The sequence below is a fragment of the Myiozetetes cayanensis genome, unplaced genomic scaffold, assembly GCF_022539395.1.
Source record: "Myiozetetes cayanensis isolate MyiCay16 unplaced genomic scaffold, myiCay2020 scf6-25, whole genome shotgun sequence".
In the NCBI taxonomy this organism is placed as follows: Eukaryota; Metazoa; Chordata; class Aves; order Passeriformes; family Tyrannidae; genus Myiozetetes; species Myiozetetes cayanensis.
The window spans coordinates 5,830,923-5,975,101 of NW_026087853.1; the positions used below are offsets into that span (position 1 = coordinate 5,830,923).

The 144,179-nt window shown below is 42.1% G+C and overlaps 1 protein-coding gene and 1 long non-coding RNA gene across 2 annotated transcripts; one reads left to right on the forward strand and one right to left on the reverse strand.

The window, feature by feature from the left end:
• Positions 1–55,062: 55,062 nt before the first annotated feature.
• Positions 55,063–57,112, reverse strand: LOC126650575 (uncharacterized). Its single transcript, XR_007631452.1, has 3 exons — positions 57,034–57,112; positions 56,605–56,769; positions 55,063–56,469 (listed from the first exon to the last, which is right to left on the reverse strand). It is a non-coding gene; the product is annotated as an uncharacterized LOC126650575 (long non-coding RNA).
• NUDT14 (nudix hydrolase 14) lies at positions 56,880–117,484 on the forward strand. The gene is made up of 5 exons (XM_050335533.1): positions 56,880–57,039; positions 84,462–84,505; positions 98,556–98,620; positions 103,515–103,752; positions 115,922–117,484. The coding sequence occupies exons 1-5, from the start codon at positions 56,959–56,961 to the stop codon at positions 116,160–116,162; spliced, it is 669 nt and encodes a 222-aa protein (XP_050191490.1). The 5' UTR covers positions 56,880–56,958; the 3' UTR covers positions 116,163–117,484.
• Positions 117,485–144,179: the final 26,695 nt, after the last annotated feature.

Consider the following 144,179-nt stretch of genomic DNA (forward strand, 5'->3'; position numbering starts at 1 on the left):
CACTGATCTTGTTGTCCTGGGCTTGTCCCACCTCTCTTTCATTAGTTTGAGTTTTTTATTATTGCAGAGGAAAATAACATACAAGAGGAAAAAAATTCAGGAAGATCTATGCCAGACACATAAAGCTGAGGTGTTCATGTTTTGCAAATTGTTTTCTCTGTCTGCTCGTTGATAATGGAGTTTTTGACACTGAGCCACAGAAAAAATGAAAAAAAAATGTTGCCTGCCTTGGCCAACCTAGTGAAAGAAATCATCTCCTCTTTCCAATTTGTTTCCATTCCCCTCATTAATCCTTCTTTCCTGCCCAGCTTAACTCTCCCATCCTGTTATCTTCACTTCATGATGTTTCAACCAAGACAAGGCTGATGCCTACCATAACAAATTCCTCTGAGAGACCTGGCAAAAAGAGAACATGACAAGAATCTGCAGGCAGACAGAAACCTGAATGGCTTGCCTTAAGCTATATTGATATTTCTGCAGTGATATATAAAGGGACTGCAGTAAAAAGGTAGACCTTTGGCTCACTAGGGCCAGTTATTTGTTTTTAGATGTGGCTACTAATTAGTCTTTCAAAGGAAGATGAAAAGTCCCTGTATTACACCAAGCTCCGGTGCAATGCTACACAGAGGAAATTTTTCCTTGACTTAACAAATCAGCAAGATATATCATGCTTATTTTGATATTGTCTTAATCCAAATACCTTCAAATATTATCAATCCACATCAAATAACTGAGTCCTACTCAAAATCCAGGTCAACCCATATCTGTATGAGTCTGTGTAATTGGGTCATTGGTCACGGTATGTTGTCCTTTAAAAATTTTGGTTTCCCTTCATTTTGGAAAGGTTGAAATAAATAATTCGATTGTATTTGACCCAGCAAAGGGAAATGAAATAAGAACAGCTGGGCAGGTCAAGAAGGAGATGAGTCATGTTACAGTCAACTCATCAGGAAGGGCCAGAGATCTGGACTACAGAAATTAGGACAGCTGAGTGGGAGTAAAGCAATTGCAAGTGTATTACACTCTTATCCAAATCCCTTAAAATGGCCTTTGTTTCTCGCAAAGTCAGCAGAAAACTGGCAATATATTGTTGGAAATACTTGACGAAAGTAGAAAAGAAATTGCTTTTAACAGAATGTTCAGTGGAAAATGTCAATCCTTTATTTGAAAATATGGACTGCTCTCTCAAAACCTGGAAGGTTTTAGCAGATAAATTGTTGCAGCAAAATACAAATTAATTTAGGTGAAATCAACAGTCTATCAGAAATGCCAAAAGATTTCTTACCCTGACTTGATGTAGACTTTTTGGATTTCTTCTTCCTGAAGTGTATTGTACAGTCCTAAATCAACACGCTTAAATACTGGCAAGCATTACCAACACTACATATGCTTTCATTTTACTATTAATGGCATTAATGCTAGAAAGAGCAAACTGTGCTCTTTTACATGTATCTGATTACTTCCACTTACAAATATGGATTTACTTTAATAGTTTTCTTCTAGAACAGGACACACCCTTGAATGCTTCACACTTTCCCCCACATAAATCATGGCTGAACTCTTTTCTCGGGCCAAAACCATCTCTGTGCAATGCTGTTCCTGATCACTTCCACTATTTCTGCTTCTTATCCACCATTTATTTGATACTACAGTGTCTGCAGGTTGTGAATGTCCTAGTGGTGTCTCAAACCAAAACAAAGCAATTATGGATGAGTGGAAAAAGCCCTGAGTCCACAGGGCCACAGATAATACTCTAAATAGAACTGTGCAGCAAGCCAGTGGAATAGTTGAAAATTCTTTTTAGGTCAGTGAAAACCAGGTAAAATTGGAGGCAAGCAAAGGCAGGCAAACAGTCTTTGGATTAAGCACATGGGTTTTTTCTCTATGATTTTGCCTCAGGTTCATTTTGAAGTTTACAAGATTTTTTTAATTATAGCTCCAGTGTTTGAGGTTTCATTGGGATTTGGGGGGTTTCTTTTTCTTTCTTTTTTTTTTTTTTTTTCTTTCTGGGTAAAAAGAATATTGGAATAGGATAAATGCTCAGGCAAACTGGCAGGAAATATTTCCTGAAACCAAGAGAAACAAAGATGAAGATAAAAGTACCAACCACTCAGGTTGTCCTCACTAGTCACTCCAGTGCTGAGGGTAACTGTTTCTTCATGAAGAACAAGAAGCAGTGCAACATCTCTGAGGGACCAAGGACTAGCAACTGTACTGCCCAGTACATGAACCCCCATTAGCCCACTGCTAAATAGATGCATGGTGGGATGTATTTGAGTATCACACAACATCAAGAGAGCAATGAGAGCCTCAGAGATTGACTGTTGTGGAGTCTCCATCCTTGGAGAAACTCCAGACTCAGCTAGATGTGACCCTGAGCGACCTGATCTGACTTTGAAGTTGCATCTGACTTTGAAGCTGGCTGTGCTGTGAGTGGGAGTTGGACCAGATGACATTGAGAGGTCCCATCCACTCCAAGATATTCTCTGATTCTCTCTAAAGCTTTTCAGATTAGTTACCTGTGCAGCTAGAGTGACATAAAGAAGGACAGACAGAATGCTTTAGCACTGAAGTTAAAGGCATCAAAAATGGGTAATGTCTCTCTTTACAAAGGTGAAGATGAGATATGAGAGTTGCTAAAGTAATGATGATCCAATGATATAAACAAGACAGTTGTTTGGAAGGTAAGATAGTATCTTTTTATTAAGCCAACTGATAAGAGTGGAAAAACAATGATAAGGTTTGGGGCATGTAAGCCTTTTTTCAGGTCTGCTTTTTTCATATCAGGTCATCTTCAGTTGATCTTGTAAATAATCATAATTACTGCAGTGCTAAACTATGGAGAGATAGTGACTCTATGCATATAATTACTGAAGAAAATGAAGAATGTGAGATTAAGTTTTAAAATGTATGTTAAGAAGATATACAGACTGTGGCAAAAGGAATATTGCGTTTGTTTTGAAATAAAATATAGTGTAAAGGGAAATTCTACAAGTTGGATGTCAAAAGTAATTTTAATTTACAGGAGTTTGTTTCGTTTCCTTGGGATACTCCAGACTGCAAAAATACTGTTCAGTTCACTGGAAATGGTGGTGTCTAATGGAGAGAAGCTCTTGCCTGGGACAGCAGAGGACATTTCAAATCAGAACTAAAAAAAGTCCTTTGCTAGCAGTGGTGGCCCTCAAAGAGCTTCCAAGAGCTGTTCTTACCTCCTGTCAGCCCCATGAGTCACTCTTTTACACACGCAATAAATGTATCCAGATTATATACACTTAATGCAAGAAGACAGGCTTTATACCTTGTTTTCTTAGAAATGTCTTATTTCCCTACCTGTTCAACATGAAGACATCACAAGTCTGTGTGGCATCTGTGTATATCCTGCATTCAGAGAGCTGCCTGACCCAGTCAGGGCAGGTCTGTAGTTTAGGCAGATCCAAACCTCCTATATTTTTGCCCTTAGATTACCCTCTAGATTAACTTTTAAAAAGTCCCTGCTGTTCCATCAGCAGAATAAATTATTTGTTTAGAGGCTGAGGAGAACCCCAAAGCCTCCTTTTCCCTGGTTCATGACTGTCTCCAGCTCCCTGCAGCTCAGTGACCCTCTTCTGCTCCCTCTGACTCTGTGTGGATTAGTGAAGGATGATATTATCTTGGCAGGGGGCTGGGGACTGTCTTGGGACTTGTTTCCAAGTGTTGGTATTTTTAAGGAATCCAAGGTTATATGAGGGGTGGGCTACACATGTCCAAAATAAGGTAGCAATTCTGAGAAAAGTCGAGATGTGCTGGTTGGAAAAGGCACAAAGGACCCACATCCAAAGACCACTGGATCAATGGAAGGATGTGCAACAACCTAATCTGATGAAGCACAGGGCCATGAGACTCTCAGAACCTGAATCCTTTGATATGTGAGCCCTGTAGCAAAGATTCCCTGGATGCCATGAAGGTGAATTGAGGTTAGCAGGGAGCAGATAAATACAGGAGGGTGCAGACTTCCATCCACCTGATGAGGGAGCACAGTTTGCTTTCATCTGAGCGGGGCCCTGTGTTTTCTAAACATTTCAGATGCTGCCTTCTTGTTTTGGTTTGGTTTTCATTATTAAAAACGCAGCAAATGAAGCCCCCAGAAAAGAAGCGGGAGGGAGAGCTGCTCCCACATTCTCACCTCTGGGTGGATTGCTTGACCCTGCCCACAGTCCCACCTCGAGTGACTAACAACAACATAAATCCCTGTGGGACACAGGGAGGTTCTGGTTTTACGTACCAGCAGAGCGTGCCTCGGGAAAAGGTGTGAAATCATTGCCAAGGAATTTCAGCGTTTATATGCAGCTCCAAAGTAATCATCTTCTCTTTATTGCCTGGGTAAAACCCTTTATTTCTTGGGTGCAGCATATTTGAGTTCCTACCTATCACAGACAAAACACAGACATTTTGTTCTTCTTGCAGCTGCATCCTGTATACTCAGAGGTGCCCCATGCTCTCTCAGATTTTCCCTCATTTTCTTTTTATTGGCATATTTTTCCTCATTGAAGAACTATAGTTACATTTTTTATGCAGAGGAAACAATGACAGATACCAGGGCTACCATGAACATCCTGTTATCTGAAAGAAATGCTCCCTATGCTTATTTTTGACAAAGACTATTTCAAAGTTTTCAGATCAAAATGGCTTGAAAACTCATTAGTTTACACGAGGCTGTCCAGTGTTATCAGGCCTGATATTTCTCTGAGTCTAAGCCTCTGAAATCCATCCTCAGTGAATTATGTCTGCAAGGCATCAAGGGCCCTTTAGGGAGGGATGAAAGCTCCCCACAACTCGCAACTCATGGTTTAGGCAGGGACACCTGTACCAGGTGCCCTGTCTGGAGAGCAGAGAGCAGAGTCAGGCAGCATAAACCACTCCATCCCCTGTGTACATTTATCACAACTTTCACTGATGCACCAGGTTCAGGACGTTTTCTGCAAAACAACAGCTGATGGAGAACATCTTTTTGACACCTACACAGGCTCCAAATCTTTACAAACATGGTATTTTCAGTATGAGATGATAAGCAGCATCTCAACTGACATGACTTGTGCCTAACATGTGACTATCAGTCCTTGGGTGCCAAGGCAAGAAACACTCAGTCGAGGAAGATTATCCATGTCCAAGCCTAAAAACACCCTCAGTCATGTCAGTGGCAAATTAACTGAGTTGAGAACATTACAGACAGAGAATCTCTTCCTGGGAGCCACAGCAGACCTGAGCAGAGGTCAGGACTAGACACAATTGACTGCAGAGGTTTACTTGACCAACAAAGCCTGGTATTTTTTTATCACAAGCAAGTTTTGCCCCAGATAGTGCTTTAAAAAACTCAGATCCATCTATGTGGCTGGTGCCTCCTGAACAGCCATGGGGTAGTCCATCCACGCATGGGTTTGTGCACACCACTGTCACGACCCAGTCTGTCCTAAAAGTTTGTTGATTAATTTCTGCATGTCAGCCACTGGCTGGGTGAAGGTGGAGAGTGCAATTTGCACAGACCACAGCACTCAGAATGATTTGGGTCACCCTTTCAGGAGTGTGCTATGATGGGAGTACTGTCAGACACTTTGGCAAACACAGGTGTGCACTGTGTGAACGTTACAACCACCAAGTGGATCCTTGTGACTAACCAGAGCTCTAAGATTTAAATAGGTATTGAATGTAGTATGTCCCAGGGGTTTGTGGGAAAGGCCTCCTTGGTATAATTCCTTAGACCTTAGGGGGAACTAAGACCTGTGTAAGTATTAATCCCAGGTAACTATTCTATAGGATTTTTCTAGAAGAAGGTACAGAGGTTTCATAGTGGGGCACTCTAAGACTAAGGAGAGCTGACTTTAATGACCAGTCTTCCATGGACCCTGACTCATGGGTCCTATACATGGTCTGGGGACTGCTGAATGACACCATCTCTTCCCTGGTTATACCCCAGGAGACTGGCAGGAATGACATGTCTGCCTGACCCCTGATTCTTCTGCTCCATCCTCCACCTTCCCAGTCCAGTGCTCGTGCTCACTGCCTGCAGCTGGAAATCCCAGGAGCTATGGAAAAGCCTGCATGCTTCATGGCTGTATTCCTGGACATACTCCTGGTTTTAGGGGGCACAGCTGCAAAACACTGCTCTACCAGATTCATGTGGCTTGCAGTCTCACCCTCTTGTCTCTGCCATTTCCAAGGCACAAAGATAGGTTTGTTAACACTGCTCTAGCTACTATGATTTTAAAAAATCACACCTTTTGCCTTGTGCTGGAAAATCTGTGGGTGTTGGAGTGATATATAAATATATATATATACACACACACATATGTTTGTATGTATGTATGTATGTTGTAGACATATAGGCATATCTATTATATATGTATTTGTATGGACTTACATATATGTGTACATGAATAGGTTAAGCCTTATCTGTAGAACAGGCTAATATGCCCCCTTTTTTTGAAAAACAAACATTTATTGCTGACTTGTCAGGCATATTCCTTTTTGTTGTTTTTTTAACTTGGCCAGTTCTTAGAGTACAATAGTACATTGGCCATCTGTGCAGAGGAGAAGAGGGGTTTAATGAATAGACAAAGCAGGGAATGATTGACTGCTTGGGACTGTTTCCCAGTCTCATTCATACCAGCCATACAATGGAATCACTCCCCATTTACACCGCCAGAAGTGAAAGGAGAATCATGTCTGTTTTGAGTTCATTCCTCAGAAGCTCAGATCATCCTCCTGGGCAAAAGACATTAAAGCACGTGCTGCTGAAGCCAGGCTATCTAGTTTATTCAGAACATGCCCGAGCCTTTTATATGTGCTAGTAAAATTAGCTTCTCCTCGGCCCCTCTGATGGTGTCACGCAGCAGACGTGGCCTTTGTATAGGGCTAGGACAGTTTGTGTCCGGACAAACTTGTTTATGCAACCCAGAATGCCCCTTCCTTTTTTTGTCCCCATGTATAATGACAAAGTTCTAGGCATGTGGGCAGATCACTTACTTTTCCCTTTTGTCAGAGTACAAATTTACAACAGCCTGTTTGCATACCGTGAGCTGGATTTTAATCAAGTTCACTGTAAGGAGAGATAATAAAAATGAGAACCATGATTACTTCACAGTTGATTTCATTTGAATAAAGAGCTGCTCAATGACAGATGGTTTCTAGAGCTGCTCTATATGTGAGCTGCCATGATGTTGAATAGTAAGGAGAACAAGAAAGTATGCTGCTGTGGTCTTTGGGTCCTTACTTTGTCTTATCTATATTCATGTTTTATTCAGAGAGGAAATTAGACTCCACATCATTTTTTATTCAGAAGAGAAGGTTGGAAAGGGATAATACACAGTATATGCAAACCTGCCAGCTTCTCTCGGATCAGGTCCACATCCCTCTACTCTGCCAATACAGCTTTAACAGTATTCTCCACCAGCAAAATGCCTTGTTGTGAGTGTGGCTTATACCAGGGAAACTGCGCTTTTGGCAGTGTGACTTGTTTCACCTCCACCCTCAGCCCAGAGGCAAATGTGTTATCCCAGAAGAGCAGAGCAGGGGGGTTGCTTGTAAGACCTGTGTGAGGAAGGGATGTCTCTGTGCACTGCCTGATGTGGCTACATCAGCAAGTCTGCACTGCAGACATGAGCTGTGAGTCTGTTTCCACTGGCTTTGCATTTGGTCACTTCTGTAGGTTAGTTTTACCATATCTAGTACAGTATTATACAAAACTGTTGAGGACTTTCTTCTCAGAGTTTTAATCTGTGGCAGAAATGCCCCTCTGGCATATACTGAGGGAGTATATAACCTGTACAAAACAAAGATGGTTGGTGACATACCCTTGTGTGAATAAGTGGTCTTTCATCAGCAACTCATAGTAATTTTAATGTCTTTAAGCAGAATATTGCTTGTCCTCCCCCACCTTTTCAGATCTCTCTCTGATTGCTTACCTGATCCCAACTGCATTATCCTGATTGACTCTTCTGAGCTGCAATGGAAAATCATTGACTTGATGAATTAAAATGCCAGGCTTGCTTTGCATTTGGAACAAGTTTTCCAGAAAAGGCAAAAGTCTACAATTTCTGATCATCCAATAAATAATTAGGAATGTCAAAATTTCTCAGGAGAAGCAATAGCTTTTATTAGGCCCCCTGTTGTTCTTGCAAGGGTTAGACAAGTTTTTAAGCACACCACCAAACTTCAGTTCAGAAAGTACCAATCTTCAAAAATAGGTACAGTTTGAAAACGGTTGCTTTGAAATCAGTTAATACATCAGGAAGAGATATGGCTCAGGATGAAAGGTAGTGGTGCCTGTGGCTTGTTGGTGTCAGAAGGGACTGCTGCTAAAAGCGAAGTCCTGAAGGGCATTAGCCCATGTGGTTCAGAGGGAGATGGATAGTTTATCACCTCAGGAACACAGAGGTATTTGCTGAGAATAGTTATAGAGGGATTAGAACATGCCATAAAACCACTGTCTTTATTGCATCCATGAATTTCGCATCCAATAGTGATTAAAGCCAAGAGGTAAATATTTCAGCTCCTCGGGCCTCATTAATGGGAGTCTTTCCAGTGGCTTTAAAATGCTTTGAATTGTGCTCAAATAGAGCACATTCATCTTGTAAGCTTTTGGACTAAACTTTTTTGGCTGTTGAATCATGGGTTCAGCTAGTGACCACCTGTGACTCTTGAGATCACTGATTATTAGCTTAGGCAAATGCACTTGCCTTCCATTCCTCCTTCCTGTCTCCATTTATCCGACCAGGGTATTCACCTGTTGTGTACTGTCTAAATCCTTGATTAGGAGGTCTCCGGGTCAGGGCTTGTCTTTGTGTCCTTTGTTAGATCTCTTCAGTATTAATCCCTTTCACATTGGCAGTATATGAAAGGTGGATTCCTCACAAATTCTTATTAAGTACCCAATTAATAAGAGCAAGAGAGTGTTAAGAGCATAGAACAGAGACAATGTTCCATTCAGATGCTGCATGAAATCTTGATGCTGATACTGTCATTAAAGTGAAGTCTGTCTAGGGCTGGGGAAGAATCCCATGATAGCACCAGGAAAGGTTTATTAACAGAACTGGGCATTATTTATTTATTTATTTGGAATTCAGTGTGTATATAATGAAATAAAAATTACAACTGGTTTTCTTGCTTTTCCCTATGCACCATTTATACAGATTTTATTTTAGAAATTCAGACACAATTTGATCCTGGGGAAAAAAAAAAACCAAAAAAACAAAAAAACCGGGCCTAAACATTAGCCCCTGAACCTGAGCATAATCTGAGGATTCACTCTGCTTTACACCTTCTCTCAAAGTACACCACAACACAGAGACTTTTACGGTCACTCAGAGGAACAGGCATCCTCTCCTGGGATACGTCTGTGTTTCTAAGGGACTCATCAGTTCCCATGTGCCAAAGGATTAGTGAAGTCCAGGCATCAGACCCAAAACCTGAGTAGGGCAGAATACCCAAGAGCATCTAGGTATGCTAATACCTAAGTGATCTAGTTAATTGCATCAGCCTAGTAAATGGCATCCCTGCCCATGGCAGGGGGGGTGGAACTAGATGATCTTTAGGGTGCCTTCCAACTCAAACCATTCCACAATTCTATGATCAGGAGAAACCCTGTGGCAGACAGGTACTGAATGAATAAAAGTGGGTTGTATTAGTCTGAGAAATGATCTGGGAGCAAGATGACTCTTTGGGGTCATTGACAAGTTGAATTGGCAAGGCCCAGCTGACCATGAGGGCAAGCAAGATGAAGGAAAAGGTTTTGGCACTACTGGTTGAGAGAAGCCCCTGGATTTTACCTGAAATGCCAAATTAAATAAGATGCCAAGCTACAATATTTTCTTTCAGAATAGATGACTACGAATTTCTAAAAGGAGGGTCACATCTGAGGTGGGTCCACAACAAGAGGTGCCAAGCTGTGAAACCTGGCTCTGCTTCCAGGCTCCTTCCCCTTGCAGGGCTCTAGGCTTCCTTCTTCCCTCCCCCACGTCTCCACACACGCAGACATCAGAAAGCACAGGCACACAGGCAGTGCCTCGAGTTTCTGACTCTACCATAGCACTGCCTTCAAAAAATATTCCCACGGTGCACCTCCGGCTGTGGATGTGAGGTGATGAAGGCAGGCCTCTGTGTGCTCCCAAAAGCGCTCCCAAAGATACTGGGTGCTCGTTTTGCCATTCATTGCCCTATAGAGCAGCCTTTAGGCTGCTCTGAATGGTAACAGGTGCTTTCTGGCCCCATTGTGCTGTCCCAGCTGTCAGGGATTTCTGGGGACCAGTGAGTGAGATTGTGTAGGAGTTGCTTTAGTGGCTCTTTGCCATTCAGGAATTCTTTTGCGCCAAGGGAATCCTCCAACAGCTGTTTGGGCTGGCTTGGTGACAGCTTTGTGCTGCCGGAGCTGGGCAAAGCAGCCCCAGCTGGGCCAAGTATCTGGCTCCTTGCATGTAACTTGCTTATTTAGGCCTGTCGCCCTGTTTTGTAGGTAATCTCTGCTACTGTTGGTGAACGCAGCAAGCTGCTGAAGTCGGTGGCCTTTGCCAAAGAGCAAAATACCAACTGATGTAATTGGAATGTGAGATCTGCAACGCTTGAAAATTCTGCCAGAAGCTGGCTAAACGGAGATGGCATCTCATTAAAGGAAAGAATGGGGTCTCTGTGCATTTCTTCTGTCCTCAGACAGGGCAGTGGATCTCCAGCAAGTTTCCTCTGCAAAAGATAAGCATTTGAAAGAAAAGGATGGGGAAGAGCTGGATCTGTAGGTGCAGTGCATAGATTCAGACCTACTATATCCAAGGATGTGACATCCAGGTGCAGCAAATGAAGATCCTGGCTGAAGGACCCTCATCCCTTATAAACAAAGATATGCTTTGGCCATGCCACACTTTTGGTTGTGCATGTGACCTGAATGTCTGTCCTCATCCCTTTGTGCTATTGCCTATTCAGTGGCCACGAGGAGCAAATCATAAGGCCAGCTAGAGACAGTGTCTCCATATCTACTGAGTCACGATTGGCAGTGCACGCCTCGAGCATCAGCTGTTTGATTATCCAGAGAGCATGTGGCTTTACTCAGCTGCTCCAAGCAAAAAAAGCCAAGAAGGACAACTGACTGATTGTCAAGAAGTGTGGACAATGAGGCAGGAGCGGGAATCCATGTGACTGGTTTCTGAGTACGGTCCTTCAGTACCCAGTCAAAACAGAATGGGCCTGAGCTAGCTGATGACCTGCATATGTAAAAATATTTGTCCCTATTCAAAAGAGAGTGGGACAACATACACTGTGAATGGAACAATGCATGCAAGCATTTGGAAATCCAAGATGTGCCTTGTAGCTAAATCATATGAAATGACATTATCTCCCCCAGTGCATTGTTGATGGGTAATCAGGTCCCAACAAAGCTGTGAGGAAAATGAAAATGGCACAAAACAAACTCCTTGCTAATGAGCAAGCCCATTATTTGTCTGCTGCTAAATATGTAAATACTGAAACAGATTAAGCACAAAGCTTAAAAATAGGTATTTTTCTGTTCATTTATCTGTATTTTGTAGCCTAATAGATTAAAGTGCAAAGCTGACAGGCTGCTTTAAAGAGATGTTCCTTGTGGAACATTAAAAAGTCTTCATGCATGGCACTAGACAAAACAACCACATCACTGTCTTTGCTCTGAGTTAAAAATCAGGGGTTTTGTCTGCTTTTTATATTCAGCTCTATTAAAAGATATGCTTTATTTTGGTAAGTAGACAAAGGAAGGATATGCAATAGAGTTAGACATCACCTAGAAATTACAGTGTTTGCCATTATTTGAAATACATCTCCTTCTGGATCGTTCACTTCCCTCACCTCTGTTACAAACACAGTTATGGAATTATTCAGCCCAGACTCATCCACAAGAATAATGCCCTGAAGGGACCTTCCCAAGGGAGGAGCAGTGACCCCAGGCTGCCCAACTATTTACTTCTGGACCTTAGTGAAGACACTGCCTGCAGATGGTACACCTGCCAGGCTGGATGGGCCAGGGCAGGGCCACCAAGCAGGTTTGTCCCAGGGCAGCCTTCCAAAGCTTATCAAGAAAAGACTGGAGCCCCGCCACATCTCCAAGCTGGGGAGCAGGGGGAGGCATGTGATGTCCAGCCCTTGTGGATGGGCCTGAATTTCCACAGGTCCCCTAGGATCTGTAATATCCCTGGAAAGCTCTTGTTTGCATCTTCTTTCTCCAGTCCCAGCTGAGAGATTTCACCGCATCAGTTCCTTGATGGATGGGGGCCTGGGCTTGGATGATGGGCACGCTCCAGATGCTCCCTCGCCCGAGGCCTTTGGCACCCCCTTTTCCCGCTGCAGGGAAGACAGTGCCTGCATCTGGGGAGCCAAGCTGGGGGGCAGTTTCCCACAGGAGAGAAGAGAGGCTGGTTTTGGAGCCAGGGCTTGCAGCCCAGAGCCAGCATGTGGAGGGCTTGGAGGGAGGGATGGACCCTCCCTGAGGTGATATCCTCCCTGCAAGGGACTCTCCAGGGTTTTTAAGCGTAGGCTGCAGAAATCGTTTTGATTCGTAGATACACGTTGCTCTTCTCTGAAAGAAAACAACTGTCTTTTATTCTTCCCTTCCCTCCCTGGGCTACTTTAAAATCTTCTTCTCCCATGAAGATTTCATCCAAAGATAAAGGATTCCTCATTTTATTAAAAAGAGCTCTTCTGGATATGAGCCAATGCACCAAATTCAAAACAAACCTGGAAAATATTGACAAAACAAATAATAATAATAAAAAAGAACTTGTATAGTGTGAGAAAACAATTTGTGAGCTAATTAAAATAGATCCATCCCACTGCCCCCACACTAGGAAATATAACAGCCCTATGTGTGAAGCTTGGTGTGGATTTACCCTGCTCCAAAGTTAGAGCACAGCACAGATTAGAAAGAACAGCTCCACACTCCTCTGAGAGTCTGTGTCATCACAACCTGCTACCACAGGAAGAGGGCCAGCTATTTATTATCTTTCTGTGCAGTGCTTTTTGTCAGCTGGAGTCTGAGTAATGTCAGCTCACTGATATTTTTCATGCTTTAATAAAAATGCAACCAACACTTCAGGAACAGCATGCATCTACATTTTTTTCCCTCAGCCTCAAGCACCTTAAAAATCAGCAGTACCAAATGCTAGGCAGTTACCACGACTGACTTACAGTCACTGGTGATGATGGACCAGATAGGAGAGAGAGAGAATACTGTTTTCTCAACACCACTTTTATCTCATACTTTAAACCCCCATCAAAGAATTTCATACATATTTCTCTACATATTGCAACTTGTTGTAGGGGCTGGACTTGGATTGTCTTTTTAGTTAATTGCTACTTTATATTTTATTTAAAATACAGCAGTTCTAAGAAGTTCTACCAGGAGGTCATTGTTTGAGGTACTGCATAAATATCAGCTATGTTTGCATTTACTCCTTTATTTCCTTTTTTTTTCTGTTAGGATTTTCCTCCAGGCCTTGAGGTTCAGAGTTCTTGAACCTCTGTTTCAGCTTCTTTACTTTCCAGCTCAGCATCCTGCTATCATTAATGATGTAGCTCCAAAATGCACACATTCTTTGCAGCTGAGATAAGAATCGTTGGGGGGTTTCTATGAGTAGTTACTCCACCTTTATCCTCATATGAAAATGTTGCCCTTTATAGGAAAGAAATTTGCACCACTTTGATTCACAAATTCATCTCCCCTGTCCTTGTGGATTTAATTCTGTAACTGAATCCAGACACAGAAGCTACATGTACCCTGGTAAATTAAACATGGCCAGCAGTGTTCCTGGGCACTGCAGCCAGTTGGCAAGGAAAAGGCAATGCCTGTGCTAGGAAACTGCCTAGTTAAAACTGCTCACATGGTAACCACTTACTGGAAATAGTCCCTGGACTGGCCTAAGTTCTGTGCCTGAGAAAAGAGTTAGAATGGGCAAATGCCCAGAGAAGCTGTGGATGCCCCATCCCTGGAAGTGTTCAAGGCCAGGCTGGAGGGGGCTTTGAGCAACCTGCTCTAATGAAAGGTGTCCCTCCCACAGCAAAGGGCCGGAAACTAGATGATCTTTATGGGCCCTTCCAACCCAAACCATTCTATGATTCCATGGAATTCATGTCAGGGGTGCTCTAACAGTCTGCCAGTACAGGCACAGCCCAGCACGTGGGGATGCTACTGCCACATCTGAATTTCCTGGCATGGCCATCACTGCCTGAGCCTCTTGCTACAGAGCCAGAGCTGTGGGGAGCAGGACACAGGGGCCAGCTCACTACTTTATCTGGGTGAGTTGTGGTACTACGGTTCAAAAGACATCTGCTGTGCATGACAGCACACCACTGGTGGCTCAACTGGATGTGCAAGTAGATTTGTCTTTTATTACTGTAAGAAGTATGTATTACATGAAGCTTAAGCAAAATGACACATATTTTCTGGATGCATAGGTGGGTGAGGTAGGTAGGTAAATAGATAGATAGATAGATAGATAGATAGATAGATAGATAGATAGATAGATAGATAGATAGATAGATAGATAGATAGATCGATCAGGATTCTTCATCCTTTGGCTCTTCTCCAATGTCTAATTAGAGGAAATGAGCCGGAAGGGACCTCAATGGGATGTCAGTCCTCACTGCAGAGCATCGAAATAAAAATCCTTACACGAGGCCACCCACGAGTCCAGGTGCCCCAGGATCCTCTCTCTGGCAGTGACCTGCAGCAGGTTTGTAGAGAGACCAAAGCAGGGCACGATGCAATAATCCTCCTGTGGGCATAGCCTCCTCACAGCTTTTGGCAATCAACAACTTCCTCAACTTAGTAGACTCTAAAGGAATTTTTCATCATGAATGTTTCTGCTCCTTTCCTGAAACCAGTTATATTCTTGGCCTCCATAACACCTTGGCAAGGAGTTCCACCAATCCATTAGATGTGGTATGAAGCAGTATTTCTTCTTGTTTGACTTTGCTGCTTGATCATTTCTTTGCATGTGTCTCAGTTCTTCTACTGTAAGAACAGCTGTCTTTATTTACCTTTTCCGTGCCATTTGGGATGTAAAACATTTTTTTTCTCAGATGTTGCCTTTCATCATCACTTTTTTGCCCATAAGGTAGATTCCATTCTACTTGTTCAGTCTTTGCATAGAAGTTATTTCTCCATAAATATCACACCATATTCTGTCACAGTTACAGATCTACTCTAGTTCTGCTATGTGCTTTTCAGATGGGGTGACCAGAACATTTGAATGTACTTGGATTGAAGTAATGGCTTCATGATGTTATCATTTTTTTTTTCTCTGTATTGTCTTTTCAATAATTACTAACATCCCATTTGCCTTTTTGATCGCTATTGAGCACTCACTGATGGTGTGATAGTTTCATAGTACTGTTCCCAGTGACCCCAGTTTCCCTTTCCTGATTGGTAATTGGTATATTAGAAGCCCTTATTACCTGTGTAATAATATTCAGACCATTTTTCTCTGAAGTGCATTATTTGGCATTTTTCAACACCGAATTTCATTTTCTGCTTTATCATCCGATCACTCAGTAATGCCAACCTCTTCTGCAACTCTTTGCTGCCAGCTGTAGTTTTGACAGGCAGGATATACCAGATTCAGTGGAAACATCCAAAGCTGACTCCTTGTGGCACCTTTGATTCTTCTATTTAAAAAAAAAAAAAATATCAATCCTCAGAGGAGCCCACCCATCTCTTTGCAGTTTTTCTTCAACCTAAACGCTATTGCTGTTGTCCAAACACCAAAGTCTTGTCATGGACCTGCCATTCTTCTCCAGTTGAGGTTGAACTAATGAGTTAAATCTCTTATGCAAGTTGCTGGGAATAGGCCTGGGCTTCTCCTACTCTATAAGCAACACGCTGTGCTCCATTGGCCCCCTGCAGCAGTTTTCATCTCCACACATCAAAGTACTTGCAAAGATGGGGGAGTATCAATGTCTCCAGGTGACAGCCAGGGAAACTGATACCCCTTTTAGCAGTAACAGTATGCACTGTTCTAGAGTGGCCTGAATGCTATTTGTTGAATAAATTAGTTAATGAGTAACAGCAATAGTTGCTAATTAACATACCCAATGAATATTTATGCTGGCCTCTCGCCAGTTGTACATCTTATACAATGTGTCTTTCACTCTCACTTTCCCCTTATTTATTTCATACCATGGACTCCCATCGGAAATGACCTATGCTGGCTCTGCCTCCCCAGCATCTGTCACAAGGAAAGCTGACTTCTTCTTCCCACCCTGCAATGGCCAATCATGGTCAAACGCAAACCTCAAAAACCATTCCCAGCCTCACTGCTTTCCAGTGTAGCAGTTGACCAATAGCTTCTCCACAGCACTCTTAAGATTTACAGAGTCAAACTGCATGGGAGAAATAAGACCCCAGCTTATGGGATGAGATAGAACTGAGAAGTAGAAGTAGTAGTGGGATTCAAGGTCACACCTGCCCATTTTTTGCCACTGTCAAAAACCAGCTTCAGAAGAGTTGTACCTTCAAAATGTAACTCTCCTGGGACATTTAGAGCTTCATAAAGAAAATCAGTAGCTTAATTTCAACCTGGAATCCAATCTGCAGCCTGCCTAGCTCCAGGCTCATTGCTGTACCCCACAGCCTGAATTAACTGCAGTGCCTGGAATAGCCCCAAAGCGTGTGCATTACACTCAGCTCACTAATCAGGCATCTCAACTCTGTAGTATGATGAGGCAAGAACTGGTGTTTGTAATTCAAGAAATGAGGGAGTCTGTTGGTGTCATCTCTCCTTTTGAGATGTCCAACACCTCTTTATTCCAGTGAAGAGCATTGTACAGGCACAAAACCTAAAGCCTGATGGCTTGTATCTATCCTCCTTAGGGATAAGACTCCAAGCATTAGCCCTGTTTTAATCTTGCCCAGTTACTGAAAAGTTAAGGATGACTTAAAACACTAGAACAACAAGTGCTGGTTGTGAAGAGTCACAGAAAATCCCACTCCACTAGTGACTGCAATCTCACATTAGCAAAAGATGAAATAGAAAATAAAAGTTTCATGATAACAAATGCAAACTCATGCTTACAGGGAAAAATACTCACCCTAACAATATCTACACAGTAATGGACATTACATTAGTTATTTCCACTTAGGAAAGACATCCTGCAATCAGTGTGGATAGTGCTTGTAGGTACATAACTCAGGGTCCAGCAGCACTCAGAAAGAAAAATGAACATCAGGATTAGGAAAGAAACAGAGAAAACAAACACCTGTTCTCATCCCTGTGTTGCTGTGTACATTGATAGTGTGTGATCCTAAAGGCAGGACTGCTCACTGTGCCTCAGAAAAACAGAGCAGGACCAGAGAGGTTCACAGAAGATCAAGAGGGATGATCAAAGCTACAGAAAGCCTCCAAAGTAAAGAAGCATCATATGGACTGGGACTGCTCAGCTGGAAAAGAGACCACTGGGACAGCAGATGAGAGAGGTATGTGAAATCAGGAATGGCCTGGAGAATGTGATAAAAATGTGTCTCTCAAAATGTGAGGAATGGGGAGACTTTACGTGATTAAGTGTCGGGTTTAAAGCAAACACACCCAATGCATAAGCACATTGTGACACCCATTGCTGCAGGATGTCGTGGAGGCCAAAAGTATAAATGAGTTCAGAAAGCAATTAGAAAATTCTTGAAAGGAAAGTCCATCAAAGGCTCCTAGACTGCAGAGATGAAGATACTGTCCTGGCTCAGGAAGTCCCTAAACTCCAGATTGCCAGAAGCTGGAAGGATGAAGTGGAGGAAATATTGCTGTACTTGCCCTGCTCCTGTGCTCCTTTGCTGAGCATCCGCTATGGGCTGGTCAGAGACAGGATATGGTCTAGGTGACCTCTCGGCCTGACTCAGCACTGCTGTTCCTGCAGCCTGGCTCCTCTCCAGCCAGGCTAATTCACATGATGGCTGCTCAGAGGCTCTATTTCTTCATGCCCTGCTGGCCTGTGTTATTTGGGTTATCCAGAAGATAGAACAGTCTCTGCCAGCGTGGACAGACCCTCACTGGGATCAAGGCAACAGGGCATAAGTTTTTGGACACAATGATCAGAGATGAGAAACTTGGTACCATGAGGTCAAGGGTCCTGGTGGAGCTGAAAAAGAAAAACAATGACAAGGACAAGACCCAAAACAGGCCCTGGGCCTGCCATGACCAGACCCAGCACTGGCTACATCACTCTGGCAGGACCTCATTGAGGTGTAGGAAACTCATTTCTTTTGAGACAGGCCCAGTCTCAGATCAGTGCCATACAGAGTGGGAATATGGACATGTAAGGGATTTTGGATCCACGCCATGCCCATCACTTAAACAGCTTCTGCCAACTTCACGTTCTAGCAGGGCAGAGCAGCCCCGGCTTTGCACTGGAGTTCCTCACTAAACAAAGAGGGGGCGAGTGATGCTCAAGGCTCCTACCAGGCTCTTCTCCGAGACTTCCCAGCCTTCCTATGGAAGATACACAGAGCTGCAGGAGGTTCAGATAAGGCCTCATTCCAAAATGAAATAAAAAAAAAAAAAAAAAAAAAAGAAAAAAAAGAAAAAAAGAAAAACCAGAAAACCAAACCACTTGAGCACCCAGGTAATGAGCAGCACCTGTGCACCTCAAGGCACACGGCGCTTCCCAGCCAAGCCCACAGAGCTGCTCCACGTGCTGGAGGTGATGACTGCGCTTCAGCATTTTGCAGTATCAGGGTGTAAAATAGTGCAGAAAAGCTCTCCTTTGCCCAGCTTTGCAAAGCTGCAGCATTTGTGAACACTGTGCTGCAGATAAGCAGTTTAAGTGCACTGTAGCAGTGCGGCTTTTTTTGAATTACTAAAAATCTCGGCACACAAGCTTTGTCTGTGATAAGCCTAATCTTCCCTTCTCATCATTATCATGCTAGAAATCATGCCGGAGGCCTCTATAATCTGACTTCATTTTGCATTAACCATAATTGTGAGAACTTGCTTTCTGCATGCGTGTTTGGGCAGAGCTTGTTTGCCAATGACTTTATACAGTTATTTTACTCCCAGAAGTATGCCAGAATTAATTTCTTTTCCTTGATTTGAAAAGTAAAAAATGAATTATCGGAGAGAAGAAAGGAGAAGAAAAGAGAGTCCCTGTTGTAGAGCATGACTCTGAAGTGTACAGTAATGGCCTTGGTGGCACGAGTTATGAAGTCAGAGATACTGAATAACCAGGCTTCACCAGTCAGCTTGGTCTGCGCTGCTTCAGTGCACATTGCCGTGACAGTCCCAACACACCAGCTCTCAGTGGGGGACAAATGCAACAACTTGCATAGCAGATGTACGGTCAACTTTGTTACTCTCTAATTAATACAGATACAGTGTTGCGTTTGGGCATTATTTTCTTTTCTTCCACTTCCACCAAAATCCACGCTGCCTGCTCACTCATAACTTTTTCCTTTACAGTCTGTCAGGAGTTTTCCTTACCTCTAGGGACTAATCCTTTTAAACCAGTGTGAGGCTTTACAGGAGGGGTGGGCCAGGGGCAGAGGTTGGGGTGGGAGCTGCAGAGGAAGCTCCGCAGTGCACGGGGTGTGGAGCCTGAGCGCAGCATAACAGCTCTCCAGAGTCAGTCAGGAGCTACAGGGCTCAAAGAGCAGAGCCAATATTTGCAGCTGCAAAGCAGACCTGATGCTGATCCCAACCCATTTAGATCCCAGTCTGATACGAGAAAAGAAATTTTCATAGTCTTTCCATTAAACACCTTATCAGTGATGTTAAGGCATCTGGAGTGACTGAGTGCTAAGGAGGAGACACTCATCATGAGACGTTTATAAAGAGGAACACCTAAGAACATGAAACAAAGATATTATTATGGCTAATGAAACAAAGGCATTTGATTAATTACTGATATCACAGAAGTACATTTTTAAAAGTGATTACTATAACTAGAGATGTCGAATGTGATAAGACGCACTAAACAACACACAATAGGGCAGGAGAAGATTTATGGGATTCCCCTGCACCTTGACTGCAACAAAGTTCATCAAATCCCAGGAGTTCACAGGAAGAGACCTGAAGAGCTGTCAGTCTTCAAGCCCCGGGAGAGCCAGGTTAACTAACCAGGACCGTCAGTGGTACAGATAACATGCTGGGAGCCACCTAGGAGGGGGAGAAAGCAGCAAGGCTGCTGGGCTGATAGCCTGTTCCTGGTACAGGGTTACAGGGGATTGGCCCTGACCAGAATGTCCAGGGAATTGTCTAGCAGGTGCCACGGGGGCAGTCGTGGTGCTCAGACTCTGATGTGCAACTTTTTTTCCAGCAGCCCTCATGGAGCGGTTTGGAGGTGGCAGGACATTCTGCCATGGAGGTGTAAAACTGAGTTTTCCTGAAGGGCTTCACCATGGGAAGAATTCCAGCAGACATGAACCAAGCTGTCTGCTGGTGCTTTCCACCTTCCTGGCCATGATAGTCCTATGTCCTCCCACTCCTTTTGCTTTGCATTCCAGTAGTTGGCCCTGGACAGTTTCCTTGGGGACTGCAATTATGCAGGAGCCTCGTTTGCTGTAGGGAAGGGAATGCAGGGAAGGGAATGCATTCCACCTCCATCTGCTGCTGCAGCCACAAGGAGATGGGGACAAACTGGCCCAAGGAGGGGAAGCCCTCTGAAGATGAGCTCTTGTAGCCTCCTGCTTCTAGATCAGGATGTCTCCAGAAGCTGAGGGCTGTTACGTGTAATACAGAAATAAGTGTTGGGAAGTGGGTAATTTTTCATCACCACCTTATACATTACAACTCCTGGGTCAGATTAGTCACTGGTGGCTGGCAGAGCAGGCTGGAGACTATCAGCTATCTGCTGCCCTGCTATTATCCTCTTCCACAGACACCAGTCTCTGGCTGCTGTCAGAGAGCAGCAACACGTAGCCAAAACTCGGGTTGCACATTGCATGTTAATTTGTAAGCTAATTTTGCTCTCTTGGCTCTGTTCGTGCTCTGGCTCTGAGTTCCTGCTCACAGTTAGAACTAGCCATGCATATTTAGACAGTGACGGTAAGGAGGGAGAGCTCAGGACAGGGAGGCAGCCGAGTCTTTAACATTTCTACCTGCATTCAAGTTGAGGACATTACCTAGAAACACTGCTCCTCTCTGTATGCTGCATGGAAATATGGCTGTACTGATTACAGGGGTGCAAATAAAGCATTTCTGAAATGGCAAACAAAATGGTGATCGCAGAAAGAAAAACAAGTTACATAAAAATAAGGAATCAGATATAAGAAGGCAAGTTGCAACAGTGAACACTGGGGATTTGTCCAAGGGCCAAGAACTAACCCAGTGTTCGTAGGTGCTCTTGGACAACTGTAATGTAAAGGTTTGGAGCCAGATTCTCTGTCAGGATAAGCGAGCAATGAAGTAAATTGCATTAATCTGATTTACAGCAGCAGAGACTCTCTGCCATTAAAAGCATAGGTCCCTCCAGAAGAGCAAGGGGCGTCTTTGATGAGCTGCTGCACGACAGCAACTCCTTACGCACTGGAGAAATATCTCAATGATTTCACTGGCAGACACATGCCCGTAGGGTTGTTTCAAAAGGTGAAAAAAAATAACAATATCCTTAAGCTACCTATAACAATTGCTAATTTCCAGCTACTTTCTTTTTGAATCATCGAGACTGGCGTATGTTGACACTCCCCTATCATTGCTATTAATCAGATTTGGCTATCTCTATTTAACTACCACCTTCATATGCCCCGTGGCATTTTTTTGCATTTGTATGACAGCTCCATAACCTTAACCGTGTTGCCCTGCACTGACACCGAGTGTAATGCAACACCTTCAGACAAAGGTGCTAATAAAACCTGCTTGCAGATGCCCCGAACGCAGCGGTGTGGGAGGGAGATCACGGGTCCTGCCCTTGCCAGCAGAGGTCACTGCAGAATGGATGTGTGAACACTCACCCGGAAACCATTTTAAGTCAAATATCCAAAAAGGGTTTCCCTCCTCTCAGATAACTCACAAACAGTAAGTATTAAAAATAAAATAAAATAAAATAAAATAAAATAAAATAATAAAATAAAATTTAGGCTTGAGGAGACCTGAATACAAACAGAACCAAAGCTTCCAGGCAGCACAGCAGATCTCCTCAGAGTTCAAGTAACCAGACATGGCATTCTTCCTAACATTCACCTCTCCCACCAGGCCAGATCACACTGGTTTTAGATGAGGACACCCACTATAACCAAAATGAAACATTTTCTGAAAATAGCAATGCATTTTAACATAATTGTTAGCAGATTGGCTACTGTTGATAGCAGTTCTATTGTGTAAAAGAAAAAGGAGGCTATTTCTTTTACTTGTTCTTTGTCTCAGTTTCAGGAGCATTGATGTTGAATGCTGTAATCTCAGTGAGATTTAATTCTGATTACCCAGCATGGAAACATTTCTCCCATTCACCTCTCTGGGGTATATAAACACACTGTGAATATGGACTGTATGGATTTCCCAGTGCACCAGGGTCACACAGGGGCTGTCAGAGTAAGGACTAGGGGGGCTTGGCATGGAAGATCAGCTCTGCTGCACATTCAGTTTTGCCATGGGAGCTTTCACGATGGTCATCTGACATGCTGTATAACCTTGACATAAAATAGTCTCCCATGAGCTCTTCTCCACCTTCAGATGTTGCAGAGGATATTTCAGGAAGTCATTCACCCTTGATTTGAACGAGAAACTGAGAATCCAACTTTACTCTAGTAAGTAGTGGTTAATTACCTTCATTTTTTTTTACTTGTCTTCTCTTCTAGATGTATCTAGCATCAACAACCAACCACTAGATTTTATTATGGGTTTATTTTCTGCTTGGAACATCTGTTGTATTTTCCCCATGCTCATACTTGTAGACCACAAACAAGTCACCCCTCAGCCTTCCTTCAAACAGACAAATTCCACCGACTTCTCAGTCTCCTACCATAAAGTTTTCCAGATCTCAGGCTTCTCATGTACCTTTCCCTGATGCCTTTCCAACCTGTCAACATCTCTTTTTTTTTTTTTTTTTAAGTGTGGACTTGAAAACAGGACAGAGCGTTCCTGCGGTTGCCCTGTGCTGTTGTGCACAGAAATAAATCCAGGTCATGGCTCCTTCTGTGCGCGTTCAGGACGTTCTGCACGGCAGCATCACACGAGGAGATGACATTTGTCTGGTCACTGCCCTTCAGCCCTACATCCTTACAGCTCCCCTACAGCACATGGAGTGGAGTCCTCTTATTTTCCAAGGGATTTTTGACCCCCCAGCTCCATACACTGACAGTAAGGGGGAAGAAAATGGCTCCCCTGATCCTTGGACCATTTGGCTAAGGACCAACCCCAGGTTTAAGTTAGAGCCTCAAGGGAGACTCCCCAGCTGCAGCAGCACAAAAAGGATGGAGCTGGGAGCAAGGGTGGAGCCTGCATTCCTCAAACTAAAAGGAGACTTTTAGTCTATTCCTCACCAGTTCTTTGAAATGTTTCTCAAGAGATGGTTAGAGAACAAAGCGAGGAATGAATAAAACACACATTATCAGTACTTTGCATGAGTCCTGCAGGGAAAGGTGGCAAGCTCCCTCCTTTTCTCCTCCCTTTCTTGTTCCTCCCTTGCCACAGTGACTCTCCCAGCCCCGGCTGGCTTGGCATCCTCCTTGCAATTCTTTGCAGATCTCCCCTTGGAGTCACCAGAGATCCTGACTCCCTTCTCAGAGGGCCCCACTACTTTGCTGTGGTTTATTGGCATCCCAGATAAAAATGGCTCAACTGGAATGACACAAATGGCAGGAGGGGAGGAAAACACACAAGAATGGAGACAAAATGCTGTACAATGATAAACGAAAAGCCATAAAGGTTGGGGGTGGTGCACACCACTGACTCACTGGGGAGCAAAACAGAGCCCTATCCTTCACTGACACCAGGAAAACCTGGAAGTACTAAAGTTACATCCTAGAACAATGATATTTTAAAAAAGAATATATTCTTTCTTTTCTGTCTCTAGAAGCATACTTTTGAAAAGTACATTGTCCAGTGCTGGATCATAATCCTTTTCCCCCCCTCCTGGGATTTTAATGGAAATTGCATCCTTCCCAACCCATAGTGATTTACACACAGTTTCTCCAAGTGTTGCACCATTACTGCCATGCAATGGAAAACCAGGCCCTACAGCTTGTACACATTGGTCAGAGTTATTTATACAGGCCAGAAAATCTTTTGAATGCAATCTTTTATTAGCTGTTAGGGGGTTTGTGCCTTTTCCAAGCAAGTTATGCAGAAGATGAGCATCTGCTAGCCTGGAATATGTCAGCACAGCTCCATGAATGATGTAAAGCCAAATTTGAATAATGCCATTGGTGTTAATTTGCATCATTGCTTAATATTATCCCAGAAAATCTGGACATGGATGGATTATCAATTGTCTTTTGCTGTACATGAACTGGGTTCAAAACAAGAAGTGGTAGTTTTGCATGCAATAGATAGCAGATCTATGGAATTGTTTGCCAAAGGATGTTGTGGGTGATAAAAGTTTTTAAGGGTTCAACCAGTGACTGGACAAGTTTACAGTACAGAAATGCACTGAGGTTACCAAACAGACAAACCACACCTTGCTCACTGAGCCCCTGACCTGAGAACAGGTGGATGCTGGAAGGGGAATGTATCTTAGAGGTTTGCTTGTTCCTTACTTTTCCCAAAGACATCTGCCCATGATTAGAGTCCAAAACTAGATGCCAGGCTAGATGGACCTTGATGTGACCTGGTATGGCTGCTGTTCTGGTTTTATGTTTGTGGTACAGACAGTTGGGATAAGGATTCCATGATTCTATGGAATTATAGAATGGTTTGGGTTGGCAAAGACCTTCCAGCTCCCCTGCCATGGGCAGGAACACTTTCCACTGGACTAGGTTGCTCAAACCCATTTCCTGAAGTGTTTAGTTAAGAGAAAAATGACCTAGAGATTTGTATTTATTTCTGCCATTACAGTATGGTTTGGGTTATGCATGGCTTTCAAGAAGCAGTGTTGCTTAATGCAATATTACTTATATCTCCTGTGGATAAGTTTTGTCTTCTTTATTCACATTCTTACAAGAAAATCAGGACAGTAGGAAAAAAAAAAGGAAAATGAAAAACAAAGAAATCAAGTACACATGTTATTTTGACCCAAAACAAGTCCATGACAGCTTAGTACACACAGACATTTCAACAGGCGTGTTGGCTTTATAATCCCTTTTCTGGCATCAACATAAGTGATGAAAGGTAGCCATGTGTCCAGATAACTCCAAATGAGTGATTAGAAAACCTGGTCATTTTTCCCATGGCACAGGCCCCTACCTGCCTTTTTAAAGACAGCCTTCATCCCAGATGCCTGATGAATGCCAGCTAGTTGCAGTATTATCAGTAATGCCATACACCTGTGAACGGGCAGCCCAGCCCTGCAAGAAGCAAGTGCCAGGGAAGAGGATGAAAAGCAGACCCTAAAAGCCTAAATACTCCAGATGGGCAGGCTGTCCTCAGGGAATAGTTCTCCTCTTGTGTCTATCAGCAAGCAGAGGGAAATATTTAAAAGAAACAGGCCTTGTTTGCATTAATATTTAGAGTGTTTTGCCCCAAATGTAGCTAAATAATGAATCTGAAGGTACTAAACACTGTTGTGTGAAGCTGGAGCTCAGACCAAACAGAGGAAGAGAGGTGGCAGGAAGGCATCTTAGGGAAGCAGAGAGTCTGCTTGGCCCTGTGTGCCATCAAGGTCTTTCTGGAAGACTCCACAGAGATCAGATTGTGAGATCATGATGAAACTGACGGCGATCTCCGGAGGAAACGTTGGTGCCACATTAATGTCCACTGGAGAACATCAGTGAAGCAGCTAAGGACTGCAGCTTAGCTGAGAAAATCCAGTGAGGGCTTGTCTATCCAGCAGTCCAGAATCACCTTGGCTGAATTAACTGGTGGAAGCAGGAAAGACATCGCTTCCCTGAAGGGATGGAGTTCATTTGGACTTCCCTAATGACAGTCAACAGGGCAGTGAGGGAGGAACAGGCACTAAATGAACACTTCTGCATGGGATGTTCAAACTACAGGTGGAGAACTGAGCTCAAAAACTACTGCCAAGATGCTGCTGGGGGTGGGAAACAGCGAATCTCACTTAGCAGCCATAGATTAGATCTAGATGCAGACACAGATATTGTTGGTTTATTAATGCCCCTGTTCTCGAGCTGGGTGGCAAGTCCCCCGGGGGGCTGGAGTGCACAGGGTTGAATAGTTTATTTCTGCGAGGGAGAAAGCAAGTCTGAAGAAAATCCCCCGCACCGCTTCCCTCTGTGTTCCTGCTTGGATCAACCAGAGTTGCTCCTCCAGGACGCCAAGACCCACAGGCCACATCCGACATCCACGTGGATCCCCCGCCTCTGCATCTCCTGTCCTTCCCCGGCCAGGGACGTGCCCAGCTGCTCTCACCATGGCCTTGGCATTGGCCTGGCTGCGCTCCCAGCCCTGCACCAAACAATCCGCAGCTATTCCTCCTGCTCTCTCAAATTAGGATATTTTCCCTCGGGACTGCTGTCTGACTGTCAGTTTTTCCAAGCTGGGTCTATGCCAGCTTTGTATTTCCTTTTTCTTTCCTGATACGCTGACTCCAGCTTTGTCCGTGGGAAGCTTTCTCTCAGAAAAGCACCCAGTGAAGATCCTAGTTTTCCCAGGCTGCCAGGCTAGGGCTTGGGCTGGTGGTAGCCATCGCATCTGATGGAATCACTGGGCTTTTAAACCCACCTCTGCTGCTGCCAGTAGCAGCTGACAAAGAGGCTGCCATATCAGGGTGTATGATATCAATTTATGACAAAAGAATAATGTATAAAAACTGACCAAAGATTGAGATTCCACGTCTGATGCACTGCTAAGAAAGGTGGTCCACACTGATCAGCAATTCTGACCTTCTCCATTCACTGCCACCTGTTTTATTTCTGTTCACACAAGTATTTGAGTTCATTCCTCTGGTGCAAGAGGTCAGTCCTGGTTCTTGCTCAGGAGGGCAGTGCTGCCACAGTGCTCTGTGCCCAGGGTAGAGGCAGAGAGCTTGTCCTCCACCCGGGCACCTCAGCCCTGAATGAAGAGCACAGACACCCACCTGCCTGTGCTGCTTTAGTCATTGGTGTTCAAATTCTCCATCAGTTCCTGGGTCATCTGTCAGTGCAGAAGAGGTCTGAGGCTGGGTCAGAAGAAAGTTTTTTGGTTGTGAGTGACTGGGTGTCGGCTGAGGTCCTGTCAGAGCCCAGGGGTCTTCTATCACAGCCAAATGGCTGGGCAGGAGGTGCCACTGCGACTGTCTGATGGGAAACTGTGGCCAGAGGTGGGTTTAGTGACCAGTGAACAAATCAGTTTGCCAGGGGCACATTACTGGAAGAGTGTATGTCATATAACAAGAAAGATCACCCAATGATGAGTGAAAGGGAGGAAGATATTCTGCCTCAGCCTCTCCTGAGGATCACCATAGGTTTGACTCACAAGTGTAGGTTGGAAGAAGGCTCTTAATTTAGTGATGAGAAATACAGAGATTGGATTTAATGCTGGAGAACTCACTGCTGGAGAGCTGGTGACTTTCCATAAACAACCCCTGTCGGCAGAGCCTGACACGGCTTCACAAAGAGCTGAATTTCATTCTAAACAGATATATTTGTTTTGGAAAGGTGTCTATAAAGCTGAATGTGGTGCAAGTATGCTGCTGGCGGTGAATTTTCTGGCAGAGTCCCTCTTGGCATGCAGCAAAGTTACCAGTCCAGCCCTGTCATTCACACTGGGCCTGAATCACCAGCGTGTTGCTGCAGCTTTGTGCTGGTACCGTTCCAGAAAAACGGATGAGAGGCTCCAGAGAGTTCCTGAGCCATGCCATGTCCTGCCTGTGTGGCAAGGTCAGTGGCAAAGCTGCCCACCAGTGGCTGGCTCTGTGCAGGAATGTCACTCCAGGCGTGTCAGGATCCTCTTGGCGTCAGTTGCCATCTACCTGCCTGGGCCTTGTTTTATCTCCTGGCCCTACACCAGGCTGGATGGGCAGGTAACAGCCAGTGGAAGGGATAAGTGGCTGCTGTATCTCCTGCAAACAGTGAGATCTGTGTCCCAGTTCTGCTGCAGAGTGGTGACGACAGGGACACTAGAGTGGAAGTTGAGGAGAGGCACAGAACCCTGATGAAGTCTGCACGGGACCTGTGCTCAAGGTGAGTAGAGCCCTGCCTTACTGGAGGAAAGAATCAAGTGCCTTTGAGATGTGCCTTACATCTCAAAGCCTTATATACACATTAAAAATCATTTTGAAGCTAAGACCCTCAACAAAGGCTTGAAATAATGTGATTTAGTTCTCACCACTGTCACAATCTCATGTGTCACCAAACAAAGTTACTTCTCCATGTTTCAGTTCCTTCCCTCTGGAATGGGGAAATCTTCCTTCTCCTGCCCTTTGCTGTTCCTGCCTACTAAAACTGCGAGTTGTTTAGGCCAAGTGTAGTTTCCTACAAGATGTACATACAGCACATATTCCATATATGCAGGAATAAAAATGAAAACTTATGACCCCTGTAAAACTGACAGGTCCCGATAAGGGACGTGCTCACCCTGCAGGCTGTGTCTACCGAGTGGCTGCATATGTGGTCAGCACTTTGAGAGGCTTTAATCTCAAGTTTCCTCGTGCCCTCAGTCTCTTTGACTCCGTGTGCTGCCAGACATCCATGGCTGCAGCAAGTCTCCCTAATCACTGGCTGCTGGCAAATACACAATCAGTCACCAACCACTTTTGAAGCGTGCCAGACACACAGTGGAATATGTGCTCCTCTCAACCCATCTGCACAACAGGCTACAGATGCCAGCTGCTTTTCTTGGAGTGACATGGGCGAGAGAGAAAGAAGGGAAAGAGAGAAAACAGAGTAACTGAAAACCACATTCCCCATGATGCTTCTTTTAACCCTTTCCCCCTTGATTACATGCTGCCATCTTGCTGTCACCCCAGCTTTTCTGTCCTTTTCATTTTTCCACTGACTAATTAGGCTATCATAGGGTTAATGAGGTTTTAATCTCAAGACAATAAAATATGAGACGTTCCTAAAGTGTCTCCATACTGGTCTTTCAAAATATAGGACTTTGATTCAACATGTCCTCTACTTGATGGTTTAGATCATTTGAATAGACTGACAAGAGCAGCCAGTTCTGACAACCCCTCAGTGCAACTCAGCCATCCTTCTCACAGAAAACTGACACTGCAGGGGTTTTGGGAATATTCCCAATTTAAACAAGGTTAAGATAGGAAAGATCACTGGGGATAAGGAACTTAACCTTGTTCTTCCTTATGCTTTCCTGACACTGCTCTGACTTCACTTACCATGGTGAGAGTACTCCTGTTTGACGCTGGCCAGCAGCAATTCAGATGGAATTTGGGTAGGCTGGGATGAAATTTAGCTGGTCTCCAGCTGCTCCCTGTGAAAATGCAAATCTGGTAGTCCTGAGCCATGTTGGCATGGGAAACTGTTGGGAACAAGGCCACTAGGTAAGTAGCTGATCATCACGATGCAACACTATTAACAGGGTGATCATTTCTCCAGGATTCTTGTGCAGGATCATACATATTTTGTGCCGGTATTTTAGGAGGAAAATACACTTAAACCTTTTATCCTGCTAGTGCAAATCTACATGCAAATCATCTTTTAAAAATGTACTTGGGTATGATTTTGCACATGAAAGTACATGAGCCTGGATGAATCACCTAAATGAATTCCAGTTCAATGGGATTAAACTACTAATACAAAACAAAGTGCATTGGAACACTTGGATACAGGGGAAAAAAAGGAAAGAGATTCTCACTGTGTGCAACTTTTCCTTCTGAAAACAAAACAAATGAAAGCAAGCATTCCATGTGCCTTAAGATGAAATGTGCTTGCAGGACACAAGTCATTCTGGGAGTTTGTGTTTTTTTAGAGCATAACTTTCTGTGAAATTCTCAGTTCCATCAGCATCTTCCACATCAAGCTCCCCAGCTTATCTGAGAGCCCTGCAGACCCTTTCCGCATGTGTAATGAGTAAATAAAGATTGTGAGCAGCAGAAGCCACATTTCTTCTGAGTAAAGTCTGTCTGCACAGACACACCATATGAATGAAACCATTTTCAATTCACAACTCTTATTAATTTGGTGACAGAGGGGGAGAACTCAAGACTGGTGGGTACAATGAGCTAACTGGATAAAAGGCATGTGAAAACACCATACCTATAATGTACCTTGTTAGCATATGCAAATTAGATAATTACAGAGGCTGATAGCAGTTAGGCACAGTAATACATAGTCCATGTGAACTGTCCACAAATACTTTTGAGATCAAGAAATGAAAGTAAATTCTTTAAACATCCTAATTGGTTGCCAAAAGGAAATTCATTCCTGCTAGAACTTAATTCAGTGTAAAGTAACGTAACTCATTTGATCTCAACGAAGATCAAAAAAACACAACCATATCCAGACAATCTTGGATTAGAATGCATTGTTTGTATATATTTGCTACATTAAGTTATTATGCAAAAAAAATCTTAATTAGATGAAAGCTCTGTGAAATCATTCATTACTATTTCTCATGTGTTATTAGTGAGTTGAACACTGTCCTGTTTGTGCAAGGAGACAACAGGTCTTCCTAAAATCTGGGTTTGCATGCTGGATTTCTACAAGCCAAATGGATAGTCAGATGTTTCTCATTTCCTCAATTGCACTCAGCAATTTTGCACTTCAAATCTAGGCCAGCCTCTCACCTTTCAAACTATTAAGGTACCTCAGAGACATTTTCTAGAGAATTATTCAGGTAGACAACATTTTTTCTACTTGATTTGCTATGAAATGACAAGCACTGTTAAACCAAAGGTTAATCATTGATTAAGTTTAATGACACTAAAAGAAACAGGTCATGTGAGAAAGCAATTGCACTTTCATTTTTGCTGTCACAGGTCATTTATAGCTTTTGATTCAAATTCCACCCCACGCAAAGAGTTGCTAACAACATCCTACTTCAAATTCTAATGTACTACAACTGCAGAGCAAGCATGTGAGCTGGCAGTAATCAGGTCATTTGTAAAGCATACACAGATTCTTTCATTCATCCTGGCCATTAAACTGTTTGAAAAGATTATTTTATTGTTCTGCATTAAGAGGCAGTGCTTTTGACAACTTGTTTTACAGAGAAGTGCCCCATTTTATTTGTTTTCAACACTGTTCTGCCATTTCCATGCACCTTATACTAATTATCACCTGCAGTTTTTCCTAGTTTGGTATGGACTCAAAACAAAAAGCAACAACAAAAAAGGAAACAAGCTTGAAAACAGATAATTTATTTTCCCTGTGACCAATAGCTCTTGTGCCCAAAAGTATATGAGGAGCTGAAAAGTCAACTGTAATTGACAATTCAGTTGACTTTATTCTACAAGTCTTTCAAGGGTGGCTACATCAGCATGGGCCTGCTCAGAGCAGTAACAAGAGATTGCTTCTGATCTCATCCTCCTTTGTAACCTCGCATATCCATTTGGCTCCAGGACATGACTCTTCCTTTACACCAGCACCAAGCAGATCAGAATCAAATCTTCCACCTGCTGAGGGAGAGTTAATGGGCATTGTTAATCCCATATGCATCTATGCTTTTGCCTACTAGCCAAAATAATTAGCCCTCTCACAAAGAAAGGACCCTTTAAAAACTTAGACATGGGTAGGAAATAAGCAATAGAAGTAGACCATGAGGCTTATAAGGCTATATAAAGCCTTCTTTTCTTCCTTTTCATCCATGTATAATATAAAAAAGAAGGGCCCACTGCTCTAAGCTTTTGGGCACCCACATATTTTATGCAAAAATGTCAAAGAATTTTCAAAACTGACCTTGTTTGAAAGAAAAAACAATATAAAGACAGTGGTACTAGCTTGACCTAAAAAGTCAGGGTTTCTGCTATCAAGAGCACTTACAGGCAAAGGGGACCTGTGCTTTCAAAAAAACTAATGGTGGGGAAAAAGAGATGAAATTGCCTTTATTTGTAGATTTGTTCATGAATCCAGGGGTGAGTCTGGCTCTTGGGAATCAGACTGTTGCCAGATGCAAAGCTGCAGAGAACAGTTTGTCTCTGAGGCGTAGCACTGAAGAATCTTCATGCAACGGGCAAACCACTCCAGGTGTGATTTGATGAAAACGGGCTGTTGTTATAGACCAACTCCAGAGTATCACCAGAGCTCACATCAAAAATTGGCTTTAAAATGGTAGTAGAACTGATGCAACAAAAGGAATGCCTTGAAGCATTAAAATACTTCTCTTTTCAAAGAAAGCAGCGAGCACTGTTCAAATCTATAAAACATGAGGAGAGTGCTCGTTCTGCAATATCTACATGATTTTCTTTCACTTTAAATCTAATTCAGGAATGGTCATAAGAAGTCAGCATTAGAAATTCTCATCTTCAGCAGAGTGTTGGACCATTGCCATCACAGGCTTTTTTGAAGAGTCACTCGACGTCCACATCTATTTTCACCCTTTCAACCCAATTCTACATTGTTACTGCTGAGTGGTGGAGCTGCCTTTGAAAACATACAAAGCAGGTGATTTTCAATTGTGTAAAGCCATGTTTGACTTTAGGCATTTGAGTTCATGGGAACAGCCTTTCAAAGTGCCTGGTCCAAAGCATAGTGAAGTCAACGGAAAATCTCCAGGTGACTTCACTGGGCCTTGGACCTGGTCCAAACTGCGGAGCCTCGAAGTCTGGAAGTATCAACTGGGCTTGAAGTTAGATTGTTCAAAAACAGAATAAGAATTTTGCAAGGTCAACCTCCACACATGCTGTGCCCTATTTTGCAGTGACGTGAGAGTCTCCTCCTGGGCTGCAGGTATTCAGTGCCTTGCAAAATGACCTGCCATCTTAGGATAAACCTTCTCACAAAAGGCACCAGAGTAGATATCCAGTGGATTCATTACATTGTCTCAGTTTGCCTCTGTCAAAATTCATCCAGCTGTGCAACCTAGTCATTGTTAGCCACAAGTTGTAGTTGCAGCTCACCTGCTGAACTTAGAAAGCCACAAGGAAATTCACTTCTAGAAGACTATTCCTTCCAGGTATTGGCTAGTAAAGAAAAATAAATACACCACCACCACCCCAAAAAAAAAAGAAAATTTAAATTAGAAGGGTGATCTGATCTCCAAAACAATTCTTTATCCATAAAGTTCCCACCCAAGGAACCAGTTACATGCATGTTTCAAGGGACTATATTGTTTAAAGAAACTGTAAATGTCACACAGTTAAAAGACAGAGATGCAGCTAGATTTAGTTAAACAATTGACCAATAACTCAGTCAACATTATTCTTGCCCTAGGTAGTAGTTATCAGCTTAGACAGCTGTTACAGTCTTTCACTGCAATACTTAAAAGGCGAACCAGCAAATTCAATACCATATTGTTTGTGTAGTAGTGTTTGTTTAAAGGTAAATCACTCATAAAAGTGTAATTTCCTGCTGATACATAATGGCGGATAGCGGCAGGAAGCCGGGCTGAGCAGACAGACCCTGAGATATGCAGCGCTAAACCACCAGCAGTAGCTACCCCAGCTCTAAAATGATTGTGTTTTTACACCCAGTGACACCTAAATTAGCACCAGCATATTAGGCCTTCTTGCAGACGCCTCTTGTCTCTTTGTGCAAGAGCACAAGATAAGAAAAAGTGCTACAATCGACACAATGAAGTCATGTTTCTCCAAATAAAGATTCCTTTCCTGCCGGGGAGACCCTGTTGGGCAAAATTCCCTCCCCAGTCTGTTTCTCTTACTGATTTGTTACAGAATCATGCTTATATTTTGGGATTCCTTCTGCTTGCTTTCGGCTGACACACCACCTCATAGGATTTCATCATTTTTGGAACAGCTAATTGGAGCTCCCAAATTCACAGCGTTTTGTTCTCTGGTTTCTGAGTGTCAGTGGCACAGAGAGCAACTGCTGTTGGCTTTGGGAGAGCTGCTCTAGATTCATGTCAGTATAACCAAAACCCCAGTTAACTTTCCAGCATGTACTAACCCTTCACCCAATGGCCCCTCAACCTGTATTGGGCCTGGCAGCACGAAAGCAATGGGGATGCTTCCAGGGATTAAGCCTGAGACACTGACAGGGATAAAACCTGCCCCAAGAGGAATCACCTATTGTTTCCATCTTGGTCCTTGGAGATGAATGCTTTTTGCCCAGCTTCACCTGCCTAAATGTCAGGTTGCTGAGTCCAAGCCAGATCACTACACAATTAAATTATAATCAATGAGAAGAGAGGCAGAAGGCAATTCATGCTGTGCACTCTGTGTACCTTTCCTGGGCAGAATGAATCAGCATCCATCTCTCAGATAGTCCCTGGTGCCCAGGGTGGGTGGATATGTATTTTACTCTCCTGCATTTCTCTAAAGAGATTTCCTGGGATGCCATCACTACGCCTTTGATGGCCTGATGCCAGAGCACTCCCCATGTGCCATAATAATGCACTGGATAAAATCTTACAGCCTGTAGCTCAAGCCCACGCAGAGTGGGGAGGAAAGGACTCTCACTGCATCTCTCACCCTTTCTCTGCCAAAGCCTAATTGCTCAGCCAGATTAGGAGAGGAAGAACAACTTGTGTCCTCTGCTCTCTCTTACCCGTCTGTACCTGAAAAGCTGGACCCAGACAGACCTGGATCTAAGCCACAGCATTCAGAGGAAGTTTTGACAGAGTGAGGATGTTGAGCCTCATTTGATAGGAAGGGCAGTTGCTGTGGAATTTGAACTGGGACTCTGTCATTCCTTTGGACAGAGGAGACTTTTGATATGTGTATACACAGATATTTTTACAGAATTCCATTTAGCAGTCCATAGAAAGGAAACAGGAGTCCTCCACAGATTACAGAAAAGTGAATTACTATGCTAAATTTAAATTCATAAAACATTAATAGAAGGCTAAATTGGAAATCAGTTCCATCTTCCTCCATCTGCCAAGCTCTACTTTCTCAGCAGCAAAGCATGTAGCTTAGGGAAATTCTCCCATCTCCCTCCATTAGGGTTTGATGTTATCAGCTTTTTCCTGTCACATACAAAAATTTACCTTTAATTAGCTCAGTTTACCTCTACACTACGCAGACTTAGAAACTTGTTTTGGGATATGAGGAACCAGTTGTCTTCTCAAGTGTCCTGTGAATCATCATGAGCAATAAATACATCAAAGTCCTGTAGTTCAGGAGTGTTGTCTGGCATAACTGAGGCCAATGCTTATCCCTGGAGATGAAGCTCCATTTCACATGCCATTTCTTGTGCACAGTCCCTCATCCAGTCCAGTTCAGCCATCCCTGCCCCTGGGGTATCTTAGCACTGAGAGGAACAAGAGCAAAAAGCTACCTTGCCTTCTTACGTCAGCAAGTGTATCCCAAATTACAACCTAGATAGTAGAATTGCTTGCCTAAAAATGCCCCTTTTTTGGCCTAGTTTTGGTTTGTTTGTTTGTTTTTGTTTTGAGTGGGGTTTTTTGTTTGTTTTTTTTCCTTAAACACAAATTCATTTAAGAACAAAAGTTTCCAGTGCAGTGTGAACTGCTTACATTCCCTGAAGTTCAAGTTGTTAGAAATGAAGGGGGATTCATTTCCTGATAAATTGAATAAAATCCCTTTGCAGGTTGCACAGTTCACAACTAAATATAGTACTTGTCAATGCTTTCCTCACCCAGAGGAAGAGAAGACTGTCTATTGGTTTCCTCTTCATTAAACAGTTGCTAAAATAAAATGTCTTTGTTTAATTGAATGCCTCTGCAGACCTAGTCAGGTGCAACTCCTATTTCTTCAAACAAAAAGATAACAAAGGAAACATGGAACTGCCATATAACCTTGTCATTTGCTTTGAGGGGAGGAAGAGTTACATGCCAGTCATACACTTCCCTCAGTGCTTCAAGGACAGAAGGAGCAGCTGTCAGTCTGGGGGCAGCAGGATGAAGGAGGATCACACATTCTATAAAAGCAGAATAGGATTTGGAGAGAAACTGTAATCAGCAGGGGAATGTTTTGGAAAAGGCTGTGAGGGGCACAGTTTTGTCATGGCAATTCTCTCTGCTGGACCACCAGTTTTCTGCTGTGGTAGGTGGTTCCTCATTCAAAAAAATATCTTGAAGCCTGGAGAGATTTTACAGTGACCCGGGTGTTTGTGAAGACGCCATAATTTGGCATCGCTTTTGCAAAAAGCACCCTTTTGGTATAAGGATTGAGCTACTGACCTGAATCGAGGATTGGGTAAATATCTGTCCTTTCAAAAATAAATATCATTCCTTATTATTGCTTGCACTGCAACCATGAGCGAGAACAAGACCTCTTCATGCTGACAGAAGCAGATGCTGTCCCTCCAAACTTGCATTTGAAATCAGTGAGAGCTATGTGGTATAACAAAGATAACAGAAATGGAAAGGAAAGGATTAGATTGTCAGAAATCACGCAAGAGGTTAGTGGATGTGCCTGAATGCTGATTTTCAGATGCTAATGATAAAAGGTAGGAATATGGGGAAATAATAGGAAGGAAATCTCCCAGATGTTCATCCCATAGTTGATGATGAAATTTAGGGTTTCTGAAGAACACTCTGTGTTATTCACAATAACAGAATTCAGAATAACACTCTGTCAATAACAGCTATGGTTTTGCAGTCAGTACTCCAAAAAAGCATAGGAATATAAGACTTTCATTTTCTTAATTGACCATGAATTTGTTCTCCTTTCTGTTACAGCAGGGTCAGCTTTGTGGGAAACCACTAAGTTATTCCAGAATGGAATTTGTCAGAAAGTAGACAAAGAGCAAGTCACCTGCTATGCAGTTGCAGCAAGACTGCCTTCATTGCTGCTGTGAGACACGTTTGCCAGCCTGTAAACTACTTCCACATGAGCCTGAATGTGTCCCCTCATCCATTTCTCCCCACCTTAAATGGTACAGCACAGGCAAAGCCCCACATGGATCTCAGGCTGTGGCAGCCCACGCACTCACAGCTCCCCAGGCCTGAATGCTTTCTCCAGCAACAGAAGCATCAATCTGGACAATGACTGCAATTCATGGATTTGTCATCACACAGATTTTAAGGCCAGAGAGGCTGTCATGATCTCATGATCTGGCAGTCTGACCTTTGGATTAACCCAAGGTGGAGAAATTCATGCAGAAGCTCCTGCTCAACCCTGTGGTCTCAATTTGAGGTTGCTGGTGGTTTAAAAACCATGCCTTGCTCCAGTCTCCTGATGATGGAGAATCACCACATCGCTGGTCAGGTATTGCTGCGGTTTGCTACACTCAGTGAGTCACTTCAACACAAATCCTCTTAAGCCTCACAGGCCTCCTATACACATGCAGACCTGGAAACCAAGACACTTTGCAGATTCTGTTCCAGTTCATTGCAAATAAAAATCTCCTCTTGGGTCTATTACTCAGCCTAAAGCATCCACCAGACATCAGAATATATGGATATTCCTATAAAGTGCCACCTACTCTCTACCTCCATCACAAATTTACAAGTTGGTGTATTAGCCAACCCAGTCATTGAAGACACTTTGATCTTAGAGAGAAGGTCTAACTTTGCCAAGAGGCTCCTAAGGACATGGAAACTGAATTTCTTTTCCTATTTGAAAACATCTCTCACTGAAACACAACTTGAGGGAAATCACAAATGCAGGAAACAGCAGCTACAGTGCTGCATGTTTGTCTATACAGAAGGAATGTGATGATATCATTTTGGAATGCGCTTTCTTTCTCAGGTTTTTGTTTTGATGGTAGGAATGTCACTTTCTTAAAAAGTAAATCACATTCTTGGCCGCTGTCTCCCTCCCCCTCCCTCCAATTTTTGCCTACAAATCAATATTCCCATCTTCTGCCATGTGTTTTTCCCAACCTGTCAGATACCGTTCTCATGTTACTAGTACAACCATCTGATGTCAGGCATCCCAACAGGCAATTATAAATAGTCATTTACTATTAGCTTAGAAGGTTTATTTCTATAGATATAAGCTTCAAGATGTTCTTTGCTGCTTTCACTTGAAAGCGTTGTTTATTTGCATTTGGCATAGAGGATTAGACCATTTAAAATATGTCCATTTCCACCACGCTGTAGTAAAACCACAAGACAAAACCCAGTCCTCTGAAATGAACTGCAAACACCTAATTCCATCAATTTTCAGAGGAACTCAAGGGCATATGATGTCCGGTTCTCCACAAATCTGACTGAGTACCTCTTTTTTACAGCTCTGCCTGAGAGTGCTCGTTTCTCAGTAGACATACCCTTAGAGCCAGAGTCAGTGCAGATGAAGCTGGCCAAACATGGAGATCTTCTTTGCTACACTTTTCTGTGGAACTGTCACTTTTTCCCCTGTTTATACCTAATTCATGTGCTATGCACTGCTGCTGCATCCCCTATTACCTCCTGCTTTTACACTTCTACTTCCAATTGTTGTTAAGAATAACTTTAGCATAAGTGAGATCCTAAACCAGTTCCTCATTGCCCCCAAGGGAGTGAGATGCTGGAGAAACACACCTGCACTTCCCAGAGGACAACTCTGCCTCATCATGCCAGGCTGTTGTCTCTGGGATCACCTTCCATGTCACGGAGCAATGAAAATTCAAAATTATCCAGGAAACACACCTTCAGACGGAAGAATCTGAGAGCTTAACACTATTTTTCTCTTCTGAATTTGTCTCTCCCTGGGGATCTCAGAGTGCTTTGCAGATGATCAGGAAAAGAATTCTCCTTCCTGCAAAGAACATGGGGGAAACTCTCCATGGTTGGAAGGTTCCCTTCTCCACATGGGCATGATGAGCATAGCTTTCCTAAAAGACAACACTGGTGCCTCAGGAGTTTGTCCTGCTGCAGTTTGGGACCTCTTCAAATGGCAAGTGGATCCTTGCTGCTTGGAAGGACAAAATGAGCTTTGTGTCCACTCCAGCAAGTGACACTGAATTTAAATTTTGATATTGAGAGGGGCAATGCAGATAGAAACAGTGAGTTGCAAGAATCCTACTGATCCTTAGAAACAGCATGTTTTCAGCAATGAACATCTGGTAAAGAAGACAGTAGAAGAACAGCAGGGCATGGCCAACATGGGAGGTAATTCAAATGCTAAAATGCTAAATCCTGTGTAAAGGAAGCTGACTCCTGAAAGATGTCTTGGAATCTCTTTATGTCCCAGAGATGACATGGTGTGTTTTCTGGGTCTCTATTCTCAGAGAACAGCAACGTTAACATCAGTCAAACTGCAATTTCTGACCAGGATCATAACATCGATAGTAATGAAGCAGCACTAGTGAAACCCAATTCACTGATCTAATGTTCTGTCTGATCTCCAGGGTCATTTGCAATGAATTCTAGTGTGGCTTTTTATCATAGAAGTCCTCTTACTGAAGAATGCTTGACAAAATGCTAAGCGTCTGTAATTGGCCAGAGAATCAAAATTATCTATACAATCAAGGCCACTGCAAGATCAAATATTGACTTTGCATTAGCAAAGCCGTCACTCCAGGAGAATTAAGAAGCCTGGTTGGGCAGATGTAATCATGCAAGCATCAGCCAATACATTTTTTTAAGTCTCTACACTGGCTACAAAACGTTTATGCAAAACCAGAGGCTTCCTACTGACTTAAATCAGGATTGTGTGTGGGTGTAAGGGTGTGCCTTCGCTGGAGCAGTTTACATGTCAGGGGCCAGAAACCCAACTCAACAAGTCTCTGTATTCTTTAACAATTAGATAAACCAGTAATAAGTTCATAATTGCAATTCCACAAGGTAATTTCATGTGCCTGGGAGATGACAATATGCATACAATTAAAAGAAGAAAGCTTTTCATCCCTGCAAACCATATTACTGAATTCTACAGACTTTTCTGTTTGCAGCACTCAGGAGCAGGGAGGGCAGGGGTCACCTTGCTCAGCGTGGAGGTACCAGGGGGAAGAGGGAATCCTCAAGGCTGTAAATGCACTGAGTCAGTTCAACAGACAACATGGAAACGCAGATCTCTCCTATGCTAGCAATTCTCCTCTTCTTAGCAATTTTCAGCTTTTTGCTTGCAAGAGGAAATGTCCTGGGATAAGGCTCTTAAATCTGGTGTAGCAAACAGGTTATGAAATATCCCTTTTACTCTGGCCATATTCAAAATAACAAAGCAGCTCAATTTCTGAATTATTACATTTAAGCTGTCTTTCAACTTTCCTTTTCCCCTCGACAGCTTTAAATCTCTCTGTGGGTGGAGGTCTAATGTCAGCACATGCAATTCTATACTTTAATCATTTTTTAACTACAAGATCAAAGCATGTAGGTTTTTATTACTCCAGCGTCCAATACTTCATAATTTAACTATTGAATGTCGGGCAACAGCTCTTCTCAATGAGCAGCATTTAAATGAATCTTTCCAGCTGCACTCCCCTGTGTATTACAGGATATTAAAGGAAAAAAAAGAAGAATATTTTATTAATCATATGAAAATCAGTAGTAGTACAAATGAAACATAACAAACTTGTTTCTACATTTACTCTGGGGCTGTGTAAGCAGCATGCTGCCTAAGAAGAAACACCGTGGTGGACAACATTAACGCCTTCATCTTATTTTAATTTCTAACACTTTTCTTTACTTTCCCTGCTCCCACGCAGGAACCCAGAGAAATTAATACCTGGCCTGTGGCCAGACTGTCTGGGTGAGCAGTCCCCTGGGGTATTCCTCTGTCCATGGCAGTGCAGAGCCATCACACCAGAACAATGTGGGTCTTTTACCCCCTGGCTTCAATCTCTGCCTGACTGTGCCTAAATCCTATCTACAGTCTCTCTCCACTGCCCTGTTTATGGAAATTCCTCCCATCCATTTGCTAGTGTCTCACTCTTAAGGCTGGGTATCATGGGAATGAAGTTTTCCGTACTGGCTGCAGAGTTGCTCATCCTTTCATTGACATCACTGGCTTTGAGTGTGGGACAACAACTTCAGGATGGGGCAAAAATATGATCACTCCTTTACACGTTTGGAGAAAAGGTGTCACTTACAGTTATACGTGACTTATCAACATGCTCCCTACTGCTCACAGGGAAGTGGCATACTCTTGTATGTCAGAGTAGTCCAGAGGAATCTTAACAGCGTCTTACTGTGATTACAGCATAAGCCCTGCACATGAATCTTTCTGCACATGAACCACTTTGGGCACCTGGGCAGTTCCACTGACCCTCACCATTCAGCTGCTCTGTGTGGACACGGATTTACCAGGCAGCATTTCCAACAGAGACTGAGCACATACAATGCTTGCATTTTGCTTTCCTCCCAAATACTTCTCCGTCACAAGCCATTCCAATTAAGAAGGCATGCAATAATACCCCTAATTACATTTTACTTTGATGAGAGATCTAGGCATTTTTTAAAAATGCATGTTGTATAGGGTTAGGAGAATCTTCATTTCAATTCTTTGCATATTTTGGCACGAGCTGTGTCTCCGCCCTTCGTCGGGCTCCAGGCCCTGCGGGGCACGTGCGCCTCTTCTCCTACTGCAGCCCAGGCCCTGGGAGCCAGACATCAGCAGAGCAACATGGGGCTAGTTTTTGCTGACTAACCCCAATGTTAAATCTGTGAGCTCTGACAGCTCCAACACAAGAAGACAAAAAGACCCTGAGCAGTCCCAGGGTCTGGATGGAGGGGCCCTGCTGTAAAATGCTCCCTTGGAGCCGTCAGGCACAAGCAAGCGCCGAGAAGGAGATTTATATTTTGTTGATTACAATGGTAATAAGCCACAAACACAAATTCAAAGAGTAAGAGTGAACCAAACCCATGTTCTCTTTGAGTGAGATAGAATCTCTACCTTTTACACGCCTATCTATTGATGTGTTCCTGGATAAAATGTGTAATTTTAATTAACTGAAAGTACCTGCCTTTTATATTGGAGTTGGTGCTAAAAACAAAGAAAAACAGACAGCAAAAATGCCATGTTGGCTGATTGCATATTTCTTTTGTGCTGAGAAATTGGGATGTGCACTGCTTCCCTCTCAATCAATACACATTAGTGTGTAATTGGGGACTATAAAAATATCTGCATCGCTTTGCTGATTCTCCTGCCATAGGCAAGAGAAGGCATAAGTATTTATATGTTAAGCTTCTCTGCTGCAGGTTCCACAGATAAATTTCTTTCTATCAGTGAAGCAGCTAAGGGGAATGGAATTATCCCTAAAATAGGGAAGAAAAGAAAATCTAAAAACAAATGCGTCAATACAGAACCAAAGCACAAGGAAATTAGGTTCTTCACTTGTAAAATACTATAACAGTATGAAATATTTGTCTCTATTATTTAAACTAAAATGTCAAAAGCATCTCCATTTGTACATACATATTTCTAAGTATGGAGGTATATATATTTATCTATGTATAACTCAAGAGTGCTATGTTTTTGTTGGATCTCAGGATTACTTGGTCAGTTCAGATCCCTTGATCATACTAAAGAAGAGTTTTAGATCAAGAATTTATATTTACAGTGAACCAAGTATCTGAGCGAATGGGTATTTCATTAGAGCTAACTTTTAATCTCCATCCAGGCCCAAATCTCAAACATTCCTTCCTGGATATCCTCTCTCTGCCCAAGGGTTTTGCCATTGCACTCTCTCTTTCAACACCACCCTGTTGTTTGGCTAGCGAGACACGTTGTTTCTCTATCTCGACCAAGGATTTTGCCAAGTCCTGTTGCTTCCACTTCTGTAGCATATTTAGAATTCCTCCAGCCCTCTCTATCTTGAAATTCTTGGCCCTGCACAACTGTTTTATTTTGGCTGCTAGAAGCCCACACTAACCTAATCAGATTTTGGTTGGCAACACAGATCTTTTTAACCATGTCTGTTTTTCCCTGGGCACATCCTTGTTTACTGAGTCTGGTGGTGGTGGAACCAATATAGCAAAACTCAGCACATAAAGACACCAAGGAAAATCCATGCTGAGTCTTTAAAACAAATAGAATTGCCACAAAACAGAGCTGAGGACATCGTTTAGCCTAAGACACAGGTTTTCTTTGTTGGTTTTTTCGGGTTTTTTTTCTGAGGATACCTGAGTCTGTCTACTGAATACAGCTTCTTTTTACTGTTTCCAAAATGCAAGCATATGATGTAGTGTTTTAATTTTTCCTGCCCAGTTTGCATGCAGGTGAATGCCCACAAGCAAATCTCTCTCTGGGTAATGGCAAATGTGATGAAAAGACTCTGTGATTCTCCCATTAAATCTGACTGAACTGGGCTATTACAGCTAATAATGTCTGTTAATCTATTAGTGGACTGCTGGTTAATGTACATGGGTAGATAAATTGTAGATGTTGGTATTGGTGATGGCAGTGATAAAAATGTAGTAGTACAAACACAGTCTTCTGCTGCAAATCACTTTTTCCTTTATTACTGTTCCCAAATAAAATTCAGCTTTGATTCTAGTAGCAAACCTTCAAGGAAGGCTCAGATAACATTTATCCCAAACCTTTTTTATCAGTATTATCTTCTCTGGTAGTAGGTTAGATAGGGCACTAACTTCAAGAGTTCTCCTATATACAAGGTGCACAAGATTGTTTTCCTTGAAGAGTTGCTTCAGTGGTTTACTAAAAGACAGAGTTCATATATTTTTTTTAATTTAATTTTATTTTTTAGGGCTTTTTATAAACCTCATTTTTACTGCACTTGGAAAATGTGACTATACAATGGGAAAGGGCAGGCCCTCCTTTTTTTTTTTTCTTGTCTGAACACAATGGCAGGATAAGGGAGGCACCGCTCATTACAAGGAATACACTTTAATCAAGTTGCCCAGCTCCAAGTGTTTCTCTTCCACCACTCTAGATGCCAATGTTTGTTTTCTCTCTGGGAGAAGAAACAGAAAACATTTTTCATTTTAATAAAAATCTTTCAGAATTAAGCAAACAGATGACCTAATTTGGAGGATCCACTTTACTTGGTAAAGATGATTGGAGGTCTCCCACACAGCATTGCAGGAGGAGATTTAACACTTTCCTGCTCAGTTTGCTAGCTGGGAACTGTAAGATTGATTGCAATTGTGTTTGATTTGACTCTCCCTGCTTCAACAACATTGCCATTACTGTCACATAAAGCTTGGCTTGAGTGGGAACTACAAAATATGCTGCTGTGACTAAAGCTGCAGTTGGAAAGGTGGAAATCTGGCTTTATTAAACACATGTGGGCGCCTCTTAAAATTACTTCTGCAGCTAAACACAGGATTCACAGCAGTCTCATTCTCTGGTATGACAGCATCCAGCTTAAAAAACCAGCTGTTTCCAGATTCAGAGATATCAAGCAAGTCTTCTGATATGTTTCTTTATCCTACAGGAGTGGGTGTCTAAGTATACAAAGACAAGAAATCATAATCATAAGAAAGACTCATCTTTCACGTAAATAACTCATTTCAAGCCTCCAAGTTCATACAGAAAAGCCCCAAATTCTTAAAGACTCATAGTGCAGGGAAATTGAAATGCTTATTTATTGTGAATTCTTATTAAATTAAGGCCAATTTCCAGGACTTGGAGCTTGACTGCTACATTTTTCATGTTGTTGGCTGACAGGACACACTAACAACACTCGAGGGCTTCAAACATCTCATCCTGTCTGGATGTAGCATCTGGTGACAGCAGAGACTTACTTTAATCCCCCTGAAGGCTCCTGTTCTCTTCTAGGATTCATCTCCTTTAAAGTCAGATCTCCCATCCTTTTCTTCCAGCAGCACAGAACTCCCCAAATCAAGGGAGGTGAGGGTAAAAGGAAGGGTGAAGAGGCAGAAACATGAAACCTAAGTCCTCTTTCCCCTACATCACCTCAAATACCAAGGGAGCAGCCCTGTTGTCACCGAGCTGCAGGCACAAAAGGTACCTGCAGTTTGTCTTCCTGAGACTCCCTGCTGGGAACACAGGAGGGACACCAGGGAAGAGGAGACAGGAGGTAGTGGAGGACTGGAACCAATGTGTTTTCTGCCATGCACTTCTCCCCAGATAAGCCCCCTACTTGCCTTGCACTACACAGTGCATAACAGCTGAGACTTGGTAGAACATATCAACTTGTCTGTGAACTACCAAAAAATATCTTGTTAACCATCACCAACCATGAGATGGTTTTCCTTGGAAGTTGTGCTCCAATGGTGAATGAATTTTTCTTTTAAAGCTGCCTTTCTGTAGCTTCCTACTGCTAATTCTGACGACTGTAATGCCATATGGCACCTTCCTGCAAGGGTGGATCAGGCAAAAAGAGGGACAAAATGGTTTTTGGTGAGCACATCCTGGGACCTGCTCTTCTGCCTGCCTGCACTAGAACATACAGCAGGTATTACTGACAGCCCAGGGTACCTGTGCAATGCAGCTAATGTGCAAAAATAAATGGTTTGTTGTAAGGATCTCGTTGTAACACCTGGCAAAATATAAACTGGACACTGAACACCTTGAGGAGGGCATTGACTGATGACAAGCATGGGATTCAATCTTTGTCTCAGATCCATCTGTGAATGGATCAATCCTCGTTTTCATAAAATCACTGTTTATTGTACTGGCCCACTAATTGCTACTATTAGAGCAAATAGTACCATGTATGGTCTTGCAGAGTATCAACAACCTAGAGCTGCGAGGCACCTACCTTGGAGTGCTGCAAGGTGCTGCATGCAAATACCTACACCCATCAGATGGGCATTTCTTTGATTATTACTGTTTTACCTTTGCCATCTCTTAGGGCAGTTCCCCTCCATGGCATCCACAGATACCAGCTGCCCACCTGTTTTAGCCAGCAGCTGCTATCAGCTCTGTGCTATTCATTTGGCAGAGTTCTCACTCCTGAGTAGGTTGTTATGGTTATGGGAATTTTCCTCTGTTGGAAGGACCAGGAATGAATGTGTTTTCATGTGCTTTTGGCCCACATCACCTCTGTGGCACATGGAATATCCAGCTCCCTAAAACTACATCCCCTGTTCATTGCTGACACTGGGGAATCATCTGGATTCAAGGGCACAACATGTGGTTTACTACATATTTTTCCTGCCAAACACTGTAAACCCCCTTGGGATTTATTTTACCATTTATTTTGCTATGACCAGGAGGATGTCCGATTAATATTTCCTCTACCAAAAGCAGCAACACTGTCAGCAGAGAGTTTGTCCCATAAACTGGATTGGAGCTGGACATGCAGGACTCCTGGTGACAGGAACAATGGATTGTTTTGGAGAATAATCTGCAGAAATCCTGCTGTATCTCATCTACAGAGAAGTGTCACAGATCCCAGGCTGGGGCTAAGGAGTAACCACTGGCACCCAGGACAGATTCCCAAAGAATTCACTACACATAAAGAAGCCACTAGCCTTATGCACTCCAGCATACGGGTTTCATACATGTAAAACAGTTCAAACCAAACATTTCACCATTCATTAATCATGTTCTTTGCTCTCTCTTTTTTTTTTTTTTCTTGTTGTAAAAAAATGTGCAGAAAACAAGGGCAGAAGCATAAATTTATTGTCTATAGACTGGAAATCTTTTTTTTCCGGTCAGCTCTGTTCCTGAGTCAGCTATCGTGTGCACTGCCAAAGGAAGTAATGGAAGTTGTCTATACAAAAGAAAGGGAGCACAAATCAACAGGAGAGAAAATTGGGTTTATCTTGAGCCACTGGCAAAAACAAAGCTGTCAACGATGTGAAATGAGACAGAGCTCACCTCAGACTTGCATATTCCCTGTATTGATGGTATCTAAGTTGCACGACTGCTTTGCAGCTCTTTTTCCTTCAATCCAAATAATATCAGCCTTCAGATTTCTTCTCAGCCTATCTGTCTGCTTGCAAGACCCTACTGCATTGATTTCCATCTGGTGCACGTTCTAAAAGTTTTCCTCAAAACCCTAAGGATTAACTGCCCTTTTTTTTTAACAGAACTTCGGATTCTGAAGCATGCTGAAGAAAACAATCACAGCAAAGAAGCACCAAATCTCTTGCAAACTCCCCTGATCACTGGGCATTCAAAGACCCACCAGCAGCTGTTAATGTAACGTTATGGATGATTAGCAGGACTTCCTGTATCTAATGAACATAGCTCTTTCAGAGAGGAGACACAGTGCAATGCTGTCCCAGGAAAATAAAAACGATGTAACATTCAGTCAGGAATGCATTTACTACATGGCCCGGAATGGTGAATTGATCTCATGCTTTTGTAACAAAGATCTCATCTGTAGTCCCCATGCATTGCTGGCACTGGCACGGCTTCAGAACCAGCCTGACGATCCTGATCCCAAAAGGAACTGATTAGGAGGGATGTTCCAGGAGCTATTTGATACAGGCAGCACAGTCCAGAATGCCATTTACAGAGTAAAAAAAAAAAAAAAAAAGAAAAAAAGAAAAAATACAGCATACAGAAATCCCAAATATTTTCATGTCTAGGAATGCCAACAGCATCCTCTAACTGGCAGTGAAAATAAAGGCTTTTAAAGCACTCCTATAACCATGGTGTTCCTGGACTTGAAGGAAGCAGAGTTGATGGACAGATGTTTTGGTGTGAGCATGGCACATAAGAGAAAAAGGTTCTGTTTGTTTTCCATTGCTTTCTTCTTGATTTTAACCAGAATTATAAATGTAGATCCATTTAAAATCCCACTGCTCATATCTCTATGTCTTGTTGTACACAACAAGGATAACCAGGGATATGTGAAGTAAAATTTAGAGTTGTCAGACGACCTAATGGTGATGGGAACAAGGATAATGTAAGTAACACAGGCAACTTGTATGAAAGGCTTTCAGCACCTTTTGCCAAATACCCTACTTGTGGCAACAGTGCAAAAGCAAGGGAGTGAAAATGTACTTGGGATTCAGCTTCGTCAATACTATAAAATAAACCCAAGTTAAAATGGGTGTTGCCCAACCCAGTTGTCAAACATCGATGCTGCAATACAAAGACAAATGTTTATTGGCTTAACTTTGAAACTGCAGTAAATGCTCTTCTATTCAATTAGATAAACAAATACAGGACTGAGTATATAATAGGGTCCTTTCAAGTAAATTATGCTTCCTAACACGTGTAAAAGAAAAATTACTTTAATGTTTATATTTCTGTAAAATAAAAAGCCATCAAGGCTCTCCTTCTGTTATATTCAAAATATAAAAAATAAAGAATGTTTAAATGATGTCCATTTTATGATGGTGTCAGCAGAGCAAAGAACTATAGTCAGGCTGACAATCCAGCTTTTCTTCTCACTATTAGGAGAGAGAGGGAGAAAAAAATTTACCATTCTGTTCTCATTTACAGTAGCACAAATCCCCAGGAACTGCACCGACTTTGGTTAGTTATTTTGGATTTACGGCACACTGAAAGAGATTAAAATTTAGACACACATGAATGAAGAACAGAACATCCATGTTCACTCTAAGCATATCTCCCTTTCCCAGAACAGCAATGCTGTCCTTAGCAGTGACAGATTACGTGCTATTGGTTCACCTGCTTGCCTAGAGATATTTATACAGGTACCAAGAGGGAAGCCTCAGTGAAGGAAGTGCTTAGTTACCCTCTCCAGCAAATACATTCCAATCCATGTGCAGAGAGAACTGCCTTCTCTCCAGCATCAGGGCGTTAGGCAAGGGCTAACATGCATACACACAGCATTATGCACCCAGTGATGAGAACCACCTGTTTGTGAGTCTGTTCTATTGTCTCTGCCAAAAATTGGCTCTAAGTCCGGACAATCTCTCATGCTGATATGTTAGCATGCATGGATTTCATATCTTTAAAATACCAAGTGGAGAACTATAGTTTTTATTGTAGAACACTATGGTTAAAACAATATATAATTCCTGATCTTGATGGAGGAGGGCATCTTGTTCATACAGTTTGCCTACTTATGAGAATCTAGGATTTAGTCTAGGCAAAAAGGCAATGCACTGAGTAGCTCCCTATCAATTTGAAAGCAATTACATGCTCTGCACAGCACGAACCAACTTCATACCCCATGCCTTGTCCTTGCTCAGCTGGGGTACAACATCCTCACGCACAAGCAGGTGGCCAAACAAACAGTGTCTTTCCTTTGGTTTTGATTCCTGTCAACATTAAACACATCCACCTCTTCCACTCTGCAGGTTTCCTAATGACGTGGCTGCACGCAAGGAAGAGGCATTAAGAGAGGGAGTATTGCAAAACTGAAGTGAGAATAGGCTGCTCCAGGAGATCTACAGAGATTAAGGTTGGATATCCCTGGGCTCAGTTTTACTGTGAGCATACTAATGCCCACATCTGCAATTGAAATGCTCTGGAAACCTTCACTGCAGCCTCCAAGAACACAGTGCAAAATAATAAATCCAGCAAGATAGTTCACAAATAGGAAAGAGTAGGAAGGGTTGATTTTTGTGGTTATTCTTTTTTTCTGAAGTCTAACCAAAGAATTGAAAACGCCTAAATATGCAGAACATTTATTAAAAAAAAAAAAATTGTCAAGGTTTCAAAGTCTAGTATTCATAAGACAGGAAAATGTCAATGCCAACAGTTTTGAGAGTCCAGTATAAAATGCCTAGGATTTTGTTTTTCAGAACTTTGATTTTTACGGAGACCCAATCTCTTGGAGACCCAGTCTTTTACAGACCCAAACACTAACATTCCATTGAGCTCTCAACAACAGATCATCTCAGCCTCTTGCAGGTTACTTGCTCAATCATCTCAACTCAATCAGTCCAACCCTTATATTGCTTCCTGACTTCAAGTCACTGATAATGAAATCCTGCTGCTCTGTATCTCCAGCCCATATCCTGCACTGCCGTAGCGCTCCCAGAATCATTGTCTGTGCTGTCCTTCAATCACGTGCTTTTTGATGAAAAGTTACAACCCCTCGAAGTAACTCGTGGAGCACTTACCCTGTCCTTCCTCCGAGCTCTCCTCCAACTCACTCCTAACAAATCTCACTAAAGCATTTAGGCTGTTTTGTTCTGTGACTTGATATCAATGATGAGCACAATAAAGTTCTGGATTCCAAAGTGCTGGTGCAACAGAAATAAATACGAAAATGATATAGTCTGCCTAATGAAGAGGAGGCAGGAAAATGGCCAGTTGTGTCTCTTTACCTTTCTATCACACAAATCACACATACATATATTTATATTTAAATATATCAAAATAGAAGCCAGATACCTGCTCCCTACATCTGGTGGAATAAAACCCCTCTGACTATACTTTTCCTTTGGAATGTCTCAATTTACCAAACAGAAAGATTTCATCCAGACAAGTATTCAATTAAATTCCTTCGGAAAACAGGCAAGCTTCCACTGGAGCTATGCCAGCCCCAGCTTCTGAGCAGCCCAGCTGGTACTCTCCTGAGGACCAGGGCTTCCAGTTCCCACAGCTTCAACAAAACTGCCTGAAGATTAAGGACCCTTGGGCTTATGATGCCTGCAGTCCAGGGCAGGCTACCAGGCACAGCACAGCATCGTGGTGACTGAGGAGCTCAGAGATACCAGGGTCACAGCTAGAGACATGGCCAACATTCAAGCATCCAACAGCTCGGGCTCCAGTCCCTTTTACAGGCAATTTCAAACTATTGGAACATCAAGGTTCCCTGAGAAATCAAAATACTTTTCTCCTTCCAGCTCTATTGCATACATATGTGGCAAACAAAAGAAGATTCTCCTTGATCTTTTCCTCTCCTTCAGCTGTTCCTTATTACTGTACGTTCATCTTGTTTGTTCTTTTGTATGAATTAGTTTGCTGTGCTTTTTTTGTGAAAGACACCATTTTTCTACCTGTATTTGAACACTTTTCAGCATAATGAGATCCAGATATTAGTTGTACATGGTTCTGTAATACAAACAACACGGTGTTATCATTTTCTTTCTTCCCTCATTAGAGGAAACTTCATTGAAAAATCAAAGCCTTCCCTCTAATCATTTTCACTCTGCTAGCTGTAGGCAACATTTGGTGGATAGTAATTAAAATAATAAAAAAGTATCTAAATTTTGCATGCATATTGTTTCTTATTTTTTTCACAGGCTGTGTGTTTGTTCTTCCCCCAGATGAAAAGCTAGAAATGAGAATTGACTTCCCAAGTTCTCACCCACCTCCCTCTATTTTATACCATATTGCAACTTGTCATATTACATTATGAATATCTGAAGGACTATTTGACATATTAGTTGCATATTTATGTTGAAGAGCTTTTTCCCTCCACTATTTTTAGATAGATCAATTTTACATGTCATGATATGCATATCTATATTTATACTGAATATGTTTAAAACTTTTTTTTCTTACCATATTTAGTTCAAGGCTTTTAATGATGATATGCACTAAAAAAAGAGCCTTTTATCAGACCTTCATTTCACAAGGCAGATGGATACATTTCAGTTCTTCTGGGAAATCACACTACTCTACAAGACACAGGTGAGTTTCCTACCACAGCCAGGAGACAGTACTTAACTTCACAAAGTAAAGACCAAGATGGTTGCTCTCATTAAGGGAGACCCACTTTGGGTTCCTGAAAACAAGGAGGAGCTAATGAAAACATCTAAGAGAAATAAACCGAAATATTTCTCTAACTCACTGTGGTGTACATCAGTGATAAAACACACCATGCCTGTCTTGCTCCTGCTGTCAGTCCTTACAAACCCAGTTCTGCAAATCCATACATGAATAATTGCTCCAACTTCTTCAGATTGAGGCTATTCGTGGGATTAAAGCAGCTCTGGACCAACTGATGGTGAATAAAATTGCTGCAACATAATGTTATGTGCTGCAGTGCAGAGCTCTAACTTTATATTTGGTAATTGAAATGTAAATAATTTATTTAAAAAAAAAAAGGGCGTCTCTCAGAAAAGTTACTACTAAAATCAAAACAAATTTCTCTAGGGCTTTATTTACAACGCCAAAAGAATTGCATAAGCATGATTCCTGACTTTCATGAATGTAACCAGGGTGGTTATGCCCCAGAACTGAATAATAATTAAAAGTTAGATATTGGCAGCTTCAGGCTTGCTTTTCCACAGGAGCCTAAGGGATAAACCTTAGAAGGCAAACTTCACAACAGCCACTTGATTATGGAAAGAACATGCATCTGATCCCAAGAAAGGCCCTCAAAACTAACATCTCTGTGGCAATGCAAGGATGACCCACATGAAGAGGATAAGATTTCATGCTGTCAACCGTAAGGATTTCCAACATGAGTTTACAAAATATACTGAATTTTGGACACTTTCACCCACCTTTCTCTCTAAGACTGTACAGCAAAGGTGTCCAACCTTCCTGACACCTTATGTGACCTTAAAAATCTACACATGGGAGCTGATGAGGAAGTTCTGGAAGCAGCTTCCAGGCAGAGGAAAACGGCTCTGCTGGCATCCCAAGCCATCTGCTGCTTGACAGGCTGAATTGGGCACATAGCTGGATCCTGTGTCAGCCAGTGCCCCTTGGCTTCAGCAGCCTCTGCTGCCCAGAGCTGAGGATTCAGGTTTTCTGTCACCCCAACAGCAAAGCCTTTCTACCAAATATGTGGCATCACCTTGGCACAGGACCTGTGCTTAACAGCTCACAAACCACAGGTTTGCCATTGTTTCATTTCCTGGCTTTTTTTTTTTTTTGCTATTCCTGCAGCCATGAGGGTTAGAAATTGCTTTTTAAAAATGAAAGCTGAAAATTGCAAGTCAGTGTGCCTCTAGTTCCTGAGGCTTCCATATTTGTAGTATCTTAGTAACTACTGTTACTACTACTGTAACTACTCACAGCTGTCAAAAGATGTAAGAAAGTAATGATACTCTGCAGTATCTCGAGGAGTCCTCTGGAGATACGAAACGCTCAGGACCTGATGACTCTTTGTTCATAAGCCATGGCACGTCAAAGAGCAAAGTGACTGGGCAGGGATTGATGGAGATTAAGAGCACATGCAGACACTCTCACACACAAAAATCGCTGTAGAAAATGTGCTGCCTAACTGTGCATGAATGAACTCAACAGCTCAGGCACCTCGCTAAGCTCCAGCGGGAAGAGGGAAGTACTGCAAGGGACATTCCTGGGTGTCCACCCACGGCAAACCTGCATGCAGGCGGAGGTGGGAGGGCGTGCTTGGCTCCTGGAGCCACCACGAGCAGAAGGGCAGTAGCACCGGGCTCCCGACGGAAACATTCCCGGTTGTGTCCCAAAGCAAACAGCAATAAAACAAACTGCTAATGAGGATGCAACCTGACCCTCTGCAGAGTGTATGCCCAAGGACTGTGTGACTGCAAGAGGAAGGGAAAGACTGTGACAGCGGAAACTTCAAGCTCAAGGGGATTTTTTAAAAAGAGCAAGGTAAAAGAAAATGTTTGGGTACTTTACTAGTAATAAAAGTAACTCACGAAGTAACACAGGGCAAACACTGCTTTGAAGAGAAGGCTGTTAAACAAAGAACCTTACCCTGCAGAAAGAACTCCTTTTTAATGCTAATGTTAACATTTCTTTTTTTGTAAGAAATCCCTGTGAATCTTCCCTTAAGACTCTTCAGCTCCAGACAGGACACTTCCCATTTTTCTCTCTCTGCTTGCTGACGTACTCCGCTGATCTTCCTTTCCAGGAAAGAAACAAACTTCTGCTCAGGTTTTTGCTTTCTTTATTAGGTTGTTTATCACACTGTTACACAAACAGTTCTCAGAGCCTTTAGAGCCTGTGTGGGTGAAACATCCAGATTTTAGTATTTTACACCAGGAGACCAGCAGCACCAGGAAACTAAAGAACTCATGAGGAAACCACTCACAGCAGTGTTCACATCCTTATGTGTGTTATTTTAAAAGGCAAGAAAACAACATACAATACAGAAGCCACTGTTAAGGGGGATAAAGGAACATATTTAATGTAATGAAATTCAACTTGTCATTCTGACACGTTCCTGGTTTCTGGGAGTCAAATTAACAGTATCACTTAGCAAGGAAGATGTGATGGCATGAGGCAGTTGGTTTGTGGATGGATATCAGCAGTAGCTATTTCAGTCAGGAGTGCAATGGTAAACCTGGATAGCACTCTGCAAAGAAATTGTGACAGCCAAGAGTAGTCCAGGATGTAAGAAGTTTGGGAACTGATGATTTAGGGACAGTATCATAGAAATGTACATGATACGTAATGGAGTGGTGCTAATCGAACCCAAGAGACTTTGCAAGCAGTTAAATGTGGGCTTGAACTTAAGTATCATAACCATCTCATTGAAACTAACAGACATGAACAGAGTCCTTGGACACTGGAATTATGGATGCCTGTCTTCCCAAGTTTCTGGGGGAACACCACCACTAGTACTGCTACTTTGAAAAGGAGCAGACACACAGGGATGTCACGTAACACCCAACAGAGTAGCTGAGGCAGTGCTCTGACTGAGCAAATATGCCTGGTCTCTCCATTTCCTTTGGAATCAGGTTACTCCAGAAAAAGTGGTGTGTGCATGGTGGGCACATCCCCTGGTGGGACTTTACCTGGGAACAGAGCTCTCCCAACCTGAGTTGAGTTGCTGAGCAGCATCTCTGCATTGTATCATCTCATAATTACTGCCGTGAAGCCCCATTCCAGTCAGCACAGGCAAACCACAAAAACAGTGAAAGGGAACAGGAAAGCAGGAGTGCATTTCACCCATCCAGAAGTTTTTCCCCTTCGTTATTATCCATCTAAATAAGTGAGAATTAGTGGAATTTCCTTCTTGGGATTGTTCTTGGACTACCAAATGCAAAGTCACTTGCTGCACAGGTTAGCTAGGCCTTCATAAAGAACTGTAATAAAATTCATGTCCAGAGGGTGAATGCTAGTCCCACTATGCAGGACATATTTTTCCTATTTATTTTCTCACTCAGATTTTCACCTGTAAAATGGGAACACTAAGGCAGCTCAGCTCCTCGGTCTCAGCCTGTTAAACCCTTAGTTCAGCTGGCATATTCACAAAGAAGATTTTCCATCACCAAGCCTACATTGCAACACCAGAGCACCCCAAAATGTGTTTTGCCATGACAATGCACTCAACTGTTCCAGGTACATTAACGAGATCAGGGTCTGTGACACATCACAACCCCAAAAGCTTCCCACCTAAGGCTAGGAATGGAATAAGCAATCCATCACACAGTATGACATGTTCCCCAAAACACACACACACTCAAAACCTGAAAGCGGTGTCAGAATGTTTATTGAAGAGGGCAATCTGACTGGCTGAACCGACCTGGGTAGCCGGTAACTTTTAACATAAGCAAACAGAGATACTGTAAACCTGCTGTGCATGGAAACTGTGTTTATACTTAAATTGGACTTAGAAGACTGAAATAACTTACTAGAAAAATATAGCTTAAGTTCCCAGGAGCTCTGAATGACCTCGAGATCATTCTGAAAAAAGCAGAAATATATGGGCATATACAGTGATGCAGAGTTACGCAAATATTTTCAAAGTCAGCTAATAAAACACATTTCCTTGCCTACTTTTTATGATAGCTTTGCAAACATACTTTTAAAACCACACTTTTCTGCCCCACCAAACATTTTTTTGCCACTTGAGTTATCAGAAGTGATGGTAAGCATTTTGCAACGTAAGTGCTGCCTCATTTACTTCTTAGTGAGTTTTGTAATTGCTTGGTCTGTTCCTTTTAGCCAGACTGCTGGGATTCTTACTACCACAGGACTAAATAATAAACTTTCTTAGTGATGAAGTGGAAGTACATTAGAGGACAGAAAAAGAAACAGATGCAAGAAATTTTAGATTAGTTTTAGCAGAGTCAATACATTGACAAAATAATTTGATTTATATAGCAACCAAAATAGCTGTACACAGGAACATCTGCATGGAAAGTGACCACAAATCAGAGATAATGACCACTACAATTAGTGAGCTCTGTTCTTCATGAACCTACAAAATCACTACTAGAAGCATTAAAACAAGGGTAATCTAACCTAATGTTGCATAACAGGGATCAAACTCCTATAAAAATCAGAAAACTGCTAAATCTAATAGTGATTTATTTAAGACAAAAATGAAGTAAGAGAGAGAGAGAGAGGATAATTATTCTGCAACTTGGTTGAAAAAAGACAAAAGAATTTAACTGAGCTGTTTTTATTCTTCTGCCACGGACTGGGTGCGTGGCCATGACTGGGTACTGGCTCTGAAAGGGAAAGCTGGAGAAGCACCGAGTGATGCGGTGCAGGTTACCAATGAATTCACACCTGCATTTTCCACACCACTCGTACAACCCCCGTTCTGACACGGAAGCACCACACAGGCCGGCATAAGTGACTGTGCTTTTAACAGCAAGGTGCTCAACCTGCAAAGCCTGATGTATAATCAGGATCGGGATAACTTGTGATAAAAAGGGAGGACCCAGGTGGCATCCAGGCTTGGGAGGCTGGTTTCAGTTCAGTTCAGGAGCACCCCATCAATTCTGGTGCAACGTGTGGAAATAACTGACCCCGAGAACATGTGCCAAACTTCTGAGCGAACCGCATCGCAAACCGGTGTTTCTGCAGAGTAATGCAACCACTTGAAGGCACTTGCAGCGCGGAGGGGGCCGGTCTCTTCTGCCGTGCCTGCAGTGAACGGACGAGAGAAAATGGGCTTAAGCTGACACCGGGGACGTTTAGATTACATATTAGAAAAAAACCTGTTCACTGTTCGGGTGGTCAGGCACTGGAATAGGTTGTCCAGGGAGATGGTGGCCTCACCATCACTGGAGGTGTTTAAGAGGCGTCTGGACCTGGCGCTGCGTGATGTGGTTTGGTGCTTTAGGGGTTACAGGGGCAGGGCTCGACTGACGCTTGGACTTGATCACAGCAGTTTCTTCCAGCCTTGACGATTCTGTGGCTCTGTGAATAAAGGCGACGGGGCTCCTGTGTCCCCGTTTTGGGGGTGAAACGCAGCATTCACTGATCCCAGCTCTGCCACAGGGCAGGACAGTCCCATCGGCGCACCGGGGCCGCTCCCGGCCCAGCCCTGCCCGGCCGCCGGCGGCTGCGCGCGCCTCCCCCCTTCCTCCCCTTCCTCCTCCTCCTCCTCCTCCCTCTCCTCCCCCGGCAGGGATGGAGGCCATCGAGGAGCTGGTGCTCCAGCCCTGCACCTCCTCTCTGTACCTGCGGCCTTTCCGCCTCTCTTACCGGCAGGTGAGTGGCGCCGCCTGCTCCCACCGCCCCCCGCCCCGCCGGTGCCCGTCACCCCCCGCCTGCGCCATTTTGGGGCGGCGGCGGTGTCGCCTCATGGCGCCGCCCGCCCCGCTCCGCCCGCAGCGCCCCGCGGGCGGCCGCGCTGCCCCCGGCACCCCCCCGGCCCGCCCCGAGGTGGGGCTGGAGGTGGGCACCCCGAGAGACCGCGGTGTCGCTGCCGTGCGGGGCCCCCTGTGCCCACTGCCCGCCCGGGGCTGGCGCTGTGGCCTTCACCCCTGATGGTTGTGTGGTTCACCTCACGCCTTGGGCCTTGCCTTGGTGTGGATAGTTCCCATCCTGAGCCCGTTGCTGGCCAGCTCTTTGCTTACATCCACAAATAAGGGTCTGCAGCATCTCTCATAAGGAGAGACTGGGGGAGCTGGGCCTGTTCGGTCTAGAGAAGACTGAGAGGGGATCTCATTAATCCATATAAATATCTCAAAGGCAGGTGCCGAAATGATGGTGCCAGGACTCTTATTGGTGGTACCCAGGACGAGGAGCAATGGCCATAAACTAAAAAGAAGTTCCAACTCAACACGAGGAAGGACTTTGCGTTCAGGGTGTCAGAGCAGTGGAACAGCGTGCCCAGGGAGGTCATGGATTCTCCCTCTCTGGAGACATTCCAAACCCACCTACATGTGTTCCTGTGGTTCCTGTGTTCCTCTGTCTCCAGAGGTCCTGTCCAGTGCTAACAATTCTGTGATTCTGTGAATTACTCCACTGCTCTTACCAGCCCAGCCTCAGCACCCGCAGTTGGGAAGCGGGAGAGGAAATCCTGTCCTTTTATCATGTTTATATCAGCTTGAGTCACCTCACACAGGATCACAGAGAACTGGTATCTCCAACAGTGCCAGAAGTGCAGGGTGTGATAGAAAGGTCACTTCTCAGAGCACAAAGTGCTGCATGTTCCTTGAACACTTTCCTTGGATCTGCACAAAACCAGTTGTCCCTCTGGCTGGCTGGTCCAGGATGAGCTTTTACCCAGGCAGAGGGGTGGAAAGGGAAACACATGAAAATTTGGACAGCCCTAGAAATACATGCTGCAGAACACATCTCTTATTCTTTCTTTGCTTCGCTTCTGGACGCCTCAGTTGGAAAGGCAGGACAGGAATGTGTGTGGAGGAGGTGTGTTTAAGTCCCAACAGTGAGAGAAGGTGCAAAAGAGGAAAAGCAAGGGTTCAAAGAGGTTGCACCAAAGCAGATGAACTGATTTTTTTATCTTTTTAAAATACTTTTTGAATATTATTTTCACAAAGACAGTTCTCCTGAGTTGGAATAAGTAAAATCATTTGTGAACAGCTGAGAGCTTTACAATGAATTAATTGTTTCTTTTTATACATTAAAAATAAACCTGAAGAACATTCTTTCATGTTCTGAATTTTTGCTGGCTTAGTTTACAAGTGACAGGTTTTACTACTTAATTTCATTTTCGTTTCTGAGTCATGCTCTGTTTACGTGAAAAATGGTATTTAATTAAAATGTACAAAACAGAATTACAAAATTACATATAATTGAATAGATGTACCTTAAATGTGATGAGTATTGTAAAGAAGAAATAAGGATGTGTTTGGTCATGTGCTGTGATTTGACAGAGACCAGCATTGCCACCAAATGAAGTAGACTTGCCCTTCTTGCTACTTCCTCTCCTTGCACAAGTGTCTGTGCAGCAACAGAGTGAGCTGGACCGGGATCAAACCTAATCTGGCCAAGAAAAAGGAAGTTAGTTTTAACCTAAACAAGATCAGTGATTTAGTTCATTATGCTGGCAGAGGGGAGGTGGTAATGTGGTGGTTAGGGATGAGTGTTTGGGGCCTGTTGAGGGCAGGGATTGTTTCTTTTGGCCGCAGCACTGTCTTAAAATGAACTTGAAACTGTAGTTTCTATGGCATCTGTACAGAGTCTGGCTTGGGTTCAACCTACTGAGAGAGCATAAGCTCAATGTGAGCATGACTGTCTGCACCTGACCTGAGAGACAGGCCCCTATGTTTATTAAAAACACATTTTGCATTTAAAAACTGACTTTGCTAACCAGAGGAAATACTAAATATTTTCAATTATTTGACTAATTGTTTCAAAAGCATTTAGGTCTGCTGAAAACCCCATTAAACAGTCAAGTGTCTAAAATCTAAGAGAGTTAGATGCCTGATCTGCTTTTTTTGAAAATTCCACCGCTCCTCTAAAGCTGACAGTTATTTCCAAAATCTACGCCTTGATCTTAATGGTTTTATGCTGAGTAGGCCTTCTCCTTGTGCAACATTTTTTAATTCACTAGCTGGAAAAAGAAAAGAAACTTTCCTTTTTCCCACTAACTAAGTGGTGCTATATCTTATAGTAATATTAGTTTCCACCTTCCATGAATTCCCTGAGCTTGCTTGCTGAACTTAACCCAAATCTAATTAAAAAAAAGGTCTTTCTAAATAAGAGAAGAATCTAAATGCGGAAAATATAAACACTTTGTTTATTACTGCAAAACATTTGTCGCACTGTGAAAACTGAAGCTAGTTTGGACACTTAACAATGCAATATGGGGCATCATGCTGTAACTGGAAGGCTTGGGGTGGTCTTACAGGTACTTTTTGTGAAGTTGTAACATGTCCCCCACATCCTTACATGCACTGTACTCCAAAGAAGATTCCTTGATGCATTTTTTGTGTGTTCATGTAATATTAATGAAGGATAATCTGGGCCTTAAAGACTGAGAATTTGAAATCTCTTTTCAAACAGGTATGCTCCTAAAGTAGGCATTGATATTTTAACATAAATCCTCTGTCCAAGGTCGAATATACAGTAAGAGGTTTTTTCATTCATTTAGTTTTTCACAGTTACTGCTTTTCTCTACAAATAAGAAACTGAAAGAATTTTTTCATACAACAAGTGATTATTTTTAAATATTCACGAGTGCTTAAGTTACAGCATTGATTTAGTTCATGTCAAAACTATGCTACTTATGTGGAGATAATTTGGATCCCATTGCTAGAGCTAAGACAGTTAAGTCTTCAGCAGTTAGACATAAATTGAGATAAATTTAGATAGGTGATTTATATCACAGTTTATTCTGTTGGTTTGATTTTATCCATTCAACCTTCACCCCATTGAGTTGTAAACCACTGTTGTTCTAGCAGGTTTACAAACCACTCGAAATCTGCAAGGCATCAGAAAGGGATTCATTTGGGGGCTGAAATCTAAACAAAATGCTCAGTAAATATTTTTGTAAACCAACACAGGTTACACATCTGAAGAAGACGGTCACAGAAAAAGGGAGGAGTCACAGACTCAGGTGATCATCTGCCTGCCCTCAGAGGCACTTTACATATTTACAGTTGCAGGCCCAAGGATTGGATTAGTGTTGTGGCCAGCTTTCCTTGAGTATATGATTGTTCAAACACACGTAAGAATAGTATTGTATGTACACAGAATCAAGTCAGGCAGTTACTATCATGTTAGAGAAATTCCAGCAGTGTCCTTGTAGGTTTGTGCTTGAGTCCAAAGTTCCCTTGTGTTGTAAGAGCTTGAGTCATCCTTTGGATTGTGTTTGGTTACATATAGAAATACTCTTCCAAAAGATCATGAGAAAAAATGTCAGTTTCTGGCTACATAGCACTAGTGAGGGTTGTTGCAAGTCATGGCAGTTCCTGAAGTTAACAGCAACTTATGCCCACAGTGGATCTGCCCTTCCCATAGAGCGTCATAAGATGTTTTCATGTGAGGTCTTTCATCGTCCTCTTCCTCTGCTCACTGGCATTTTGAATAAAAGTGATGAGCTCTGAATTTTTCCTGTGGAGCATAAAAGTGGGTGTACAGCCTTCTGAAGGAATTCTAGGTTTTGAACCCTGCAGGCAGAGGCACTGTGCAGCTTGGTGTTGGGCATCCAAGCTATGGGGAATAGACTTGTCAGACAAGTCAGTGTACTAGTCACTGAAATTATTTGTTCTGCTTTTGTATAGTGTAAAGCTAGAAATGGAAGTGCAGCCAAGGAGCTGTGGAATTCAGCAAACTGTTGTCAGATTTGGTTAGGGCCAGTGTAGGGGGGCAAGGTACAGATTAAAACTGTGTTCCTTAAAATAGGCATCTGACAGTACCTCAAAAGGGAATTCACTTTCTAGTTAGGATTTTCAGCTGTCAGCCCTGCTCCAGGTGGGGCTCTCAGTCAAATAAGCCATGTTCTTTAAGGTGAGGTAGCTGGGATTGAGACATGGATGAGGTACTTCAACCTGAGGAATATTCTCTTCATTTTGTCAGGAGAAACCCTATATATGTATTTTTGTTCTGCTTGGTACTGCGAGAATTCATTTTTCCTCCATGTAGGATCGCATCTGGCTAGCTTTACTGTGTACTTGCCCCAGAGTGCAAATTGATTTGTTATCTAAATTGGCCTTTCTTTTTTTTTTTTTTTTTTCTTTTTAAACATATATCACCTTCTGAAGAATTGGCTTTTTTTACCAGCAGCTCCATGGTAAATCTCTTTTCACTTTTTCCTATTGAAGTTTTTCTGCTTTTCATAAATAATTTATTCAAGAGACCAGAGGGATGGCTAATGAGAGATTAACTCAATGCCCAAGGGCTAGGGCATTTCCCTGGGATGTGGTAGAGTCAGGCTGCAAGATCTCACTTCAATTAATATTGCTTCCCACATCACAGGAGAGTGTGCTCACTGCTGGGAAACACATTTGTGTGTAAATCTTCAGCTCTCTTTTGTGTGTGCTAGCCAGGCACTGGCCTATATATTAGACCAAAAAATACCAAGTTTAAGAATTCTGCAGAGACTCCAAGTCATAAAGTAAGACACAGTTAAGGAGAACTGTTAGGATTTTGGGCTGCATTAAGTATCCAAATGGGAAATCCAAATTGGATTCAGCATAGTCTTGATAATCATCACCTGAGCAGAGATTTCAGTGGTTCTGCATGTTGTATTTGGACCCTTAGAGGGGGTTTTGAGGTAGCTATGGTGGATCTTGTTGTAGTAATTTAAGAAGTTACTGCATGCAATTTTTCCCCGTGCTAATGGTTCTTACCCCTTGAGAATCAGCAGAGAATAGGTTTGCTCCAGCTGTTACTCTGCTGTTCCAGTTCAGACCCACCTCCATCAGCCCTCTAAGCCAAACCACTGAGTTTTACACAGAACTGAGTGAACTGCCTTTGCATATTCTTTTTGGTGACCTCTGTGCTAGGGACAGTACCCTTCAAAGGGGAGGCAGAGCATGAGCTGGGGAGAAGCATCTCTCTGGGGGAATAATACCTTGAGCTGTTACAAAAACTTTTGTCCAGAGCTCACATATCAAAGCCTTTGTGGATCTCACCCAGACTCCTATACCTTTGTTTTTGAGGGTGGTTCTGGCAAGGGAGCTCTTGCCACTGTTTCCTTGCATTGTATAAACATATATGTGCATTCTGCCCAGGAACTTTTAGAAGCTTGCCACCAGACTAGAATCAATTGTCAGTGATTCTCCCAGTGTGTACGTGTGTGAGTGAGTTTGTGTTTTGAACCTGTGGAATGGTGGCTGGGCATGTGTTTCAGTGATGTGGGATAAACCTCAAAAACTCCGTGCATGTCGACTGAACCATGCAGTCAGTAGTGGTAAACTGGAAATATTTGCTCTTTTCTGAGCTTCACATTCCTTCCACACTTCAGAGTAGGCCAGTGCCTGAGCATCACATCACCTCTATTGATTTAATATTTAAAATAATTCCTTTTGAAGTTAAACATGAAAAATGCTCCCTTCAAGTTCATCCTAATACATGATGTTTTCATTCACTGTTAAGGGAATTAAATTATTATATCTTTGAGTTTTCTCAGTCATTCTAAAGTCATATTGAAGGCTGCTTTTATTTAACATATTTTAACATATCATGAACTTTGTAATGGGTGGAAAATGTACTTCATGATCAGGGTTCAAACCATCAGTGAAGAAGGAATTTCCTATTTCAAATCAGAGATTTGCTACTGCTTTCTTTTGTGACCATGAGCAACCACTATTTCTGTGCCTTACAGTTCAGCTGTCTTGGAGATGCCATGAAGATTAAAATATGTGTAGAAACAAGTGAGGCCAATATCATTGATGTCATGAAAACTTTGAAAATGAAAAAAGCAAAGCAGGGCAGTGCTACAATAATATTAACATCTTATTTTGCATTCAGATTTTTTTATATAAGGTAATAGCAACCTGAATGTGCCCAGCTGCCTGAAATATTCTCTGGAACTTCCATCTACTTTTTTATAAACATAAAACATTCTTTTCTATTTTGACAGTTAAAAATTATGCTGTTTAGGGAGTAAACAGATTTTTGAGTTACCTGTTCAAACAAGTAAGTCTTCTGTTGAATCTTCAAAAGGTTCCAGTAGTAGGAAATATGTTACCAAGTAATACATTTATTTGCAGTTCTTTTTTTTCAAAGCAGTAGAGCAGTGAAAGGAGATGCCATTTTTTGCTGCAAAGTTTGTCTCATTTCCTTCAGCTTGTCAAGTCTGATATGTCAGTATATAGTATTAATCTTAAATGGAAACATACTGCTGCTAGCTCAGGGACTCCCTGAGCTGTGAATTGCAGGAATCTGAGAGTGTTTTAACAATATATTCTTCCTTGGGCATCTTGTCAGAGGTAGGATCCTGGATAAGACTAATTTTTGATCTGACTGATCTGATTGCTGCTGTGTTAACTGGGAATTACGGTTGAAGTGCAGTATAATTCTTTTATATGGGTGAAAGAAAAGAAACATGAAGTTTTTGAAAAGACAGCATTAGGGAGTTAAATACAGAGGGAACATAATTTCCTTTGAGAGAAACGGTGTTCTCTGCAATTAGAGCACAGATTTAAGAAAAGGAATTAAGGAGTCTAGGCGTATCTGCTTCTGGCTCTGCCATATGCTTTGAATCCAACTCTGGAAAATTGCACAAGTTATTTTTGTATGAGACATCTATGAATTACTAAAGGGGGAAATGAGAAACATTAGTTAATGAGAGTAGTAGTTGAAAAGAACACTAGTACTTGTTTTTGTTTCAGTGAATAATATGTCGTGTTACTCTTAATTTCTTTATCCAGCATGCTTTGACAAGTGAATGTAGGCTTCTTTGAAGTAAGTGCATGAAAAGTAGTTGGCAGTGACAAAACTTCATATTTTTAGGTCAGTCATATTATGATTTAACACACATGTGACAGCAAATGTCACTGATTGGAAGGAATAAGGCTTTGTTGAGCATCTTTTTTGTAGCATCCTTGCAGAGGGGTGAAATGTGTCTGCACTTGCATAAACGATCAGTGAGCTCTCATTTAATGCCATCAGTAACCAGACTACTTGGGTTACTGCACAACAACTATGAAATTAAGACTGAGTGTTGGGGGAGGTACATAAGTTGTAGTTAGTTTAAACCAGTACTTCTCAAGTTCTGATGTGTAGCTCATTGATGAACCATTGGAATACTGTAGGTCATCCATGTGAGCCAACTAAGGAAAGCAGGATCAATTATCAGCAGATTTTAATGTGCTACCAAGGTCTGCAGCTTCACTGGAAGATGTTTCCAGGTCTGCAGATGAAGAGGTTGAAAAGCATCGGCTCTGACAATACCTCTCCAGTAGCCTCAACTGCAAGGGCTTGTCTACACAGGACTTCCCTGATTAACTCCATGTCTCATTCTACAACAAAGAGTCTGGTTCTGTTTACGTTAAACCATTTTCAAAGTACAATTGCACTTTGAATTCGTACCCTACCTTAATCCATGTTAACTTTTCAGTGCGTGCCCTAAGGGAGCAGTAAACTAAACTGGATGACTGTGTCCACACTGGGGTTTAATGGAGTTTAAGTAGCAGAATCCAAGTTCATCAAGGTACTTATTTCAGATTCATTTTCTTGATGTCCTGGTATAGACAAGCCCTAAGAATAAAAGTGGTTTAGTTCTAAACAAATGAACTGTGTTATAAAATCCATCACTGAGGTTTTATTATGCTTTTGTGTGTGAAATATAACTACTCTAGGGTATAAAGTAGGCTTTTTTGTCCTGTTTGGTGCCATATTTTTTGTAGTAATTGCAACTAGATGTAAGAAATAAAATAGTGTTCAGGTTCTTCAACAACTAAGTGCTTTATTTGTTTTTCAGTTTGGATCAAAATGCTTGTGTTTGCTTAAATAGCAGAAACTTCTTTTTCCTTACAAAAAATCTGTCATCTGAATCACAATCTCAGCTATGACATTATGTGTATTTGATGTGTTTTAAAGCAGATGAACACTGTAAAATTTTAAGTGTTTATAGCAAATCTGAATATTATGGAAATTAGACATTTTCTGTAAATGGCAGTATTCTTTAAAATGCCTGAGTTTCATGGTCTATATGGGATGAAACTATCCAGTTGTATTCCTGAAGATGTAAGTGTGTTCTAAATAACAGTTTTACCACAACTGCTGCCATATTTAAAATACATTTGTGTTTTCATCTGTAACTCATTAAAGGTCAGCTCCTGTGCTTTGAAAACTCTGCACAAGTTGATACTGCATAAATAAGCATGTTTTACAGAGCAAGCATATAATGTTATCTTCCCCTTTGACTTGCATTCAGATTAATTATTCTTCATTTTTAACTAAAGCAAGTTAAAGGACTTAGCTTTTTGGTCCTGTCCTTCAGACATTGATCAAAATCTTCTTAATAGAGTAACACTAAAGTTTGCCAAAGTTTAAACAAAGTAAAGCTCAGTTTTTCTTAGTGGTCAGCTCATGTCACACTAAAGCCCTGATCACTGATCAAAACAGCATTAATTATTTGTTTCACGTTGCGGTTGCTGTGTCAAAATCCTTTAAATACCTCTTGGAGCAGAGAGGGAATCTTACGGCCTGTGACAGAGCAGCTGGTCTGGACATGGGCTGATGCCCCAGTTGACAGGTTGTTGGATTAGAAAGAATATCAAAGGCAGTGAGTAAGATTAGGGATAAGTGAACATCTGACAGCAGTTTGCAGCAGGGGAGAACAGATGATAAACAATGGGAGCGGGGTGCGTGGGGGGGGGCGAGAGGTGAGAAGGCCATGGGAAAAGTGTGGCGGCAATCACTAAAGCTCCAGGTTGCTGAGCCTCATGAATAGAACAGGAAATGGGATTTGCTGGGACAGATGTGCTGAGCGGTGATGAATACATTATAGGGAAATGAGGCTAAACTCCTGAAGGTGAGGGATGTTCTTTCTCTGAAAGTAGAAAATATGGGAAAAGAAAAGTTTACACCCCCCTCCGCCCCCAAAGAAGTAAGCATTGATAATTGAAAAATAATATAGAAAGAAGATGTTGATTTTAATAAATTATTATTCCACAGTAGCATTCACAATGAACTCTAGGTCATGTGCAGTCTTACAGTGCTATTGCATAGATAGGATTGAAACTATTTATTATAGTCATAAGATTGCACAAATGGTGGAATAGTTTGAATGATGGAACAGCCTGGGATGGAGGCTCTGACTGGATAATGCTGAGACACATATTCTTTATCTGGCATGTATTATATAGCACTCACATAACATATGTTTGATCCTGCCACCGTTAAGAGACTTTGTACTGAGTGATCTTGTGAGGTCCTTCCAGCCTTAACATTTTTTTCAATTCTGTAAAGTGATTGAATGCTTGCAGAAAATCATGCATAACTCTTCCTGTTCCTTTGGGTATTGTTTCTGTACTTCTTTGACTTCCTTAGTTTATATTCTTGGGGGATCCTTTTCCAGTATTTATGATACATTTACCTCAGAAAGCCAACAGAAACGTTTTGTATGTTTACTCATAGGACTACATGTCAGTTCTCTGACTTAGAATATCTTTTCTTTTTTCTACAAATTTTTAAAATAAAAACTCCTTAAAAAATGTTTTACACTAACATTTTAAGAGTCTATTACTTTAGCTGAAGGGAGGAGGTGCAGGAAGGATGACTGTTGGTGTTGTTCTGAGGAGGCATCAATAAGATTTGTTCACAAGACATAATAGGAATTTATTCCACAATGTATTCTCCCAGTTTGAGTTACAAACATGAGCTTGCTAAAATAATGTAGAAACACAAACTGTGAGAGTCACCAACTGGAAAACATAAAGCTCGATGGTGTAAGGACAAGAGGTGACCATCTGTCCTCCCTGACCTCAGATCCCTCGTATGTGCTGCTGCCTCTGTCCTCCAGATGAGAGGACATGGATCTGGTCTCCTTTAGTCCCTGTGTGCTCCTAGCCATGTGCAGTGTAACTGTAGCTCTAGTTACTAAAAGAACAAGGGATTGCAACCAGAATTTGGGATTAATATGTCCTGTAGCCCTGCTTCATGGAATTAGCTGTTCATGTTCCAGAAATCTTCTGTGTGGTTTTTTGACCACAGCAGCATCACTTGAATACAGCAGCTGTAGAGCTCTGGAGTTTCCAGAAATTCCCCAGAATTACTGATCAACAAATTTTGTCCTTCAACTGGCTGTAATCAAAGACACAAAATGGTGGTGAGCACAGCAAACCTAGATTAAAAAATACACTTAACTGATTCTGATCAGCATAAGTAATGCCCTAATAGTTCTGTTTTCCATAAAACTTTGATTTCTGCATTTGCATTAAACCATTACCAAAGAACTTACCATTTGTCACAGGCAGTTCCCATTTGAAAAAAGCGGTTGAAGATTATTTGCAGTTGGCTTGAATAGTTCTTTATATCCCAATATTGAAACTGCTGCAGGGTCACTGTCATTGTAAAGTTTCAGAAATACTGCAGTAACATATGGAACTGTATATAATTCACTAATCAGCTGATCACCAGTTAATTCAGTGTATTGAATGCCAGTTGTACATGACTTTTAAGTAACAGGTACATTTCTCTGTAGTAGTGCTCTCTTTAGAATGGGTGACAGATTAGAAGATGTTCACAAGTTCCCACAAATTACTTGAATCATTCTGTGTGTTATTTTTCTCCCAATGGGAAGATGAGATGAGCACCTCTGTGGGAATCAGATTTCAGCTGAGTCTATCAGAATTGAGAGGTAAAAGTGAAATTAAGAAAATAACAGAACCTGGAGCTAGTTGCATCTGTCACTTTGAACTGATTTTTGGGGGGATGGGGGGAAAGGAGAGGATGAAAAGCCCTGAGGATCTTTGTGTGGAGGGTCTGTGAGAAAGTCTTAGGAGAAAAATCTAAAGATTGTTCCTAAGCTTTGGCTTCTGTTAGCCCCCTGCTGCTGTTCTTCATCAAGTTGTTTTAATGGCTTTCAAAGCAAGTGAGTGGAAAATGGTTTCTCTGGAACTTTAAGGAGCATGAACTGAAAACTGTCATTGCTTTATAAGTGAAACACATCAAAGATTGATGGAAGAATTGCTTGTTAAACACTTTGTAGATTTAATTAAAAAAATGGGAGATATCATAAAAGAGACATCATATCATCATAACTACCTAAAGGTGAAAGTTTAATGGCTTGTCATCTGCTCAGGAACCTATGTTAAGCATCTCTTTCATAGCTTTTGTGACCTTCTGTGTGTCTGCAAGATTGTTTTTTTCTGAGAGTGTGATTTTTTTTTTTTCCCCCAAAGTACAGAGGGAAAAGTACCCAAACATAAAAATGTACCTGGTGGTTACTATGCTTTTTAATTTTCTTTCTGTGTTTAGGGATGCCTTCTTCTGGTAGTTTTAATTACCTATTGCTTCAAATACTTATCTATTTCTGAAATAGTTGTTTTTCTTTGTGTTGCAGTGCATAATATTTGTTCTGTGTGTTCAGTGTGCGCAAAGTGCATTTGTGTGTCATCTAGTAATTATGTGTTTCTTCTGGAACCTGGTCCTCTTTCCTGTCCTGTCCCCACTGTCTTTTCCCTCCACAGTCCTCCCAGGCAGTAAATAGTATGTTCTTTAGAGTTGTGTAGTAATTATTAAGAAAAAAAAAGAGTGTGCCTAGAAAACAGTGTTTCCACTGAGACTCTGAGCTTCATTCTTTTAAGCTAAATGCTTGTTCTGATGTCTTGCTGCATATGACCAAGGTGCACATTTGGGAAGCAAATGCAAACAATTGTTTTAAAAGGCTAGAAGAATTCTTCAGCAAGCTGATAAAGCACACTGTGCCCAATTCACTGTCCATCTTTAGATTTCAAAAATGTTCCATGTTGTAGTTCTAGTTTTAATTCACAAGTTTTTTTCTGAAGTTAAACAGTTACATCTATGCATGATTCTGACTTTAGGTCTGATTCTTAATGTAAAAAATTGTTTTTCCCAAGAGCATAACACGTGATGACTGCAATTACTGCATTTTGTGCACATGACAGGCTTAAAAATCCTATTTATCATCAAAAATAATGACATTATTTGAGTGATTCTGTAAGATTTTCATGATGTACGAGATCATTTAAATAGGGCATAAGAATGTTGACTATGCAATCAACTACAAAGAATTTAGTGACTTGCTGTTATTGTTTTAAGGATTCTTTTCAATTATATTTGTCATTTTATTTGATGTTTTAATTAGCTGTTTGTGAATTCAGAATGGAGGTAGCATTTGCTGCATAAAAAGATTCAAGACTGTAAATTGGCCTGGCCAGACATTAAGATCCTTAGCAGATATTTTTATAACCTCCTGAAACACCAGCCTTGCTGAATAAAATTATAGTTTTGCTCCTCTCGATGATGAGGCCACGTCTTCCCTTGCATTGTTTCTCCTCAGTCCTAGTTTAGGCAAAACTGGAAAAAATAGGGGAAAAACCCCAGTAAATTTGTATATTGACTATAACATGGTAAATAATTAAAGAAAGTATTTAGGATATGAGCCTACAGAGCTCTTGTATATATTCTTACTCAGAACTGCTGAAATAAACTATTACTGTTGATTTTTTCAGTTTCATTTTGGCTTTGAGACCTAGCTTTGTTATCATTTGGCTGCTTAAACTTGTTGAGCTTGTGAAGCAGCAGGATTAGAAGAAAAATTTGCCATCAAATCTTTTGGCAAATCTGTCTTAGAATTTCATGTGTACGTCTGCACTTAGCACTCTGCTTTCAGCATTGTGGTGTTTCTGACACTTGAAAATATTGGACTTAGGCAATTTCTGGCTTACTTTGTCTACAAGGCTTGTGTTGCTCTTCAGAGTGACATTTCCTTAGCGTGGCAGTTTGCACAGTGTAAAATTTGATCTGTAACTCATCTGACTTGCACTGCTCAGATAAGTTAAAAAATAATGTGAGATTATTTCATGTAGTCATAAGACAAGGGAAAATGGCCTTAAACTGGAAGAAGATAGATTTAGATTAGATATTAGGAGGAAACTCTTTACTGTGAGGGTTGCAAGGCACTGGCACAGGATGCCCAGAGAAGTTGTGGGTGGCTGCCCCATCCCTGGAAGTGTTCAAGGCCAGGTTGGATGGTGCTGTGAGAAACCTGGTCTAGTGTAAGGTGTCCCATGGCAAAGGGTTTGGAACTTGATGATCTTGAAGATCCCTTCCAGCCCAAATCATTGTGTGATTACTGGCCTCCTATTCAGTGGAACCAGTCACTAATGGTTAGTACAGAAATTCCTACTGTAGTACTTTATGTGATAGTTCCGCCAAATTTAAAACCTAAATGTCTCCCCGATTGTTTCCGTAAACCATCCTTTTTTCTTGTCAAGGAGAGATGGTTGACCTGTCAGTCTGGAGAACCCTGTTTCTTTTTATCTCATTGCTTTTTCTTTGATCTGTCTAGGAGTTAAAATGTCTTGGCAGAACTCTCACAAGGCTCATGGGAACGTACAAGCCTCCCTAGAGCATTATGGTACACTCCATAGAGAAAGATTAATTTGTAAAAGTAATAATATAAATGTCAAGATTTAAGTGTAAGAATTATGTTGGGGGGTGGGAGAGTAGAGATTTAATCACACCCAGGGGCTGAAAGAAGTTAGTCAGGGAAACTATTTCACTAAACGGAAAAACTGTTGAAATATTTGCTTTTGAAGTGTTTCTCAAAAAAACGAGATGAATGCCAGTTGGCATTGTGTCTTCCCTCCCCTCTGTCTGTACATTCCCCTAGGATAGAGCAGTGTCATGCCTTCCAGTCCTGCATTAAGTGGGATGACAAACCACACCTAACAGTTGTGCCTTGGGGAGATGATGAAAGGGAAAAGAAACAACTTTCTGCAGTGCTATGTTTTGTATACTTTTCGGTAAGAAAAGCGTGCCTTGCTCTTGCGAGGGAAGGTGTGTAATTCTCTGTAACACTTGTGCACGTTAAATCTTCATTCTCAGACCAACCCTGCTGACCCTGTGGAGTGAACTTGTGACCTTCATTCTTTGCCTAAGATTTTGGTCTCTTCTGTACTTGCTGGGTTCGTGCCATTGCATGCTCGAGATAAAGCCTTAAAGTGTCTTGGTACTGTGTTGAAGGAGCCAACAGCAATGGCCAATAAACAGTTGTAACCTGCTCCCGATATTCAGTACTGCTGAGGAGACATGCTCAAAATCCTGGGACCTTGTCTATGAACATCCTTGCAGGAAGCGGTAACCTGGAGTTCCTGGGAGCCGTGGTGTGAAGGACGTGTCCTTCCCTGCTCTTCCTTCACCATGGAGACACAGCAGTGCTGCACCTGCTTTGTTCCCAACTTGGATGAAACTCAGGGTCTCCCGAGTGCTGCCTACTAACCTTGGTCAGTCTTGTTAATGCTGGTTCTTTGTTGCCATGTGCCCGCCTGGAGTGCGAGGAAGGTGTCCAGTTATTGAGCTCTCTCGTTCCTGCATTGGTTTTAATTCTGTGTCAGAAATATTTTGTCCTTTGTGAGTTATATATAAATGAATAGACTTGTTAACTGTTTTAATATCATTCTTGTGTGACCCACACTACTGCTTTTAGGGTACATTTGGAAAACCAAGTAACTTTGCAGTTATGCCTGATGGATTGCTTTCTGGTTTTCTTTTGTTTATTTTTCTTTTTGTTTTTTAATAATCCAATTTTAATGATACAACAGTCTATGCAAAGGCTTTTCCTTATCAGTATTCTGCTTTAGGTGATGTGGTCCATAGTTTTTTGTTTCTGAAATTAGAACAATGTTCATCACACATAGTTTTTGGATGCAGATTTATTATCTATCTCAAAATGGAGTGGTCCAGTACTGCGGTAGAAGAGGGGTAATTTTTTTCCCCTTCTAACTCTTTGTCAGCCAGAGAGAAGATTTTAATCAGATCCTGTATAAGTTGCAGTGGATTGTCAGAATGACTAAAGAGCTAATGAGAAATATTAGACAATTGATGGTGGTGATTAGCTTTTGGCTGAAATACCAGTGGCAACTTAAGCTGTGGTTTTATGGTGTTGTCAGTGTTGTTTTCCTGAATGGCACAGCAAAATTAGCGATGAAAGGACAGTTTTTTTCCTTCATCTTTAGGATGAGGGTCATGACCTGGGGTAGCAAAGAAGAAATTATGCTTGTAGGCGTAGTGGTTGCCTTGGGACTGATGATTTTAAGATTCATTTACTCCTTCTACTCACTGTAGTTGTGTTCGCTTCTCTCCCTGCTGTGCCTGCAGAGATGAGGTGAGAGCCCTAAATCCCAGAGATGTCAGCGGGGTGAAAGTCTCTCTGAGTCAGAGATCCTACATGAGGCAGCAATCCCAGATGCCTTGGGCTATTACACCAGTCAGAGGAATCACAAGTTGTGGGAATGTGATGTGGACCAAAGCAGTGTTTGCCCAGAGTGTAGCATTTGGAGAGTCCTCTTCCTAAGGGGTTGAAAGGTTATTTTGACTAATGAGTGCACAGGATTTGTACAGGAAGGAGCTCAAGAATATTGAGTGAGAATTCTCATCAACTGTGGGTTCTCAGACTTGCAGTGGGTACTTTATATTGAATTACACTCTGTCTTGAAACAGCTACTACAGACAGACATGATTGATTTAGGTATTTTATGATGAGTGCAGAATTATCTCCCTTGCCTGTCATTAAATATCACTAGTCGAACTTCATTCAGGCCCTATAACTTGGTAACTTTGTGGTCAAAAGAATCGGCAGTTATCTGTGTCTCAGCAAAATTTAGCGGTTTGGAAAATGTTGTCATTAGTAACTTAGGATTTTAAGTTTTCTAAAGGAATTTTCAGGAATCAGTCTCACTGATTTTCACTAAAGCCCCATCAGGTAGAAATAGTTCTGTACTCTTAGTCAAATATTGCAGTTTAAATCCCACCACAGAATATGACATTATTCAGTAGAAGTGTTTAGATGCTGTTTGGGGGTTCTGGCGTTTGGTTGAAATTACAGTGGTCCAGAGTAAAGTCTAAATTAAGTTGTTCCATCTTTCCAGTGAGGGCCTTGAATGCTAAAAAGTGCTTTCTTAAATCTCATCTTTCGTGAGTTGTTCATGAATTATTATAAATTGGAGTGGGAATATGAACCTGTGTCTGTGTTTTCCAGATTCAGTTATTACCGAACTACGAAGGCCATGCTGTTTGTTTGTTTGTTTGTTTCTCATATTTCATAAATGAACATGCAACAATTTATACAAATAGGGAAAACTCCAGAAAAACAAACGAGGTAGGGAACACCCAGGAGTTCTCAGCAGCCTCTGGTTGAGGTAGTTACCTGGTTTTTATTCTCTGAGCTGGAGCCTCCTTTATCTGTGTTTCTTATTATAGTTGCTGCATATTGTGGGAGATTTTTTTTCTTTAACAAGAATAGAAAAATATTGGTAAAAGATTAGAGAAATGGCCTTTGCTGTGGAGGTTTTCAGTAAGTGTGGATAGAAGTGGCTGTGTGAGATGTGCAATACTTCTGTTTGAAAGTACAACACTTATTTACAGTATTTTGCTGTCATCATCTGAATGCACAGTTTTTGCAAATTATATTATCTTCTGTTAAAACATTGTTTGTTATTAGTAATATATCCCTTAACTATGTCCAGGCAAAGTTTCAGGTTTTATGTTTTACTATAATGTTATGGAAAAAGTAGTGTTAGTAGTTTTGTAACTATGGAAAGTGCATGTTCTTTTCATCCCTGCAAAATAAGCGAGTGTGTCACAGACTTCAAAGGGGAAAAGAGTTCAGTGAAAATGGCAAAATACATGCAGCAAAATTCAATAACATGATAAGAATTTAAATAAAAGAGTAGTTGAATACTCGCTTGAAATTCTGTCATTTGTATACAATCACACTGGAGTCTGAAAACTCCACCCGTTAGCAATCGGTTCCTTTGTATAGAATTGAATTTAACTCAGTACTAGGAAGTCCCCATCTGTATCTCAACTTATAACCTTAAATAATATGCTGGCTTGGCAGTAAAATGATGTGAGAAAAGTCATAAATTTGACCTTTGTGCATATCGTGTTTCTGAACGCATGCACTGTGTCCTTATTCTTTGCAGTATAGATTTCAGTGTGCTACTACGGATTTGCCTTGGAATACAGTGTGTTTGATCTCTATATGCAATTCTTGTTGATAATGATGGGTATCAAAAACAGAAAAACAAGGTGAGAAAGGAGATTTGACTCGGTTTAGTGTATTTACATGTGCTTAATTCTCGTGTTTTATAGATTTCATTCAAAGGTAAGCGATCTCACTGATAGCTGAATGCCAAGCTAAACTGCAACAACTCCATTGTTGAAAAGTACACACAAAAAACAAACTGTGACCTGAAAAGTAAACTTCCAGAGGATTATAGGAGAAAGTTTACTTACACATCAAGTATCTCAGTTGTAATTGTTCTGGCAGTTGATGTACATAAAATGAACAAAGTGGCTTGGCCCAGTACTGCATTAACAGTTGAATAAATTAATGCATTCTCCATTGTTTATCTTACCTCCCAAAGTGTGAAAAAATTGCACCTTTGAACAGTAAACTCCATTGCTATAACCATCTGTTTGCAGTTTCATTACATACTCCTACCAGAATAACCCTCACTTTGAAGAGAAAATTGATATGGGTTGTAAAAATTACAGTCTATGACCTTAGGTTTTATGTCTCCTGAGGTATCCCTGGTGTGGTCTCCACTGGAATACATTATGGTTTCTTCAAGAAGTACCTTTATGTCTTCCAGCTAATTTCAGATAAGAAGCCAATGCTTCAAAGAGTTGGCTGTCACACAGAGCTGAGCACTCCTGCCTCTTGTTCAAGGCCTAAAATGAGGGTTTGTGAGACCGCAGAAACTTTGTCCTGCGCTGTCCAGAACTGCTGTGTCATCTGGGACTGGCATGTCCTTCTCTAGTGTGCAGGGTGATTTGTCCCCCTGAGCTTTGCTGCTTAGTCTTACCTCTGGAATTGTTAATATTGCCAATTAAAGCCAATTAGCAGAAGTAGTATTTGCGCTCCAGGTAGAATGTTCACTTTTAATGCTGTTAAAAAGTCATCAGTTTGTGTATTTTTGGGTGCATTAAACCCAGTCCTTTCTCACAGAAATATTTGAATAAGGAAGTTAAAAACTGCAAATCGCCATTATTTGTAATCATGATGCTTTTAAAATAAACACTCTGGATAGTTTAGTAATGAAATCTTGCAAGCTTTGTTTAAAAAGCAAACACTCCCCCCCTTCCTCTTGAGCTTAAACAGTGGCTTGTTTAAAAAAACAGTAAAATTCCATAACACTTAAACTCTTTTGAAGTAGTTTTTCAACATCAGCAAGTAATTCTGCAAATTGCTTTTGAAGATGAGGCTTCATTTACTCCAGCGTGTGCAGTCTGATGGAGTGGATTAGTGGGTGTGGAGTGAAATTGTAATTTAGGCTTTTTTTGTGTGCATGTGTCTCTCTGTAGAACACTCTCTATCAGATGCATCTCTGTCCTCTTGGAGTAGTTGTGGATAAACCAAGGTTGCTCTGTTTAATAGTCACTGGTAAAACCTTGCAATGTATATAATGGCATTACTTTCATATTGACTACTAAATACAATTTTTTTCTTCTTTTTTTTTTTTTTGTTAGAGCACTGGTTTTTGGGGTTTTTTTGGTTTTTTTTTTTGTTGTTGTTTTTTAATTAGGTCAGTTCCCAGAACCAGCTTCCTGTGTAGTTACACAAATGTCAATGGTGGGGTAGAGCAGAGATGAGCAGCTGGGATAGCAAAAGGAGCAGCCTTGCTTTCCATTACTTGCACTGTTTTGGGACTGCACCCGAGGACTGAGAGGGTTCAATGCCAACACTTTGCATTTGAATTAGTAGTTATGTCATGTGATAGCCCAGCATAAGATAATTCCCCAGTACTGATGTATACATTCAAAAAGAAAAAAAAAAAAAAAAGCCACTCAGCTAATGCAAATTAAAGTGATTTTATTGATTTTATTTTTTTTTTGACTGTGTTGCATGGTTTCATGCCAGCTGAAAGTGCTTTCATTTTGAAAGATATCTAGTGCTTTCTATGAAGTCTGTAATTATATAAAAAGAAGACAGCTTTCTTCATGCTTACCACAAATCAAACTTTTAAAGTAGACAAAAAAATCACGATATTTCAAACAGATTTCAGATGAAAAATAGTCTGTTCAGGACAGAATTTTTCCTCGAGATGAAAAAGTTGAATATTAATTGGTTTTTTTGACTGTTCATTTGCACTGGGTTTTTTTGTGGATGAAGATTTTTAGGAACAGCATGGCAGTTCTCTGGCTTCCATAAACAAAAAAACCACCCCACTAACTCAATCAAAAAAAAAAAAATTCAACAGGAAGCAATGGAACTTTAGAAGTGTATGGAACAGGTATTTTATTTTATTCTTATCTGGAAAACTGTAGAAGTCCAAACTTGTTTTAGCTGTCTTTCTGTTTGATTTCTGTTCTTCATACAGGTTTCACAGCATGATGATGACTACTAATGCTTTATTTCTTTAAAAAAAAATTCCCAAACTCTGGATTTTTGGGGGTCAAAGCTGATGATTTATTTATTTATTTATTTATTCACATTGGTTTTGTACATGGCATGTACTGAAAATACTATGAAAAATGTTCAGGCAGTGCAAGGTAATTTGGTGAGTAATTGTCTGATAGGGAAGCAAGAAGCATAAAGCCCTGATTTTGTCCTGGAAGTGCAGCTTCTGTGGGCGCTGGAAACATTCTGTATTGATTCTGTATAACAGAGAGTTACGGCATTAATAATTCAGCTGGCAAGAAATGGTTTATATTGGGTTATAAATCCTCATATGTTTCTACTGAAAACCGCTATAGATGTGACATCAGGTTCCATTAAGCTGAAAAAAGAAATGTAACAAGGAAATCTCAACTGATAGCAGCTTTTCTGTAGTAAGTGGAGAAAGGAAGGGGAAGGTTCATTTACGGAGGGGTGAGGGCTTGACTTTTTTGGGGTTATCATAAGGGAAGTCCCCTGTGTTTAGCCCATGAATTGTGACTTGAGAAGCAGCAGCTAATACACATCTTTCCCATTGTAGAACCATATATGTTATAAACCAGAAAGTACTGAATTACTGAGTTTCTTTTATTGCAAATTTATCTCTTGGCAGCTTTTACTGATCATAAAAAGGGGGATATGGGTGAAAAGCATTAAGCTAAGATCACTTAAGGAGATAAAGATGGTAGGAGGCAGCGGGAGCTGGATGCGTTGGTGCAGGTTTTTGTCTGTCTCCAAAAGTTACTTGATTCCCCAGGCACACTAATCATCTGAATTAACCTGATGAAAACCCATCTAATAAAGTGACAAGTTTGGTGTTCTCTCATCGTGCAGTTCTAGGCAGCAGATAAACACCTCAGCAGGAGAATGTGTGGGGAGTTTCCAGATAGAGGCATTGCTGTTCACGTTGATATTAAACTGTGCAGATCCACCTGTAGAAGACTGGTTGAATGTGAAAGTAAGTGCAATAGAAAATAAAGTTTTACACAAGTTTTTCAAGAAAAACATAACCCTCCTACCTTTAAAATTTTTTTCTGAGAACAGAAAAAAAGCAAAACCTCATTATTCCTCTAGGGAATTTTACTGCCTTATTCCATGTAAATCATTAAACAGGCACTGCACACTTGCTTGGCCTTGCTGACTCTGGTTTAAGACCGTTATTTACCAATTAATTCTCTTATCTGTTTTTCTGTACCTATAGTCTAATTATTTTATTACATGAAGAATGCTCATTATCCTTTTGCATTAAGGACATTAACTGCTTTTGTGTCTCAGGGCTGTGGAAACAGAGTAAATGGAGCAATAAGGACAGAGTTATTTTTATGTTATAATTGCTTCAAGTTCTCAAATTGGATTTTTTCACAAATATGGAACATTTACTTCTTGGGTAACTGCTTTAAACCCAGTCCAACTGGTAGAGACCAGGGGATCGTGACTGTTTGCCATTTGAACCCTCATAACTTGTGCACGTAGCTTATCTATACCATAACGTATTTGTCATTTTTCTTAACTGCCTCTGTTTGTTTACACCAACTTTTGTCTGGGCTCTAACTGAATTGTAAGATCATTGAACAGGAACTGTTCCCACTACATATGTTTAGTGCCTTTCACAATGGGTCGCCAAACGTCATGTTGTCTGTCCTGTAATGTAAACAGTCAGGAGTTAATCATTGTCACGGGCAGGTTTTTTTTCTTTCTCTTTTAGTGGCATATGTGAAGTTAGCTTGCTTCTTTTGGACATATGTCTCCTGCATTTGAAATGATCTGCCTGCACAGCCTGTTACCATTCTCCTAAAAAATATGTAATACAAGGTGTGAAGCCTTTTTGCTGAGGTGCTTTTGGTGTAACTTTACAGTTCCTGGTCACTCAGACTTTGTCTGTCCAAGCAGAAGTGTTCTGTGGATAAACGATGGGAGATGACACAAGGCAGTGCCTTTAATTTGGTCACTTTAAAAATTATTAAATACTTCAATAAGGTAAATAAGACAGGAGAAGCTTTAGATAGATATTGAGTAAAGATTGTTTCTGCTTCAGTCTGTCCAGAGTTCATTGAAGAAGTCATTAAATCGGTGCCAATCTAACATAAATTTTGGGGTTTTTTTGAATGGTCTGAACTCCTAACAGAGTAATGACAGGAAATCTGTGACTGTAAATCTGCATTTATTTTATGCACCCTTCTATAATGTTGTCAAACTACCATTACGTAGAGTTAAAGGAAACATTTAAAGAGGTTTTGTGAGCATTCTTTCACCTGTTACACTGGCACATTTTCAGTTTACTCTTCAGAATAAAACTTTCAATAAAATATAAGAAGTATAAGCTTTTAATTGCATGTTTAAAACATACATGCCATACAGTTCATATGTAGCTGTTTCAGAAGCTGTCAGTTAATTCTTTCATACATAAGCAAGGCAAACCTCTCTGTACAGCTGCAGGACTTGAAAGGAGACAGGTCAGTGCCCAGATAAACCTCAGCCTTTTTCTCAGGTAGCCAGCTATGAAGTAGTGCTTCTGTATTAGAAAAATAGAGAACAATTTTGTCACATTCTCCTTCTCAGTGTCCTTCCTGATTTTACAGACTTCTGCTGTGTCAGCCCTTTGTATGGCACCGTACCAAGGTTACCATAAGTTGCATGGCATGGCCTGCTGCACCACTGTCCCTTTCTCTGCCTCATCTCAAACTGGGGCACCAGAGCTCTAATTCACTTATATTATTTATAAGAAAGATCCCATTCTTTGGGAAGGTCCTTGGACGTGGTTCGTAAAGAAAAGCCTACATCGGTCTCTTTAATATTGCGTTTAAGTACTTATTCCCTCAATTTGAAAAAGCTGCACCTACAGAGAAATTGTGAGTCTCAGGAGAGCTGTAAACCTCAGCCAGAGTGAGGGGGTTGGTTTGTTTGGGGTGGGGTTTTTTGAAGGCTCAGGATGGAATCAGTGTAACACTGTGTCATTGGTACCTGTGGAGACACATCACACTATGTATGAGCTGGTTGAAGAGCTTCTCAGGTGGCAGACTCTGCATGGGCCCTGCCCTCAGGGAAAAGGAGAAGGAATGCATTCAAGCTACCCCAAATGAAGAGTAGAAACTCCCAGTAACTTGTGTCAGACCATGTCCAGGGTCTGTCACATGTGGAGCTCACCCAGTGTCACCATACAGTCAGTACCAGGGGATGTTTCTTTCTACATCATCAGCACAGCATGTCCTTTTTCTCTTCCTTATGGGCCAGCCTGGACTGAATCTTAGGCGAGTTTCTCTAGCAAGCAGAAGTTTATCCTTTGCACAGGCATTCTGACAGCAGTTTGACCTTGTTGTTCAGACATTACATTGCCTGAGGTGGTGGAGGAAAGCAAAGGACAGTGATATCACTGGCACAGTGATTCTTAAGGCATTTTAGCCAGAGACAGACAGAGTGTAGGTGGGAAAAAGAATGGTGTTTTGATAGGCTGCAGACAAGTCTGACTTATCCATAACAGACGGTGTGAAGAGGCTCCTGCTTGTAATTATGGCACTGAGCAGATGCAGGAAGAGTCTTAGGAAAATGATTTAAAGGATGGAAGCAGGACAGAGAATGTGGAGATCAAGCGTGAGTGACATAAACAGCTCTGTGCAGGTAGGAGTCACATCTGCTGAACTTGCATCCACTGTCAACACTTGTCTAACAGAGCTCTTTGCTCTGCCTGGTTGTCCTGGAATCACCCGATCCAAAAGGGATTGATGCTCCTTGTGCAGGTTGTCAGGCTTGGGAGCATGGTGCTGTAATTCTGACTAAGTTATTGATGCCATTGTCATGCCATTGTCATGTCAGTCTTAGAGAAAACATGAGCAGGACTTGTGACACACATTCAAATAGTATAGAAATGGCTGTTTCTGCTTCCTTTTGGGGTCAGTGGGGGACTGTTTAATTTGGATGCATTTTGAGGGACTGTCTTTTACCAGTCTTCAGCTGTCTTTTGTCAAAATCTTGTAAGAGTGTTCTGGGAAAGCATTGCTGTATGCTTTTTCTGTTCTTAAATTTTAGAGCCAGGATGCCAGGCAGGATGGACATCTCATCTGACCTGATATGGCTTTCTTATGCAATTAGTACTTATGTAAGTGATCTGTCTTCTGTGTAACCCGAAACTAAGTTGTCTCACATGCTGCCTCTCCTGGAATACAGCTTTATTAATTTACACATACTATATGCACTAGTTCAGCATTGCAACATCACAGAACCTGATCACTGAGCACAGAACTAGAGTGTGATTACTCTGTGATTAAAGATTTACCAAATCGATTATGTGTTACACAAAGTTGTTGCAGTATGAGAACAGCTATTCTGAACAGATGAAAACAAGTATAAAATAATTTTGACGTGTTTGTCTTTATAAAACATCACAGGGCACGTTTCCTGTTTGAAGAATAATTTTTAAAATCTTTCTCAAATGTAATTGTATAATCCTTTCTCTTTTCTGTCATCAGTGTTAGATCTCCCAGCAATGATTTATACTTATTTTTCTCACTGCATTGAAGGACACTGTGATTGTTCTTTTTAGACATCACAGAATGGACTACTTTGTAATAATGCAATTATATATGTTTATTAAGATGAAGAGCATTACGAATTTGAGACAGCTTTTGTCTTTCACAAGGATACTTCTCTTTTTCAGAAGTGATGTTGACCATTGATACTTTTAATCTTCCAGCTGTCTGTAACTGCAGTAATAGCAGAGCCTTGTCAAAGGCCGGGATAATATGGAATGGAACAGTTTAACAAGTAATCATAGTTACTTGGCTTTTAAAAGCATGAATCTTGATCAGTCCAGCAATTAGTACTTTTGTCTTAAAGATAAGATAGAGATACTACATAGAGCTTGACATAGTTGGTTAGAAACTGGCTGGAATTAATGTTCTGTGAAGTATGTAAAGCACCATAAGAACCATTGGTAACTGTTTACATGCTATTAATAATTAGCAACCTTCCTACTAGTCTGTTAGGAAAGAACCATGCTTTGGGTACAATAGAAACTCAACTCCATACGGTTGGGTTCAAATTACATTTGACTTGGACAATAGGGCATGAATGGTGCTCATTTGAGTTTCTGCCACTGTAAACAAAGAGATGTTGGAATGTTTCATTTGTTTATTGATTTATTTATTTGGACAGGTGCAGGTTGATCATATGAAGTATTTTTTTTTATTATTCAACTATAGGCAGAAAATAGCTTAACAAGCAGTGTCCAGTAAGAGTGTATGATGCTAACCAACATCTTGACCGGACAGACTCAAATTAATTTAGCCAGTGCCTGGTTTTGAATTTGGGTCTTAAACTAATCAAATCATGTTCTAGAGAGAGCACATTATGTGGGCTTAGAAAATAGAAAATTACAGATTTTATTTTCTTATTAGTTTCCTTTTAGGTGCTAAGTTATTTCTTTTACTTTCTGCTAAAAATTATGAGCGTGTCTGTGAGGTAGATTCTGTTAATGGTAATGGAGCTCATCCTTGAGAAGAGGTCATTCAAATCTGATGGATCCCATCTGGATGAGGGTGAATCTCTAGGGTGTAATTTTCCTCAGCTATTTGACTCTCGTAAGTGCTCCAAAGCAATCAGGGTCTATAATTTGCAAAATGATGGCAGGAGGAAAGAGCCGGGAAGATTGTTGCTGGGATGGTATGTTCGAAAGTAGTACCACAGGACTAACAGCCTAAATGAATGCAAGGAGAGTCTTGACTCGGGCTTTTTTTGTCTTCTCCATCAGCTGGGCACCCACATTTCTCCCAAGTGGACACTACAAAGGTAGAATGGATGATGGTAGCACATTTTGGGCAGGGGAAGGTTGAAACTGGAGAGGCAATATGAAGTTATATGCAGAAGACATTATTCTTGGTCCACAGCTCTCCAACTCAAGTTAAATGGAAAATTGCCCAGCAGTCTGCAAACAAGAGAAAATCCTGCCATACAGTTAGAAATAAACCTACAGAAGGATTGAGCTGACCTTACACATCTAATACCTTAAATTATCTTACCATACAATACAGCCTATGCTATTACATTCAAGTATTGCAACTGTGTGTTGCGTCATAGTCCTATCAGAGTTGTTCCTCCATCTCTCCCCAGGTGGAATGGATTGGATGAGCACTCAGCCTTAACATTTCAGTTCACCCTGAGAATTTGCTGTCTTTATTTCTCTTTCAATGTTATATTGCATTTAAACCATGAGAGGGCTTCTCCCGTAATGCAGACGTTTGGTCGCTGTCAGTGCTCACAGAAGGTATGTGCAGGCACCAATGGAAGCGTAGACTAGAGTTTCTCTTGAGGTGAACAACTGTTTATAATTAGAGTTGTGGGAATGAAGCAAAACCCAGCTAGCAAGCAAACAGTCACTCTTCCAAAAAGCTTGGTAAACTCATAAAGCTCGGGAGCTTAATCTCTGAACCAGAGTGCTTGTTATCTAATCCCCACCAGCTGTTGTGTACTTGGTAGCCATGACATCTGTAATAGAGCTGAAAGGCCTGTCTATATTGGTTGGCACCTTTACCACCAACTGAACTTGATTCTTCTTTCACTGCTCGCATTTACCTGCTTTAAATCATTAACCAGTTGCTCAGGGTTTGATCATCCATTTAACCATACTTTATAATAGAAACTGAGTGCTGCTTTTTACATTAAGCATATTTTGGGTTTGTAGGTTTTCAGCAGGTCTAGTTTTTGTGTTGCTAATAAGAAAAAGGTATCCACCACAAGAATTTCCTCTGGTTGTGTTCTGATTCCTCTTATAGACTTAAAACTGACCTGGGAGTGAAATCTCTTGACTCGTATTTCAGCTGAAATACATCACACTTCTAATAAGCAGGGTAAGGAATTATATATATGGCTCCAACTGGTGTGCATGAATTGCTATAGGTGACTATAGAAGATATAAATGTAAGCAAGTGTATACCTGTTCATTATAACTGTGGAAAAATACCTGTTTTCAGGGGTCGGTTTCGGCTGTGCTGTAGTGGATATCATTCTTTTTAAGCCCATCTTGGGAAAGTAATCCATTTTATGTTTCCCAGTTCTTGGGTGAGTGCTGTGACTTCAAACCTGCTTGCTGTTAGACAGTGCTCTCCGCACCACCAGCAGTGCAGAGGAACAGCTGCTGTGTAGAATGGAGTATGTTAGGTGTGGACAAAACTGCTATTTTGGGCCTTGTAAGGGGTGAGAGTGAAGGATGTCTTGTTCCTGGATCCCAGGAGTTTAGCTATGAGGTAAATGCCAAGCTGTCCACCCCAGACCATTTCTGGACATGGAAAACATAGGTCTGTGGGTTATTTTACTGTTTAAAACGTGGCTGTTTTTGGCTTCATGACACCTTGAATGATTAGCTTGGGCATCTGAAGTTGATGCTGTGCCCAAAATTGGGCCTGAAGACTACAATAATCTTGCATTAGCTGTCATCATGATATTTTGGATCTAAGACTTTGAACTGTCCTAAGACAGTTCTCGGCATCTGTAGTACTTACTGTCGAAACACAGAAGGATGGTCTCATAAATAAAACCAGCTATACTAAGTTTTCAAAGAAATGCCTGTTAAATTTTGTTAAATTTCATTATAGTATTTTTTTCACTTGGAATTAACTTGACTGATGGATGTTTAAATTTTTTTTCTCCCCAGAATGGTACAAAGAAGTCCTGGGATTTTATGAGAGCACATGACAGGTAACGATGGAATCACATTATTTCCCATTGTCTTTATGTTGTATTTCGTACTGTATTCTCTTCCATTGGTCAAATGTTGATGTTTTTTCCCCTCCAATTTCCTCTTCAGTTCTCACTTCTTTTGTTATACTTACAGGTAGTTCTTCACTGTTTTAGATGGAATTAGCAGAAGTTTTAAAATCTAACGGTTTATTATGTTTTCAGTGAGTTTTGACTTTGCTTGACTATTCAAATATTTGAGTTTTAGCACATGATTTATTGTACATTTTAGTGATTACATAGAAGATGGAAATGAAAGTTCGGATTGTATGGAATTTTCTTTTTTGAGTGGGAATATATCACCTGAAGGAAGGACTTTTTTCTGTCTCTCTAATTGTATTTCTTCTGTTGGGGAAGAAAAGCAACTAACTCCTGACACTTCAAAGATCAGTTCATACAAGATTATAACAAATAAGGTATATATGAAACAGACCTAGTCTCAGAGTTATTAAAAACTAAAATATTTATGTGTTTTTTAGAAAAAGACACATAAATATTTTAGTTTATCTGCTCATGATAAAAATAAAAAACATAGGCAACAACTTTTTCCTAGAAAAAGCTTTTCTAAATCTATAAAATGTAAAAAATGGGGCAGAACACAATGGCAAAAAAACACTTGTGACATAACCAGAACCATGTCAAGAGATGTGTTTTTCTTGTGCTTGAAATAAGTAAAATCAGTTGCATTTTGGACATGGTGCTCTGTTGGAGCCCTCTAAATCCATACATGAGTCTTTTTGTGTGTAGGTACCTGTGAGGGACATAAAAGGATAGCAACACTTTTTATCAATATAAAGATTATGAAGGTAAAATTTCCAGGAAGACTGGGAAAGTATTAGCTAGATTAAAAATGCCTGTACTGCTTGAGAATGAGGACAGAGTAGGGAGTGATACTGATCTTCACACTTGCTTTTGGAATTTTTCTGGAAGACAGTTCTGTCTTTGCACTTTGTCTGTCCATATGGGCATGTGCCTGAATTTATGATCGCAGATACAAAGGCTGAAATGATAATTGATTGCTGGAAATTTAATATATGCCCATTGTAGCAAATGAATCCAGCCTCAAGTCACAGTGCTGAGAAAATGACTTAGGGATGAATTTGTATTACTATTTTTGTTTAAACTTGAGTTTATCACTCTGTGATAATGTGTGAATATATGCAACTAACGGAGTGGTGTAAGTATTAAAGGATCAGTTTTCCATGAACTTCTTGGGAACAGTATTTCTGAAGGACTTTTGTGGGCATTTTTAAAATAGTTGAGAACATAACTTTATAAAAAGGCTACGGCCACATGTCGTGCCAGTCATCTCTGGTCACATAACATTTGTTAGCTTCAGATGTACAACAGCTGCCACCCAAACCTATTAGTGACTACTGTTGAACTGCAGAATGTCTAACGCTCTTTCACGAGGAAATTCATTGCAGCTTTTGACACCAGAGGTAATAATGTGAACTTTCTGTGTAGGAAATCCCTGGTTTCACATAAATTCTGCTTGTGACTAGGAACCCAATTATTATCAGATACATTAGTCAGGTTCAAAATCCCTTATAATGCATTAAAGCCCTACGTGTTGCTGTATCTTAACAGGGCAGCTGTGGTGCTTGTTATATGGAAAAGTCACGTTAACTAGTTGCTGAGGATTATAGAGGACTTCATACTTAGAGAGCTCCTAAGGGTTCTTTCCTCTTAATGAAGGATAAATCTTGAAGGAGAGGAGAGGAGAGCTTTCCAGGACACATGATCCTGTTGGTCAGGATTTCCTACTGCTTACGTCTGCTTGAGGAAGATTGTGGATGTTTTCCATAGATAAAATCCCTTTTTCATAATATTTTTTCAGAAGTTGGGCTGCTTCTGAAAGTGCTGTAAGACTGTTAAATGCTCAAAGAAAAACAGCCTTTTTAAAATAAAGCTGTTTACCTAAATTGAACATATGCATTGGAATGTCGGATCTGTAGAGTACACATATGTTTGTATTATATATTTGCATATAATTGATATGTATAATGGATTTATCGATGCTCGAGAAAAAAACCTACAACAGTGCGAATAATATTAAAACCAGATATTGTGTCTAACTCATGTCTTTGTCTGTCATCCTTTTTCAGCAGCACAAGTAAAAGTGCTTAAGACCGACTTTCTTGCTGTATGACAGTGAACCCAGTGTGTGCTGGGTTCCTTTGGAACCTCAGTGTTCTTATTCATTTCAAATTAGGTCAAGGTAGGCCAATATTCAATAGATTTGTATCAGAAGATAGACTCGATACAGGAAAATATTTACCACAAGAGATGAAGTTATTGCTGCATAAATGTATCCTTTCCAACTGTTCAGATGAACAGCTGATTAAATTATATAAAGATAAAAACATGAGGACTGCAGTAGTCCCTTCATTTGCCTAAAATGTGAGTCACCTTTTAAAATGTCACTGTATATTGCAGTAGGGCAAGATGATTTAACCATATGCAGGCTGGAGTACCACAAGCACAAGCTAAAATAGCAGAATTGTTATTAGGTATTACTGGGGGGCTCTTTTCTTTTTTTTTTTTTTTTAATTTTAATTTATTGCAGATCTGGGCATGAGTCTGCAGTGTGTGGTTCCTGAGCTTTTGTAAGACCAACACCATTCAGAAGTAGAGTATCAGTCCTGGAATCACCGCTGTAATTTGTGTTGAACAAATAATTGCTTATTATTAATTCCTCCATGCCACTTAAAAAAAAGTTTTCTGCAGTTTATTACTGGTCACACAATAAACTGTTGCCAAGGCAAACCTTCAAAACCTCTGCTGTCAAAAGTCAACTGAGTCCACGGACAAATAAGCAGCATTTCTTACCATATTTAGGTTTAAATTGTAACAGAAGGAAGACTCGGGACACAAGGACATACCCATGGACAGTAGTTTAGTCCTGGAATGTTTTGCCCAGAGAGACTGAGGAACCCCCATCCTTGGAGAGATTCAAACCTTGACTGGACAAGGCTCTGAGAAATCAGACCTGACTTAGAATTTAGCCTGATTTTGAGTAGGAGATTGGATCAGATGATCTCCAAAAGTGTCTTCCCACCCGAAGGTTTCTACGATTTAAGTAGATTAATTACTTAATGAATGTTACAGTTCCCATCTGACAACTGTCAAAAATTTGCAAGCTTGTCAAGAGATCTGTCAACTTCTAAGCCATTTTTCTTTTGGAAAATAAGGAGTTTACTGCTGTCCTGTGGAGTTACATTTTAGTTAATCTTTCTTTGAAACATGCAGATGAACATTACCAGAGCTCATTAGCAGGTTTTATTATGTCGTTAGAAGCAACAGTGAAGTTTACTAAAAATGAAGGAAGAAAAATAAAAACCCTTGATTACCTCTTTTCCAGTGTAATTTTTGAACAAGTTTATTGAGGTGGTGCTTGTAAGCATTACATAATTCTGGCATGTTGTGCTAGGCAGTGACAAACAGCAGAAGATGCTTTCTGCAGTTATTTAATGCACTGTTTACTTTTCCAGTTAAGTGTAATTTTCCCTTTAATATTAAGCTGATGTGTTTGCTGATTATTAAACATATCCTTATGAAAATCAAGAAGAATGCAAGCAATGAAAATTTAGATGCAAGGTGTATTTCAAGATTCTTTTTAGTCCTGGGTCTGTCAGAACTGGTTAGCAATTTATGGGGGTTTGATTTGCGGGTGAGGAGTTGGTACTTTTTTCTAAGTACTCTGCTTTTAAAAATAAAAACCTTGGTCAGGAGAATGTTTGTGGTGATTTTCTGTTAGAAATAGAAACATACCAAATATTACAGAGTAACCATCGATACCTGCAACAAAAAATTATTCTCTAAAACCAGACTCAGGTTACAGTTACATTCTCCCTCATCCTAATTTTGCTATATTTAGTACAGTAAGAGCCTGAAATGTAATACTTAAGTTTTACATTCATCTACTTTATAAAGCAATAGACCAAGTTCGTTTCAGGTTTCAGCAGCTCCCCTTAAACAGATTCAAGGCTTTTAAAAGACATAATTTGGGAACAGATGAAGGTCAGTGTACAGTCATGTGCTCCCTTCTGTGCTTTGAGTAATAACTCTTGAGAACAGGGACACAAGTGTACCTTTTGCTAGTTGACAAGTACAAGGACAGCTTTCCAATTGCATTTGGAGTAGGTATAAAGTACAATTATTGCTACTTCTCCCTTTAAAAATATGAAAAATTCACTGTAAAGTTCGTTACATTTACAAGAAACAAATTCTAGGAGACTGGATTGTGTGCAAGATTATTATGTGAGTTCCTCTCAACTCTGAAAATACCTGACAAGTATAAGGCATTTGGACTAAAAAACTTAAATCTCTGCATGTGCATTGTAATGTATTTATGCTGTGTTTTTACCTTCAAAAACATGTCACAATGGCTCAGTTCCTGACTTAAAAATTCTTAATGGAAAAAACTGAAAGTCTTTTCTTATCTCTCTAAAAAGAGAATGGAAATAAGATTCCTGCCTTACAAGATTGCCTTCTTTTAAGTGAAGAAATTAATTAATTTCACATTTAAAACAAACTAATTCCTAATTTAATTTGTTTACTCAGAGAAAAAAAAGGCTTAATACTGTATCAGTTGCAAAGACAACTGAAAAGTGTAGTTTTCCATCAGGAGGGAGTTTGCAGGGTGAAGGAAACCGAGGCAATCAGCACCTCTGCATGTTGTGTCCTGCAGGTACCAGCCCTGAGGGACAAACAGAAAGCGGTTCTCGAGGCAAGTTAACAATGAACATAACTCAGGAGGAGAGGATGAGTTTATTCATCCATTCCCTCTGTGCTCTGGAGCTACCTGGCTGAGGTCTGGCTGCTGCTGAGGTCGAGGAGTGTGGCTGTGCAGGGGGAGTGTGGAATGTGGCCACCCAACAGCTGCGCCAGGAGCCTCCTGCATCCCAACCCTGACCAGGGGAGCTGGCCAGGGGACGGGGTCACCAGAGCTGGGAGAGTGGCCTGGAGGAGCCAGGGTTGCTATTCTGGCTCGGTGGCTGTAGCAGGCAGCTATGGAGACAGGGTGGAAGTCATGTGCCCTGACCACATTATAGGAGTGGATTAAATTCCTTCTCCTATTTCATATGCCAGATCGTTTGGGCTTTATGGAAACTTAATCCTCTATGTATTTTTCTGGTTTATGTCCTAGTGTATTATAAGACACCATGAAATTTAACTCAGATGCTTCCTTTGTGCAAGAATTATCACAGCAGCTTTAAAATGGGTAAAATATAACTTTTTAACATCTTTATAGGTTAAAGCAAAGTCTTTCTTGGGTGGCATGTGCTGTAAACCTTGTCTGTCTTTGTAATGTCTCCTCCAGGGTGTCAAAGATGTGGAATTTTCTTGATTATCTTAAAAGATACTGCAGAAGATAATGCACTGTTTAAAATCAACTGGATGTAGTTCAACAAACAAAAAAAAATCATGAAAAGTTTAGGGAAATAATAGCTAAGAGAAGGTAATGAGGGCCGGGCGTGTTCATGCAAAGGATAACACAACTGAGGAGAAAAATTACTGCTTATCACAGAAATGTACAGGAACGTTATAGAGCAGGCTGGAATCATTTAATTTAATCAGTGATCAATCACAGAACAAGAAATGTGGATCATGTGGAAAGTATTTTTTAAATTAAACACTAAGGAGATGTTTTTACCAATAAACAATAAGACAATCTGGGAAGGCATGTTTTGTAATCGCTGTCATTGAAAACGCTCAGGTCTAGGCTTGATATCAGTCTATCAAGGATGCTATCAGGATAATGATAATTTTCCTGGTATTAGAAGGAAAAAATGTAGTAGCCTATTAATTTCCTTCAACCCAAGTAATTACACTATTTGTTTGCATATGATATTTGCAAATAAAATGCACTTAGTGCTGTGTTTTTTGTTGTTCATTTTTGGGTTTTTTTAAAGCAAAGACTTGACAAATTCTCTGCTTGTGTGCCAGGAATTCTGCAGGCATATTTACTGTCTTTTAAAATGTCTTATTATGTTGTTACCTTAGGATCCAATCTAAATAGAAGCATAGCAATGAGGCAAACAGAAATGTATTTGATGCTGTAAAGTTATCAGAGAGAAAAACAAAACTGAAAGCCAAATTTTCAGATTCTCATTTCTCCTTTTAAAGTATTTGATATGAAAACACCATATAGCATATAAACTCTGCTGTGCCACTGAAACAGGGTAAAAAACAGGGAAATTAAATGTCTGCCTAATTTTAAGGCTGGAATCCTTGAAAAGTCTTATAACTAAGCAGGTAAAAGAGTTATGGCTGATTAGTCATAAATTTCTAAATATATGTTTCTAGTATCCATATTACAAGCATCTTGGGTTTTACAATTTTAGGGATTTAATCTATTAGTGTTTGAAGTCATATTCTCTTAGTCACTGGAATCAAGGAAAGTCTTCCCTCTGCTTCGAGGTGATTTTGAAATAAACCAGTTCTTTCTGAAGAGTGCCAAAAGTTTTTACATGGCCTAGAGACAGTAGCGTGGTCATGACCTGCATTTGGGATTGGTAAAAATAATCTTAGGAAAGCTAGGAAATGTTCTGTAATTGGAGTTCCTGTAGGTTTAGAATTTCAGCTGAAAATATCTCTTGGAGAAGGGGAAACTATTGAAACCATTATTCTAGAAATGGGAAAATGGGGGGAAATGTGAACAACTGCCACTTTCTCAGTCTGTGCTTCTCATTGATGGTACTGAGACTGTGCAGTTATACCTGGTCAGAGGTTGTGTTAGTCACATCACATTTGGGGTTTGGTAGGTGAGAAATGAAGTTGCTGGTTTCCCTCACCTTAGTTAGGGCAGAACACTTGAACTTTTTATTTTGTGAACTGTCCTCGAAACCTGGTATTGTTTTAAAACTTTAATTTTTGCCATTTCAGAATGGAGTCATACTCAGGCCTTTGAGGTGGATTATTTATTGGTCTTACTGTTTGATAGCAGTTATAAATGGCAGTTTCACAAATAATTAGGAATTGGAACAAAAGCCCATCAGGCTCTGACATCTGTTGCACATAATGCCCACAAAGCTTTATTTAATCAAATAAGTTAGCATAAAACCTGAATTTATTTATTAAAATATTTTGTTGAAAGAAACCCATTGAGATGCTATGTGTCATTTCCAAGGGTATCCTGGGATACTGGCCAAGATATGATACTCAAGGAATGTTATTAAGAGCAACGTGCTTTGATGTCTCATTTATTTTGCAGTTGAATTTGCTTTCTCCTTTTTTCTTTGTTATATGAAAACAGGGTGCTGGGAGGATTGTTTATTCCACAGAGGTTGTCCTGATCATATTCTCTGGTTGGGTACAAATTGCTACTTTACAAGTAGATCTAAATTAATGTTTTAGAAGTGCACATATATGGGTTTGTTGCCACTTCTTAATTCATTCTTGCACTGGTCTGATGATTAACCAAACATATGCTCCTGCTTTATGGTGTCATGAACAACTTCCTGCTGCAGTTCAGTTTACTGAAACCAATCTTCCTTCTGATTTTTTCCAAAGTAACATTTATTTTCTTCAGCATACCTGCCTCACCACTTTATTCTAGTTTTACTTAGTATTAAATATTTACCTTGTATGGAGAAAGCAATTAAAACTTCATCAGAATAGAGAATTCTTCTAGATGTGTCTAATTATCTTTTGCCAAATCCACTTTATCTGTGATTAGTATGAAAGGGTGAATGTTTTTGTCAGGAGCTTATAGCTTTGCTTTTGTAATAGGCTGCATTTTAAGCAGCCAATTGGATTGGTGTTGGCCTTTGAAAAATGTAAAACGCTTTGAAGGAAGACTTAAATGACCCAGTAAAGATTGTGCAAGCACACACATTTAATCTCAGGACTATCTACATTATAGTGAAAGCTCTGGGATACTAAGGGAATTGCACTGGAGAGTAATCAAAGGGTACAGCTTTATTACATGTCTGTCCTGAAAAAGAAGGGACTGTTCTCTCTGGTTTAAGGTACTGGGTGCTGTGCTGATAAAAGGAAGAAGAGAGCACTTTAGAGACCACTTTAGAAGTTTCCAGGGACATGTCCAGCTGTGAAATGGGTGGTTAATTTGAATGTAGAAGTGACACAGGGGCTACATGCATTTCTTTCTCGTGGACATCAAAAATAATTTTGAAATAAGATGAAGTAGGACCCTCCTGAAGGATGACTCCTCCCAAAGAATTACTTTGGAATGTTGGCTCTCAAACAAGTTTTGGGGGGTTTTGATTATCACTTTAAAATTGAAAGCACAGTCAGTTTAGATTTGAAGAAGAAACGGAGGTGTGTTCACTAACATGCTTTAATCCTGATTTGGGGTGTTTGTAAAAAGACTAGATGGAATTGTAGTCTTGACATGGAAAACAATATGAAAAATCAATTTGTCAACACTGTGAACAGAGAAAACCAAATTTATAGAAGTCGAAGAAGAAAAATTTGTACTTTAAAGCTAAAACCAGTTAGGGGACTTCTAAGTTATTTACTCTCTTGCTAACTTTTATTCTAGTAAGATTTTTAAGTCTTGACAATTTCTCCTTTATGAGCCACATAGGCAGAAATATTGTATGTATGCTCTCCAGCTGAAATTAGTACAACTCGTAAGTATTTATGTGGTTGCACAGTACATTTGATTATTTTCTTCTGATTGTATCAAAGGGATTTTTAAAACCAAATATCTGTTGAGAGTCAAGGGGGCTGAGTAAATCACTTATTTGCTTTTATTCCTTCATGCTATTTTTGTGTCTCTTTATTTTTTGAATCTGCCATTCTTTTGGCATTGTCTTCTCTGAGAATGGTAAATGAACTACTGCAGGCTCTGATAGTGTTGCATGGGTTTGGGTAGTTTGGTTTGATTTGTTTGTTGTGGTTTTTATAAATTCATATGTCATTGGTTCCTAAAGTCTCCCCTATAAAGCTTGTTTGTAAGCAGCACTTAACAGTATTACGGGCTTTAAACTAGTTTTGAGATACTTTTTAACCTTTAAAAGTAGGTTAAAGTGGCTGAGGTTAATAGCTGAAAAGTCTTTGCTTTCATTGTTAATGTCAGATCACAACTTGTGTGCGACACACACATACCCATGATTTAAGAAGGATCAGTTTCTTTGCCTGTGTTACCTCATCAATTATTTAAGCATATTAGTATTTTAGTTAATAGTAAAAGTTTGTCATTAAAAATCATCACCTCCAACCTTGAGAGTCTTACTTTATTGACAGAAACACAAGAGAGTCTTGTCTTTGTCTTTCCTATTACTGTACTGTGGGGTTTTCTTAATTTTTTTTTAGTTTTAAAATTCACATTTTTAAAGCTGCATTAGGGCCACGTTCAAGAATAATGAAAGGCTGAATAAATCTTCATCTATTAAAGGCTTTTAAAAGTTTGTCTCATGGAAAGCAATTAGTAAGCAGTTGCTTGTGGATTAACTGTAGCTCAGGTTAACAACTGACAAACTGTGCAGACAGATTACCAAACTGATGACTACAAGGTGAAATTACATGTCTACCTGAAAAAAAAAAAAACACCAGCAACAAAAAGTAAAAAAAATCCTCAGACAAAAAAACTTAATAAAACAAAACACAAAAAAGACCCCAAACAAACCTCCTTATTCCCCACCCCCAAAAACTGGAGCTCTAGAAGTACATGTTCATGAAGCTGTGGCAAAGTTCATTTGCTGATATTAATTGCTAGGATGTATTTCCAAATAATTAACTTTGAATGTGTCCATATGTGTGTGTGTGCACATTTTAACAGGATGTCAGTTTTCATCTGTCCCCTACCTCGTAGCTGCCGTGGTCAAATGTTTTACGTTGCTCCATGAAACACCACCTTCCTTTCTCAGGTTTGAGAGTGTGAAGTTGTAGTAGTATTTCTGTGTAAATGTCTTCTGGGCTGGAATTTCATACACAGCATCAGTTACCATGAGTTCAATAAATGCAGAGCTGTGCTATGTTGGGGGAAGGAACAAATGTAGAAGTAGTGTTCTGTGGCACACAATGGACACGTTTTCTAAATCTTTCCACGAGGTGTTTTCAACTGTAAAGGTTGTATTCAGGTGGATATCTTGTCTCTCAGTAAGAGTCTTTGGAGGAGGAGGAGGAGGAGGAGGAATGAAACTTCTAGACTCCTGGGTTGCAGATGTCCATGGGTCATTGTATGTCATTTCTGCACATTGATTTAGACATTTTAGGGAAGGCAAATATCCATTAGAGAATGATAATACTTCTCTATTTCAGTAAGATTTTTTTTCTTTGGAGTTTAAATGGTTAAATGCTACGTGAGAACCTTGGATGAATTACTGGAATCCCTCTCAGAAAACACTGTGTTAGTTAATAAGACCAGACACACTTTAACTGCAGACTGCAAACTTGAGTACAATAAAAGCTCAAATACAGGTTGGCTGCTCTTAGTAGGGATGTCTTGCTGACATTTTAGGTACATCTCTTTCTTAAAATATTTTAAGGGTACCCTAATTATTCCTATATTTGTAGAAAGAACAGCATCCTACATTATTGCACAGTATGCTGTTTTACATGCATGCCTCCTTTGGGAAAAACTACTGTAATTGGAGTAGCGATTTATTGTGTGTATAAAGTGAGCAGGAGGGGAAGCTGAGGAGGGGTTTGGTTGAAGGCTGAGCAGGTTTGTGGTCTTCACCAGGCCTGGAAGACCCTGCACAAACTCGTGTCATCTCTTACTATGTTCTTTCCCTGTTCACAGTCCCTAATGCAGCCACTGACAGATGTGGTGTGGGGGAGCCAACTCTCCTTCACTGGCCAGGGGTGCTCCATGTCTTACAGAAGCAAATTACAGCTCCAGAATGAAACCTAGAGCACATTTCTAAGGGATTCCTTCTCAGCCACCTCTTGCCTGCAGAGGTGTCCAGGCCCTGGCAGTGGCAGGTACCCGGTGTGACATCTGTGTGCAGCAGCCGGGCTGGGTGTGCTCGCATGAGTGCAGCTGCAGGTCTGTGCCTCGTGGCATTCTCTTTGCATTGGTGGCCTCCCCTTTTACACCAGCGATTTCCCTGAATGTCAGCTGCTGGGGGAATAGCCAGCAAAGATGCACACCTGTGGAATATGGTAAAAATTAGTAATCTGACCCATAAAATGAAATCTTAGCAAGTCTAGGATGATACAGTGTTTCCTTAATGCAGAGGTGTTATAGCTTGTTTTAAGGAATGATGGAAATTTTAGGCTTTATCGTGATCTTTTTGTATCTGGGTATTCTTTTCCTTTGTAAAATCTAACAAAAAAGTGGTCTTGTGCTCCTGTTTGAGACAGAGGCACATGAAGCCTGTTGCTACATTAGGACCTTTAATATTCATTTTAGATTAAATCCTTGTCTAAGATTCCTGCCTTTATTTAGGAAATGTTGCTGGGCTTTTTTCCCCCTTTCTTTTCTAATGCTTCTGTGTGTTTTTTCTCTAACATACAGCTTGGGCTTTGTTTCTCTTCTGTATCTTTTATATGTGGAGATGCTAACAAAAGTCCTTGTGAATGTTTTAATTTTTTCATTTTATATGCTTACTCTTCACTTTAAAGCTTATAGATGCATATCTAATACCCTAAAATAGGTTTGGTTGTAATAGCTTAAAGGGAATTGCCTTGAAACATCAAATACTTTTGTAATGCCCTGTGGTGTGATGTGACTGAACGATGTATTTGGACCTACTAATGGATTTGCAGTAGTTCTTTTCTGTACCTGTATCATCTGTAAAAATAGTAATCTCAAACTAATTTTGTAGTAAATTCTCGGTGTGGTGGTTTAGAACTCTAGAAGATAAATCCATTTCCTTATCTTACAGAGCAGACCAAACAGCTGAATACACATATTTGGGTCATTGCAGTAGTAAGGAAGCCCATTGAAGGCAGCGGCTCAGGGGATCCTCCACTTAGATCTATTGAAGTGTCTTGCTCTAACTTTGTGTAATACTCAAATAACCGTCCTAAGGGCAGCCTTGAATGGGTTTTCAGAAGTTACAGACCTGGTGACCTGTGGAAGTATTTCATGTAATGTTGTTTCTTGTGGACTGAGAAACACCAAACGGCATTCCCAGTGTCACGCTCCTCCTAAGGTGGTGCAGTTCTTTACTTTTTTCCTCCATGATTCTCCAACTCTGACAGGAAATACTAGAACTTGTGTGTTGTGGTTTGTTAGAAAATGTAAACTTCTGTTCAAAATTGGTTGTCAGTCTCTCAGAAAATTAGAAGTAATTAAATAGAAAGTTCTACAGATTTGTGCCATTTCTGTACCCTCTCATATCAAGATGGTGTGAGAAGCAGACAATTGAAATAACTTGCTGCTATTCCTTTCCAGCTAATTTGATCTTGTTCCTTAATTCTGACAGATTGTTTTTAATTTTCCCATCTGTTCCATAAAAATCTCAAGTGACTGACTCCCAGGAAAAAATAATGTCTAATAGCTGAGCCATTTTTAATGAGTTGGTATGCGTTATTTAATGAGACATGCCGAAGAAGGCAAGCCAAGGGGAAGATTGGGCCTGAGGTGGTGGATGTAAAGAAAGGTAAAGGGCAGCCATGTGTTTCAGGAAGCTTTCATTCTGCATCCACAGCTTTAGGCTGCTGCTGTCTGCAGTTTCAGGCACTGCACATCCTTAGGCTCGTGGACAAAGCAACAGAGGTTCAGTAGCAGTAATTCCTTTTCCCCTTTTTGTTTAGTGCAGTGTCTGCCTGCAGACAGTGCCTTTTTGGGGAAAGGAACAGTCAAGCAAAGGAAAAGAAAATACCAAAGAATAAAAGAACAATATTTAAGTCAGCTTAAAAATATTATTTTCCATGGTTTAACTTCATTTCTTCTGGCAACCTACACTATAACTCCCAGATATTCCAGTCTAGGCCAGGAATTGTTCCAGTAAACAGAGTGAATGTTCTCCTCCAGCTTCTCTGAAGCCTAAAACATTTGCTTTAAAATTCCCTGCAAATGGCATCTCCTGGGGCAGGAAGGTATCAATATGCAGTACAGGTCTTTGAGAATAGCAACCATGAATATAAATGTTAACATCTGGACTTCTCCCTTCTGTTTTGGTTTGTATATATTATTATAATAAACATTAACATTATTTTTAATAATCATCAAATAGCAGTTTCTCTGGCAGCTGGAGACTTCATTATTAAATCAAATAGTGAAAATAAATATAAAGCTCTTTTACAAGGAAAGTTGAAAGTTTGACTCAACCCTGCAAATATGCCATTGTTAGACTAAGCCATTGTACAATTAATAGAATAATGAATTAACTTTCCAGTTGCATACAGTGAGGCATAACAAATGAGAGAATGCTGCCATGGTAATGAGCAAAATATACACTGGATTTTGCAGGTGACAGTGGGCTACCAACTAAGGAGACAGACTTTTGTCTGCATTTTCTTAAACTAGTAAAATCTGAGAGTGTGGAGAGAATATCGGTAGTCCACATTTTTAGAGCATCTCCAAATACTCAACCTGTCAGGTTTCCCCATGGCAGGTATTTCAAGCAACCAGAAAACCATTAATATGCTGGCAGTTGAAACTACTTCTGGTTTAAATCTGTTCAGAATTGGACTTGGATTGGTGTCTGAGTTAAGGCCTTAGCTCAGCAAGCAGCTACAGAGAAATGCTCTGTGCTTGTACAGAAGTCTCTGATCTGAATGACACTAGACTGTGCCTAAGATTTTGACTATCCTAATTTGGGATTGATATAAGAGTAGAAAATGCTTTTAATTTTGAGGATTTTTTTTCTGTGTACTATCAATGTTCTTAGACTGGAAGTTTTGGGGTGTTTTTTTTCCTGTTGGGAAGAAGAGACTTAATTTTTGGTAAATTCTTTTGGATTTTGGGAACATGACCTATCCCTCTAGACAGATTTTGGACAAGAATCTTGTTGCATTGCACCTTTAGTAATAAATCTGTGTATTTATGTAGTTAAAATTAAATTCACAAGATGTGAGTTTAATGGTTTTGCATTAATCCTTCATAAAGCATTGATCTTTTGGGTTTTTTTATCTTCCTCCTCAGTGTGTCAATCCTGATCTTTAATACTTCTCGGCAGTGCTTTGTTGTGGTGAAGCAGTTCCGCCCAGGTAATCCTCTTTTTTAGATTTACTTTTGCTCTGTAGTGAAGCAAGCTTTTAAGGGTTTAGCAGTTTAAAATTGGTGCATCTGTGGTGATAAAATCTTTGTTCTGTATTCTGTTTCTTTGTATTAAAACCCCTCCTTTTCAGTTGGTCAGAATTTCTAACCAGGGAAATTTCCATTACAGCTGAAACAAGTGATCAGGGTAGCCTTACATTCTGCTTTTGGGCTCGTTATTGTCCTCTTTTGGACGAAATTACAAACAGCTCTACAATGACGATGCAAGAAATTGCTTTAATTTCAAGTTCCTTCTTGACCTATCTAGTATTTAGTAGGCAGCTTCTGTGCAGAGGCTGGTGTGTTGCTTTTTTTGTTTTTAATTTTGTCTTAAATATTCCTGTCTTACAGTGCAGTGTATACTTGGGAATTTAAAATGAGGGAAATTCAGGACTCTATGATTTTTCATCAGTATGTGTACAGCTTTCATTTTACCAGTCATTACTGTGAATTTAGGTTAATATACTTTTTTTTTTTCCCTGAGTCTTTATATCAATTATTTTAATTCAAGGTAATATTTACTTTCTGGAATTTAAAAGAAATGCATATTCTCTGCATGTTAATTACAAGAAATCACGGGATATTTCACTGACTGTTGCTAAGAGACCATTTCAAGACTGTTCATGGTAGACTTCATAGGAAACTTTCTAGTGTAGTGTCACGCTGCCCTTTCTTACTGTCAGCGATGGACAGCCTCTCCAGTGCTGTGCAGCACTGTTGTACTGGCAGTGCATGCTTCTCAGGAAGTGCTGATTGACTGTTAGAAACTGTTTGTTTGTTTGTTTGTTTGTTTATCAATCCAGTGTCTTTTATTTGCCAGCCAAATAAAATGGCTCCTGTAGCTGTTGCTCTCTTTGAGGCAATCTTAGGCAGAAACCTTGATGCATGTGCATGTATATATATATATATATATATATATATATATCTATATATGTGTGCTAAGCAGCAGAACATTCATTACATTATCTGTGTGGAAGTGTCAAAAAAAGAGGACTGTTCCTGGATTTAAACCATTCCAGAGGCTGGAGCTGCTCCTAAACCTGCCCTTAGGGACAGTGGCCAATGAAACACCCTATAGCAGTTCAGTGATCATAGCCATGCCCTGACATTACTCACATCCCTGTAATTATAATTGTATTTGCATTCCATGGTTATTGTCTGCCCTGGTGCCTGTTCCACAAAGCAAAAACAAAGGCTGGGGCTTTTCTCATTGCTGGATCCTACCAGGGTCCCACCAGGAAGGCAAAAGCTCCTGGCTTGTGAGCCAACAGCTGCCTGTCGCTCACCAGGCACGTCCCCTGCACGTGTGCTGGGTGACATATGTGCTGGCCTTTCCTTGGGCTGTGGTGTCGCGGTCAGGTTTTCCCACTGATGTCTGCACTGCTTGTAAAGGCAGTCACCCCTCCCTGCCCGTACATTCCCACCCCATTCCCTTATGCAGTGACACCACAGGTCCTGTATGGCTGCAAACAGAACATTTTGAGAACTAGGCAGCTCACCTGACTGGCCTGAAGGAATTCATTCATGCTGACCTGAGGGGTGGCAGGAGCACACAATAACTGAGGCAGGACCATATTTTTCAGTGTGCTCTGGGCTTAGATCATCTTGAACGGTCATGAAATCACACATTTGGGTGAAGCAGAGAGAAGAAAGTTACGTGTGTATCTCAGGAGTTTCCACATCAGTTCCTTACTTGTGACTGATTGGCAAAGGTCTTGGGCCATGCTTATTTAGGTAGTCAGTTGACCACACATTTTCCAATATAATAAAATTATACGTTCCAGGGAAGGGCAGGGGTAGCACCTATGAACATGCACCCTGGTTTTTTTCACTGTAAGTATAACGCCCTTTCAGTGGGTTGTGATGTTTGTTTTTCCGTTGACTTAAAATAAATGGTATCAAAGATTTGAATAATAAGCCATGTTCCATTTCAGGCAGTGCAAACCACCCGTGCTATCAAAGAGAAATCAGAAGCTTAGAGAGGAGCTAGCACACTTTCCCCAGTCAGCCAAACTCCACTAACTTCTCAGTCTGTACTGTTCTTCCTCTTGGATAGCAAACAAGTCCCTGAATGAGTCACCTAACAAGGCTGCTTTGAATAACAGTTGTGATCTTATTTGCTGAGTTCAGTTGAGCCACCTATCCTTTGTCCCAGCTTGCAGAAGGGAAGGCAAGTGCATCAGTTCTACTGGAGTTCCCACTCTGAGACTTTTTACAGCTGAGTAGCTCCAGGGTAATTAGTCAGTGTGTTTAACAAGCACCAGATCGTTGTTTGAGTCATAGAATCATCGAGTCAGTAAGGTTGGAAAGGACCTCCAAGATCATCGAGTCTAACCTTTGACTGAACACCACCTTGTCAATTAAACCATAGCACTAAATGCCTCGTCAAGTCATTTCTTGAACAATTCAGGATGGTGATTCCACCGCTTCCTTGGTCAGTCTGTTCCAATGCTTGACAACCCTTTCCGTGAAGTAATTCTCCCTGATGTCCAACCTGAACCTCTCCTGGCACAGCTTGGGAGGTTCATGCTGCTGCTGCTCATGGCATGTGTCCATCTCACAATGGAGGAGACTGCCTGGTGATGACAAAGTGGCAGTTTCTACCAAAGAAGCACAAGCTATTGGAAGACAAGAGAGCAGTCTGGCACAGGACTGGTGAATGGGTGACTGTTCTGGGAGCTCAGCTCTTTCTTGTGGTTTCTGCTCTCCAAACTCTCTATCACCCAGGGCATCACTTGTGCACCTTCAGGAGAGGTGTGGGAGACTCCCTGTTCCCAAGCAGGCAGCGTGGTGTTCTAGGCTTTGCTTATCTGTGAGAGAGAAATGAGTTTGAACCTTTGCAAGCCAGGTGATATTAAATTCATAATCAGACTCCTTGGTGAATGCTCTAATATTTGGACTGTCACAGAAGTGGCTGGTACTGCTTCTTTTCTTCCTTATCTACAGAGAAAAGCTGTTCCTGGGCTTTAAGTGTCAGCATATCTCAGGCCTTTGCTCTGAAGAGGGCTGCTGGGTTAGGTCCTTCTGGGAATGTAGGTTTTGATCTACGTGGAGCCCAGTTGTGCTGAGGGAGAAGGGGAATGGCAGGTGCCTGATGGAATGACAGGATGGGTTTCAGGGATACAACAGACCTATAATAGCGGGTTAGTTCAGTCACAGTTTCATATTTCTGTACCCTGCACTCTTACCTGCATCTTCTTTTGATGCCCAGGGCTTCTAATGGGATGCATGTGGTGTTCCTTTTTTTATTTTCTTGTATGGATACATCAATACTAAAAAAGAAATTAAACTTTGAGAGGATTTGGCTCATCTCAGAGAAATCTTAGATGTGGTTGTCATTTATGGTAATTGTCATAGCCTTTAGAAGTTTTTGGAACAACGACAATAGACACCCTTCAGGGATCTGTCCCTTAGATCTGGCAGGGAATATTTTTTCTTTTTTTGGCTCATACTGCATTTTAAAAAGAAAACTGAGCTCTAGTCATGTCTTTCAAGTGGAAATGGAGGCTCCTATCCTTACCTGTTTGATTGAAAGGCCTGGATGTCCCTAAAACAAGCAGCTTTCAAAGTTCTAACTTCTGGAGAAGTTTGGACAATGGACTGATCTAGGCATCTCCCTTTCAAGTGCTGATCTTGATATTCTACGTTTCTGAGGTGTCAAAATGAGCATTGCAGAAGGAGCCCAGGCACAAATTTCTGGAGTGTGGACTCTGCCTCAGAGACCAGGGGCTTAAGAAGTTACTGTGGTACTTTACTGTTAAGCAACTACAGTTCTCTGTAGGCCTTAACAAGCTAAATCCAGTACCTGGAAGTACAAAAAGTTGTCAATTAAACTTGAGTTCTTATATACCAGTTCTGTGAGATTTAGAATGGGAAATAAAAGGTAAACTCATTTGAAAACTATGTTATAAGTATGTGAAATATGCATGTAAAATATTTTAACGGAATAAAAATAGTCTCGAACTTTAAGATAGTTTTATTCAGGGTGGTTTATAACACCCTTGTGGTAACTTTTCATGAAAGGCAAGGGGATAGACATAAGAAAATTTCAAAGAAGAAACAAGTAAGTTTATACCTGTAAGTTAAAGTTACAGTGATCTGGAATTGTCAGTGTTAACATGCAGCCCTGCAGTTCTCTCTCAGGCAGAATTTCTGTTGACATCAGTGAGACTTTTGCTTAAAGAAGGGCTAAAATCTGGCATTTGCACTTTCTTTAGGAGTGCATTACAGTGGCAGCTGTTTGTAGATAAATTCAAGAAGTCTTTTTCAGACAGGAATCTGTGCAAGGAACTATATGTTCAAAAGAGGATTTTTTTTTTTTCAAACAAACATAAATGCTTTTCATACCCCTTCTAAATAACAGCTGAGTTGACAGGCTGAAAGACTCATCATTGTGCACATGGTACTTAATGTGCAACCCAACTTTCCTGTGAAATAACTGCATAGTTTAAATTAAATTCCAATATCCACATTGCCCAACAAATGGAAGCTGTGTGGCACTTCTGGCACTTGGATTTCTTGGATGAACTAGCTTCCTTTTTCAATTTTTATTTATTTTAAGGTGTGCATGAATCCATTCCAGATGATGTAAGCACAGATAGAGTTTAAAGAAGAATTTTACAAACATGGCAAGAGAACCTCTGTTCTTTAAAAATTCCAGTTTCAGTGTGTCATTATTTTAATAGATAACACAGCTGAATTCCTTGTTACTCTCAAGTGCTCTCATGGTTATAAATTTCCAGGCAAAATTTGTGTACCACCCTTTTTTCTATTTAATATGAATAAACTAACATCCCCCTCCCCCCTTGTTTCTTTTTCTGTTGTGTTTTGGGGTTATTTTTAAAGCTGTTTATATGTGTGAAGTAGAAAGGCATCGTCCTCAAGTCTTTCAGAATCAGGATAAGGAGAAGTTCCCTTGCCTGGAGGATCCCTTACCTGCTGTGGTTGGAGTGACCTATGAACTCTGTGCTGGCATTGTGGACAAACCAGACCTCTCTTTAGAAGAAATTGCGTGTGAGGAAGTCCTGGAAGAGTGTGGCTATCGTGTTTCCGTTGCAGACCTGAGGAGGATCACTTCTTACAGGTAAACAGCAGTAAAAAGTTAGAACACTCTGCATTTTGTTGTTTCACAGATTGCTGCAGTGTCCTGAATGTTCCCTCTTCCCTTATTTAAGCAGTGTGTTGGAGGAACGTGGACGTCTGGAAGTACATGAAAGGTGTAATTTTCAGCAAGTGAGAGGAGTATTCACAGAGACTTAAGGAATTATAAACTTGTAATTAGGGGGTTGAATTCACAGGAAGAATCATACTATTGTGACTTATTCCAAAGACTGATAGAACTGGGAAAAGTTGCATTTGGCTCTTCAAATCAGTTTGTTACAGCACTAGAAAACAATCCTTCTTTACTACATCTGATGTTTTCCATCTCTGATTCTTATTGTTCTGATTAACAGTAGAAAGTGCCCAAGATGCTCTCTGATTAACCTTTAACATGACTTTGCAGAAGCATGAGAACTGTGCCATTAGATCTCTTCATAATATTTGGTTTGTAATTAAACTTTCTTTTAATTGGACAGTAGTTACTGTTATATATGAAGATTTTTCTAATTTGACTGAAAAATTTTACATTATATTTTTGCAGGGTTTCAAATAGTTATTGAAATAGGGTTTTTAACATGTTTTAAAACATTTACTAGGAGTAAGAGAAAATTTTAATATGTAAGTGGAAAAATACAAAATGTGAGTTGGTGTGTGTGGGGGGAAACCCCTCAAGAGAAACTTTGCACACGGCTTTAATCCTATTATATCTCATTCCCAGCTTTTAGTATTGTTATCCAAAATGTATGTATGTTTGTATTTTACAGAGAAAGCAGCAGGATTTTACTTTCTTTATTTTGCTTGACATCTCCATTGAACTAGGCCCTGTCATTGGTTTTTAATTTGGGAATTGAATACAAATCCACAGCTGTCAATCCTGGCAAATGTTATTTCCTGCTGGATTAACAAGCAGTGCTTCTGTTGAGGGGAGGGGGTGAATCACAGGAGCTGTCTTTTACAACTCATTGAAACCAGATTAAGGGTTTGTTCTACTGAAAGAAAAAGTGTCTTCTAGATTTATGAGCAAAAGCTGTCTATAGAATTTCATAGCTTGGGTGACACTGACAGGCTGTAGCATGCAGATATATACATATGTATATGTATGTATATATGTGTATACAAATGCAAAACAGGAAAAGTAGAATACAGTTTCTGTAGCGGTAGGAGGTTGTCTCTTCAGTGTTGTACAAGTTTGACTCAATATTGATGATTTATATGTATCTAAAACTCTGTATGTTTTGGTGTTGATAAATGTCTTTGTGTGTTACAGGTGGTTGTTCTTTCAGTTGCTTTTTTTGTTTTTAATTGCACTGACTTGTGAAGAGTGTATACAATTGGAGCTTTCTTTGTTGAGACCCATGCAAGGGGCTCTTAATCCTCCATTGTCTATGTGGACGCAGCTTACTGCCTGTGGAGATCCATGCTGAAGTCAGAAGGGCCTGTATAGTATTTACTTTTTTAGATTAATGTGAAAGTTTGAAGCCTCAGAGATGGTATTTTACCATTTCTTTTGTTTGACTTCCCATGCTCTGTATTAGAATTTTGTTCTAAATGTCTTCCTATTAGGATTGTCCTGTTCTTCTTCCTTCAGTCAAGAATTGATGAATCTTTCTGATCCTTGAGGATCTGATGCAAAGACAGGAAGTAATTGGTTCACTTATGGTCTGCTAGGGACATTTTTTCTGCAATGGCTGTATTACATGTAAGAATTCCTGGGCCGTTTCCAAGTGTAGCAGGTTTTTCCAAATGGTTTATGCTGCTGTTTCATGCTATGACTGTCAATACAAAGCACTGGCATAAAGCATTACAGTGATGCATATGCATGCCATTGTAATTACAATGCATCATGTCCTTCTACTCTTATCTGCCATTCCAGCAATCTGTGTAATAGTTGCTCTGTCCTATTTATTGATCCAATGCCTTGGGTCAGAGAGAAGCCTTAGAAAACAGAACTGGAAGGAATTTTTGGGGGCTGTCATCTAGACTGCTCCTTTTCCAAAACTCAGGCTCAGCTGGATTGACATCCATTGTGACAAATGTGCATCTCTGCTTCCTCTAAAAATCTAATCATTCCATGGCCTCTCTTGGAGACTTTCAGCATTCTGTCTGAAGTGTCTTATCTCTCTGTACTATGAGAAATTTTTTCCTCATGTCTTGCCTAGATTTTCCTTTCTTTACTTAAAGTGCAAGACTTACTACGCTGTTCCCAGTGGACATTAAGTACTTCTGCACCTTCCACCTATTTGTTAGAACATATCTCCCCTTTGTTTTGTTTTTGCCTGTGCAAAGCTATCTTAGTTGATTTATGCTTTCTGTCTGGATCATGTTTTCTAGATATCTGATTATCCCTTCTGCTGTCCTCTGCCTTCTCTCTGTCTGGTCTGCATATTTCTTAAGAACTTAGTGCCCAAAGTGGAGCACAGTACTTTAGTGGGGGCTTTCCTGGATGGAGGGGAAGCATTATCTCCCTGGTCTCACAGATAATTTATACTTTATACACCGTGGTATGTTGTTTGCCTTTTTTGCAGAGGCATTGCATTGTTGACATATTTATCATCCACAAAGCCTCCCCTATCTCAAAACTAAGAAATGGGCTCACTGATCATTGTGGGTCCCTTCTAACTCAGAATATTCTGTGATTCTGTGGTACTGCATTGGCATTCATCTGCTGTCCATAGTTGTGCCATTCCTTATTGCTGCCTGAACACACAGCGCAGCAACTTGCCTTTACTGAATTGCTTACAATTTTTTTCAGACCATTGATCCAAGTTGTTGCGACAATTTTGAATTCTAGTATTCATCTCAAGCTTCTTCTGCATAGTCTGTCTCAGCTTTGCTACCTGCAGTCTGTGTTTCAAAGATAAAGTGTTGAATTATGTTGAATAAAGGATGTTCCTCAATGGAATTCTGTTTAGTTTTATTTCCAGTCTGACAGTGATATCCATTCTGTGAGTACCATTTTCCTATTAGTGTTGCACATGTTTCACAGTTTCTTCAATTTCTAAGTATATCGTGATCTCCTAACTTCTTAATGAACCTGTCACATTAGACTGGGTTCAAAGCCCCAGTAAACTGAAGTTGTGTTGTTTGTGTTGCTGCCCCATGAACAAGACCTGTTATCCAGTTATAACTGGTGGTTTTGACTGCAGTTCATCTATTCCCGATAAATCTCTTAGCTGTTGGTCCTTTCTTGATACAAATAAAACCACGTTAAAATATTTAGATAACGGTGATTAATAATTACTGAGTGAAGTCTATTAAATTTTTGGAGATAAAAACTCCTAATTGTGTGCACAGTGAAAAGGCTTCGTACAAACAAGGGTTTCTGTGTCATCACAGCACTTGGGCTGAAGGCAAGGAGCTGTCTTCTATGACACCCCTTTCTGCAATCATGGTTATGAGAAGGAAGTTGCCTGCCTGGAATAAAAGCAGGAGTTGATCTAGACCTGATAGAAGCACATGGAAAGCAAAAGACACATCAAATGTAAAGGGAGAAATGGTTTTGGCTTGGGAAGCCAATACAGTTCTGTGGCTGATGAACTAAGAAGGGGAGGGCATGGACAGTGCTTAGGAAGAACTTAGAATATGGGGAAAAACAGAATAGAAAATTCTAGAGTGGAAAAAGAGGAAGAAAATATGAAGAAACAATGTAGAGAAAAGCCATTGGACTGAGAACTAAATGGACCTGGGGAAAGTACTTTCACTGTGTTGGAGAAGAATTCTCTGTAAGGAAATGAGGAAAGTACTTGGACTGTGTTCAACAGAACTTTGCTCTATTCTCAGGCAGTGGGAGCAATACAGATTGGAGTCATCTGAAGATAGTGGGGGTTTTCCTCATGTATCATCAGGACCTGTAGCAGTGGTTTGGGGGATTTTTTTTTTATTTTTTTTTTTTTAATTGTTTCTCAGCTAACAGGAAAACTATTGTGGCCAGCTAACACTGGCCACAGTACTGGCCCAGATATTTCATACACATATACAAGTGACCCATTGGACCCCATTATTAAGCTCTGTCAGAGCCCCTATGACATAATGCTTATCAGATGGAAGTCAGGCACTGAATTAAGCAGATCTCAGACTTAAGTACCTTGAATGATCCACAGAGTAGCTGTGGACTCAATGAGGAATCAGGAAAGAAGCCAGGAGTTAGGGAATTGATGCCAGTTGAGTAAGAGTCTTTGGAACAAGTTGTTCCAGCAGCAGGAGGACAGTATGGCGTGGGTGACTGAAGGAGGCTGGACTGGGGGAGATAACGAGAGAGACAAACGTATTAAGAGGGTCTTGACTGGAGGAGGACAGAGGAATCACACTTTGAAAATCAGAAATATCTGCTCCTATTATAGAAAAATGCCAGACAGAAGATGAATTTAAATGCAGAGGGTTCATGTTGCTGTGTAGACAGAGGCAGGGATGATTCTGAAAAAATCTGTGTTGTTTGCAGCCTGTTTGGTGAGTTTCCTCTTTCATCACCACTACACAAATTGCTACTTTTGTGCTTGGTATTCAGTAAGTAACCTTATTTTGATATTGCACAAAGTTTGTTTTCTATGCTGGCAGAAGCTAATCCACTTCTGGAGGCTTCCTGAAAGTTCTGGTGGCTACTGGTGTCCTGAGTTCTTCTCAACTGTATGTATGGCATCAGTCAAAAATAGATGGTGAGTGGTGCAAAGAAACCACTTAGCTCAATAATAAAATGATGCTAATTCTGTGGTAATATAATTGTAAACTGAGGCTTCATGAAAGTTGAAGGCTGATAGTTATTCTGCCCATTTTTAAAAGCTCTAAAAGAAATCTGTGAACTTCCCTCAGGGTTTTGGGTTTTTTTCCCCAAGTGCAAAATTTTGTAAGTGAATGACTTACTTTGGACTTACTTGTATGTCATATATAACAAATTTTTTATCTGTCATGGTATCCCAGCAGCTTTCAGATTGAATCCCATGTGAAATTCAACTGTGTATTATTTTCTTAGGTAGTGAAGTACTTCCAGCTGTCTTCCTTGAGACTTGTTTCCTTACAAGACAGGGGCAGGGAAATATGTTGGGCTTTTTGTTGTTATTAAAGATGTTATTACTGCCATTGCAGAGTATTTTCTTTTAATTGTTTGAAAATGTTCGTTTTCTTGAAGAACAGTTATAAAATTAATTGGGCTTAAATAGCACCTCAGATCATCAGGATAAAGTTGCACCAGATCTTCTGGTTCAACTTCCTTTTCCCCTCATTCTTTATTTTCTCCCAGAGGTTGTAAAAAACTCTTGGCTATGAGCCAGATACAACAGGAGCTGTAGGTTATCAGCCCTGCTGCAAAGAAATCAGATGCATTAATTTAAAGGCCTAACTATATTAACATAGGTACTTACTTTAATCTTCCTACATTTGATTTTTTTTTTCCAAAAGTGTGTAACAAAGAAGAGCATTCAGAGAATTAATATTGTATGTTCCAATTACTGTGTCATGGCTATTACCCTCTGTGCAATGAGGTAAAAATGGTTTGTATTTGCAGGTTTTTATGTGGAAGGAATAATAGCCCTGAAAATGTCGGAGAGCATTATAATTAGAAAGATCACCTGCTAGTACACCTGTTGGGTGATGGCATAATGTAATATAATTTTATGTTAATTACCTCTGTGCTTTTTCCCCTGCACCTGCTGCTTATAATGTCAGAACTGTACAAAGGTCCTAAGAAGTGACAATAGGAGCTGCATGTCACTGATCTTCAGTTTACATATTGCATGCCTAAATGGATCTTGATTTCAGCATGAATAACAGAGATTTGTGTCACATTTATCTGTAAACATGAATTATGTATTCACTATATACCCAAATTTTGCATTCAGATGGCTTAAATCTTATAAAAGTATATACTGGTTTCAGGAATTTGCACTTTAACTATGTCAGATTAAAAAAAAAAAAGTATTTTTGGGCTGATAAGATTGTTGATTGTTTATAGATTTTGTGTTTGTTAAATATAAAGAAATTATGAGAAATTTAGCTTTTAATTGCTGTCTGTCAGAAATCTGAGTTAAGCTAATAAGCCTTCATAAGGTTTAGTCAATCATTTGTTCCCCATGTTGCAGCAGAGGAGTAGAGCATAAAACATTATTTCTTTTCTCGTACACGTTTCTTCCTTCAAATTAAAAATATAATATTTATGAATGTGTTACTTACAAATGAAGTAAGTGGTTGGCATAGGTGTGAGCATCCAGACGTGAATAAAAGGCAGAGCTAATCTGAAATACACGCTTTGAATTTTGACCCTGCTCACAAACGTGCACGTGTGTGCACACACTCGGTTTGAAGAAGGAGCTCACTGAGTGTTGGCAAACATATGACATGGATTCAGTCTCACTTGTGGCTTTCAGGCACTGCTGAGCCTTTATTTTATAAGCAGTAAGAAACTGTTACCCACTTGGGATAAAAAATGTGGGTACTGTATCTTCGTGCTTAGGAATTTAGATATGACAAATGAAAAGTCCCATTTTGTGAGCTCCATTTAACGTGCCGTGTATTTCCTTGTGCATTTGATAAAAGGGAAGAGCTAAACAAAGGCTTTGTGGTAGCTGCTGTTGCTGTGTTTCAAGAACAGATTGGAGTGACAATCTGTCTCTTGTGTTTTCCCTGGTCTAAGAAGGAAGTAGATAGAAATACTCTAATTCCAGCCTCGTGCTGCCAGCCAGTCCCACCCCTGGGCAGAAGGTGAGGAGAAGCACTTCATAGCCATCCTGCAGAAACTCCTTCTCTGGTGTGGTGTTGCCTTCAAGTGTGTTGCCCAGGGTTTCGAAAACTATCACATGATTTAATCTCAGTGTTTCAGTGTTTTATTTAAAATGAAATATGGGAAGGCAGCATACAATCTTGTTTTGATGTCTTAAACTTATATTTAAGTTACTATTGTGATGAAAACCATACCACTTTGGTATCCTTACTTTGACATGCTTACATTCCTAGACTTGCTGTTGTCAAAGGTAATGAAGGTTTCAAACTGTCTCTGAAGCAATGCTGAAAGTTCAGTGCTAATAGACTTTTGGTTTTAAAAAAATCTCTCTGTTGAAGTTACAGGGCTTGTGAGCTTAAGCCCTAATGATTTGACAAGGATATTTGTCAGCCCTGTAGCTGTTAATTAGAACTGTAAACTTCTCAGAGGAAACTGATCCTCACGATAAAGAGAGGAGGAAAACAGAGCTGTGTTTTGTATAGGCCATTTGCATTTGTCCCACAGTGGTGAACTGGAGCCAAGCACTCTGCAGACACATCTAAATACATCTGGAACAATCAGCTAGGTCAAGCCAGGCTTAGTAGGTCTGGGTCAGTATGAGCCACGACGTGCCGGGTTTGGGCAGTGCGGTGCTAAACCCCTGGACTGACACTGAAGCCCAAACTCTCACCACGGGCTGGTGCTCACCTTCCCCCAAATTCCTGTCCTGGGAAGGCACCTTTATCAGGAGGGTGGTTTTCCCAGGGTGAAACTCATCACTTGCAGTTCGGGTGTGCTGACCCCTGTGATTTCCACAGATGCAGAGCTAATGAATACAGCTGTAATCTATTAATAGGTGACTCATTTCAGACCACGGCAAAAGCATTTTATTTGTAGTGTGAAATACTGCAGTAAGGAAAAGCATATGCCACAGACTTGGGATAGATAGGGAAGATGGTAGCAGAAAAAGGAATATAACCATGATTAAAGGCACAACAAAATTCCTTAAACATCATATTCAAAAAGTGCAAGTAGCTGTGCAAAAGCATAGGAAGTTCATAGTGGCAGATAAACCTGAAAGCACAGCTCAAACATCATAGTGCCTGTAGCCTATTTACCAGTCAGACCCACCTTCTCCCTCTCTGCTCTCTTCTACCTCTAACCCAGTATCCAAAATCACCTCCAACCAGAACAGCTTCAAAACAACAAACCTAACTTCTGATTTTGGTAAAAGCCAAGGCTACTAATACAAATGAAATGTGAATAGCATTGATTTTTGGGCAATTTTCTAAGGACAAGCAGGATACATTAGCAGTCTGGAAATGTCATTAAAGACTGCAGTAAGGAATATTGGAGAATATTTAATTTAGTAAAGGGCATTCCATGTGGATCTATGCAAAAATGATCAGCTGGCAGTGTAAGACAGAGCATCCAGAGAAAGAAATACCAAGTAAACAAAAGTAAGAAATATGCTTCCTTTATGAATTCATTTCTGTATCTTCCAACTTCTTTCTGAAACCACTGAAATGGACTTTAGAATCATTCAGTCATGGAATACACTGTATTGGAAGGGACCCACAAGAATCATCGAGTCCAGCTCCTGGCCCTGCACAGGACACCCCGGGAATCACAGCATGTGCCTGAGAGTGTTGTCCAAACACTTCTTGAACTCTGTCAGGCTTTGGTACTGTGACTACTGCCCTGGGGAGCCTGTTCCAATGCCCAGCCACTCTTGGGGTGAATAATCTTTTTCTGATATCCAAGCTAAATCTCCCCTGATTCAGTTTCATGCTGTTTCCTGGATCTTGTCACTGGTCACCAAAGAGAAGAAATCAGTGCCTGCCCCTCCACTTCCCCTCAATGAGGATGTGGAAGACCCCAATGAGGTCTCTCCTCAGTCTCCTCTTCTCCAGGCTGAACAAACTAAGTGTCCTCAGCTGTTCCTCATACACCTTCCTCTCAAGGCCCTTCCCCATCTTCGTTGCCCTGCTTTGGACACTCTCTAACAATTTAATATCTGTTCTTATATTTGTGGTGCCCAGAACTGCACACAATATTCAAGGTGAGGCTGCCCCAGTGCAGAGCAGAGCGGGACAATCCCCTCCCTCGCCCGGCTGGCGATGCTTTGCCTGATGCCCCCAGGACACGGTTGGCCCTCCTGGCTGCCAGGGCACTGCTGACTCATATTGAGGTTGCCACCGACCAGGATCCCCCCAGGTCCCTTTGCTCAGGGTTTCTCTGCAGCCTCTCGTTCCCCAGTCTATACACACACACAGGATCCCTGGTGCAGAACCCAGCATTTGTTATACTTGATCCTGTTGGTGATACCACATCTCTCTGATTTGTTGAGGTCTCTCTGCCCTCAAGGGAGTCGACAGCTCCTCCCTATTTAGTGTCATCAAATTAGGAGGAGCTGTCGACTCCCTTGAGGGAGTTTAGTTAGACAATAAATAAAAGCAGTGAATGTGTTTATAAATAATGTCATGCAACAGTCTGCAAAGTCACCTTCTAAATAGTGAAGGGATTCTAAATAGTCTTAGAAATGTTGGATTTGCTGGTTTTGGGAGGAAAGAGTAGGATAGAATGACATGAGTATAAATACCAGCATTCTTTGATTTATAGTTCATTTGGAAGGGTTTATTAGTTTTTAATTAATACCTTATGGCAGAGTTGCACCAGAGAAAGATGAGTTAGATAATCAAGTAAAAAAAATGGTCATGTGGGTATGTCATCCTTTGAATATATATTGTTACAATTTTCCTGTTGATTTCTGTTGCAAATTATATGCAATATATATACGTGAAGAAATGACATAACTTTGGACATCATAACAAAGGAAAGATATTGATGTCCAGGGCTTTCATCTATTAAAGTATATTTGGGATAGTAGCCACTGTTGATGTATTTAGTTCATAGGAAGAGAAACACACATTTAATACAAGTATCATGTGAATAAATACAATGAAATCACAGCATATGGAAATCACTCCCTGCTATTTGAGCTACAGTGGCAAGAACCTGAATCTTACAGTGTAGCACCTTGGGAAGCGGTTTCCGTTTACTTTAAAGAAAAAAAAGTATGGAAGGTGAACTCCTGAGATTTCCACAGCTGCAGCTATTTCATAAGTAAATGGTCACAGGTGGTATAGAAGGCGATTATGCTGTAAATAATCAAGCCAGAACATTCTCATAGAAAGGCTTCTTAAAAAAAGTGTCTCTGTTTTTGTATATAACCTTTAATATCAAGTGGGCATGGAAGTACTCAGTTTAGGATCATTTCCATTCTCCAGGTGGGGCACCCTAGATGAAGCTCAGACTTGACACTCATCAGAAATAACAGAACATTAAATATATTATGCTCAGCCCTGTGTGGTTTATGGTGCCTATGGAGACCACCAAGCTGCATTCTTTGTCTTGAATATTTTACAGTATATATTAACATGTGGTTTTTATTCTTACGATCAAGTACCAAAAAACAGTCTCTGAACACCAGGCTTCCTATGTTTATTTAATTACTAAAAATGCAATTCTTGAGGAAAAAAACAAACAAAAAACAAAAAACAAAAATAACAAAATAAAGAGTAATCACTGTATATAGAGAAAAACAAATCTGGATCTCTAGTTGATTACAAAAACAAAAAGCCTTTCTGCCTTTTCAAACAAGAAAAGAAGAAGGAAAAGAGGCAACAAAAAATGAACAATCACAAACTCTGTCACAAATACGTTCTCTCAAGGAGGCTCCTTCCAGTGGTCATAGGTGTGACAGTGAGAATGGGCAGCACATGGGTCAGTGGTCAGCCCTGGGTGGGCCTTTTGTTGGCAAACCATCTCTGATGGTTGTCAGAATAGAGCACAAATACCAAGGACAGTGGCTGCAGGAGAGAGGTCCTTGGGGAAAGTAATTATGAAATCGGATTGACTGAGGAGGGAGATCATGTGGTTTGGTGAAGGGGCAGAGACAGGCAACACTGTTCATCTCACCTCCTGTGGCATCCTAGGAGGTCACATTTCGTTGTTTATAACAGATATCAAAAATCCCACCACTGGCATTGGAATGAAGGGATGAGCTCAGAATGAAAGCAGTCCCATAGCAGTCTTCAGAGTTCCTGGAAGTGCTGAAGATGGTTAAGTTTCTCTTCTCAGATGTTCAGGAATGATCCTGGAGGACTAAAACCTCTTGTTCAATGTTATGGAACGTATCAGAAGTAATTTTAGGAAATAAAGTCACTGGTTTGCTCCCTAGTCAGTATTAAAAATAAAAAAAAGAATTTATATTGATGCAATAAACCAACTTCAGTAGTCACTGTTAATCCTCCAAACAAAATAATTGCCAGTGTTCTTAGAAAATGGAGAGACAAATGATTAATTCCTGCTGTGGGGTGTGATGTGTGCTGGATTAACTGAAAGATTTAGTTGACTAATGGTTGTGTAAGTCTGGATATATGCTCTTAAGATCATAACACTGCTACAGATCTTAAAATCCTCCGTATGTGTAATAATATGGAAGCTAATTTTTCAGCTTGCCCTAATGCCTCATTCATAGTTTCTGAGAACTTTGGATCCAGATTTAATGTGAAAAGTCACTTGTAATCATGTGAAATGAAGAAGTTGCGATTATAATGTGAATATTTTCTTGGAAGAACTAAATGAGTGGATTATGTTCTTATCCCTTATTTAATAATACCTAAATTAAATAGTCCTAAGGAAATGGAGGATTAACAAATAAGAAGTATAATACACAGCAAGCAGTCTAGCTGAAGAAAGACTACATAATCTAAAATATCCTCAACTAAATCCACTGAAGCAAATTTAGCAGGGAGACTGAATTACTTGGGATATGTGCGTGCTTACAGTGGCCCATTTGGGTCAAGGCTAAAGTTCAGAAAGGATAGAGTCTCAGACTGCCTTTCTGCCCTTGTACCTATCCAGTGCATGAGTGGAGGGCCCCAGCTGTGAATGGACATAATCTTCTTAAGAGTAAAAAATCTAAATATTTGTGTAAAAACAAGCAAACAAATGTAGCACGATAGCACACAGATACTCTGGGGGAGCTTCATCTTGTTGTTTGTGCATCTCTGTGAGTCACCCTGCAGTTCTGCTCTCCCTGAGGTCAGCTGGAAAAACTTCTGTAGACTTCAATATGTATAGAACAACAGTTCACCAATACAGAATTTTTTTTTTTATTATGTTCTCCCAAACTCACATTTTTCCAAAGTTGTAGAATACATTTGAAGATGGATCCATTTCATATGCAGCTGTATTCAAAAGTGTTGGTATTTCTTCCTGAAAGCTGCAATCAATTTCTGTCATAACAAAATTGCAAATAGAGGTTCTAACTGACATTAGCAGAGAGTAAGGACATGCATTTTGGTGTTGCTTAGTGACACATGTTAAGGACCCAGGTTTCCATTTCTTGCTGCCTTCTTTTTATCTAAAACAGAGCTTCCTCTCCGCTTTTTTCCAGGTCTGGAGTTGGTGTGACAGGTTCTAGGCAGACACTGTTTTATGCAGAAGTAACAGACCAGATGAGAACCAGTGGAGGAGGTGGCCAGCCCGAGGAAGGAGAGCTGATTGAAGTTGTGGAAATACCTTTAGAAGAATCCATGAAGTTTGCTTATGACGAGACTTTCCCGAAGACGATGGGTGTCATCTTCAGCTTCACGTGGTTCCAAAACAACATAGCACCCAAACTACCAAAAAAGTAAAGCACCGTGATCTTAAGAAAAGCTTTCCTGCTGGTTCTGTGGACACAGAAAGCTGCAATTCTTCCTGCCTTGATCGACTCAACTTCTCACAGAGCAAATCTTTCTTGAAATAAATTTGGAAGTAAAATCTGAATTAAAATCCTGACCCAGTCTCCATTATTAGCAAAACACTTCCTGGCATGGCTGGGGCCAGGATTTGCCTTTGAGAGGCAGATGTTGATTTCTGTGCAAAAGTTAAGTAAATGTGTCCAGTCCTCCTTTTTCACAGCACTGTTCTGAAGAGCTGCTCAGGCCTTCAGTGTGGCTGCCACATGAGCCTGTCATCATGATCTGTACGTGGCAGCTGTGTATTCACTGCAGTTTTTGATACTTTTTGGAGGGAAGCAGCAAACCTTAATAGTCATAGATACCTTAACTGTGTTCCTGAGTCCAGCACAACTTTCAGGGAGCAGCTTTCTCTGTGGAGTGCAGCTCCAGTGCAGAGGAGGCGTTTGCATTTCTGAACATGCAGACCTTTATCATAAGCAAACATGTCTGTAAATCCTTCTGCTATCGTGTCATTTTGACAATAGAGCAGCTGTAAGATTATGTGCTTCTGTTTGTTCCCACTACAATGCCGAGCAGCAGTGATGGTGATAGAGGGGTGAAGGATGGGGGCTTCTGCTGGAACACATGCTCCTTTGTTTGCTTTATGGGTAATACTTGATTAATTAGATCAAACTTTGTCCTCTAGACCAGGACTAGAGAGGCCAAATTCTTTTAATTTGACTCAGAGGTGAGTACACTACAAGTGATTTCTCTGAGGTCTCAGTTTCCTTATAACCCAAATGGAAAGAATGGGACTTACCCCTCAGATAACACTTCTGGGAATCTAATGATTGGAAGTGCTTTATTTTGATTTTATCATGATTTGTGCAGTTTACATGGAAACCTGTGCAACCTGCACAGACGTACTGAGCAACACAATTTGATTTAATAAAGTGGCCTAATTAGAATACATATTAGGTCTTGTATCGGCGTAGTTTAGATGTGAACTATTTGTCATGTGAAACTGTTATGAGCATGAATGAAAGAGAATCGATTCTGTCAATTTAATTATGCACTGGTTTATGTTATTAACTGATTTAATCAACATGCCTACATTGCATGTGCCTCCAGGAGTACTGAGGTGCTAAGTGTGTTTAGAAGATGAGGACTGCAAATACACAAACCTGAACTTAGCAGCTGGAATAAATGCAGCACATCAGGTGCCTGTTGGTGTCCAGTGGCTGATTTTACATCACTGCATGTCTAAATAGGTGTATAAATAAATAATTTTTTTTGTTTTAAAAACAAAAGCTTTTAGAACTGCTACTTGCTGGTTCTTCTGCTGACTTGGAGGAAAGGTCCTTGGAAAGCCACTGAAGAAAGAGTGGACTTCGTCTGTGGAGCCAGACACTTTTTGTGGAAGTTCAGACACAGCTGTGTTGAGCTGGGCCGGGTCTGTGGTGAGTCAAGGGCTGAGTTATTGTGAGAGGCAAATAAATTCTGTCTGTCTGATGTATTTACATTGGAAGGTGTTTTAAGGTGGGGTCTCCACTGCTCTGTCTAGTACAGTATGTCCTGATTGCTGCTGAGCCCTTTACGAACTACTACAGTCTGTAGAATAAATAACGCCTTTTATTCCAGGCTGTAGTTACCAAAGTATCTATTTGATTCCGTTAGAAATTATTAAATTACACAGCAGGTTGTTATCTGGTTAGTATCAATCTAAAAAGTGTGAGTGTATACATGTCAAAAGCCTTTTTTTCTGTATAATGCAGTAATTTTGGAAAATAAATTGGTGTACTGGAGAGTGGTCAGAGTTTGAAAATTTTCAAAGCATCATTTGTTTATTTACACTGTTTGCACCGGAATTACAAATGGACACAACTCCTCTTCTAATGAGGCTCTTCATGTGTTGCTGAGAGCTTTCCTCCAGTCAGACATTCCCTCCCCTGCCACATCCAGGACCTGGAGCCGGTGCCTCACAAGGTGCGCTCCCATTGCCTTGACAACCTTGGTGAGAGCCCGTGGCTTTGACCCTCCTGTGTGTGAGATGGGCGTTCAGGTGTGTGAATCAGCAGACTCAATACACAGTCCATGGATTACCCTTTCTGGAAGTGCCTTCAAATCCCAGCACCTGCGTTCGGTTTGGGGTCATCAGAGCACCCTGGGGAGGCCCTTGTGAGGGCACAGGGATGGCACTCCGTTTGCTCTGAGGCAACGTCACCAATACAATCCACAGCCCTGAGACCCCTGTCTTCTATGCAGTGGATACTTGTGGATAACAGTGATGGAGGGCAGTTGCATGAGCTGGGTAGTCCCTCAGCACCTCTCCAGAAGGCCAGACAAGAAGTATTAGCCCCACCTCCCAGTCTGCTCCTCCCCAGGGGTCTGCTGGGCACGCACCTATAAAACCCTGGGGGGCTGTGGTGTCTCTGAAGCCCTTACACCCCAAGGGCTGCTACACCCCGTCACTGTGCTCTGCCTGGCTGTCCACACAATGTGCAATTCTCAAACAGAAACAAAACAGTCACAGGATTACTTTAATTTTCTTCCCCAGTTTTAGGAATTTTCCACAGAAACAGCAGTGTGATGCAATATGGTGAAAGCTGTACACAAAGCAGTGGATTATCTGGTGTTTAAATTTGCAATATTAAATATAAACATATCTTCAACCTTTACTTTTTCTATGTTAATTTTGGTGGGGATTTTTGTCAGTAATTAGGAAGGTTTGAGAATGTGGGAGAAAGGGCTTGAACTTTTTTTTTTTTTTTCCCAAAACAGTAGATGATTCATATTTATAAAAATAAACCCAGAACAATTCAGATGTCAGTTCTCTCGTCAGGGCTCATTTCAAAGATCATAATTAGAGCAAATCCAATATACATCGGCCAAGCCCAGGCAGGAAAAAAGTTCTTCTAATGGAATCTCGAAATTGTGTCTGCATTTTAGATTCAACCTTCAGACGTGCCACCACTCATACATCCATGGAGAGCAAACAGTTCAGCATCAAGCAGGGTCCCCATTTGCTGCTAATAAATACTGGCACCAGCCTGCAGAACTCTGATCTGATCTCATCCCACCGTCCCCATGAGATCAGTGACTTTCACTGAGTACAGTCGAGTGGTCTGCATTCATAATACAGATCTGAGCATCTCTGCCACCTCCGTGAGGTGACTTGGAGATACAAAAATAATCTAATGAACCCAAAGTTATGACTTAAGACTTCTAATGAAGCACGAAATTATAGAATCTTGAATGCAGTGTCACTGTGGGGCTCACTGTTAGGTGGCAGAAGAGACGTCACCATTACCTTTCAAGCACATGTGCCTCGTTTGTTCCTGCTCTTTACGACCCTGTTTGTAAAGTGCCTCCAAAGCCTGAGCTACTCCTTGGTCTCATGGTATTATGCACCGAACAGTGACGTGATTAAAACATCTTCTCTGAAAGGCTGACACTGTAAATAAACGAGCTGAATTACACCGTGAGGTTGGTGGGGGCAGACACAGGGATGGGGCACGGGGTCCCGGCTGCCCTCCTCCCCTGGACGCGCAGGGATGCTCGCTGCGCTGCTGGGAGTGCTGCCCTCGCAGGCGGCCGCTCGCCTTTTCCCGCTCCCTCATTACCATCCCTCCCCGCCAACCATAAAAGCCACGTTCCCGGCTCCCCACAGGGCTGCGGCCGGGGCCAGGCCAAGGGCAACCGAGATAATTGCTCCTGAAATACACGTGCCGACCGAGGAGGGCGACCCGCTGGACAAATAGGATTTTTGCTAAATTAGGGCAATTGCCGGGCGCGCTCCATCCCCTCTCCGGGGCTCTATACATAGATGAAAGGCACGCCCAGTTGTGCAATCTGTTGCAGCGGCACACCTGGCGCTGTCTGCAAGTCTATTCACAACCGTCAGCAGGTGCGAGGTGGCCTTTGTGGCCATAAAAGTCCGGCTGGGCGGCCCCCGCTGCGCGCCCTGTGCCGCGGCCGCCCCGCGCCGGGGCAGGGGAGGCTCTCGCAGATTAATGCGGTTGTTTGAAGCTGCTGGGAGCCACCGCCTGAAGCTTGTAGGGGATCAGAGTAAGGCCTGTGCACGCAGTGATGGATCTGCAGCTCCTCAGTGTCAGCGCCGAGGTGGAGGTAACAGGCAGGGCAGCGCTGCTGCCTGAGCGGGGACGCGGTACAAGAGCAACCTGAGCAGGTGGGACGTGCCCCTTTCCATGTCAGGGGAGTTGCAACCAGGTGATCTTTAAGGTCCCTTCCAACACAAACCATTCTATGACTCAGTGATACAGCAGGTCCCCGTTTCTGCAGCCCCAGGGATACCCTGCCAGCAGGGTGATACCACTGATTTGCAATCGAGCCCCTGTTTTTGGGCTCAGCCCCTCCAAAAAAAGGATTTTGCTCGCTCTGATTTGGGGTGCTACATCTCACAGAGTACAGCATTAAGGTGGAGCTCCAAACCCCCCATCCCCAGTCCGTGCTTGAATTTTATTTAAGGGAGGACATGAGGGACTTTGGAGCAGGTTTTCAGCAGGAGTTTTTGCTCCTACTGGTTCACATAGGATTTTTCTTGATATGAACGAAAAAAAAGGGATGCTCATACAAATCCTGCGCTGCTGCAAAAGGTACTCCTCAATTAGTCTAGTACTTCAGAGCCAGTCTCACTCTTTAATTGGGAAGGCATTTTTACAAGGACTTTAAATGCTCTCGAGATGAATCATGAGGGAAGAGAGGAAGAATTCATAACAGCTAAATGGCCCAGATTTGTGGTGCTCAGGGCTCTCTGGCCTCAGGACTGGCTTCAGTGCATTTCTCGTAATTGGAAATACAATCAGATGCATATTAAACCCTGACAACCATGCACTGTACTGCTCTGCTGCTGAAGTGCTCAATATCCTGTGCTGGCTTTGGTCTCTAATAAAACATTCAAAAGCAGTGGCGCTCTGAGAAACCCCTTTTGGGCACTTGGTTACGATGAAAATGGGCTGGAAATAGGCAATGGGGGAATGGCTGTCACCTGTCACCGTAAATGATGCCTCAGAATCGTTAACAGAAAGATCCCTGGGCTCCTCTTGTGCCCACCTGTGGGTCAGTTCTCAGGGTATGGGTTTGATGGGTAGAGCATTCAACAGTAAGATAAATATGATCTGATCATTTTGCAAGAGCAAAATGTTGCAGTGCTGGCTACAGACACGCCTGTGGCAGCCAGGAGCCAGCCTGGGCTCGGCCACATCCGACCAGCTGGGCATGGACCAGGTGCTGTGTGAGCCCTGAGCAGTGTCTGCCCTTTCCAAACTCCTCAACAGGTGATGGTGGGCACAGATGGGTTCTGTGCCCTGTGAATGGCACAGCCCAGCCACCATCTCAGAAACCTCCCCAGGAGCTGCAAGGGAGGGGCTGGGGCCATGAGAATTGCTGTGCCCACCAGCCTGTTGGTCTCCTCCAGAGCTGCAGCTGCTCCAGCTGCTCCTGTGAGCCTGGAGATGGGGATAGGTTTGGGGACTAGAGTCACTAACAGGTTTTCCAGTGCACTTGGCCAGTGGAGGTGGTGTTGGATAAATGCGCCTCCAAACTCCTGCCCATCATGCAGGTCCCTCCGGCAGCCCTGCCCTGGCTTGTGGGGAGGGGGTGTTTGGATAACACTTGCTCGTGCAGCAATCGCTAAAATAACTGGACAAGGCACAGTCACGCACTTGAGAGTGCGAGAAACAATTTAAGAAATGTTCTTGGGACCAACGGCGGGCGCTGTGCAAACAGCTCCCCGGGGTTTGTGGAAGGGGCCCCGGCTGCCGGCCCACCCGGCCCCGCAGGAATGCACTCACACCGATAACCCGCTCCACTCCTCCTGTAACCTCCTTCGTTTGGCCCTTCAGGCTCCCCCCGCTCCCACCCTGGGGTGTCGGGGTCCTCATTTTGCAATAAAATCAAGAAAACAAACCCAGAGGTATTGCAAGCCCATGCCATGCTATCATTAGTGCCATTAGTGCCTCTTTTCTATTCTCTATGAGGGTGAGGGACTTTGTAAGGACTTCAGCACTCCCCATGGGTCTCCCCAGAGACAAAACTTCGGGTTTGCTGCTCCACAGATTCCCAGCTTCATCAGACTTTCTGGCCTGGCTGGGTTTGTACTGCAGCCCAAGTGCTGCTGACCCTGGTGCAGCAGGGATGTGAAGGCTTGAGTTACAGCAATCCATCAGCTGCTAATCCACTCTGCCAGCCCCTCGGCTCTGTCCTGCTATCAATCATGTGCAGAGCCCCGGGGCAGGTTTGGAGCCCAGTTGTTCCTGCTAGGGCAGGTTAGCAGGGTGTCAGCAGCACAGGGGAGCCCCAGGCCTGGGGTGGTAAATGCAGCCACCAGAGCTGGGACCTTCCAGAGGTGACAAAAGAGGGAGGGGGACATCGACAACAATGTTTCCTTCATCTTTGAGACTGGCATCAGGATCTGTCCCATCTCTTCCTATTGTGGTCAGGATTACTGGGAGACAAGCATCAGGGCAAAGCAGCTGAAATCACATCCAAGGTTTTTGCTTAGTCGTGGAAGTGCTTCAGAAAACTGCTTTTGCTGGAGCGAGCAACCTCTGCCTCCAATACTTTTGTCTGATATTTATGAAATATCTGTAAAGAGCAGGGAGGGGGGTTTGCAACAGGCTCCCAGGACAAAAAAAAAAGGAACAGAGTTACACTGGTGCAGGCTGTGTATCAAAGTTGCACGGCCTCACACTGGCCCTCCAAAGCAGCCTTGACCCCTTGCATCCCCAAACAGCTGATTTTGGAAGGGTGGAGACTGTCCCATCTGCAGCAGCAGCATCATGCTGAGCAGCTTTTGGGCTGCCCAGAGCCAGAGCAATGTGTAGGAGACAGCCAAGACAGGTACCAGCTTTGTACCCAATGTTCTCATCTGCTGCATCTTCCTGGTCATGCTGCCAGCTTCATTTTTCCAAATGGCTTTCTTTTACCTCTAATGTCTTTGTTCAGGGTATTATTTTACTTCTATTTTTTTCTTTCTTTTATTGCTCTTCCATGCAATCTGATCCCAGCCTCTCAGATGAGCACAGGCGAAATCACACCAATACATCACAATAATCAGATCTGATTCCAGGGGCTCTCTCAGAGCCAAGGCACTGAGTGAAGGCCAACAGGCTTATTGATCCCAGCGGAGTGACAGCTCTCTCTAGCACAGGATTTAGCTCCTAGGTGGATTCTAATATGTAGATTTGGGTTTTCTCACTGGCAAGAGCATTGTTTAAATATTCTGCCATTCAGGGTACAGGTCTGTTCCTAGTTGGATAAATTGGGAAACGAAAGGATTGAAGTGGAGCTCTTGCCTTCTAAAGCCGCATGACTGATCCTAATGCCCTGTCCTTTTTCTATCAATCAAGGCTGATTGGCAAAGCTTTTTAATTCAAGTCTCTAAGCAGGATGATCAGCATTTACTTAGCTAGTGTTGATTTCCACTTGACAAGGCTGCTCTGGAGTAAGGTATCATCTTATAGTGCAAACCTTCTTACAGGGGATAAAGAAACTGAGACCACCTCGATCCTCCTCGTTACTTCCTCAGTCCTAAGGATCGTCCCGAGCAGCTCTTGGATTGGGTCAGGGGGCTCCACAGGAGCTGGGCATGGGACCCAGATGGCTCTGAGGAGAGGGGGACAGAGCACAGAGCATCACATGTGGCCCCAGCTCAGCTGCACTGTTTGGCTCACGGCTGCTCAGCCTCCTGCCCCCCCATCCCCAGCCCTGGTTTCCAGGCACCGTGCATGTCCTGGGATCGAGTCCCAGCGCTGCTGCAATATAAAACAAACCTGGCACTGGGAGCATGCAGCCTGTGGCACATCCCCCCCCCCTCCCCAGCTATTTTTAGCTGCTTTTCCAGAGAAACAAGGCTTATGCAGCCTGCCTCCAAGTGCAGGGACTCTGGCTAGTGCCTACCCCGGCAACTCCACCTCTTGGATGGGTTAGTTGCTGCAGGACTGGTTTAATAATGCTATTGGAGAGGGTAACATGAGCATCCCACAGAGCCAGACCAGGAGCTCTGCTTCTTGCAGGGTGATACATTTCTCCCAGGATTTCTTCTGCCATCTGCACCTAAGCACCCACCCAGGGCTGCAATCAAGGAGAGACAGAAGATGGAAATATGAAATGCAACCAGGTTAACATTAAAAAAAAAAAGACTCATTTTTATGTAGTGAATTTGTTTGCTCATAAAGTGTGTTGTTCTGTAAGGTCCTGTTCCTGGACAAGATGAGAGAGGGTCTTGTGGGTCAGAGCTGAGCGTGGTTTGTCATTACAGCCCTGGTGCTCCCATGGCTGGTTTTGCCTCACTGGCTTCGTAAAGCACATCCAGAATGTGCATACAGCAGTGCAGAATTAACCCTGAGTATTTAATCTTGATACAAAAAGGAGGAACATTTTTTTTCTTCAGGTACTATTTTTAGGTCTTCTATGTGGAATAAGAATTTGAGGGTTTTTTTCAAGAAAAGTAGAGATTGCTGAGTGTTGGAAGCAGGTATGTCTGGGAGGGGAGTCTGGAGCCAGTCAGGATCACTCCAAATGTTTCAGGGGGCTCAGGACCTGCCTCCAGCCAAGATTGCCACAGCATGAGGAAGCCTTCAGTGCTTGGGAAGAGCCCACGAGTCTGTCAGGGCAGTAGTCTGGTACTTCATGCAACATGCCTGACCACTACAGCTGCAAATATCCATCCTATTCATTGTTCAAAACAAAAACTAAGCACTTGCCTACAGCACAGCAATCAAAGGCAGCTTGGGCCATTTTGCAGCCCCTCTCATTTTTCCAGCAAAGCAGCACAAGGTCTGCCGTGTAACACCAGGCTGAGCCATAGGGATGAGACAGGGGAGTTAACAGGAGCCATCTGTGCAGGTTGGGAACTATTTCCTTCCCTTTAACCAGTTTTGGGCCAGCTGGGTCACTCTGAGGCACGAGGAAGTGTGCCTGCCCCTTTGTGCCACCCGGAGATGTTAGATCCCACGCGGCAGCATCCGATACGGAGCAGCTCCACAGTATTCCAGGTCATTAAACTGATGCAGTGCTCAGCCCAGTCACCAGCCATTTGTGTACAGTTCATGGGTGCTCTAGGTCAGATGAATTTCTCTAAAATTTCTGTAATTTTCAGCATTTGTGTGTAAGTCCAACAAGTGAAAAACAGCAAAAAAAACCCTGGATTTCAGGAACTGTGTTCCAGCAGGAAGGCTGGGATTCAATTTTCCTCTCTACTCATTTCTTTGATCCATCCATGTACACTCTGCCTTGGGATCGAGCACTGACTTATTGGATATGCCTCCAAAGAGGATGTGTCCTCTTTTCCAAATGACACCGTTCAGCTGTTGCTGTTTAGTGTGTTCACATACAACAGAGATTTTGCATCTCAGCTTGTAACAGTCTTAGCTTACATTTAAAGCTTCCCATTAAAAGAATGTAGATGTCTAATAATAAAAATATTAGACAATTCATCTAATTGTCTGTACACTTGTGTGTACACTGATATTCTTGTTAGGCTACAAAACACATTATTAAGCACAGAAAGACTACTGCACTAATGCCCCTTATAAAACCAGCCTGAGTTTGAGTACCCAGAAAGCTGCTTATCTGTTCCTCTGGACTAAGAAGACTCAATGCCTTTCAATTATTAAGAGGGCTGAATTATGTCGTCGATCTAAACCTGGAAGTCAGAGAAGCCACAGACCTCTTCAAGACTTCAGAAGGAAGCAAAGTCCTTTAAACTAAAGCTTTTCAGAAAGACCATTCAGCTTCAGGAGGGATCCCTCATTTGTTTGCTTGGTTGTTTTTCTGTGTGTTTTCAACCAAGCTTATTTTGAAGCACTTTGCATTAAACACCCTTTTTATGGGCTTGGGCTTTCCAGAGCTTCAAGGAAAGTCCCAGCCCAAAGGACTGTGCAATCCCAGCGATAACAGATGGATGTGCAGGGAGGAACTCAGCACATAAGGCCCAACACCCCCCCAGCATCAAGCCACCAAACAGCCTTTTACAAGGGACATTGTTTTCACCTGAAAACCTGGAGACTGGGAGGCTCATTATGCTTAATTAGCCCAACCTAGTGCAGCCTTGTACTCTTAGAGGTCCCTGCATCAAAGGCAATCATTTCACTGCCAAGCTGCAAGAGCTTAGTAAATCAAATATGTGTTTGTGGAACACCAGCCCTGGGTAACAGCCAAGGTCCTAAAGGTTAAAGGACGATAGGAAAAGACAGCAGACCTCAAGGATACTGGATATATTTTCTATTTGCAGATTGATGTGTCTATCCTGGCATGTGGTTTTTGTTATGCACACAGCATGAGCACTGTATTTGACACTTTAAATTGAGGAACAAAGGACTATAACAGTAGAGGGGGCGAAATTGAACTGAATTAATTTGTTTATCCTGCAAATCAACATCTGCTCAGACCTATTTCTTTCAATTCTGAAGTTGTCATAATGGACTATTTTGCCTTCTGCTCAGTCTAATTATACACACATGAGCCAAGAACTCTTGATTTTGTTCACAACCATCAGCAGGAGCTTTGCTGCCACACAGTTAAACCAAGGCTCTTTCTTGGGAAGGTGTTTTCCCCGTTAAGCTGTATGTTGGTACCCATCGAAGGGGATGTTTTTACACTGAATTAATTGAAAAGCTGCTTTTCAGCCCTGATGAAAATCATTACAAAAGAAGACACAGAATCCCAAAGGATCAGGTCTGCTGAAACAGGGATGGGAGGAAAGCTCTTGGACACACACGGCCCTCTGTCATTGTCACCCTGCAGTGCTCAAGAGGACATGGACTTGTGCCACAGCACAATGCAGCCCTCACCACTGAGGGCCCCAGAAAGGATCAGTGCTCCATAAATATCCACCATGAAAACTTTTCCACCATCCTCACATCATCATAGAATCCTAAAATTATATGTGTCAGAAAGGACCTTCAAGATCAGCTAGTTCCAACCCCCCTGCCATGGGCAAGGACACCTTCCAGGTGTTCCAAGTTCTGTCCAACCTGGCCTTGAACACTTCCAGGAATGGGACATCCACCTACAACTTCTCTGGGCAGCCTGTTCCAGGGCCTTTCCACTCTCCCAGTGTCACACTGAAGAATATTTCAGGGTGGCTGCTGCCCAGGCTGGGGCAACCGCGGGGCTGGTGGCTCCCCAAGCCCAGCCCAGACACGGCCACAGGTTCAGTGGCAACAGCCTGGGGAGCCTGAGCCTGGTGCAGGCTTGTCCCTACACTTTTGACTGCAGCAAGTATGACCTTAGCAACCATGGTCATGTTTCTGATCATCTCAAACTCTCACCTTTTCACACCCTAAAGAAGTCCAGGTGTCCCACATTGTAATGATAAAGGACTGTGGTTTAATCCTTTAAGGTTTCATCAGTTTTCTGGGAAACATGAGGCATCTCCACTTCAAGAAGTCTCTGAAAGCAGAGGGTAAGTTTTAACTGCTCCCTGATAGAAATTACATGGTTTTATTTGCCACCTCAGGGCCAAACCAGGGTGGATGTAAATAAACCCAGATCTGTTGTTGCCAGAGAAGAGTCTCTGTTGACTTACACTGCACAGGAAGATAGAATGACTTTTCTTTGCCTCGATTGTTTTGGCACAGCTCTGAAAGCAACGTGTCCAGCTTACTAGGAACTGTCAACACCAAAATCCAGATCTGCTGTTGAGGAAAAGGAGTACTCACAGGGTTTCCAGGACTTCTGACCACAGAGAAAAAGGACATAGGGATGGATGTGTGCAGAGAAATGACTCTTCCCTCCCTCCAGAGCTATACCTGTCTCTGAGCTCCCCGCAGCACCTTTTCCCAGTCAGGAAAGTGTCTCCAGCATCTGTCTGTGGCTGCTCCCCATAAGGTCCTGCCCTGAGGCTCCTCAAGATGTTGTCTGCCTGCCCACTGCTGCTGCTGCTTATCAGAAGCCCTGGCTTGAGGCTACCCCAGCAATGCAGGGCCATTATTTCCTCTGTAGAGTTGCAGAGTTGGGTAAAACAAGAAGCTTTTCCCAGCGTTTGATATTCGAAGCTGTGGGTTGCAAACTAATTAGCTCCCTATCTAAAGTCATCTTCAGCACACCAACTGGGGCTTCTTTAAGGAAGCCTCATTTAAAAAGAGCATCATTACCAGCACTGGGCCTCGCAAATTTAGAGGTTTTTTTAAAGAGGCTTGAGGAGATGAGGAGTTTTTGCCTTTAAGTCACAGTCTTCATATTTAAGTGCTTTTCTCCCCTTTAGAAATATGGCCTGGAAAACACAACTGCTGAAAGCAATCCCTTTTCAGGGTCTGTATTGGTGTACACACAGGAAGAGTCAGGATGGATATTTAACTTCTCTGCATGTACTTATAGCACCTTCCTTACCTGCTGTCCCTGGATCCTCTGGCAGAGTGGTTGCCTCAAAGATCTCACCCTTATGTATGACATTTTGGACCAGAACTTATGGTAAGAGTTTGATATTGGCATTTAAATATAAAGATAATATTAAAATAAATAAATAAATACATAAATAAATAAAAGCAAGCTCCCCTGAAAACCAGCCCACCCACTCACACCAGGTAGCTCAGTTGCAGGCTCATCCTCCAGGATCCCTGGAAAGGCACAAGACCCTGAGTGAGAGCAAACACAGGAGCGGTCCAGATGTTCCCTGTAAAATGCAGAATAGACAGCTGGAGGGCAGTTAGTGCTGTAGTTAATGTAGAGATTCTGCCTGTAAATAGGCACAAGAGACACAGGACAAAGGGACGTGGAAAACATCCTTGTTCCTCCAGACACTGGTAAATGCGTTTCTCTGACCAGTGCCTGGCTGATCCGCTCAGCTGGATTTTATGTTCTAATGAACAATTTTAAAAAGTAGGGGGTTGAGCAGGAGTGTGCCTGGCAAAACCCTGGCCTATGCAAGTCAATCCACGAGTTTTTGTAGGGTCAGGATTTGACTCTCTGCCAGCTGGCCTGTATCTGTAATGCTGTGTAAGGAGGGTGGCAGTGGCTGGAGGTAGCTGCTGTGCCCCAGATATCTGCAGGACCTTCTCTGCAAGTGGCACAGGCTTTCTCCAAGATGAAAGGCTTGAAAAACTAAAAGTATCCTCTCCCAGAGACTGAGCAGGAATTTGGAGCACTTGACTAGTCCATCCCCAAAGAATTTTTTCCAGATCTGACTCCGATCCTGGTACATGCTGAGACAGGACTATGCGAATTCACAATCAGTGCTGTAGACATGATTTAAGACCCTATAATATGTATCTCACTATCACATCACAGTGCTTTGAATGGAGGAGCTCCAAGTATTGTATTTTCATGCATATAGCCTGCATCTCAGATAACTCACACCACTGTAAAAGAGCTGTCCTTTCAAACAAGGACTTAGCTAATCTGCATCCTCAGATAACCCAGGGGTCACCTCAGAGCATCAGTTATGTGTGTGGAACCATGGGTGTAGGGTGGCAAGCAGCCATCTCCTCCTTCCTCTAAGCCTCCACTATCCCTTCCTGCTCCCACCTCCTTCCCACAAAACAACAAGTTTTCTGCAGTTCCCCTCTCCTTCCCCACGTGCAGCAGATGTGAGATTGGACAACAGAGCCAACACTGACCTGCTCAGAGCTACTTTCTGGTCCACTTTTGTTTCTACATGTAACTGGTGCTGAGCATGGGCCACTCCAAGGGCTCCAGGGGACAGTCAGCATGGTGGCGCCAGCGACTGATATGAGGAAGATGGAAAGATGGCAAAAAGTCACAAGTTTGGCCCTAGAACTGCAGTGAAAAACAAAACAACTAGTTCTTTCTCTGTTGCCTGCGTTGCCCTCCTCGGAGGGAGCTCCATCCAGATGATCTTCCTGCGTCTTTTTTTCTTATTCCCACTCGGAGCACTGACAGTAAAACCTCCCTGATGCAAATTTCCACTCCAGCCTACAGGAGCTTGGCAGAGAAACTGAGCATTTACAGGGATGCTCGCTGCAGCCAAGAGCCTAAAATTAGACTTTTAATGCCACTGCCAGCACCCAAGAGGTGACCTGGTTTTCAGAAGTGGGGGGAAATTTCAAAGCCTGGCCCATGTATGGCTCGGTGCTCTGTGGAAGCAGCTGAGCCTGCAGCTGCTCTGGTTCAGCTGCTTAAACTCTGGTCTGCACCAGCTGGACAGGTCTGCATCATGTAAGGTCTCTAAGCATGGAAAACCCCACTGCCCTCTCTTTAGGGGACCTACCAGCAGAGGTGTGTCGTCTGTGGCAAATCCATTCACCCACCTTGCATCCTCCAAACCCTTTTCACTCACAAAAATGTCTGGTCATCCCTTTTAAGTTCTGTTTGCACGTGTGTTTATTTGGCTGATGAGGTAACAGCATCGTGCATTTACAACCATCAGCTCACAGGCACAGAAATTGGCCAGACTATGGGGGTTACTTAAAACCATAAATTGTGTTTCAGGATTTCCAAATGAGCCAAAGGAATAGCTCCCTGGCCATCAGCAGTGCTGCTGCTTGGTGTAGCCAAGGCCAGACAGCTTTGGCAAGACAGTGACATATAAAACCTCTTTTATAACAAAACCTGTGAGTGTATCAACTCCTTTGTACAAGTTGCACCTTGGGGACTGTGTTTGTTTTTGACCAAGGTCATCAAATGAATTATATCCTCATTGCAGGGTTTGCTAGAAAGGTCTTTGAAAGCAGATGGGATTGTGAAACACTCTTTTACTACACCTAATGCATTGCAAATAGCATTGAAAAAACTGACAGCAGGCTGGAATGCTGAGAAAATTGCTTTGATAAACTAAAGTGTTTAAAATAAACTTTAATGTTATTGATTTTAACTCATGTCGGGAAACTGAAGCAAGAAACATTCTTTCTAGTGCAAATGAGTTCAGCTTAAAGTCTCTGTGAAATTGGGAAAAAAAAAAAAAAGAAAAAGAAAAACCAAACCACAATACAGGGAGCAAGAATTAATCTGTGAAAAATTAGAGATGTGTGGGCCACAGCAGAAGAAAATAAACACAGGCTGGGCATCCCTTAACACTTGTTCTGGTTGTATTATTTTCTTTCACAGACGAATATGAACATCCTAGCTAACGCTGTGTGCCCCAGCTTGAGAAGGTGCTGGATGGGGGATACAGACCTGATATCCTTTGGGCAGGGAGAGCTTGTGTAAAGCCCGTGCCAGGCAGCACTGAAGGGCCATTGCCTCTCCTGGGGCTGAGCCAGGACCTTTTCCAGACAACGTTTTTCGGAAGACGTCTCATTTGGCTCCCATTACAAAGCCACCTCCGTGTCTTTGGTAGCTCCTGTAATTGCCACAGGGAGGTGGCAGTTCAGCCTCAGAAACTGGGCTGGCACAGGCACGTTCACCACCAGGCAAAGGCAGTGGGGAAGCGAGGGGGATGCTGTGATCACATCAAATTGTCCATTCAAGCTGGGAGATGAGAAATCAGCACTTTCTGCAGCAGTGCCTGCAGACAGTTGCTAAGTCTCTGGCCTTCATCTCATCCCACCTCATCCCCATCCCACTGGAGGTGTGGGAGTTGATTTTGCACCACGACAGACTTGGAGGAGCAACAGTGACAATCTCAGTCAGCGAGGTGGGAGTGGGATGGAGCTGTACAGGGGGGTCCTGAACTCAGGGACACCTGAGCAGCAGCTCCGAGCCTTGTCAGGACCCAGCAGCTCTCGGCAGACAAAAAAAGCAAGGAGAAGGCGGTGCCGGGAGCATCAGAGGGAGATTTAAACGGCTCCAGGGAGCGCGGGCAACCGGGGGAGGGGCGAACAGGAGCGTGGCAGGGCAGGGCAGTTTTTGCCCTGCAGTTTTTGGCCGATAGTTCGTGCAGGTGGGCTGAGCAGGAGGGGCTCCTTTCTGATCATCCAGAAGCAGCCAATAGAGGTGGCAAACAGACTCAGTAGCTGGTAAGAAAGAGCACGAAGAGATCCCTTCAGCCCCAGTCTCACCAGGGTGCTGGTGTGAGCTGGAACAGGATGCCCCATGGATACACGGCTGATGGCTGTGCCTCACTGGCATGGACCAGTGTGCCTGGTGGGTCAGGCCCACTGCACACCAGTCCTGCCAAACAGACTGGAGGGGCAGCCAGACCCATCCCTGGGCACTGGGATACTCCCTGTGCTGGCTCACCATGTCCTCTGGATCATCCCTCCTGCCCCAGAGGCTGGCACTGATGGAAGCTGCCAGGGCTTCTCTGGCCATGGCTTCTCTGGCCATGGCTGCTTCCTATGTAAGCAGCTGGTCACTTGCCTTCAGACATGAGAGCAGAAACTACTACTCTCTCCCAGGAGTTTTTCTGCTACCTGACCTTCTTTTTATCCCATCCTCCCTCTTCTGACTGTACAAGTTCCCTTTCTGCTCAGGGACTGTGTTGTGTCCATCCATCTCCATTCAATGAGGGTCCAAACTGAAGACACAACATTTAAACAGCCAAAAACCTCTATCAACAGCACAGGAAAGCTGGAAAATGCTGCCTCCTGCCCAGGCCACGTCACAGAGCTGGGCTGGGACTGGGGTCTTTGAACTGACCTTGGATTTGGGGCTTTAATGCCCCATCTTGCCCATTATCCCAGTCTCCTTGCAGGGACCATGAACTGAATAGAGGGTCGTATTCAAAAAGATGGCTTGCTTGCTTGCTTCTTTTTCCTGGAAATCTCCCAACCAGCTGCTGCTGTGGCCTTGTCTTGTTTGGCTCACGAGGTCTGATAGGATCAGAGCCCGAGATAGTACAACCGCAGGCCAGAATTACTGGTGTCATCTGCTCCTCACTTGTAGGAACAAGCACCCAACGACCTGATGGTGGCAGGTCCCTCTTTGTGGTCCTCCTGTCCACACCCTTCTCTGCGGGGAGGATGTTGCTGACACATCTTCTAGGTCCATCCTTTCAAAAGAGCACAAAATAACCCTGCATTTATCTCCAGGCTTTGATAGATATTGCAATGTAAAGCAGCTGCTTAGCCCCTGAGGGATCTGTTCTCCCCTTTTGGCTCGGTCTCGGGATGTGGAAGCAAGATAAAAGCAAAATCTCCTGATGAAACATCCCTTCTGGACTGAGGGACTGGAGGCCCATGATAGGATTGCCATGATAGGACCCAGCCCCAGCCTCATCTTGCCTTGGGCATCACAATGGTGTCATCCCCTGTTGTGACTTGATCTGTCTCTGCCATAACCCCACTGTACTTTCCTGCAGCAACTGAGGGTTTGATCCTTTGCTTTTTGCAGATACCAACACAACCCCACTGGGTATTAAATCCTACCTCAGGTATGAGTTTTTAAAAATATACATATATATATATATATAAAAAATATATAATATACTATATTTTATATATATATAAATATACTATATAAATATATATAGTATATATATATTTCTGTGAACCTGTTTGAATCAGCAAAGCCCCTGGTGGTGGATTACAGGGGCATTTGAGGGGTAAATAATAATAATAACAATAATACTAAATCTCCAATGAACCTGTTCAGCATAATGACTATTCTGTGAGTGGTCACTGCAGGCAGGGCCCCATAGGATAACCTGCCCCCATCCCAGCGTGTGCTGGTGGGCTGTGGGGCTACCTACATTTGGAACCAGAGTGCCAATTGTGGGCCAAAAACGGCAGAGCACGGCATAAAAACGAGGGTGTGATTTGGCCCTGGAGGTGTATTTTTAGACTTTCTATTTCAGACTACTCATCTCCAGCATAACATCTGTTGGATCACTTTATAGCTGTGATTGTTTACTGGTGACCGGCTGACACTGACACTGCGGGGATTTGATAATAGTAGTTTTTCCCTGTATCTGTGGATACACGTTACTGGAAGGCAGCGGGGACGGATAAAAGGGCTGTGTTTAAACTCCACAGCAAAGGGAATACGTTTTTAAATCAATCATTTTCTTGCTACTTGTAGGATTGTCTTGTCTGTAAAAGACAAAGGAGGTGATCTCTAGGCTTATGTTTGCTGTTCAGAGATTACCTTGAATTTGACCCTTTTGCTCAATTTACTCTCTCGAAGCTGCTGAAATTGTCGTGTCCAAATGCCACAGAGTCAATTAATCCCGACTTTGCAGTTGCAACTCTGTCCAGGGACTCCATGGTTTCTGCACTGTCAGTTCCTGTGAAAGCCTTATCTGTAGGGCTCATCAGACAAAGGAGAGTGAGGGGTTTTTAAATGATAAAATTATGGTTTATTCCAACAAAATAGGAGGGAGAGAGGGGCAGAGAGGCAGAGAGGACGGGCAGTTTGCATGAGAGGAGAATCAATCCGGGCAGAATTTCCAGCAGGGCACATTTAGAGGCGGCATGTAATGGAGATTGCATTGATTTTCCTCCATTTACTGTAAGGTAACTGCGAGTGAAACTGTAACAGGAAACTTAGAAATGCTCTTCACAGAAGCTATATTTAGGCAGACACACTGACATGATACCACTGAATAAAATAAACATGCAGGAGACAACCAGTCCTGAGAGACTTTCAGCTCCATCCGCCTGACATGAGCAAGGGGAATGCATTATTCCCAAGCCATCTATGCGACCTTTACTGTAGGAACCTATAGAAGCCAGCAGGCTACTGGGCAACAACCTGAGTAAACTGAGAGGCATCTCCCTTAAATGCAAGGGTTTGTCCCTCCCTGCTAAACCAAACGCCTGCTAGCTGGCAGGAGCACAGCTCCTCTGGCTGCTGTTCCCTTTTATAACAGGATAATTTATAGCTTGTTGTCAATAGAAAGAGCAACAATTCTGTTTGCCGTGCAGGCTGGAAGAGATGAGCCTTCTCAGAAGTCTGGGTGATTTTTGGAATCAGAGGGCAGCTGCTTCTTTAAAGTCTCTGTCATTGTCTCCTGCATGAAATTAAGTTGTGCATGAGGCCCAGCTGCCTGGGCTCAGTGATGCCATCACAGTGTATGCAAGGGCCTGACTTTTTCGTGGGGCCCCCAAAGCTTTGCCCAATTGCCTGTGCTGAATTCCCTATTGCTCCTTTCCCCCTGTCAAGGTAGAGCTTTCCCCAAAAGGATGACTCCCAAAACTCCAGCGAAAGAGAGCAGCCCTGCACCCCAGGGGCCCTAATGGATTTTAGGTCCTGCTAGGTTCTTTCCAGAGCAGTCATGGAAAAGTCACTTAACTCCCCTGTAAGTGGGAGCGATGATGCTTTCCCTCCTCACAGTCTGCACGTGACACACACTATGTAAATATTTAGTATTTGAGCCAACTAATGCCTGCCGGAGTGGCACAAGTGAAAATCAGATCTGCAAACATTACATCCAGGAATGCAGCTGAGAACACTGTTTATTTTTATGAGCTAAGTGCACACCTTCTCGCCTTGGCTGCAATGTCTGCATGTGAAGGGAAGGGAAACCATAAATGTCTGAACACCATCCCAAATTTCAACTTATTTCTCCTTGCACAGCGTCCACGTTCAAGTCATCTTCCATGACCTCCTCAACTGCATCAGCTCTGCCTGCCCAGAGTCTGCTTTTGCCTTGGAGGCAAGGTGCAGCAGCAAATCCCACTGCTGATACAGCAGCCCCTTCTCTGTATCCAGCATGCCCACTCAGGTGGCACCAGATCCCTGGAGAGGGTATAGGGTGTCTGATGCATGAAAGAAATTTAGCAGAAAAGCAACCCCCTTGAGTTCCAGCTTGTCATCTGAAATAAGACTTTGTGGGTGCAAATAGGCTTAATTTCTGATCAGAACCAATTCAGCACTATGGGTACAACAAAAACTTGCACAATCCAGATTCTGGAACAGTATGTTTTATTGAAACAGCAGGGAAGCAGGTTCAGGATTACCAGGGGTAAATGCACTAACTACCTATTCACTACTTATATATTAACTACTGTTAAAATCTGCATGTCCTCAAGTGTGAGCCCCACAAGCACAGCTCTGTGTGTGATGACTTCTTTCAACAGTGGCAAACGGGAGTTCTTTGAGCCAATGTTGCAGGCCAATGTGCCCCTGCATGGCTCCTGTGAGGGCTTCTGAATCTTCTTTTCTGTAGTGCCCCACTCCAGGTGGAAGGCATGCCCTGGAGGGGGATTCAGGGGTACAAGCACACAGGACACGACATCCTCCACGTGGCGACTCCAACCTTCGAATGCGCTTCCACCCTGATGGTTTGTTGTGGCACTGGCTAGAAATGATTTAACAGTTGGTATCCAAAAGTACTTGTAAAGTTGTCCATCAGGTCAGTGATCATCACACAACCTCTGTTCGGGTCCAGAACAGGCCACTGTATGTGCTCCTCTAAGAGCCTTCCAAGCTTACTTTCAACACCATGGTCTTCGTCTTCATTTCCATCGTATTTCCCTTCTCCATTGCCAACAGCATTGTCTTCCTGCACATTTGCATTGTCATTTGCTTCTTCCTTTGCTTCCTCATTGCCTTCTTTTCCTCCATTTCCAACATTGTCTCCTTCGTTTGTGACAACATTGCCTCCTTCTTCTCCATTTCCGCCACCATTGTTGTCTTACTCCACATTCACATCACTGTTTGCTTCTGCATCATTTGCATCCTCATTGCCTTCTTTTCCTTCCTTTTCATCATCTTCTTCTTGATTTGTGTCAATATTGACACCTTCTTCATTACCACCCTTGCCCCTTCGTCCCCATCCCAGCTTAGTGACCCGTAATGGCACTGGCCAACCAAAGCCTTGACACCCACAAAATGCAAACCCACCACTCTGGAATGGACCCCCAAGAGCCCCCTTTACAAAGCAGGCAGAAGCTTCCCCAAAACCCCTGTCAAATATAAGATCAGGTGACCTGACCCACAGCTGCTTTGCTCCTTGTGATCCCCTCCAGCGAGATGGGATCTGTTCCCTTGGTGCTGATCTCTCTGCTTGCAAGGGATCTCTTCCTGAGGCCTTTGATACAAGGCCCCAAGCTTGATACAATTCACAAGGAGGCCACTGGTGAAGGCAAAGAGACATCTCTGCCCCCTCTCTGGGGAACGTGTCTCCACAGCATCAGTAGCTTGATCCAAGCGGTACCCGCTCCTTAGGAGCCCACATCCACTGGTGGCACTCGAATATCTTTAACTAGAAGGAAGAACATGGTCCAGTGGTTGCACCCCCAAGAGATGATGTGATGGGGTGCGATGCTGGGGGAGGGAATTGGAGCCCAGAGAAGGGTGCAACGTGCCTAAGGAGTTGCGGACACAACACAAGCCGTCGAGTGCCATCTGCTGCTATCTGGAGATCATGTTAGCTCTGGGAAGGGCACGACACTTAGGGGTCTGCCTAATATGGAAGAAAAAGCAGGAATGAGCTCAGTGGTGCTGCATCTGCTCTCCCAGGCTGCAGACGAGCAAGGAAGGGGTCTGGAAATTGTACAAATCCACCGGCTGGCTCAGCACAGCCCCGATGCAGAGCCCAGCCCTGCCCCTGTGCTGCAGAGCAGAGAGTTTCCCAGTGATGTTTTTCTTGCCACCAGACCTTAATAACATGGTGTGAGGTCCTTGCAGACAAGCGACTGCTGCCCTTTCTCTCCTCGCTGCAGAGCTCTGAGGTGATGGTTTTTTGCTGCTGCAGGGATGGCTGGTTTTCCTGGTCCTTGCTGAAACCACACTGGTTCTTCAGTAGCAGAGAGGGCAGAGCAAGGCTGACAAATGGCTTGCAGGAGCAAAGCAGCAGCTGTAGCTTCCAAAAAAGTTGGTATCTGCCATTGTGGCTCCAGTAAACCCAGTATTCATTAATTGCAGAGCAATTGGAAAGCTGTTTGGGCAGCACAACCCTTCCTTGCCTTTTCCAGATGGATTGAGCTGCTGCACCGGGATGTGACCTTTGGGTCACCAAGGGAACCTCAATGCATGAGGGTGTTTGACACACAAGTGCCTTCTCTGCTCTACCACAGCCCACAACAACCCAAATCATGCCTTAATCATGACAGGGCTTTGCCAGAAGACAGAGGACACATCCTGTAGTAGCACCATAGCCAATATCTCCTCTCCCATGCCTGACTCAAAGAAACGCAACTCCTTCCCTTGACTTTTTTCCTTCTTGACCTTTCACTAAATGCAAAGCAAGATCTGGCTCTGGTGTCCATGCCTTGTCTTGGGGCATGGTGAGCTGTACCCACAGGACTGAGGCTGCTGGATTACTTTACTCTCAAGCAATGCTGGATCTGCAATTTTCAAGCAAGTGCTCTGGTGATTATTTCATTACAGCATCGTGTGAGTTTGGCCCCTCCCATCATTCCCCTAAGAAAGACTGACTTGGTGTGGAGGGCAGGTTCATTTGTCAGTGGTGTAACAGCTGCAGTTAAACCCAGTTCTCAACCCCACTGTGCAGCTGACCAGCTTGTTCACAGGCCTGCCCTGGTCTGCGTCACCTGCTCCGTGCAGAACTCAGCACTGACAATGGTGATTTCTGAAATATAAATGCATTGCAGAAATGATGAGACAGGTTCTGAATGGAAAACACCAGAACCATAAACTTCTTATGCCATAACCCCCTTTGTGCACTGCAAACCCTTTTCTTCCTTATCAAGAAGTAAAGCAAACAGCAAAATCGCTTTTTTTCACCCAGGTGGATGTTTGAATATCGTGAGCTACTTCATGGCATCATCTCGAACCCACCAGCAGCAGGACAGGTCTGGGCAAAATCCATCCCCTGTGCTGGGAATGGGGGATAGCAGAGGAGCAGCACTGGGGCTTGGTATGGAGGCAGGGGTGGAGGGACTGGCATGTGCTGGCTCTGCCAGCAGCACCTGCTCGCGTGTGAGTCAACTGCAGGGAGGGAGGCTCTTGAGAGAACATAAGAAGGAAAGCAGATATTTAAGAAATTAGTCATGAACATAATGGCTTAATCAAGAGCCTGTTGGAGGCATTTGGGCTCTGTTTCACTGGAGGCTGCTTCAGCCACCTGGGCCAAGACGTGGGGCTGAGGGGTCTTGTCCAATAGCATGGCTGTTTCTTGGTGTCCCCACATCTCTCCACACCTCGTCCTGAGCCAAGACTGGGGAAAATCCCTCCCGCCACATACCTGCCCCTGTGGGATCTTTGAGCCAGTCTAAGAAACTGATCTAGCTGGAAAATAACACAGAGGACAAGAAAAGAAAAATTGCATTTTCCCCACAACCAACTCCGATCTCTGATGTTGTCCTCACCAGACTCCAGTACCCTTCCAGAAACATGGCCAAGAGGATGGAGCAAGTAGCTGGGAGGAAGGAGTGGGAAGGATTTGGCTGAAACTCAGTGTGGCTGAGGCTAAGGAGCCCAGATATGGGTTGCTGGCCTGGGCTGGTCCATCCAGGCAGGTTGTCACACCACCCCATGCCCCTCTGGTACGTGACTCACCAAACTCATCCATGTGGGCATCACCTTCAGGCCTCGAAAGAGTCCAAAAGAAACAACACAGCAGTGGCCTCCCCTCCCTCACACTCCCTGGTGCTCCTTTAGCTGTTGCTGTTTATCAGAACATCAGGGCATATTTGTGTTTGTAACACTCTGGGTACCACTCCACTACAAACCAAGGGAAGAGAGGGATGAGATGCTGAAAAGCATTTGAATGTTTATGCCATTCACACTTGGCAACTTCAGTGCAAAATGAACACTGGAGGTAAACCAAGTGCATGTCCTGAACGGGGAAATAAGGATTACTGCATGAACAAAGAAAATTCAGGTGGAATCATCTGAACATAAAAATTCAAAAGCTGAAACTATGTTGTATTAATAGCTGTCTACTTCATCTCAAGTTCTGTCTGGAATACATCCTACTAATAGATAGGATCAGAGGCACACTGCTATTAGTCAATTTAGTTGAAACATTTCTGCTGAGACATTTTTGCTGGCAGAAACTGTAAATTCTACAGTAAAAAAAGGGTTTCTCTATTCCTATTCTCTATAAAAGAAATGCAGGTTTTCCTGAGGAAAGCCAAAATGCTTCACTGAAGCTAAAACTTCATATCTCAGTTGGAAAAGGGAGGAAGAGATAAGGAGACGATTTTCTAAGCCTACTCTAGCCATTAGCCTCTTTGTGGCTTGATATCTTGATTTCATGACATCTAATAAAAAGTTGAGCTACAGGACAAGGAAGAGTCCCTGCATGATGAAATTATTTTTTCTGCCTCTACAAAATGCTTCAATAAATGTTTGAATGTTTGGCACAGTGCAAGAAGTCCTGATAAGAGATATTTTCAATAAATTCCCAGCTGCATTAGGATGTAAACATAAAAAACAAGCATTACCAAAAAAAAAAAAAAAAAAAAAAAGGAAAAAGAACAACAATTTAGGTTAAGACCATTCAGGATGAAAAAACAAAAAGTGGTTGCTGTAAACAAAGCTAAAGGTTTGAATTATATCTTTAGTTTGGTTAGTCCACCTACTTCGATCTGGCTCAGGAACTGAAGGCAGAATGTGGTTTTTCCAGTGTGCACCTACCATTTGATTATCAGGTCTATGAAAATGTGCTATCAAAGTTAAATTGTTACTTCTCATCTGTTGCCTGAACCCGAACCCTTTGCACAGAGAAGTAAGACTATGTGGCTACATTTTCCTTACAGTAAAACAAATGGGAACAAGGAGGGAATAAAAGCCACCAGCAAAACCCACTCCTTCTGTTTAAAATTATAGATGTAAGCAAAGAGCCCAGGGAGCAGCCCATATTAGGCAAAGTGCACTCTTTTCTTGTAAAAAGTTTGAAGAATTGAAGGTCTGCTCTCCCCACTTACTATCATCAGCGTGCTTGTGTACCGGGAATGAAAACAAGAGGAGATGTGAGGATACGGGAGCAAAGGGAGGGGCTTTCAGACTGAGGGCAGGATGGGGTGATGAGCCCTGCACAAAGGAAAATCCAAGGGCCACCCCAGCTTCGGCAGGGTACCCGTGGTATCACTGCTGTACCCGCCCTGCAACCAAGGGGGGGCACCTTTTGGCAAGGTTTCCCTGGAGAAGGGACGGCTTCAGGGAGAGCCCCGTCCCAGGGGCTTGTCCAGGTTGCCCAGCTCCGTGCTGCAGGTAGCAGTGATGGGCCAGGCTCAGCCCCACGCCCCATGGGGCTTTGCTTGATGTCCCAGCAAAGAGCACCCTGCGCTCCCAAAGCACCATCAGACTGACTGTGCACACCCCAGGCACAACACCCTGCCTGTGATGACAAAATCAAAGCTCATTCTTGCTCTGAGAGCCTCACTGAGAGCCTCACTGTGTGTGACAGCACCGGATAACCCAGTGAGGACATGGCGAGTAATCAAACCTGGTTGAAGCACCACGTAATGCTACACCTGGGTCAGGATCCCAGGTATGATTCCTGCCAGCTCTGCAGCTGAAAATGTGCTTTCTGGTATCTGGTCTCTATCAAGCTTCAGGGATCAGATTGGTTTATGAGCCTGCTTATATTTAAGAGCAAACAATTTATCACTGTGGATTTTCCATGGAGTTGCCTCGCTGTTGTTCCTCTGGTTACACGACTACCTGCCCCCAAGAGATCAAACCTTGACCCACAGGAACTGTGCAGCCTGGGGTGACTCCATGGGTACCTCTCCCTCCTTCTGCCCCCAGAGCACATCTCAGATGGGCATTTTTAATATTTCTTTTTAATTTGCCCGTCATGCAAGGTGTTTTCAATCACAAACATCACATAAAGGGTTCCGATGTATAATATGAATGAGAATGGTGCACTCTCTACCCTTTACACAGAGTTTCCTTCTTTTCATGCTATGGCTTTTGGGTTGGTTATACTATGATCAATAAGGTGTGGGGTTTTTTTCCAGATACACTCCACATACCATATAGTATGTTTAAAATTGCTGCATCAACAAATCAAAGTAAACAACCTCCTCTCCTCTGTGAGATGATGAAAAACATAAATTATGTAGTCTTTAAACAAATGGTAAAGAGTTTCCTTATTAGGCTTCAGGGTCCTGTGTGTGTATATGCCCATTGTAAAATCCTTGTCATTCCTGGGTCTGTAGGTCTGTATAATGTTCCTCACAGGTTCAATCTAGTGGTCAGCATACCAGGCTTGGGCTGGGGGATTTGACATAGACACACACACACATCCATAGAGATATATATATGTGTATATATATGTATATGCTCATAAACTACAGTGAAAAAGTTAAAATCCCTGTTGATTCTTCTGCAAAAATTTTCTTGAGTGTGAAAGCTTGCCTTGCTTTCAGGAGATTTTCTCTTCCATTCCCCTTCTGTAGTATTTTATCCATGTCTTGCCTTGCATAGAATTACCTCCAACATTCAATCTTTTGTTCTACCAGGTAAGAATAACCCATTGTGCCTGGCTGGGAAAACAACCTTGTCCTTCCCATCCACATGAGCTCACTGAGGTGAGTCCACCTCAGTGTCCCTCAGACGATGGACCCAGTCACATCCTCACCCACCACCTTCTCCTGGCCACAGCCACCAAGGCACCTGGAAACCAGGGGAGACTTTGGCTGAAAACTGACAAAAGTCGCAGAAAACACTGACCAAAATTGTAACAACATCTTTGCTCAGTCTCTCCGTGGCTGTGGCAGGCTTCTGGGTGAGCTTCCCAGGGGCAGTGGGTGGGAAGAGCCACAAGGCGCTGTGGTCACTGCCCCAGCCTGGCCATCACTGTGACCATCACCTGTCTGAGAGTGCCTGTGAGTGTGAGAGTCACAGCACCAGCCATTCCCTTCATAAATAATTTTGCTTGAATAAATAGCACCTAGTTCATTGTACTCATTATGGAAATTATCTCGAAGAAGGCAAATACAGAGGTTATCAGAGAGATATGTCTTATCTAAGGCAAGTGGCAATTTTTAGGAGGGTCATCACTGTTGCTGATTAAACACGATCCTGATGGGATGTCTGGCATGTACTTATCCATAGAAATGCCTCACTTTTTCTGGATAGCCTTTGAGAACTAAAGCCCAACCTGGTCTCTTGCCCAGCTTCTGTTTCCTATGCAATTACCTGTTATCTCAAAGCAAATGTACAAAAGAGAAGGAGAACCAACAAGAGCTCTGCAAAAGGGGGTGCTGGACCACAGCTAGGCCTCCAAGTATAAAGGAACACAAGTAAGAAGTGTATGTAGCCAAATGGACTCAATATCTCACCATCCTGGCCATTCTCCACCTCCTTTCCACAGAAACTTTAACCCCACAAAGTTGTTGTGTCTCATCCGAGATGTAACTCACATTAAAGATAGAAAATCTTTCAAGTTGCTTTAACTGAGTCAATGAACAACCATCCCAGGATAAAGCCATGAAACTTCAGTCTGAAGATGATCTTATTTTCTCTTCTCCCCCTCTTAACTTCTCATGGGCTGGTAAGTTGCTGTTTATACGTTTAAAACTATAAACAGGACTGGAAAACCAAGTACTGCACAGGTAAATCAGCAGCATTAAGGATGTCTTTAACTACACCATTACCTCAGTTTTCATGCCTCATTCATAACAGTTGCTCTTTGCAGTAGCTGAGCAGGTTGCCAGCATTGAGGAGTCAACCAGCATGACTCCCTGAGAGACCTGGTGGCATTACCTCTCTTGGAAAGCTGGAAAAGGGAGAAATTAGGACATTAAGGTAAAAGTTGCTACTTCTCCTATTACTGAGAGTGCTCAGCTTGAGATTTTCTTGAATGCTCCATGTTTTATAGCACCAAGCAGCCTTTGTGGTTTGAACATAAAGACTTCGCGCTGCCTGTGAGCACTCAGACATCTGGAAATCTGAAAGCAAGTATTAATGCAGTGCTTGTGTCCTTGCATCCCTACTGAAACACAGCCAAGTCAATGGATATCTCCCACATCTTCCCTCTCTTCTCTCCCCAGGTGCGTGTGTACATGCCTGTTCAGAGGACCCACAAAGGGACAGGAGTGACATGAGAGAAAAAACACAATGATCAGTGATGTCCAGGGACTTCACTTTGGCTCTCCATGTGGAAGGCACTCAGGTGCTATAAAGTGTGGTGGCAACGTATCACAGTGAAATAAATGAGTGTCCCACGCTGGGCACAGAGAAAATGAGGAAAACTCTAAAAAAAATTGCATGCGAGTAATTTGCCATGTACTTTGTGCAACTTGGGAGGTGCAGGGAAGAACCAAATTC

Coding starts and splice junctions, on each gene's coding strand:
- NUDT14 (XM_050335533.1), top strand. CDS start 56,959: ATGGAGGCCATCGAGGAGCTGGTGCTCCAGCCCTGCACCTCCTCTCTG. Junction 84,506..98,555: donor TTTATGAGAGCACATGACAG/GTAACGATGGAA, acceptor CTTCCTCCTCAG/TGTGTCAATCCTGATCTTTA. Junction 103,753..115,921: donor AGGAGGATCACTTCTTACAG/GTAAACAGCAGT, acceptor GCTTTTTTCCAG/GTCTGGAGTTGGTGTGACAG.